Genomic DNA, 144,179 nt, shown 5'->3' on the forward strand with positions numbered 1-144,179 from the left:
ATGCTAAATTCTCTGATATGCTGAAGTGTGCTGATTGAGCTCCCATGATCGAGTCCATGCTCCCCCTGAGCATAAGCAAAGTCTGCAAAAAGATGTTCTAAAAGAAGAACATGACTCTATACATACATCACAAATGACCTTCTTATCACCAATGACTCATACATACATCCATCTCCCAACCAAGTGGGGATATATCAATTGTTTATACATGTCAAAAACAAGAAACATTACATCATCCATCCCATGCATAATGGGGTTACAAATTAGGTCTTTTCATGACCATTACATTAAAAGATATACATGACATATATAACAGAGACCAATTATCTTAAACAAGGCCATGATAGTCATCAGCAACTATCATATGATCTCGACCATCAACAGCATCTGTCAAAAACATCCAGACCAGCAACCTGTATATGTCCATCATTAGTTCCCAAAATATCATCAACCATGTTCTCCCTCTAAACCTGTTCCATCTGTTCACTGCCAGATCTGATCATTGCATATGTCAGTAAGAGATATCAAAGCATCAGCATCAATCAGATATACATCAAGCTATCAACAACTTTATGATGACCAATATATTTCCACATGTTATCAGTAGATTGAAACCATCATCAAACAAAGCAAATAATTGACAGAACCATAGCAGACCCCTTTCTGAGTCAGGCCCACTGCTTTTATTTAAACCAACATATACCCGACTGTGCCCACAAAAACCTGCATATGTATGTGACTACGCTTTATGAAACTCGCGTATAACCACCTTTCTCTAAAGAAAATAGGTTTTAACAGTAGGATGATGCAACAACTACTCCCAGATTTTTCCTGAGATATTCAAATGTCTCTTTGGGCAATGGTTTAGTGAATATATTAGCAACCTGTTCTTTGGAGGGAACATACTCCAATTTGACCTTTTTTTCAAGTACTTGTTCACATAGAAAATGATATTTGATAGTTATGTGCTTGGTCTTGGAGTGCATGATTGGATTCTTTGAAATATTGATGGCACTTGTATTATCACATAGAATGGAGATGGGTGGAGTACATGTGATCTGAACATCTTGCAAGGTTTGCATCATCCAAAGTAGTTGTGTGCAGTAAGATGCAGCAACCACATATTCTGCTTCAGCTGTAGATAATGCAATTGAACTTTGTTTCTTGCTGAACCAAGACACTAACCTGGAACCCATATAGAATGCACCACCACTAGTGCTTTTTCTATCATCAACACTTCCTGCCCAATCAGCATCTGTATATGCATGAAGTGTAAGACCTATATCTCTAGGATATGATAAACCAAAGTTTTGTGTTCCTTGAAGATATTTGAAAATCCTTTTGACTGCCTGAAGGTGTGATTCCTTTTGATTTTCTTGGAATATTTGAACTATTCCCATTGCATGCATGATGTTGGGTCGAGTACCTATTAGATAAAGTAGACTGCCTATCATGGATCTATAAGTTGGTTGATGTACTGTTGCTGATTCATCATTTGAGCTAAGATTGCATCCTGTTACCATTTGGGGTACATACGGGTTTAGAATCTTCCATGCCATACTTTTTCAGGATCTGTTTGAGATATTTGGTTTGTGAGAGAAAAATACCATCTTTATTTTGTTGAACTTGTAGACCAAGAAAATAGGTAAGCTCACCAAGCAAGGAAATTTCAAATTCTTGCTGCATTACTGAAGAAAAATTCTGACTCATGGATTCTTCATTGCTACAAAAAATGATATCATCAACATACAAAACAATTATTAGCAATTTATCAGTGTCCATCTTTGTATATAGATTGTTATCTGTTGACCCCTTTGAAAAACCTTATTGGTGGAGATATTTGTCAAGACGGTAATACCATGCCCTTGGAGCCTATTTTAGACCATAGAGAGATTTTCTGAGTTTGCAAACAAGTTTTGCATCATTTCCAAGAATAAATCCTTCTGGTTGTTCAATATAGACTTATTCTTCTAAGTCTCCATTAAGAAAGGCATATTTTACATCCATTTGGTATACTTTGAATTGCTGAAAACTAGAAAGAGCAAGAAACATTCTTATGGCTTCAAGTCTAGCAACAGGTGCAAAAGTTTCTTTAAAATATATACCTTCTTGTTGAGCATATCCTTTACAGACAATTCTGGCCTTGTTTATAATAACTTCTCCATTTTCATTTAGTTTGTTTTTTAATATTAGGTCTAGGAACTAATTCCCAAGTATTATTCTTTTCACTTTCCTCAATTTCTTCATTCATGGCCTTGACCCAACATTCATCTCTGCATGCTTCATTTACATTTTGAGGTTCAGTGGAAGATAGTAATGCTAGATAGCTTGAAGCTTTGGCAATGTTCTTCTTGTCTGCACACCTGCCCCTTTTCCCCCTAAACTTTGAGTTTCTAGATGATTTTTCTGAACATACCTGGACGAAGTCTTTACTTCTATCGTTATCTCTTCTTCTGGTGCTTCATTGGTTTATTCTTCAGAATCAGTGTGATTTGATGAGGGAAAATGATCCTCATCTTCTTCATTGTCATAATCTTTGGTTTTTATTAGTTTTGGATTTTTGCATGCTTCATCAACCACAACATCAATACTTTCAATAATTTTCCCAAGTCTTTTATTATAACATTTATATCCTTTACTTCAGGAAGAGTAACCAAGAAGATTACTTTCATCTACTCTGTGTTCCAACTTACCAAGTTTTTCATCAATCCTTTTGATGTAACATTTTCTTCCAAAAACTTTGAAGTATTTGACAGTAGGAGTCTTACCATACCAAAGTTCATGTGGAGTTTGAGTGTTGTTTACCCGAACATTTGCTTGGTTTAGAATAGTGACAGTGGCAAATACAGCTTCACCCCATAAGGTTGCAGGAGTTCTAGATTCATCTAGAATAGCACGAGCCATTTGTTGAACAATTATGTTCATCCTTTCTACCACTCCATTTTGCTGAGGAGTCCTTGCAGTGGCGAATTGCCTTTTTATTCCATGTTGTTTACAAAAGTCAAAGAATTCATCTGAGGTAAATTCCCCTCCTTGATCAAATCTGAGGCATTTTATTTTACGATCTGATTCATTTTCAACCAAGGCTTTGAAGGATTTTAAATTTTCAAATGCTTCATCTTTATGATTTAGAAGACCTATCCAACACATTCTGGAAAAATCATCAATGAACAATATAAAGTATTCTTCTCCACGAGGTGACTTTTTCCTTGATGGTCCACATAAATCAGTATGAACAAGCTCAAGAGACTTACTAGCTGACCCTTCCTTTTTGATGAAGTGAGATCTAGTTTTCTTACCGAATTGACATGATTTGCATATAGTATTTTCAGGAATGTTGATATCTGGAAGATCATGAACAGCTTGGAATATGCATGATTTTCTTATTTTAGAAAAGCTTAGATGTCCCAATCTTCTGTGCCATAGCTAGTTTTCATCATTTTTTCTTAGATAGCACTGTCGTTGTCCTCCCTTGAGTATGTATAGGTTGTTTGGAGTTCTTGTACCTTTGATCATAGTTTCTCCTGTATCAAGCTCATGAACAACACATCCATTTGATTGAAACACTACTTCATTTCCTTGATCACACATTTGACTCACACTCAACAGGTTATGCTTTAAGCCATCAACATACATAACATTCCTAGATTTAACTTTTTCTTTTAAGAAAATAGAGCCTTTACCTTTTATGACAGCAGGAATGTCGTTTCCAAATGAGACACTCTTTTCCTTTTCTAAGGCATTATATGAGTGTAGTTTTTATTTGTCAACTGTCATGTGTTTTGAGTGTTGACACCTAATCCAAAACGGATGGGTGAACTGGACAGTCATCTAGAAGATGAACTGATCCGTTTTTATTTTTGTATATAAACATGAGTTACCTAATGAATAATATCAATCAGTTTTGTCTCTTGTTCAATGTGGAGTTACCCTGGCCTGACATGGTATCAGAGCCTAGGTCCCAGTCCCTAAAATAGCTGTAACTCCTCTGCCAGGTTTCTGCTGCCTCATGAAACCTCTGTCCTGAGAGACTGCGCATCCATTTTCTCTGAGAGACTGCGCATTTTTTGCCTGAATTCGCTGCCCCTCTCTGCGCTGCCTCTGACTGCCAGAGACTGCGCATTCTTTTTTATAACGTTTGTCTGCCCCTCTCTGCGTTTGCCTGAATACTCATCAACAATCGCTCATTTATTCTGCGCATTGTTTTTTTATGAACGTTCACCCATTCTAGATACAGTCGGAGAGCAGCGAGGGTGACAACTAACAATCCTCCACTCAAAGCTCCAATCCCACATTTCAGAAGCTCATGTTCCGGATCCAGGCTCACACTCGCCACTGGCCACCGTATTAATACTGTAAATGTTGTATCGATTCCCCTAAGACGCAGCCCGTATTTCCAAATATCTTCATTCGCCCACGAGAAAAAGTCGGAATTGGCGAGACTTTGATATTCATTCACAGGTTGCTGGTCAAATGGAACCGGGCAATCAGTACCCCCTGGACTTCCATTGGCGAAAGGGGGTGGTGTCGTGTCTCCCCAGTTACTAGATTTCCCATCCTTTTTGGCTTTAATTGTTATCAATCCTCCGATTTGCCTCTTATTCTTTTGTTTCTGATGATACAATTTTTTTGTAAGGCCTCCCATTTCTACCACCTGCAAGTACCGGGACTGTCAGTGTTGTACTCCTTTTCGAAAAACTTGACGAATTGTTTTGAAGAAGAGTATTAGATATCGAAACTGAGTTTTTATTGTAAGAATGGAGGTATCAGAATGACTGCGTTTTTTATTGTAAGAACAGGCCTCAGTTTTATTATTCGCCCGGTTTTATTGTAAGAACTACTCTTATTGTTGCACGCTCTAACCGCTGCGCCTCTATCCGAGGTGTAATCGAGGAGCTCTCCGATTCTTCATAACCTAATAGACTGTGGGTGTGGGTGTCGTGTCTTCCAACTGTATTCGAAGGATTTTGTTGGAAAGGTTAGGTATAACCTTCGGCTCTAGTAAGTTAGATTTCTTGGAAATCATAAACACAGTCTGCAGCTTGTCTACACTATTGTAAAGATTAGTGAGGCAATCAATTCTCTTTGCTTGTTTCAACACTGAAAGCAATTTGAGAATAGAACCCGTTGGTAACGTGAGAAAGCTGAAGAGAATATCGACAAAACGGTTGCGGCTCTTGCAATTTACTTGACCGCGTTATGTTTTTTCTATTGTCCTATGTCCAATGCACTAATTTTGACTGAATTTGAAGGGCCATTGCGGTTTGTTTTATCCATTTTGTGCCGAAGGATGCAATGATTCATCTCAACGTGGAGAGGTATTCTTTTTCAAAACTTGTATTCATTGGTCAGTGAAAGGAAGATCGATTCATATCTTCACGTCAGTTTCAAATTAGAATTCATTCAAACCAAGGAGATTCATTTCAATAGAGAGATGATTTTAATGGCGGTTCTGGTATAATGTTGTGCTTTCAATACATATTTATGATGGTAGTTTTGAGTATTGTATTGTAAGCAGTTTTCAAAGGGGTTATATAAGCAGTTTTCAAAAGCATTCAAAGTCATATCAGTCAGAACATTTGCACAGTTTTTTTATGCTGTATTGAAGCATAAAATGTTATAATATTTCAATGAAATTCTGATGCCTTCTGTCACATATTAGAGGGATTTAAAAGGCTGTAAAGTGAGGATTTTTTTGGCAGAAGTAATTTTTATCAGCAAAATTATTTTTCTATCAGCAAAAATAATTTTTGTTGCAGTATGCATTCAAGAGAAAGAGAAAGATATTTCAGAGGCAGGGGGGGCAGACATTCTCAAGCAGAAAAGGCAGACTTACATTGCATTCGCTGCAAACAAAATGGATCTCATGATGCTTCTACATGCAAGCTACCATGGGAAAAGATTGAGCAGAGAAGAAATCAGCAGAAAGGTAAAACTGATGACACAGACAAAGGTAAAGCACCTGAATCCGCTCACTATATTGAGGCACAATGTAACATTGGAGTAAGTGAAGATTTGTTTAATGCCTCACTTGCTTCTTCGAAAAATGACTGGTTGCTTGATTCAGGAGCAACCTGTCATATGACTCATAGGAAAGATTTTTTTGAAGATTTCACTGACATGGTATCGGAGCAGTATACTTTGCAGATCAGTCAAAAATCAAGCCATCAGGGCTTGGCACAGTCAGGCTTAAACTGCCTGGTCTTCCAGACTTTCTTCTGGATCATGTTCTATATCTCCCATAGCTCAAGAGAAACTTGCTGTCCCTGGTCCACATCCGCCAGCAAGGTCACTCCATTCATATGTTTGATGGAAAGCTTGAGGTAAGAAAGGCATCTGACCATTCACTTGTCATGAGGGGTATAGAAGAAGAAAGACTTCTTAAACTGCAAGGAACCTCTGCTCATGCATAGCATTTTTCATATATTTCTCATCATGATGAAGGTACACTTCCATCAAGTTTATTATGGCATGCTAGATTTGGACATTTAAACTATGATAGTCTTTGCCTGTTGAAGAAAAATGGTGTTGCTGGTTTGCCTACAATTCCTAGAAAACATAAACAATGTGATGCTTGCATTCTAGGAAAGCATAGCAAACAGTCTTTTCATGATTCACATTCAAGAGCACATAGGAAGCTTGAACTTATTCATTCAGATTTATGTGGTCCAATGCTTGTTCCTTCTGCAAATGGAAATAAGTATATCATGACATTTATTGATGATTACACCAGAATGTGTTGGGTTTACTTATTGAACAACAAATCTGATGCTTTTCAAACATTCAAGAATTTTCATAAATGGATTGAAAATGATGCACAATCTCATATTGGGTCTATTCGCACTGATAATGGAAAAGACTATACATCAAATGAATTTGAACACTATCTTCGCCAACATGGGATTAAACATCAAACAACTGTGCCTTATAATCCTCAACAGAATGGTGTAGCTGAAAGAATGAACAGAACAATTTTGAATATGGTACGATCCATGCTTTTCTTCAAAAATGTAAAGACAATGTTTTGGGCTGATGCTGTTCTATGTGCTGCATATATAAAGAATAGATGTCCATCTAGTGCTATAAGAAACAAGACTCCTTATGAATTGTGGTATGGACATGTTCCTTCGGTAAAACATCTCAGGATATTTGGTTCCACCTGTTATGCTTTAATACCAAAGGTACATAGAAACAAACTTGGTGCTAGAAGTCGTAAGTGTATCTTCCTGGGGTATTCAAACACATCTAAAGCATACCGCCTTTATGATGAAGTAAATAAAAAGTTTGTTTTATCTAGAGATGTCATTTTTCTTGAATCATCCAAATCTGACAGTGTTGTTGAGTGGCAACTTGATCGCTTGGATAGATTCACAAAACCGAAATCATTCCAAGAGTTTGATAATCAGATTCCACAACAGAAGCAGAATATGTGGCAGCAGCTGAAGCAACGAAAGAAATTGTGTGGCTCAGGAAAATTCTTGAAGATTTGTAGTTAAAACAAATACAATCAACTCCACTCATGATTGATAACACATCTGCAATAAAGTTGGCCAAGAATCCAAAGTTCCATGATCGTACTAAGCACATCAATACTAAATATCATCTGATCCGACATCATGTTGAGGCCAAAACAATCCATCTCCGTCATTGTTCCACAAACGAGCAAATTGCAGACATCTTCACCAAAGCGCTTGGAAGAGAAAAGCTTGAAAGATTCAGAACGATGCTTGGACTCACCAACATCCCTTCAGATTAAGGGGGGGAATGTTGACACCTAATCCGAAACGGATGGGTGAACTGGACAGTCATCTAGAAGATGAACTGATCCGTTTTTATTTTTGTATATAAACATGAGTTACCTAATGAATAATATCAATCAGTTTTGTCTCTTGTTCAATGTGGAGTTACCCTGGCCTGACATTGAGCATCCACTGTCGATGTACCACTGGATTTCTTGTCCTTTTGCATACAAGGCTATACAACATCTTTCTATTTGCAGTTCTTTCTTTCTCCATATTTTGGGATTTAATGGAGTTTTCTCCTTTTGAGATATTTTCTGAAATTTACTCCTGCATTCAGATTCTTCATGGCCAAAGTTGTTACAGATTGAGCATTCTATTTCATTTTCAAGAAGAGAAAAGTTATTATAGGAACTTTTCTTGATCCTTGTCACATTCCTTTGATTTCTTGCTTCTCTAGTCATGATGGTTTTGTAAGCAACACATTGAGCAACTTCGTGTCCAAAATTATGACATGAGAAACATTGACCCTTAAAGAAGTTCCTGCAATTATCGAATCTACTGACCTGGTGATTGTAGTTTCTATTGATATTTATCTTTGAAGCAAATTGAGTACGATTTACCTAAGGTTGATTGTGGCTTTTGTTCATCCTTGAAGTAAATTGAGCCTGATTTTCCTGGTGATCTGCTTTATGCCTTTGCTGATGATTGTCAAATTGTTCACTTCTCTTTGCTGCACCAAGAGAGCTTTTGGAGGTTGACGACTTTTGTGATTAAGATACTTCTTCAATATATCCAAGACCTATCTTTATCAGAAGAGAATGCTGCACTTTGATAATTTCATTTAAGGTTTCTGATCCTTTAGCAAATCTAATATTGAGAGCTTTTGTTTTCTCAAGATCCTTTCTTAGACCCATAATTTCACATTCTAGTTTTTCATTGTGTTTCTCTCTTTCAGCGAGTTGGTATGTCAAGGTATCTATAATCATATTCTTTTCTTCTAAACAGAGTTTGAGTTTAGATATTCCTTCATAAAGGTCATCTTCATCTAAAGCATCCAAAAAATCATCATCTTCATAAGCCATCAGAAGTCTCTAGTCATTACTATTTTCATATTCATCACTATTTGATAAACCATCGCTATCTTCATGAGTATAGTAGCTCTTTTTACTTACACTTTGTTTTCTATTCCATTTTGTAGATTCCCTCCCTTTATCATATTTATCTTTATGAGGACATTTGGCAGCATAATGACCGACTCTACCACAGGCAAAACATTTGAAAGGTAGTTTGCCTCTAAATAGTTTGTATATCCTGCTTTTCTTCTATGGCAGATACTTTTGATTCAAATTTAGCAGATAAGGATCTTAAATTTTTTTCAACTATGGTAACCTCCTTTATCTCTTCACCCAAATTCTTCATGCAATTAACAACCTCATTTATACATAAGAAGTAACTAGCTATACTTTCATCATTGTACACCTTGAGAGTTTCATATTGAATTCTGAGAATTTTCAATTTAGCACGTGTTACCTGAGAGTCTCCTTCGTAGCTTAGAACAATTTTTTCCCATATTTCTTTGGCTAATTTGAGCTGCATAACTTTGAAAAACTCTGATTGTGACAGACTTCCCAATAATGTATTGACAGCCTTGGCATTAGTTTCATATTGCTTTTTACCTACCGTATTTGTAGGAATTGCTGATGGAAATGTATATCCTCCTTCCACGATTTCCCAGACATCTGTTCCAAGAGATTGAAGATAGGATGTGGTTCTTACCTTCCAAAATAAAAAGTTGCTTCCATCAAATATTGGTGGTCTGATGGATCCCCCACTTTTGTGATTACTCATGATGATGGATCTTCCTTCAAGCGATCAAGATTCTTCTAAAGGACGTGCTCTGATACCAACTGTTGGAAATAATACTGAGAGGGGGGTGCATCAGTATTATTAGATCAATAATTTAATTTTCAAAACTAATTTGTATACGCTACTTCAGCTCAGTGAACTAGCGTGTATACACAACTGTACTTAATGAAACCAATGTATATGCAAAGATCTTTTGATTTACCCAAATTATCATGTATTGAACTTTAATTAGTATATCAAGAATTCATTAGACAGTGCAGTAAAAGCAGAATAAAGCATCACACATAAGCAACACTCATGAACACCAAGATATAAGGTGGAAACCCAATGTGGGTGAAAACCACTTGTTGTCTTCATCTCTGTCCTCTTTTAATAATAATAAAATTATGTTTACAATTTTTGTACTGGTGCAGTATTATACCAGTACACAGGCTTCTACCTGCAGAAGGCTACAACCTTCTCTCGTTCTCCAGCTTCTATTGGAAGGGAGCTACAACCCCCTAGCTCTTGTACTAGCCGATATGTTTGCTTAGTACGTAGGTGCTGACCTACAAAAGGCTATGACCTTCTCTTTTCATAGAGGGACCACGTTCCATAAATTTTCAGACTAGATCCATCAACAACATCATTCAATCATCAAATATATTTGTATCAACCAATCACCATTTGAACCAACCATAAATGAATCAATCATTCACTTAGATCACCCATCAATCTGATCATTTAGAATATTGTCCAAACCAGAACCCAGAACTCTTCAACAGTAAAGAGAAACAATTGAAATATATTTTATAAGGCTTATGCTACTTCCATGTGTCAAACCTGCATGTACACGCGTTTTGCTCAAAGCCAACCTGCGTATACATCTACAAATATAAATTCAGAGTTCTGCAACTATTCCATACTTTAGTTATACTCAGATCATATCATTTACAAAATAATATATGCTTCAGTATTCAAATCTAGAATATACATGATAAAAAGCACATAATGATAGTTCATTTTACGCCTTAAGTTCCCAATCCATCATTAGATATGATCTCTCATCATCAGCTAAGGTTCATCCTTGGTTTAGATCCAACAATGCACCATAACCCAATAACCTGCATACTAGATCTCACACCTCATCAGATATTTGATACTTGCACACCTTGGCCTAATGATCTTCTCCTCCTTTTATAGGTTTAGGCCTTTCTCAATACCATGAACCAAAACCACTTAGGACCAATACCCTGGACCAAATACCTAGGGTCAATACCTCGGACCAGATACCTTGGACCAATACCATGGATCAAAATACCATGGACCAAATACTTCAGACCAAAAATTATTTTTCCAAAGTATACGAGCTTTTCCTTTTGTGAAAGTGCGTGTGTACATATACGCGAGTTGTATACAGTGAACCTGTGTGTATATGCAGCTCGGTCAATGGTGAACCTGCGTATACCTCTCTTTCTTCATTATGTGAAGACTAATCTATAATTCTTTGTTGTTTACCTGCTATACTGTGATCTTTCATCTGAGTGAGTTTCCTTTTGAACTGATTCCTTGAAGCTGCCCTGCATTTTATCACACTTTTAAACACTACTGTCATGCATTCTATCACATCTGATATCTCTTCTGCAGATTCATCTAGTTACCATATACAAGTGAGTTGTTCTGCTACAAGTGGGTTTCCATCAAGTACAACACATACATCATAATGCCAACACTAATGTGATAAGGAAGCAATGCCTCATAGCGAATCTCAAATAAGCATGAGAACCATATGCTCAACTCTACTGTTATGACTTGTAGATTTCATATTTGTGATATGTTTAACGAAATTCGTGTCATGGCTAGTAGGGGTCTAGTCTAGTCCTTGTCAATTTTTTTCAAATGTATCATTGTTCTATTATGTAAATTCATTTCTGAAGGTGTCATTGAGTTCTGGGTAGTGACCTCGACTCTGGGCTTGAAAAAGTGGCACAAATCCTAGAGTCACAGGCACAAAAAATGGGAAACTTTTCCATCAAGCTCCCTTTTCCTTGTTGTGGGAGCTTTTGGAGCCTCCCAAATGCACCATTTCCCATATCAATGGAGCGTTTAGGGGTTTGATGCACTAAAACTTTAGTTGGTCTCAGTAGCTAGTTACCTGAGTGGTTAGGATGGCTCCTAGGAGTTTTGTTGCTGATGTGTTACTTTGGTTCCACTTCCTTAACTGACACCTAGGGAGTCGAATCATATCATAGTAACTTCTCATCACATGTTTACCCCGGTTGGCCAGTTACTTGGGTAGATGTGGGGGCAGGGTGTTACAATTGATAAGTGAATTTTTTTTATTAAAGATTGTATCAAGTCTCTCCATAAAGTAAATAAATAGGTATAATCACTTTGTAAAGGAACTGAGTGTCTTGTAAAGGAGTGATAGAAGAATCCCTATAAGGCTTGATTCAAAATCGTGTGGCACTCAAAGAAGAGTTCAAAAATTTCTGGACTTACTACATGTATTTGAGGAACAAAATCTTGATCATAATCACCTAGAGGAACATTGAGATTCCTTTATATCTTAGTATAGACCTAGAGAAAATTTTGAAGTCATTTTGGAAGGGTAGACATCCTCTACAGTCAAGGTAATTCTTACGAACTAGCATAGTTACCCTATACTCCTTACAAGTTCAATTTTGTAAAGTTGAGACATAGTGGCACAAGAGTGCAATCACCAAACATATATATATATATATATATATATATATATATATATATATATATATATATATATATATATATAGATATAGATATATACTTGTCCTCTAAAGCACTATCAATCAATCAAGAGAGCCAACCTTCAAGTGGTCTAGTAGAAGAATCAAATTTATGAGTATATAAGTAAGAAGTTATTGATGGGCTAGACATGCCAACATGTCAGGGGATCTCCCCAGTAAGAAGTCCCAATTAGACCTCAGACCATTTGGTGTAGGAGTCCCAGTAGTGGGTCATACGGTAATTCCTTTACCGCGATTACACATAGAAGCAAGTAAGATGTTCCTATTGGTAGCAAGGGTGTGACAACTACCATAAGTCAAGGAAGGTGCATGATAGGTTCTAACACACTAAGGGTGAGGTAAGTGCGCCCTTTGGAAACCTGTAATAGTACGCAGTTTGGAAGGGAACACACTATCAAAGATGCATCACAAGCTGGAAAGAAAGTTAGCGAGCAATCCAAAGTCGATTTTGTAAAGTTGAGACACAATGGCACAAGAGTGAAATCACCAAACATATATGTGTATATATATATATATATATATATATATATATATATATATATATACACACTTGTCCTCTAAAGAACTATCAATCAATCAAGAGAGCCAACCTTCAAGTGGTCTAGTAGAAGAATGAAATTTATGAGTATATAAGTAAGAAGTTGTTGATGGTGCTCAACCTGCCAACATGTAAGGGGATCTCCCCAGAAGTCCCAATTAGACCTCAGGCCATTTGGTGTAGGAATCCCAGTAGTGGGTCGTATGGTAATGCCTTGACCACGATTACGCATAAACGCAAGTAAGATGTCCCTGTTGGTAGCAAGGGTGTGACAACTATCGTAAGTCAAGGAAGGTGCATGAGAGGTTCTAATACACTAAGGGTGAAGTGATTGCACCCTTTGGAAACTTGTAATAGTATGCGGCTTGAAAGGGAACACACGAGCGAAGATGCATCACAAGCTGGAAAGCAAGTTAGCGAGCAATCCAAAGTTGATTTTGTAATGTTGAGACACAGTGGCACAAGAGTGAAATCACCAAACAAACACACACACACAGATATATATATATATATACCTATATATATATATATATATACTTGTCCTTTAAAGCATTATCAATCAATCAAGAGAGCCAACCTTCAAGTGGTCTAGTAGAAGAATCAAATTTATGAGTATATAAGTAAGAAATTGTTGATGGTGCTGGACCCGCCAACATGTAAGGGGATCTCCCTGGTAAGAAGTCCCAATTATACCTCAAACCATTTGGTGTAGGAGTCCCAGTAGTGGGTCATAAGGTAATGCCTTAACCGCGATTACACACAGATGTAAGTAAGATGTCCTTGTTGGTAGCAAGGGTGTGACAACTGTCGTAAGTCAATGAAGGTGCATGAGAGGTTCTAACACACTAAGAGTGAGGTGAGTGCACCCTTTGGAAACCTATAATAGTATGCGGCTTGGAAGAGAACACACGAGTGATGATGCATCACAAGCTGGAAAGAAAGTTAGCAAGCAATCCAAAGTGATGGTTAAACCAACAACACATTTCAGAAAGATTCATACATACTTATACAAAATAGTCCATACATGCATGTGTGAGAAAACAAATACATATATCATTTAGAGTAAACTAGATAGCATAGAATACAATACAACATATGCATGAAACGTGTTGGCTCTATTATATTAAGAAGTGTAAGTTCTAGTCATACAATGCATCCATGTCTAACCACTAGTTACGATAGTGGAATGTTACAGCCACAACCATCTGCTCCTCCAAAGAGATATACTAGCTTTGGGCAGTGGAGAAGCCAAGGATTGTTACAATACTGTCCAAGCTCTCTCCAAGATAGTCTTATTGGAAGCTTGGCTGACCAAAAGCCCTTACAATGAGTTATGAAGTACTATTTATAGCAAAGGGTGGGGTGACCCTTGACATTCCCCTTTGAGACCATTCATCTATCCTCATGACTCTTCAACTACTCTATGATTGTTACATCCAACTATCGACACTTGAACTTCCGCTTGACAAGTTGTTACATTACAATGCACATGTGCCCATGTGAGACAAAATGGCTTGAGAAAGCCATGCAAGACATCACTAACATTCGGACCGTTGTGGTGAGACCAAATATTTGACATGCTTGTGATGGTGAAGGTGGTGAGCTGATGCCAAGCTTGGTCGTCCGTGATGGTGTGCATGCACTCCATGGTAACATCTTTCTAAAGCGAACTCTTGCCTCTGTTGCATCTGGGTGCATTTCTATGGCTCGTCCATCCAAACTATCTGCTAGCATGTGCATGGTCTTCTTGGATGTGGCTGAACTAGCAACACATCGATGCATAGTGTCCGTCCTGATCTTCCTATGTGTGTTGGTGTTCATGCACGTCAACTATCAATTGCATGTTTAGCTCTAGTCGGACTTGCTTCTTGTATTTGCCTTCGTGAATTTGCTGAATGGGTGGGATCACATGGTTTCACACAATGACATGCATGCCGCTAAACTCCCTTGCATGTGATCAACAACACTGCTCACCATGTCTACTCTGTGCCAGCTATTAGAATGGATCTATAACTTGTACGGGCGCAGTTTCATCCATGAGTGCATGTTGCGCCCCCTGTTGTACATGTTCTTGCTACAACGAATTCTCTCATCTATGCAACTCCTGTTCTTCGTTGAGATGCTGTTTCAGAACATGCAACTCCTTCTCTGTTCCATTCTCTTCCTTCACATGATTTTCATGTCGCGCCGTCACCTCATAGCCTGAGTCTCCAAAGTTTCTTTCATCACAAGTGGATCTTCTTGAGCTTGCAACTTTTTTTCGCCTCTGTGTTTTCAACAACCTTCCTCTTGCGTTCATTGCATCTAGTATGCTACCTTCAGCTGTTGTTCATGGTGCTTCTTGTTGTGATCTTGTTGTTGTTGCTGGAAATAATACTGAGGGGGGGGGAGGTGAATCAGTATTATTAAATCAATATAACTTTTTCATTTCCATATTAACGTTCATATACGCTACTTCAGTTAAGGAAAACCGTGTGTATACGCAATTGTGTGTAATGCAACAAGTGTATATCCAGTAAACTTATCATTCAGTTAGTTGATCCTTAATGAGTGCATTAGAACATTATTAACCATATGAATAGTAAACAGGAGCAGCAAAATAGAATAGATCATCACACACAGAAAGCACACATGAACACCATGATGTAAGGTGGAAACCCAATGTGGGTGAAAACCACCTGCTGCAAGTCGTCTTAATCTTCTTTTTAATAAGAAACTTATTTTACAATGGCTCTGTACTGGTGCAGTCTTATACTAGTACGCAGGCTGCTACCTGTAGAAGGCTACTACCTTCTCTCGTTCTTCAGCTTCTCCTGGAAGGGAGCTACAACCCCCTTAGCTCTTGTACTGGCCGATCCTTTTACTAGTACGTAGGTGCTGGCCTACTAAATGCTCACCCTTCACTTGTTTTCCAGCTGCTACTGGAAGGGAGCTAAGACCCCCTTAGCTCTTGTACTAGCTGAGGTACTAGTACATAGGTGCTAGCCTACAGAAGGCTTCAACCTTCTCTTTTCTTCCAGGGACCACGTTTCATAAATTTTCAGACTGGATACTCCTGAAGCACAACACTATAATCTGAAAGGCCACGTTTCATCCAATTTTCATACTGGACCCATCAATATCATTGAAGCACAAAATCAATCAACACTAGCATCATCAATCTCCGAATCACCCAATACTGAATCACTTAAACCCAGTCAACAAACTGTAATCACCAGAACACAGAGCAGACAACAGAACTCTGCAACTTCAAATATCATACTTCATAATGTATATGCTACTACGATGAACCAAACCGGCGTACATATGCGCTTTTACCAAAGAGAAACCGCGTACACATCTGCGAATATTAACTCATAACTTTGCAGCTGTTCCAGACATCAGTCATACCCATATCATAACATTCATACAATAAAACATGCGTCAATAATTCAGATCTAGTCTATCCATGATCAAACCACATAATGATAATATATTCCAAGACTTATGATCCCGATCCATCATCCATCATCAACAGCATAGGTGCATCCTTGATTCAGATCAAGCAAAACATCACAAACCCATAACCAACATACTAGATCTCACACTTCATTAGATATTCAAGAATTTCACTATGCCTTTGCCTAATGATCTTCTTCTCCTTTTATAGTCTTAGGCCTTACTCAATACCATGGTCCAAAACCATTCAGAACCAATACTAGGGACCCAATACCTGGGTTCAACACTTCGAACGCAATACCAAGGACCAAAACCATAGGTCTAAATACCAGGGACAGAAAAATAAGCTTTCCCACATGTACGTGCCTTTCCGTGCATGAAAGTGCGTGCATACGCATATGCGACTTTTGATCAGCAATCCCGCGTGTATACGAGCCTTTGTATATAGTGAACCTGCGTGTATAACCTGCGTGTATACCCTATTTGGTATATAGCGAACCTGCGTATATACGCGACTTGGTACATAGTGAACCTCTGTATAACCTGCATATGTACGCGACTTGGTATATAGTGAACCTGCATATATACTCTTCTTTCTTCATTCTTTGTAGTCTGATCATCAACTCTTTGCTACTGACCTGCTGCACTATGATCTGTCATCTATGTGAGTTTCCATCAAGGACAACACTTGTATCTTAATGCCAACAATCTCCCCCTTTGGACTTGATGGCAAAGCTAACTTGTCGTACTGAGAATTGTCATTTGATTCCTTTGAGTTGTCCTGCATCCCATGTATTTTGTCACATCTGATATCTCTTCTGAAGATTCATCTAGATATATATAAGTGAGATGTTCTGGTACAAGTGGGTTTCCATCAAGTACAACACATGCATCATAATGCCAACAATCTCCCCCTTTGGACATGATGGCAACAACCATACCAAGTCACTCTCCCCGTTTGACATTAAGGGCAAAGGGCAAACCAAGATATTCTCTTCCTTGATATACATTCCACTATCCATAGTCCCCCTGAGTACCTGCTGGAATCTCTGATTGAGCTCCCCCTTTGTATCTGCCAAGATGTACCAATCTGTCCATGCTCCCTCTAAGTACATGCTAAAGTATCTTCTCTGCTGAAGTGTGTTGTTCATGCTCCCCCTGACTGTAAGCAAGGTCTGCAAAAAGATGTTCTACAAGAAGAACATGACCCTATCATAAATAACCTTCCTATCACCAAGGACTCATACATACATCCATCTCCCAACCCATTGGGGATATACCAATATTGACTCATCCAGCCAACCATGTGGGGATATGCCAGATACCAAATGTTTATACATGACTGAACTATTACATCATCCTTCCCATGCATAGTGGGGGTACAAATTACATCATATGACCTAAAGGGATTCATCAAATGACTACAATAGATAGAGACAAACTATTACATCATGACTCTTGATATGACCTTTACATGACAGTTATAACAGAGACCAAACATCTAAATAAGATCATGATAGTCATCAACAACTATCATACACAATGTATGATCTGCTCCATAAGCATCTGTCAACAACGTCTAGACTAGCAACCATATGTGAAAAAAACCACAGCCGTCTCATCAAGTTCTTCATGATCCAAGTATCATCACTTTGGGAACATCTGCATCAATCAACATATGTAAATATCAACCTATCATCATATAGGTGAGAACTCATCATCATCATGTCTCCAACAATGAAACTTTGAGTAATCATTCATGTATCCAGCACTATGTATCTTGAGCTCAAGATCATTTGTCAAGACTTCTTGATATCATCAACAGCAACAATCCTCATCCACATGAGCGCTAAGAACTATAGGAAACCTGCATCATAACTGTATTATATGATCTTTATGCATATGATGACAGCAACATATGAGTGACTCATCATCAAGTAATGAAGATATGTATTCAAGCTTTGTACTTCTCCTTATCCTTATGAAGATCACCATGTAAACACCATATATGCATCATCAGAGAATCAACCACAAATCTGATCTGAACATCAACTATGTAACTCCAAGAATCATATGAGATTTTGTCATGGAGACTCCTATCATAACAAGATATATCATTTAGCCATATAAGCATCATCACCAAGGACTACTAACCATAATGCCAACAATGCATTACTAAAAGCATATGCTCCCCCTGAACCTGTGCCATGTTGCTTACTGTCAGCTCTGATCATGCATATATCAGCAAGAAGTATCAAGGCATCATCATCATTAATTTAGGATCAAAAAACTTTTAAAAAATCTTACAAGTATCAAGACATTTTCACACATCATCAGCAGATTGTAACCATTATCAAACAGAGCAAATAATGGACTGAATCATATTACACCCTTTTTCCTGAGTCTGTCCCACTTCTTTTCCTCAAACTAACATATACACGACTGTGCAATGTCTAAATCGTGTATATACGCGACCTCCCTTTATGAAAGTTGAGTATGAGATTTAGGACACTGAAGTTTTGCACTTTCAGGTCCCTCTGAGTCTATTATGTCTGTATATTGTGTTGTGCCACATCTTTCTGACTGTACTTCCTTCTTCTTTCATATCTTCAAGTGTGATAATGTTTTCTCCTTTTGGTATGGTGCCCGTACTTTGTTCCTGCATTCCTTTGCTGTATGTCCAAGCTTGTTACATGCATAACATCTCACATGTTTCATATTCCTTCTATAGCAATCAACAACTCTGTGACCAAACATATTGCAAGCAAAGCAATATCCCTTAAAGTACCTGGAACATGATGATCTTTCTGAGTGATAGTCTTGAACCATTCTTCTTCTACATCTGGCTGCAACATGTCCAAGACTATGACATACATAACATTCAACATTATTCATTCGAGGAATTGACCGACTATTATTTCCATAGTTAGGAATAAAAGATTTTCTTTGAAGAATTTCTCTTCTTGTTTGTTGATGGGATTGACCTCTCATCTCCTTGTTGAGCATTTCAGATTTTACATTACAGTCCCTTGTCTTACTTTGTGAACTAGATTCTCCTTCAATAGATTCATGAAAACCAAGACCCGTTTTGATAGCAGGAGACCTTTGACTACTAAGAATATCATCCAAGATCTTAGTACTATCTTGAAATCGTAAGAGCTTATCCTTTTCTTCTAAGTTATCTTTAAGAATATTTACCTCAACCTGATGTTGCTCCACCTTTTCATGATACTGCTTCTTCATGTTTTATTCAACTTTTCTTCCTTCTTCCAACTGATGTCTTAGTTCAAGAACTTCGTTTTTTTGTTTGTATACGACCAAAGTCCCACATTGACTAGAAGTGGGGAGGATCAGGGGTATATAAGGATGGACAAATATCTCCATTGGTATGAGGCCTTTTGGGGTAAAGCCCAAAAACAAATCCATGAGGGCTTAGGCCCAAAGTGGACAATATCATACCATTGTGGAGATATGTGGTGTCAAGAGTCCTTACAAGTGGTATCAGAGCCATGCCCCGAAGTTAGCCAAGTGAATGAATCCTCGGAATGTTGAACGAAGGTGGTGGGCCCCAGTAATATCACAATGGGATCTGTGGATGAGCTCGATTAGACAGGCAGTGTGCTCCAGATTCTTCATGGACGTGTCCTGGTCCCAATACGGTGAAGAGGAGTTGACCTGGGATAGAGCAAGCTCTCGAGGCAGGTGGTGCTTCCATGTAAGCCATGTGCTTCCAACGCATTGGAGCAGAGAATCCTGATTGGTAGAGAGTGGACAGATGGATAATCGTTTGAGGGGAGGCTCGATGGTCCTTTGTTCGAGGGGAGGATTGTTGGTATATGACCAAAGTCCCACATTGACTAGAAGTGGGGAGGATCAGGGGTATATAAGGATGGAAAAATATCTCTATTGGTATGAGGCCTTTTGGGGTAAAGCCCAAAAACAAATCCATGAGGGCTTAGGCCCAAAGTGGACAATATCATACCATTGTGGAGATATGTGGTGTCCAAAGTCCTAACACTCCTTTCATTGACTTCATTTCTTAATGATGTCACTTCATCCTGCAACTTTTGACATTGATCTTCCTTGTCCTTGAATAACTTCCTTACTTTGTTTGCTTCCTATAGTTGAGCTTTTAGTTTGGTAGCTTCTTCTTTGAAGGCACATTCCCTTTTGTTCAATAGATCTTGTTGATCTCTAATTTTTTCTGTAAAACTATTAAATTCTGCCTCTAGTTGATATCTTTCTTGCTCACCCATAAGAGCAAATTCAATTGTTTCGCTATCACTTTCATCATCTTCAAAAGGATGGATAAATGTATCACCAAAGTATAACAAATTCATACCTGTTAGTTCTTTTGCTTGTTCATCTTCATTCTTAAGTGATTTGGAATCTGAAGTGCTTCTTCCACATATTCCCCAATCGAGTCTCCCACTTTCATAGCTCTTCTGAGATGTCTTCTTCTTCTTAGGCACTTTCTTCTTAAGATTCTTTCCCATTGATCTACAGATTTCCTTCAACCGATCAAGTTTCTACCAAAGGACCTTCTCTAATACCAATTGTTGGAAATAATACTAAGGGGGGCGGGGGGGTGAATCAGTATTATTAAATCAATATAACTTTTTCATTTCCATATTAAGATTCATATATGCTACTTCAATTAAGGAAAACTGCGTGTATACGCAACTGTGTGTAATGCAACAAGCGTATATCCAGTAAACTTATGATTCAGTTAGTTGATCCTTAATGAGTGCATCAGAACATTATTAACCATATGAATAGTAAACAAGAGTAGTCAAATAGAATAGATCATCACACACAAGAAGCACACATGAACACCATGATGTAAGGTGGAAACCCAATGTTGGTGAAAACCACCTACTGCAAGTCGTCTCAATCTTATTTTTAATAAGAAACTTATTTTACAATGGTTCTGTATTGGTGCAGTCTTATACCAGTACGCAAGATGCTACCTGCAGAAGGCTACTACCTTCTCTCATTCTCTAGCTTCTCCCAGAAGGGAGCTACAACCCCCTTAGCTCTTGTACTAGCCGATCCTTTTACTAGTACGTAGGTGCCGACCTACTAAATGCTCCAACCTTCACTTGTTTTCCAGCTGCTACTGGAAGGGAGCTACAACCCCCTTAGCTCTTGTACTAGCTGAGGTACTAGTACGTAGGTGTTGACCTACAGAAGGCTTCAACCTTCTCTTTTCTTTCAGGGACCACGTTTCATAAATTTTCAGACTGGATACTCCTGAAGCACAACACTATAATCTGAAAGGCCATGTTTCATCCAATTTTCATACTGGACCCATCAATATCATTGAAGCACTAGCATCATCAATCTCTGAATCACCCAATACTGAATCACTGAAACCCAGTCAACAAACAGCAATCACCAGAACACAGAGCAGACAACAGAACTCTGCAACTTCAAATATCATACTTCATAATGTATACGCTACTATGATGAACCAAATCGGCGTACATACGCGTTTTTACCAAAGCGAACCCGCGTACACATCTGCAAATATTAACTCAAAACTTTGCAGCTATTCCAGACGTCAGTCATACCCAGATCATAACATTCATACAATAAAACATGTGTCAATAATTCAGATCTAGTCTATCCATGATCAAACCACATAATGATAATACATTCCAAGCCTTATGATCCCGATCCATCATCCATCATCAATAGCATAGGTGCATCCTTGATTCATATCAAGGACAACATCACAAACCCATAACCAGCATACTAGATCTCACACTTCATCAGATATTCAAGACTTTCTCTATGCCTTTGCCTAATGATCTTCTTCTCCTTTTATAGTCTTAGGCCATACTCAATACCATGGTCCAAAACCATTGAGAACCAATATTAGGGACCCAATACCTGGGTTCAACACTTTGAACGCAATACCAAGGACCAAAACCATAGGTCTAAATACCAGGGACCCAAAAATAAGCTTTCCCGCATGTACGCGCCTTTTCGTGCATGAAAGTGCATGCATACGCATACGCGACTTTTGATCAGTAATCCCACATGTATACGTGCCTTTGTATATAGTGAACCTGCGTGTATAACCTGTGTGTATACCTTACTTGGTATATAGCGAACCTGCGTATATACGCGACTTAGTACGTAGTGAACCTGCGTATAACCTGCATATGTATGCGACTTGGTATATAGTGAACCCACGTATATACTCTTCTTTCTTCATTCTTTGTAGTCTGATCATCAACTCTTTGCTTTTGACCTGTTGCACTATGATCTGTCATCTATGTGACTTGCCATCAAGGACCACACTTGTATCATAATTCCAACAATCTCCCCCTTTGGACTTGATGGCAAAGCTAACTTGTCGTACTGAGAACTGTCATTTGATTCCTTTGAGTTGTCCTGCATCCCATGTATTCTGTCACATCCGATATCTCTTCTGAAGATTCATCTAGATATATATATAAGTGAGATGTTCTGCTAGAAGTGGGTTTCCATCAAGTACAACACATGCATCATAATGCCAACAATCTCCCCCTTTGGACTTGATGGCAACAACCATACCAAGTCACTCTCCCCCTTTGACATCAAGGGCAAAGGGCGGACCAAGATATTCTATTCCTTGATATACATTCCACTATCCATACTCCCCCTGAGTACCTGCTAAAATCTAATTTTGAGCTCCCCCTTTGTATATGCCAAGATGTACCAATCTGTACATGCTCCCTCTGAGTACATGCTAAAGTCTCTGCTCTGCTGAAGTGTGTTGTTCATGCTCCCCCTGACTGTAGGCAAGGTCTGCAAAAAGATGTTCTACAAGAAGAACATGACTCAATCATAAATGACTTTCCTATCACCAAGGACTCATACGTACATCCATCTCCCAACCCAGTGGGGATATACCAATATTGACTCATCCACCCAACCAAGTGGGGATATGCCAGATACCAAATGTTTATACATGACTGAACTATTACATCATTCTTCCCATGCATAGTGGGGGTACAAATTACATCATATGACCTAAAGGGATTCATCAAATGACTACAATAGATAGAGACAAACTTATACATCATGAGTCTTGATATGACCTTTACATGACATTTATAACAGAGACCAAACATCGAAATAAGATCATGATAGTCAAAAGCAACTATCATAAACAATGTATGATCTCATCAAGATTTGCATGATCCAAGTATCATCACTTTGGGAACATCTAAATCAATCAACATATGTAAATATCAACCTATCATCATATAGGTGAGAACTCATCATCATCATGTCTCCAACAATGCACTTTGAGTAATCATTCATGTATCCAGCACAATGTATCTTGAGCTCAAGATCATTTGTCAAGACTTCTTGATATCATCAACAGCAACAATCCTCATCCACATGAGCGCCAAGAACTATAGGAAACTTGCATCATAACTGTATTATATGATCTTTATGCATATGATGACAACAGCATATGAGTGACTCATCATCAAGTAATGAAGATGTGTATTCAAGCTTTGTACTTCTCCTTATCCTTAAGAAGATCACCATGTAAACACCATATATCCATCATTAGAGAATCAACCACAAATTTGATTTGAACATCAACTATGTAACCCCAAGAATCATATGAGATTTTTTCATGGACACTCATATAATAGCAAGATATATCATTTAGCATATAAGCATCATCACCAAGGACTACTAACCATAATGCCAACAATGCATTATTAAAAGCATATGCTCCCCTTGAACCTGTGCCATCTTGCTTACTGTCAGATCTGATCATGCATATATCAGCAAGAAGTATGAAGGCATCATCATCATTAATTTAAGATCAAAACACTTTTAAAACATCTTACAAGTATCAAGACATTTTCACACATCATCAACAAATTTTAACCATTATCAAATAGAGCAAATAATGGACTGAATCATATTACACCCTTTTTCCTGAGTTTGTCCCACTACTTTTCCTCAAACTAACATATAAGTGACTATGCAATGTCTAAATCGCGTATATATGCTACCTCCCTTTATGAAAATTGAGTATGAGATTTAGGACACTGAAGTTTTGCACTTTCAGGTCCCTCTGAGTCTGTTATGTCTGTATGTTGTGCTGTGCCACATCTTTCTAACTGTACTTCCTTCTTCTTCCATATCTTCAACTGTGATGATGCTTTCTCCTTTTGGTATGGTCCCCGTACTTTGTTCCTGCATTCCTTTGCTGTATGTCCAAGCTTGTTACATGCATAACATCTTACACGTTTCATATTCCTTCTATAGCAATCAACAGCTCTGTGACCAAACATATTGCAAGCAAAGCAATATCCCTTAAAGTGCCTGGAACGCGATAATCTTTCTGAGTGATAGTCTTGAACCATTCTTTTTTTGCATCTAGCTGCAACATGTCCAAGATTATGACATACATAACATTCAACATTATTCATTTGAGGAATTTACTGACTATTATTTCCATAGTTAGGAATAAAAGATTTTCTTTGAAGAATTTCTTTCCTTGGTTGTTGATGGGATTTACCTCTCATCTCGTTGTTGGGCATTTCAGATTTTACATTAGAGTCCCTTGTCTCACTTTGTGAACTAGATTCTCCTTCAATAGATTCATGAAAACCAAGACCCGTTTTGATAGCACGAGACATTTGACTACTAAGAATATCATCCAAGATCTTAGTACTATCTTGAAATCGTAAGAGCTTATCCTTTTCTTCTAAGTTATCTTTAAGAATATTTACCTCAACCTGATGTTGCTCCTCCTTTTCATGATACTGCTTCTTCATGTTTTCTTCAGCTTTTCTTCCTTCTTCCAACTGATGTCTTACTTCAAGAACTTCGTTTTCTTGTTTTTCAAGAGCTTGGAATAGTTCTTTATTCTGCCTTTTTGATTCTTCAAGATCTTCTTTTAGCGAGAAGATTATAGCTTCAAGACTTTCATAGTAACTGGATCTGTCTCTGAATTTCTTGATTGCTGTGCTCCTTTCATTGACTTCATTTCTTAATGATGCCACTTCATCCTGCAATTTTTGACATTGATCTTCCTTGTCCTTGAATAACTTCCTTACCTTGTTTCCTTCCTCTAGTTGAGCTTTTAGTTTGGTAGCTTCTTCTTTGAAGGAACATTCCCTTTTGTTCAATAGATCTTGTTGATCTCTAATTTTGTTTGTAAGCCTTTTAAATTCTGCCTCTAGTTGATATCTTTCTTGCTCACCGATAAGAGAAAATTCAGATGTTTCGCTATCACTTTCATCATCTTCAAAAGGATGGATAAATGTATCACCAGAGTATAACAAATTCATACCTGCTAGTTCTTTTGCTTGTTCATCTTCATTTTGAAGTGACTCTGAATCTGAAGTGCTTCTTCCACATATTCCCCAATCGATTCTCCCACTGTAATAGCTCTTCTGAGATGTCTTCTTATTCTTAGGCGCTTTCTTCTTAAGCTTCTTTCCCATTGATCTACAGATCTCCTTCAAGCAGTCAAGCTTCTTTCAAAGGACCTGGTCTGATACCAATTGTTGGAAATAATACTGAGGGGGGGCGGGTGAATCAGTATCATTTAATCAATATAAATTTTTCATTTCCATATTAAGATTCTGTTGAAGCCCCGAAAATCGGGTCGACAACAAGGGGGATACCCACCCGGTCCGGACCTTGGTTGGCAGCTCCTTATCCGTTTGGTATAGTGAGTCCGACTGGGGATAATGGGACCAGTTTCCCAATCTAAGGGTGTGTGTGTGTGCAGAGTTGGATGTTGCTGATCTAAGAATACTTAAAGCTAATCTAATTCAAACTTTTAAACTAAATCTATGCTATTGTAATCTAATGAAAAACAGCACATCTAATCTATGCTAACCCGGGGTGTATTTCTTCTATTATGCGATCTAAAAAGATTTCAAACAATAACTGGTAATAAAGATCATTCAGCTATCATAAGAATAGAAATCAATTAAGATGAACTACTTTGCATAAAAAGTTAGGCAAAACAGTTGTGAACAGCATATCGCATAATAAGTTATTCATATATCAGACATAAATAAATGGCTCCACCGTACAAAAGTGCCAAATGGTAACTCACACATTCATGCAATAACATATAAACAACTAAAACTGTATATCACTTTCAGAATATAAGCAGAAATGGCCAAGAGATAAAAGTACCATTTATGACTGATCCTACTTATAAGCTTCAAGCAAAAATGATTTATCTCTACTTGTTCTAACATCTACTAAGAGTACAAAAGTGCAACATCAGTAGCAGACATCAAATGCAAACATTAATAAACCTCGATCCATCCATTCATCAAAACCTCCTCTGAGGGTGCAGAAGTGCATGTTCTGAGGACAAGTTTTTGACAAATTTCTGGACCCTTCTCCAAATGCATGAGAAGGGTTAAAATACTACTTCCTAATTCTAATAATAGTTTGTTTACAAAATTTAGGATGCGGTTTTCAAATGACCGTCCTTTTTCTAATCTAATTTTAAAGAAAAAAACAACATTCTAAATAAGACTATTTCTGAATCTGATCTTTAAAGCTGCAAGTGTTCATCATGGGCTTGAGGAGAGTCGGCTGGCTGACTTCTGCTCTAAGCTGAGATGTGAAAACGGAATCTATGAGAGCTGGCACTACTTTTTCGGCCGTGTTTATGATGCATTTCACAGTCATCCATTGACTATGCAGCTTGACCAAGTGTGCCCAGTAACGCTCCCAATTTAATCTGTTTAATGCTTGGATCGCTTTTCCCTTCTTCTGCGCCTTCTGCTTCCAGTCGTAGTTTATTTGGTAGATACCCCAGGGTGGTCTCTTCGATTAAATTTTCTCTGTGCAAATTTTCATTTACACAGTCGATAAGAATGCTTGCCTGCGTGGCTGCTGTCTCTGCTGCTTCTGCTTGCCTGATTTGATCGTCCCATTTATCAAAGAGCAATTCTTTATGATTCTCGTTTATTCTGGGTGCACTTGCTCTTTTCCCTTCATCTTCATTTTGCCAAGCCAAGTACTCCGTCACTCGTTTGTCACTCTAATCATAGTCACTCCGCAAGTCTACCACTTGATTGGTGATTTTATCGCTCAGTTCGCAATAATGACTCCACTATGATATCTTACATCCCAACTCTTCCTGTTGCTGCAGTAGTTGTTCATTTAAGCCAATAGACTCTGAAATAAATTCTGTAAGCTTAGGCTCATCTTTATGCATTTCTTGGAAAATTTGTAATTGTTTTCCTTTCTCGTCTAGACTTCTTTGATAACCTATCTGCATCTGCTAAAAGTCTTTCTGCAACTTCTCGAGCTGTTTGTTAGCTTCAATATTAGCATTGGCTTGTTGCAATTGTTGTTGTAGTAGCTATATTTGATCTTCTTGTTCTTTCAATAGTTGCTGAACTTCCGATGCCTTGTCAATAGTTGCAGAAGCATATGCTCTTGCGATCTGAGACAACTTAGTGAGATTTTCAGATGGGTTATTGTTGGGGTCTTTCCATAAGACGTCCAATTGTTCAGCATCTTGTGACAGTGTATTTTCTAGTTTTCTTTTCTTTCTCTGTCTTCTTACTACTACTTTATGTTGGGGACTATAGAATACGTTCAGTGGAGGAATTTATTCTACATTAAGTAGAAGCTCAGAAGGTGGAGCGATAGGAATGTGCTCTGTTTCTGTGACACTGCTGACTATGGTTGAAACCACTTCTTGTGCTACCTGTGTATTGCTCACACGCGTTCTTGGGGCTTGCCCTTCAAGATTGATCAGCTCATTGAAGGTTTCCCATTCTTTGTCTAAATCTGTCGTGACGGGTGGCATTTTAATGAAGAGAGGAGGGACATCTCTTGGCGGAGAGGCGATAACATGTTGTTGCGACATTGCACTTGACTGAGCCGTGTCCTTAGCTGTTTCTTCGTTCTTTCCTTGGTTGCTTCTAGACCCTTTAGAATGTTCAGGTACTCCTTGCGCAGTGTTAGATTTAGATCTGGAAGTGCTTGAGTTCCCACTGAGGCTAACGCTTGGAGTTGGTTCTCTGGCAGGAAGTCGCAGCTTTTCTAAAGGAACAGTGGCTAGTCTTCTTTCCCTATATACCATGAATTTTTGGAGGTCATCTGGAGACAATTTTGACTGAGCTTCCCGCAAAATTTCCTGGAGTGAGCGTTTATTCTGAAATAAATCATCAAATAAATCCTTCTTTCCAACGAATACCTTTATTTTGACATTCGTTGTGAAATCTTGAGCAACTTCATTAGGATCAAATGGCCTTGCTGGGAATTTAAATAATTGTAGACACGCCACATTCTCCACTTCGGTGAACGCGTGACCTACATCGAACAATGAAAAGGCCCCACAAGCTACAGGAAACTGAGGCCATATGGCCTTCTTTTTGTCTTTTAGGTCCTTAGTTAGGCCGCCTTCTGAATAGGTTTGATAAGCAATTTCTCGAGCCAACAGTTTGTCAGGAATATACAAGGGCAGGACATGAGGAGGGACTGTGCTTCCAAATACTCTAATATAGGTGAACCATTCTTCCCTGAACCATCTTGCGAAGGGGATGATATCTATCTGTGCCTCGGGTGAGCACCTCGGGGGGTCTTCATCATACATCATTCTATACAAGGGTAAGATAAGCCCGTGACAAATCTGGTAGAAATGTGGGATGAACTGAGAATCCCACAGTATCTTATGATAAACATGGATAGGTAATGGGTCCTGGGTAGTCCATTTCCAACCCATAATGGGAAATTTAGACATATAACAAATAGAATCCATAATATATGCGGATAGATAAAAAGGAGGATAGATCCTTTGAGACAAGGATCTCTTAGACCGGTAATTGATAATAGCTGTGTATAGATTATCAGAAAAGATCTTGGCCCAATCCATAATATTGGCATTTGTGGCAGCATCTATTAATGGTAACCATTCAGACGAAAACTTATTGATATCTGGCATCCCAAATAATCTACAAAGCATGGCCGCAGCAAAACAATACGGAGAGGTGAGGGAACCAGTGTTGTACATACCGTTTTTGTCTTTCTTGAGCGGTTCCTCTTTTCTGGACCAATCTTTGGTGGTCTCTGATAGGTCTGGGTTCTCCGCCACAAATTTCTTAACGAATTGTGCATTGTAAGTCGCCTGTGGTTCAGGAAGATGATACATAAGCTTTAAATCTTGTGCAGCGAATGATCCGATGAGCCCTTGTCCTTGAATCTTGAATTGTCTGTCGTTCATGTCTGCATTGTCAAGTATCCACTTGATCATATCCGTATATGGTAGAATTTTGGGTCTTGCTGCTATCCGATGAAGAAATGAGCATGCTATCTCTTCTAAAGACGCTTCGGAAAAGCGTTGTGAGCCCGCGACAGCAGTAACCTTCATTATTCTGGGATTCTCCTCTTCAAGCAGTCTGTACATGCTTTCCCATGTTGATATCCCTGAGTCTTTGTTACAGGCTGTGTCTGTATACAAAGGCACCATTTCCTTTGTCTTTTCCTTCGCCTCAGAGCCTTGAGCCCTATTTTTCTTTCCCATTTCTTCCTGCGTATGGCTGTTTATCGTCTTTCGCTCTCCGTTCCTGCAGCTCACAAGTGAAATGGAAATGACTAATCAAGAAAGGTGATGGGAGAGTTTTAAATGCAGCAGATATATCAAATATGCCACCTTACGTGAAGTAATTCTTTACAAAAGCACGCGTCTACATTTCATTTAATAGCTGACAACTAATCCCTTTACTATCATTAAAAGTGCATGATCTTGAGTCAGATTATGGTAAGTGGCTTTCCTTGAATAGCGTGCCCGAAGGATTCGTAATGAAGTGATTTTACGATTTGCCTACGTAACATCGCAGATCGCGCAAACACACGAATATAACATCGCAGCGATCGCAACATCGCAGATCGCAGAAGTTTTATGCTTGCCAAATCTTGTCAGCTCATTTTCTGCGATATGCGATCTTGCGATCGGTGTTATCGCAGATCGGTAAATCTTGAAGTTTTTCCATTGTGAGTGTTACTTTATTGCGATGCGATATATTGCTTAGCATGAGGGTCTTGTACATACCAATATTATAGCGAAATGGAGGCACTTCCTATCCTTTTTTTGCAACGCGGCTTTAAAGATTTTTCCCTTATCATAGACTTAGGTTTTAAAATATTCAAAAGATCTTCCTAAGTTTACGATGGTAACCTTATTTTGAAGAAAGGAAACTCTTGCTTTTCCTAAATTTTAGCTAAGGGTCCCCATTCATTTAGTATTTTGGACAACACTTAAATGAAAAAGGGGGGGTTGTTGCTAGCCACAACAGATTCATATATGCTACTTCAGTTAAGGAAAACCGCGTGTATACGCAACTGTGTGTAATGCAACAAGCGTATATACAGTAAACTTATGATTCAGTTAGTTGATCCTTAATGAGTGCATCAGAACATTATTAACCATATGAATAGTAAATAGGAGCAGTAAAATAGAATAGATCATCACACAAAAGAAGCACACATGAACACCATGATATAAGGTGGAAACCCAATGTGGGTGAAAACCACCTGCTGCAAGTCGTCTCAATCTTCTTTTTAATAAGAAACTTATTTTACAATGGTTTTGTACTGGTGCAGTCTTATACTAGTACGCAGGATACTACCTGCACAAAGCTACTACCTTCTCTCGTTCTCCAGATTCTCTTGGAAGGGAGCTACAACCCCCTTAGCTCTTGTACTAGCCGATCCTTTTACTAGTACGTAGGTGCCGGCCTACTGAATGCTCCAACCTTCATTCGTTTTCCAGCTGCTACTAGAAGGGAGCTACAACCCCCTTAGCTCTTGTACTAGCTAAGGTACTAGTACGTAGGTGCTGACCTACAGAAGGCTTCAACCTTCTCTTTTCTTCCAGGGACCACGTTTCATAAATTTTCAGACTAGATACTCCTGAAGCACAACACTATAATATGAAAGGCCACGTTTCATCCAATTTTCATAGTGGACCCATCAATATCATTGAAGCACAAAGTCAATCAACACTAGCATCATCAATCTCTTAATCACCCAATACTAAATCACTAAAACCCAGTCAACAAACTGCAATCACCAGAACACAGAGCAGACAATAGAACTCTGCAACTTCAAATATCATACCTCATAATGTATACACTACTACGATGAACCAAACCGGCATACATACACACTTTTACCAAAGCGAATGCGCATACACATCTGCAAATATTAACTCAGAACTTTGCAGCTGTTCTAGACATCAGTCATACCCAGATCATAACATTCATACAATAAAACATGTGTCAATAATTTAGATCTAGTCTATCCATGATCAAACCACATAATGATAATACATTCCAAGCCTTATGATCCCAATCCATCATCCATCATCAACAACATAGGTGCATCCTTGATTCGGATGAAGCACAACATCACAAACCCATAACTAGCATACTAGATCTCACACTTCATCAGATATTCAAGACTTTCTCTATGCCTTTGCCTAATGATCTTCTTGTCCTTTTATAGTCTTAGGCCCTACTCAATACCATGGTCCAAAACCATTGAGAACCTATACGAGGGACCCAATACCTGGGTTCAACACTTTGAACGCAATACCAAGGACCAAAACCATAGGTCTAAATACCAGGGACCCAAAAATAATCTTTCCCACATGTACGTGCTTTTCCGTGCATGAAAGTGCATGCATATGCATACGCGACTTTTGATCAGCAATGCCGCATGTATACGCACCATTGTATATAGTGAACCTGCGTGTATACCCTACTTGGTATATAGCGAACCTGCGTATATACGTGACTTGGTACATAGTGAACCTGCGCATAACCTGCATATGTACGCAACTTGGTATATAGTGAACCTACATATATACTCTTCTTTCTTCATTCTTTGTAGTCTGATCATCAACTCTTTGCTACTGACCTACTACACTATGATCTTTCATCTGTGTGAGTTTCCATCAAGGAAAACACTTGTATCATAATGCTAACAATCTCCCCCTTTGGACTTGATGGAAAAGCTAACTTGTCATACTGAGAACTGTCATCTGATTTTTTTAAGCTGTCCTACATCCCATGTATTCTGTCACATCTGATATCTCTTCTGAAGATTCATCTAGATATATATAAGTGAGATGTTCTGTTACAAGTGGGTTGCCATCAAGTACAAAACATGCATCATAATGCCAAAAATCTCCCCCTTTGGACTTGATGGCAACAACTATACCCAGTCACTCTCCCCCTTTGACATCAAGGGCAAAGGGCGGACCAAGATATTCTCTTCCTTGATATACATTCCACTATCCATACTCCCCCTGAGTACCTGCTGAAATCTCTGATTGAGCTCCCCCTTTGTATATGCCAAGATGTACCAATCTGTCCATGCTCCCTTTGAGTACATGCTGAAGTCTCTGCTCTGCTGAAGTGTGATGTTCATGCTCCCCCTGACTGTAAGCAAGGTCTACAAAAAGATGTTCTATAAGAAGAACATGACTCTATCATAAATAACCTTCCTATCACCAAGGATTCATACATACATCCATCTCCCAACCCAGTGGGGATATACCAATATTGACTCATCCACCCAGTAAGTGGGGATATGCCAGATATCAAATGTTTATACATGACTGAACTATTACATCATCATTCCCATGCATAGTGGGGGTACAAATTACATCATGCGACCAAAAGGGATTCATCAAATGACTACAATAGATAGAGACAAACTATTACATCATGAGTCTTGATATGACCTTTACATGACATTTATAACAAAGACCAAACATCTAAATAATATCATGATAGTCATCAGCAACTATCATACACAATGTATGATCTGCTCCATAAGCATCTGTCAATAGCATCTAGACCAGCAACCATATGTGAAAAACACCATAGCCATCTCATCAAGATCTGCATGATCCAAGTATCATCACTTTGGGAACATCTAAATCAATCAACATATGTAAATATCAACCTATCATCATATAGGTGAGAACTCATCATAACCATGTCTCCAACAATGCAACTTTGAGTAATCATTCATGTATCCAGCACTATGTATCTTGAGCTCAAGATCATTTGTCAAGACTTCTTGATATCATCAACAACGACAATCCTTATCCACATGAGTGCCAAGAACTATAGGAAACCTGCATCATAACTATATTATATGATCTTTATGCATATGATGGCAGCAGCATATGAGTGACTCATCATCAAGTAATGAATATGTGTATTCAAGCTTTGTACTTCTCCTTATCCTTATGAATATCACCATGTAAACACCATATATTCATCATCAGAGAATCAACCACGAATCTGATCTGAACATCAACTATGTAACCCAAGAATCATATGAGATTTTTTCATGGACACTCATATAATAGCAAGATATATCATTTAGCCATATAAACATCATCACCAAGGACTACTAACCATAATGCCAACAATGCATTATTAAAAGCATATGCTCCCCCTGAACCTGTGCCATGTTGCTTACTGTCAGATCTGATCATGCATATATCAGCAAGAAGTATCAAGGCATCATCATCATTAATTTAGGATCAAAAAAATTTTAAAACATCTTACAAGTATCAAGTCATTCTCACACATCATCAGCAGATTGTAACCATTATCAAACAGAGCAAATAATGGACTGAATCATATTAGACCCTTTTCTTGAGTCTGTCCCACTGCTTTTCCTCAAACTAACATATACGCGACTGTACAGTGTCCAACTCGTGTATATACGCAACTTCCCTTTATAAAAATTGCGTATGAGATTTAGGACACTGAAGTTTTTCACTTTCAGGTCCCTCTGAGTCTGTTATGTTTGTATATTGTGCTGTGCCACATCTTTCTGACTGTACTTCCTTCTTCTTCCATATCTTCAAGTGTGATGATGTTTTCTCCTTTTGGTATGGTGCCCGTACTTTGTTCCTGGATTCCTTTGCTGTATATCCAAGCTTGTTACATGCATAACATCTTACATGTTTCATATTCCTTCTATAGCAGTCAACAGCTGTGTGACCAAACATATTGCAAGCAAAGAAATATCCCTTAAAGTACCTGGAACATGATGATCTTTCTGAGTGATAGTCTTGAACCATTCTTCTTCTGAATCTGGCTGCAACATGTCCAAGATTATGACATACATAGGATTCAACATAATTCATTTGAGGAATTGACCGACTATTATTTCCATAGTTAGGAATAAAATATTTTCATTGAAGAATTTCTTTCCTTGGTTGTTGATGGGATTGACCTCTCATCTCCTTGTTGAGCATTTCAGATTTGACATTAGAGTCCCTTGTCTTACTTTGTGAACTAGATTCTCCTTCAATAGATTCATGAAAACCAAGACCCGTTTTGATAGCAGGTGATCCGAATCGGATCCATAAATGACTGTCATAGAACCGTGACTAAAACAGGTCAAACAAATCCTTGAAGAATCCAAAAGAGCAATCGAAAACACCCTGAACCAGTGGCCATGGTAGCCGACGTGGAACAACGAGGACCTTGGTCAAAGCGCGTTGACCAAGGCCCATGGAGACTGCGCAGGAGGTCAAAATAGCCCCTGGGAGCCCCAAAATGGGAAAAGGAGCTGGTTTTCGATGCGCGCGCTACGTTGGGAAAACAGGGCCGAAATGGTAGGGCTTAAGCACTCGGTCACATCGGGGAGCCAGAGGACCGTGGGCGGAAAAAGGAAAAATCACCAATATACGATGGTGGGATCCACGACCTGGAAATCGGCAATTTGATTGGGATGCCCTTGAACGGTAAGACGTTTTGGAGAAATCGGAGCGATCACAATCAGTGATCGACACGTGGCAGCAGAGGAGAGAGAAAAATCGCCGCAATCGCACGTTATCGGTCGAGCAAGTCAACTGTGCTTGATGTGCGAATGAAGTTGAATCTGGAGGAGCCTAGATCGGATGGCTAAGATTGCGCTCGATAGAAAGAGTGGAATTGAAAAGGGATAAAGCCACGATTTAAGAGGATTCGGAATTTGTTGACCGCCATGGTGGAGAAAGCAACGAATCGGCAAGCGGGCTGGCACAGTTCTGATGGAGACACGTGGCTACTTCCTGAGCGTTATGATGACGCGAAGCAGGGAATTGCAAGCACACAGGCGACAGGCGAATCAATGCAGGAAGAAGAGGAAACGAACAGGCCGAGGATCGAATGACTAAAGCCATGAACGAAGGCAGTCAAATCAGAGATCGGAGATCAAAAGAGAGATTCAGATCGAAGAGTCCAAGTGACCAAGAGAGACAGTGAAAAATGAACCCTGAGAGGAGGACTGAGCACAGAGAGCAGTAAATCCAAGCAGAGGAGACAGAGGGCCGAGCTGACCACAGGCAGCATCGAGCACCAGAGAGCTTGAAGAATCAAGCCTTCCCATAGAGGAATCTGTCTAGATTGAGCATCACAGTTGGCTCTTTCCACTGTAGACCGAGGGTCACAGAGCGGGTAGGAAGAAAAAGAGTCTGTGTACTCCAAGTGGCTTGGGGAATCCAAGAACCACCCTACCAAGAAAACTCTGCTTCAAGAGAACTCATATTGAGTCCCTATATTGTAATTTCTCTACTCAAAGACATAATAAAACAAGACCACCACTGAAGCTGGACTAAAGACGTAGCCCTGGAGAATAGGGTGAACTCCTTATTAAAAATTACTTATGTCTTTGTGTCTGCTTACTGCATTTCTCTGTTGTCTTTCCATTCAAAATGTCTGTGTATTGGCAAGCTGATCGATTTGTTGTTTCAATAACACAGAACACACACACCAGCACATGAGTTTGTAATACCTTCTATTAAATAAATCTTTACTGAGGTCACTCATAGGGTGATTATCAGATCAAGTGGTATCATAGCTCTAGGCTGTAAGGTTAGACAAGCTTGTGTTGGTTTAGCTGTGAATGATCACTAGATCAAAGCTCAAATTAGGAGAAGGAGAATTGGTGGAAACTAATCTTGAAATTGGGAGAGTCTATTCTCGAAAGACAATGTCAGAAGAAGGTTCTGCAGGGCCAGACCCTCAATTCCTAGAAAGTTTCCTAGCTATAAAGTCCATGGTGGAAGAAATGTATAGGGACTTTAGAAAGCATAGGGGTGAGGATTCATCGGCCTCTAAGCAAGATAAAGAAGAAGATGAACCTCATTCCCATGACCACTCCAAAGGGAAGGGCAAAGAAGAAAGCTTCCCTACACCTCCTAGTAGTCCTGTTCATAATAAGAAAGCATCTTTGATTAAGTTAGATGTTAAATTTGATTTTCCTATATATGATGGAGAGTTGAATGTTGAAAAGTTGGACAACTAGATAAGACAAATTGATGTGTATTGCAAGGTGTAGAACATAGACTCAGACAAGAGTAAAATTCAGCTAGCAAGCCTACGCCTAGGAGGCACTGCCTTGGTTTGGTGGGAAGGCAGAATCCAAGATGATGTGAAGAAGCATGGTAAGACCATCTATGTCTGGAGTGAATTTGTTTTTGCCATCAGAAAGCAGTTCTATCCATTGGCCTACATGCAACAGGCCATGATGAGTTGGCAAACTCTTCGGAAGCTGAAAGGGCAAAGTGTACAAGGGTATACTCAAGAGTTCCGTAAGAGAGCATTGATGTTAGGTATTTTATTAGACTCACCATAAACTCTTTTGAAGTACATTGGGGGTCTACACAGCTACATGAGGCACACTATCCTCATGTTTAATCCCACTAGTATAGATGAGGTATCTGTACAAACTACTCATCTAGAAGCAAGAGGAAAGAATGGAAATCCAGAAGTTGGGGGACCATCCCAACCCACTGTAAGAAAAAGCAAGGAAGGCCAACACTGCACAAAAAGGAAAAGCTTCATGCACTCACTGTAAAAAGGAGGGGCATGATGATGAGCATCGTTGGATTTTGCATCCAGAGCTGAGACCTAAGAAGTCCAAGGGAAAGAAGAAGACGACTACTGCAGTTATTCAGAAAGATTTGGGGTCAGACTCGGGAGATGAAAAAATCATAGTAGCCACAGGTATAAAAGGTAAGAATTCTGAAGCATCTACTACTAATTCTGCTCAATCTATTATTGATGAAGAACATGAGAGAAAAAGGCGTGAGCTTTTCCATATTCGAGTTGTTTACAAATATCAAAAGGTTGATACTTTGTTTGATAGCGGCTCACAAGTAAATATAATTTCTAAAGCAATTGTAAAGAAATTGGGATTAGCAACTACACCTCATAGGAAGCCATACCCATTAGGATGGTTCAATGATAAAGCACAATTACAAGTGACTAGACAGTGCAAACTCAAGTTTTCTTTTGGGTCAGCATTTGTAGATGAGGTTGAGTTAGATGTAATTCCTTTGGATATATGTGGAATTGTTTTAGGAAGTCCTTACTTGTATGATAGAAAGGCTATTTTCTATAGAGCTGAGAACAAGTATCTACTTGTTAAAGATGGAATTGAATACTTTGTAAGAGCTCATAAGCTCAAGAATAATTATACTCTCATAAACTCAGGACAGATGAAAAGAATGATAAATTCATGCAAACAGTTCTTACTAATGGTTGTAAAAGAAAAGAAAACTGATAAAACTGATGTATTTGAGGGCTGTAATTCTGATTAGCAAGCTGATATAAAAAAGATTGTTTCAAAGTATGATGTCTTGTTTCAAGAACCTTAAGGTCTGCCACCCAAAAAGGAAATATTACATTATATTATTTTTCAGCAAGATGTTCCTTTACCTAACATTGGGATGTACACGTTATCTGCTTTAGAGAATGCTGAAATCAAGAAGAAGGTGCAGGAGTTGCTCGAGAAAGGGTTCATCAGGCCTAGCACATCACCATGTGGGTCACCAATCGTTTTGGTGAGAAAGAAAGATGGCTCGTGGAGAATGTGCATTGATTACCGAGCACTGAATAAAATAACGATAAAAAATCGTTATCCCCTTCATCGCATCGATGATCTTTTAGATCAATTGAAGGAAGCTGTTTATTTCACCAAGCTGGATTTGCACAGTGGATACCATCAGGTCAGAGTTGCAGAGTGAAATGCATGGAAGACTGCTTTCAAAACAAAGCAGGGATTGTATGAATGGATGGTTATGCCTTTTGGCTTAACCAATGCCCCTGCTACTTTCATGAGATTAATGAATGATGTACTTAGACCTTTTCTTGATGATTTTGTTATTGTGTATCTGGATGACATTCTGATTTTTAGTAAAACGTGGGAAGAACATTTAAAGCATGTTAAGCAGACATTAGATGTTTTGAAAAGAGAAAAAATTTATGTTAAACTCTCAAAATGTGAATTTGGCAAAACCTCTCTAAATTATTTGGGTCATATAGTAGGGGGAGGTGAATTGAAAATAGATCCCTCTAAAGTGGCCGTCATTGTAAACCGGCCTAAACCCAAGTTTGCTACAGCAGTGAGAAGCTTCTTAGGAGCAGCACAGTATTGGAGGAAGTTCATTTCAAAATTTTCCTCAATTGTAGCTCCCTTACATGCTTTGACAGGATTGACCAAGGTGTTTCAGTGGGGAGGCAAACAGCAGAAAGCCTTCGACACCTTGAAAGACAAAATTAGTACAACACCTATACTAGCACTGCCAGATCTACAAAGACCATTTGAGATACAAACTGATGCCAGTGACTATGCCATGGGAGTAGTGTTGACAAAGCACGGTAAACCCATATGTTATCATTCTGAGACTTTTAATCCTACAGTAGTTAATTATCCTACCTATCATAAAGAATTGTATGCATTAGTTCAGAGTGTGAAAAAGTGGAAACATTATTTAATGGGCAAAGAAACAGTAATACATACTGATCATCAGCCACTTCAATATCTACACTCCCAAACTAAATTGCAACAATCAAGACATTACAGATGGATGGGTTTTCTACAATAGTTTCATTTAGTCATCAGATATAAAAAGGGCATACATAACAAGGTTGCAGACATGTTATCTAGGCCCATTATAAATGCATCTACCATCCTTAAGCATAATTCTGTACTACATGAAAGCTACATAGAACAGTATGCTCAGGACGTGGACTTTAAAGATGTATATGCAACTTTGAGTCAAGGCAAGAGAGTAGAAGAATTTGACTATCATGTGAAGGATCGACTCTTATATCATTATGGGAAGCTCTGCATTCCACAAATTGAGAGAGCAAAGATAATTAGGGAAGCACACACTTCTCTGATATCAGGTCACTTTGGGATAAGTAAAATAGTTGCACAGCTGCAAAGGTTCTGTTATTGGCCAAAAATGAATGAGACAATTTCTAGATATGTAAAGGGGTGTGCTATGTGTGCTAAAATTAAGCTTGTACACTCCATTGCCAGTTCCCTCTCACCCTTGGGAGAGCATTTCCATGGATTTTGTTGGAGGACTGCCCAAATATAGGAAAGTTCATGATTATCTATATGTTATTGTGGATAGGTTCAGCAAAATGTGTATTTTGATACCCTGTAGCAAACAGATTACAGCTGAACAAACTGCAAAATTATTCTTTGAACATGTATGGGTTCATTTTGGATTACCCACTTCTATTATATCTGATCGAGACACCTGATTTATGGGGAAGTTTTGGTCCAGTCTGTGGGAACTAATGGACAACAAATTAAAGAAAATCACGGCTTTTCGCCCACAAACAGATGGGCAGACAGAAGTAGTAAATAAGAAAATGATCCAGTTACTGAGAGGATATTTCAGCAAACATCCTAAGCTTTGGGATGAGCACTTGTGTTATGTGCAGCATGCTTACAATAGAGTCAAACACTCTTCTACACAGAGATCTCCTTTTGTGATCTGCTTTGGTTTCATACCAAGGTCTCCCTTGGATTTTTTCTTTGGTAAAGATACCATGGTTGATGGACACAGTGATGTGGACAAAGCAACTAGGTTCATTGAATAGATCCAGGAGATCCACTAGGCAGTATAGGAACGGCTAGAAAAGAGCCAGGCCAAGTACAAGGCTAGGCATGATAAGCATCGAATGGAGCATATTTTTCAGGTTGGAGACCAAGTCTGGCTGTATATCAGCAAAGACAGGATGCGAGGTGAAGGTAAGAAACTAAAACTTATCAAGTATGGACCCTTCAGGATACTTAAGAAGATTGGTGAAAATGCTTTTCGCCTTGATCTACCAGCTTACATGCACATCTACTTAGTCGTGAATGCAAATTGCTTGAGATTGTTTGAACCTTCAATGATTGAGGACCCTGAAGAGCAAAGTCAATTTCCTTTTGTTGATGATCTACTACCGTAATATCTTAATGAGCTGCAGGAAGATACAGTGCTGGATAGAAAGGTAAGGACGACGCGTAGTGGACAGGTGGAATGCCTCATAATTGGGCTTAAAGGTTCGAAGCCGAGCAATGCAAAGTGGATTGAGATTGGACAAGTGCGACAGCAATTTCCTCACTTAGTCGATGCTTAAAAGAAAACCAACTTTTGGTGGTCCAAAAGCTTTTCAGTTGGGAGGCCGTGATCCAAATCGGATCCATAAACAACTATCATAGAACCGTGACTAAAACAGGTTGAACAAATCCTTGAAGAATCCAAAACAGCAATCGAAAACACCCTGAACGAGTGGCCATGGCAGCTGACGTGGAATGACGAGGACCTCGGTCAAAGTGCGTTGACCAAGGCCCATGGAGACTGCACAGGAGGTCAAAATAGCCCCTGGGAGACCCAGAATGGGAAAAGGATCTAGTTTTCGATGCGCGTTAGCGCTTAGGGTAACGCGCATCACTAGGAAAAGAGGGCCAAAATGGTAGGGCTTAAGCACTCGGTCACATCAGGCAACCAGAGGACCGCGGGTAGAAAAAGGAAAAGCACCAACGTACGATGGTGGGACCCAAGACCTGGAAACCGACGGTTTGATCGGGATTCCTTTGAATGGTAAGAGGTTTTGGAGAAAGCGGAGCCATCACAATCAGCGATCGACGCGTGGCAGCAGAGGAGAGAGAAAAACCGCCGCGATCACGCGTTATCGGTCGAGCAAGTCAACCGTGCTCAATGTGCGAATGACGTTGGATCTAGAGGAGCCCGGATCGGACAGCTAAGATTGCGCTTGATAGACAGAGCAGAATTGACAGGGGATAAAGATGCGATTTAAGAGGATTTGGAATCCGTTGACCACCACGGTAGCAATGAATCGGCAAGTGGGCTGGCGCATTTCTGATGGAGACATGTGGCTACTTCCTGAGCATTATGCTGATGCCAAGCAGGGAATTCCAAGCACACAGGTGATAGGCGAATCAATGCAGGAAGAAGAGGAAATGAATAGGTCAAGGATCAAGTGACTAAAGCCATGAACGAAGGCAATTGAATTGGAGATCAGAGATCAGAAGAGAGATTCAGATCGAAGAGTCCAAGTGACCAAGAGAGACAGTGAACAGTGAACCCTGAGAGGAGGACTGAGCACAGAGAGCAGTAAAGCCAAGCAGAGGAGACAGAGGGCCGAGCTGACCACAGGCAGCATCGAGCACCAGAGAGCTTGAAGAATCGAGCCTTCCCATAGAGGAATCTGTTCAGATTGAGCATCACAGTTGGCTCTTTCCAATGTAGACCGAGGGTCACAGAGCGGGTAGGAAGAAAAAGAGTCTGTGTACTCCAAGTGGCTTGGGGAATCCAAGAACCACCTTGCCAAGCAAACTCTACTTCAGGAGAACTCATATTGAGTCCTTGTATTGTAATTTCTCTACTCAAAGACATAATAAAACAAGGCCACCACTGAAGCTGGAATGGAGACGTAGCCCTAGATAATAGGGTGAACTCCTTTGCTTGTGTCTTTGTGTCTGCTTGTTGCATTTCTCTGCTGTCTTTCCATTCAAATTGTCTATGTATTGGCAATCTGATCGATCCATTGTTTCAATAACACAGAACACACACACCAACACATGAGTCTGTAATGCCTTCTGTTAAATAAATCTTTACTAAGGTCACTCATAGGGTGATTATCAGATCAGCAGGAGACCTTTGACTACTAAGAATATCATCCAAGATCTTAGTACTATATTGAAATCGTAAGATCTTATCCTTTTCTTCTAAGTTATCTTTAAGAATATTTACCTCAACCTGATGTTGCTCCTCCTTTTCATGATACTGCTTCTTCATGTTTTCTTCAGCTTTTGTTCCTTCTTCCAACTGATGTCTTAGTTCAAGAACTTCGTTTTCTCGTTTTTCAAGAGCTTGGAGTAGTTATTTATTCTGCTTTTTTGATTCTTCAAGATCTTCTTTTAGCGAGAGGATTGTAGCTTCAAGACTTTCATAGTAACTGGATCTATCTCTGAGTTTCTTGATTGTTGTGCTCCTTTCATTGACTTCATTTCTTAATGATGTCACTTCATCCTACAGCTTTTGACATTGATCTTCCTTGTCCTTGAATAACTTCCTTACCTTGTTTCCTTCCTCTAGTTGAGCTTTTAGTTTGGTAGCTTCTTCTTTGAAGGCACATTCCATTTTGTTTAATAGATCTTGTTGATCTCTAATTTTTTCTGTAAGCCTTTTAAATTCTGCCTCTAGTTGATATCTTTCTTGCTCACCCATAAGAGAAAATTTAGTTGTTTTGCTATCACTTTCATCATCTTCAAAAGGATGGATAAATGTATCACCAAAGTATAACAAATTCATACCTGCTAGTTCTTTTGCTTGTTCATCTTCATTTTGAAGTGATTCTGAATCCGAAGTGCTTCTTCCACATATTCCCCAATCGATTCTCCCACTGTCATAGCTCTTCTGAGATGTCTTCTTCTTCTTAGGCGCTTTCTTCTTAAGCTTCTTTCCCATTGATCTACAAATCTCCTTCAAGCAATCAAGCTTCTACCAAAGGACCTGCTCTGATACCAATTGTTGGAAATAATACTGAGGGGGGGGGGGGTAAATCAGTATTATTAAATCAATATAACTTTTTCATTTCCATATTAAGATTCATATGCGCTACTTCAGTTAACAAAAACCGCGTGTATACGCAATTGTGTGTAATGCAACAAGCGTATATCCAGTAAACTTATGATTCAGTTAGTTGATCCTTAATGAGTGCATCAGAACATTATTAACCATATGAACAATAAATAGGAGCAATAAAATAGAATAGATAATCACACACAAGAAGCACACATGAACACCATGATGTAAGGTGGAAACCTAATGTGGGTGAAAACCACCTGTTGCAAGTCGTCTCAATCTTCTTTTTAATAAGAAACTTCTTTTACAATGGTTCTGTACTCGTGTAGTCTTATACCAGTACGCAGGTTGCTACCTGCAGAAGGCTACTACCTTCTCTCGTTCTCCAGCTTCTCCTGGAAGGGAGCTACAACGCCCTTAGCTCTTGTACTAGCCAATCCTTTTACTAGTACGTAGGTGTCGGCCTACTGAATGCTCCAGCCTTCACTCATTTTCTAGCTGCTACTGGAAGGGAGCTACAACCCCCTTAGCTCTTGTACTAGCTGAGGTACTAGTACATAGGTGCTGACCTACAGAAGGCTTCAACCTTCTCTTTTCTTCCAGGGACAACGTTTCATAAATTTTCAGACTGGATAGTCCTAAAGCACAAAACTATAATCTGAAAGGCCACGTTTCATCCAATTTTCATATTGGACCCATCAATATTATTGAAGCACAAAGTCAATCAACACTAGCATCATCAATCTCTGAATCACCCAATAATGAATCACTAAAACCCAGTCAACAAACTGCAATCACCAGAACACAGAGCAGACAACAGAACTCTACAACTTCAAATATCATACTTCATAATGTATACACTACTATGATGAACCAAACCGGTGTACATACGTGCTTTTACCAAAGCAAACCCGCGTACACATCTGCAAATATTAACTCAGAACTTTGCAGTTGTTCCAGACATCAGTCATACCCAGATCATAACATTCATACAATAAAACATGCGTCAATAATTCAGATCTATTCTATCCATGATCAAACCACATAATGATAATACATTCCAAGCCTTATGATCCCTATCCATCATCCATCATCAACAACATAGGTGCATCCTTGATTCAGATCAAGCACACCATCACAAACCCATATCCAGCATACTAGATCTCACACTTCATCAGCTATTCAAGACTTTCTCTATGCCTTTGCCTAATGATCTTCTTCTCCTTTTATAGTCTTAGGCCTTACTCAATACCATGGTCCAAAACCATTGAGAACCAATACCAGGGACCCAATACCTGGGTTCAACACTTAAGGACCAAAACCATAGGTCTAAATACCATGGACCAAAAAATAAGCTTTCCCACATGTACGCGCTTTTCTGTGCATGAAAGTGCGTTCATACACATACGTGACTTTTGATCAGCAATCCCGTGTGTATACACACCTTTCTATATAGTGAACCTGCGTGTATACCCTACTTGGTATATAGCGAACCTGCGTATATACGCAACTTGGTACATAGTGAACCCGCGTATAGCCTGCATATGCACGCAACTTGGTATATAGTGAACCTGCGTATATACTCTTCTTTCTTCATTCTTTGTAGTCTGATCATCAACTCTTTGCTACTGACCTGCTGCACTATGATATGTCATCTGTGTGAGTTGCCATCAAGGACAACACTTGTATCATAATGCCAACAATCTCCCCCTTTGGACTTGATGGCAAAGCTAACTTGTTGTACTAAGAACTGTCATCTGATTCCTTTGAGTTTTCCTGCATCCCATGTATTCTGTCACATCTGATATCTCTTTTGAAGATTCATCTAGATATATATAAGTGAGATGTTCTTCTACAAGTGGGTTGCCATCAAGTACAACACATGCATCATAATGGCAACAATCTCCCCCTTTGGACTTGATGGCAACAACCATACCAAGTCACTCTCCCCCTTTGACATCAGGGGCAAAGGGCGGACCAATATATTCTCTTCCTTGATATACATTCCAATGTCCATACTCCCCCTGAGTACCTACTAAAATCTCTGATTGAGCTCCCCCTTTGTATATGCCAAGATGTACCAATCTGTCCATGCTCCCTCTGAGTACATGCTAAAGTCTCTGCTCTGCTGAAGTGTGTTGTTCATGCTCCCCCTGATTGTAAGCAAGGTCTGCAAAAAGATGTCCTACAAGAAGAACATGACTCTATCAAAATTACCTTCCTATCACCAAGGACTCATACATACATCCATCTCCCAACCCAGTGGGGATATACCAATATTGACTCATCCACCCAACCAAGTGGGGATATGCCAGATACCAAATGTTTATACATGACTAAACTATTACATCATCCTTCCCATGCATAGTGGGGGTACAAATTACATCATATGACGAAAAGGGATTCATCAAATGACTACAATAGATAGAGACAAACTATTACATCATGAGTCTTGATATGACCTTTACATGACATTTATAACAGAGACCAAACATCTAAATAATATCATGATAGTCATTAGAAACTATCATACACAATGTATGATTTGCTCCATAAGCATTTGTCAACAGCATCTAGACCAGCAACCATATGTGAAAAACACTATAGCCATCTCATCAAGATCTGCATGATCCAAGTATCATCACTTTGGGAACATCTTCATCAATCAACATATGTAAATATCAACCTGTCATCATATAGGTGATAACTCATCATCATCATGTCTCCAACAATGCCACTTTGAGTAATCATTCATGCATCCAGCACTATGTATCTTGAGCTCAAGATCATTTGTCAAGACTTCTTGATATCATCAACAACAACAATCCTCATCCACATGAGCGCCAAGAACTATAGGAAACCTGCATCATAACTGTATTATATGATCTTTATGCATATGATGACAACAGCATATGAGTGACTCATCATCAAGTAATGAAGATGTGTATTCAAGCTTTTTACTTCTCCTTATCCTTATGAAGATCACCATGTAAACACCATATATGCATCATCAGAGAATCAACCACAAATCTGATCTGAACATCAACTATGTAACCCCAAGAATCATATGAGATTTTGTCATGGACACTCATATCATAGCAAGATATATCATTTAGCCATATAAGCATCATCACCAAGGACTACTAACCATAATGCCAACAATGCATTATTAAAAGCATATGCTCCCCTTGAACCTGTGCCATCTTGCTTACTGTCAGATCTGATCATGCATATATCAGCAAGAAGTATCAAGGCATCATCATCATTAATTTAGGATCAAAACACTTTTAAAACATCTTACAAGTATCAAGACATTTTCACACATCATCAGCAGATTGTAACCATTATCAAACAGAGCAAATAATGGACTGAATCATATTAGACCCTTTTTCCTGAGTCTGTCCCACTGCTTTTCCTCAAACTAACATATACGTGACTGTGCAGTGTCTAACTCGTGTATATACGCAACTTACATTTATGAAAATTTCGTATGAGATTTAGAACACTGAAGTTTTGCACTTTCAGGTCCCTCTGAGTCTGTTATGTTTGTATATTGTGTTGTACCACATCTTTCTGACTGTACTTCCTTCTTCTTCCATATCTTCAAGTGTGATGATGTTTTCTCCTTTTGGTATGGTGCCCGTACTTTGTTCCTGCATTCCTTTGTTGTATGTCCAAGCTTGTTACATGCATAACATCTTACATGTTTCATATTCCTTCTATAGCAATCAATAGCTCTGTGACCAAACATATTGCAAGCAAAGCAATATCCCTTAAAGTACCTGGAACGTGATGATATTTCTGAGTGATAGTCTTGAACCATTCTTCTTCTGCATCTGGATGCAACATGTCCAAGATTATGACATACATAAGATTCAAAATTATTCATTTGAGGAATTGACTGACTATTATTTCCATAGTTAGGAATAAAAGAAATTCTTTGAAGAAATTCTTTCCTTGGTTGTTGATGGGATTGACCTCTCATCTCCTTGTTGAGCATTTCAGATTTTACATTAGAGTCCCTTGTCTTACTTTGTGAAATAGATTCTCCTTCAATAGATTCATGAAAACAAAATCCCGTTTTGATAGCAGGAGACCTTTGACTATGAAGAATATCATCCAAGATCTTAGTACTATCTTGAAATCGTAAGAGCTTATCCTTTTCTTCTAAGTTATGTTTAAGAATATTTACCTCAACTCGATGTTTCTCCTCCTTTTCATGATACTGCTTCTTCATGTTTTCTTCAGCTTTTCTTCCTTCTTCCAACTGATGTCTTAGTTCAAGAACTTCATTTTCTTGTTTTTTAAGAGCTTGGAGTAGTTCTTTTATTCTGCCTTTTTTATTCTTCGAGATCTTCTTTTAGCAAGAGGATCGTAGCTTCAATACTTTCATAGTAACTGGATCTGTCTCTGAATTTCTTGATTGTTGTGCTCCTTTCATTGACTTCATTTCTTAATGATGTCACTTCATCCTGCATCTTTTGACATTGATCTTCCTTGTCCTTAAATAACTTCCTTACCTTGTTTCCTTCCTCTAGTTGAGCTTTTAGTTTGGTAGCTTCTTCTTTGAAGGCACATTCCCTTTTTTTCAATAGATCTTGTTGATCTCTAATTTTGTCTGTAAGCCTTTTAAATTCTGCCTCTAGTTGATATCTTTCTTTCTCACCCATAAGAGAAAATTCAGTTGTTTCGCTATCACTTTCATCATCTTCAAAAGGATGGATAAATGTATCACCAGAGTATAACAAATTCATACCTGCTAGTTCTTTTGCTTGTTCATATTCATTCTGAAGTGACTCTGAATCTAAAGTGCTTCTTCCACATATTCCCCAATCGATTCTCCCACTATCATAGCTCTTCTGAGATGTCATCTTCTTCTTAGACGCTTTCTTCTTAAGCTTCTTTCCCATTGATCTACGGATCTCCTTCAAGCGATCAAGGTTCTACCAAAGGACCTACTCTGATACCAATTTTGGAAATAATACTTAGAGGGGGGGTGAATCAGTATTATTAAATCAATATAACTTTTTCATTTCCATATTAAGATTCATATACGCTACTTCAGTTAAGGAAAACTGCGTGTATACACAACTGTGTGTAATGCAACAAGCGTATATCTAGTAAACTTATGATTCAGTTAGTTGATCGTTAATGAGTGCATCAGAACATTATTAACCATATGAACAGTAAACAGGAGCAGTAAAATAGAATAGATCATCACACACAATAAGCACACATGAACACCATGATGTAAGGTGGAAACCCAGTGTGGGTGAAAACCACCTGCTGCAAGTCTTCTCAATCTTCTTTTTAATAAGAAACTTCTTTTACAATGGTTCTGTACTGGTGTAGTCTTATACCAGTACGCAGGTTGCTACCTACAGAAGGCTATTACCTTCTCTCATTCTCCAGCTTCTCCTGGAATGGAGCTACAACCCCCTTAGCTCTTGTACTAGCCGATCGTTTTACTAGTACGTAGGTGCCGGCCTACTGAATGCTCCAACCTTCACTCGTTTTCCAGCTGCTACTGGAAGGGAGCTACAACTCCTTAGCTCTTGTAATAGTACGTAGGTGCTGACCTACAGAAGGCTTCAACCTTCTCTTTTCTTCCAGGGACCACATTTCATAAATTTTCAGACTGGATACTCCTGAAGCACAACACTATAATCTGAAAGGCCACGTTTCATCCAATTTTCATAATGGACCCATCAATATCATTGAAGCACAAAATCAATCAACACTAGCATCATTAATCTCTGAATCACCCAATACTGAATCTCTGAAACCCAGTCAACAAACTGCAATCACCAGAACACAGAGCAGACAATAGAACTCTGCAACTTCAAATATCTTACTTCATAATGTATACGCTACTACGATGAACCAAACCGGTGTACATATGTGCTTTTACCAAAGAGAACCCGCGTACACATCTGCAAATATTAACTCAGAACTTTGCATCTGTTCTAGACATCAGTCATACCCAGATCATAACTTTCATACAATAAAGCATGCGTCAATAATTCAGATCTAGTCTATCCATGATCAAACCACATAATGATAATACATTCCAAGTCTTATGATCCTGATCCATCATCCATCATCAACAACATAGGTGCATCCTTGATTCAGATCAAGCACAACAGCACAAACCCATAACCAGCATACTAGATCTCACACTTCATCAGATATTCATGAGTTTCTTTATGCCTTTGCCTAATGATCTTCTTCTCCTTTTATAGTCTTAGGCCTTACTCAATACCATGGTCCAAAACCATTGAGAACCAATACTAGGGACCCAATACCTGGGTTCAACACTTCGAACGCAATACCAAGGACCAAAACCATAGGTCTAAATACCAGGGACCCAAAAATAAGCTTTCCCACATGTACGCACTTTTCCGTGCATGAAAGTGCATGCATACGCATATGAAACTTTTGATCAACAATCTCGCGTGTATACACGCCTTTGTATATAGTTGAACCTACTTGTATACCTTACTTGGTATATAGCGAACCTGCATATATACACGACTAGGTACATAGTGAACCTGCGTATAACCTGCATATGTACGCAACTTGGTATATAGTGAACCTGCGTATATACTCTTCTTTCTTCATTATTTGTAGTCTAATCATCAACCCTTTGCTACTGACCTGCTGCACTATGATCTGTCATCTGTGTGAGTTGCCATCAAGGACAACACTTGTATCATAATTCCAACAATCTCCCCCTTTGGACTTGATGGAAAAGCTAACTTGTCGTACTGAGAACTTTCATCTGATTCCTTTGAGCTGTCCTACATCCCATGTATTCTGTCACATCTGATATCTCTTCTGAAGATTCATCTAGATATATATAAGTGAGATGTTCGGCTACAAGTGCGTTGCCATCAAGTACAACACATGCATCATAATACGAACAACTGTCATATCTTGATGTCTTCATGGGTAGGCAAGTTCATAGACACTTGATCGACTACATCCCCAAGTGTGTTCTGAATTGTTTCTTCGACTCTACTCTCCTGGAAACCATTGTACCTGTACTGCTGAGGGGCAGTTGAACACCTGCGATACCTAGAGACATGGAAAAACTCATGGCAAGAAATATTTCTGTCGAAAACCAAAACAAACTTGAAAACTGACTTGCAACATACATGTGTGATTGATCATGAAGGTTGCACAATTTCCGTCAGGAGGTCAGGAGACTAACTACCAAAACGACACAAGGCACAGTCCGGGATGTCAGTAAGCTGACTGACTGCTGGAACTATGCAATGCACAGTCCAACTTGTCCTGCTGAGGACTGAAACTGCGCAATGCTTAATTTTAGACAGTAGTGACATGTAACCAACAAACTGCATTGCGCAGTTTCTGGGGCCAACAGAACACAGCCTCCAAGAATTGCACAATGCATGCCTAGAGGTCAGTTCCTGGCTAGACTTGCGCAATTTCTGGAGGGAAGGCAGAGCCTTTGCTTCTAGAAATACGTAATGCTAGGCAGGCAAGGCACAGTCGGGGCCAGGGCAGCTCAGTCTGGCTGACGGGCGATTGAAAACATGAGAAGTGTGAATGCATGATGAGATGAGTAAAAACAAGAGTGAAAGATCATTCATGCAAACAAAAAGCATAGGATTCAGAAAAAGGGAAAGCATGCATGTGTGTGAAGCGAGTTGGCGCAATGGTGACTGTCCATGCAAAACAGTGTCATGCATGCGATGACAGTGAGATGCGAACGAAAACTGAAATGGTGATTCTACAAGCTAGCATATATCAAAACAATAGAAAACGCTCACTGAATCAAGTAGACAACAATCACACAAAGCAAAACACAAAAAGTGACAAAAATGCAACACGAGACATGAAAGGTGGGCTTATCCCAAGACAACTAAATTAATGTGCCAACGGCTCCTAGATGCAACGTAGGATGTCATAGTTGTAAGTTCGATGTGAGGAATGAGTTTTGCAGTGTCCGGTTCATGAGTTTTGATAAAATCAAAGATGTGCCACAAATCTAGGAAGGGCGACACTTGGTGGGAGGTTTCTGAAATGATCCTTGCATGCAACCTCCAGCTGCTAAAGGTAGATCCCTGAATCAAGGGTTGCCTTTGCATGCTACCTTGGGAGAAGCAGCCCATGCGTGAAAATGCATTTTGCTCGGTCCCGGAGGGAACCGGTCAACTTAACTGCACATGCAAAGGCCTGCTCAGTTGGGAGGAAAAAAATGTGCATGTCTGGGAGTGAGTTGGGTTGGCTGACCAGAGGGCTTGCATAATTTCTAGGCAAAGCAACTGACTACTGCCAGAATTGTGCAATTTCTGGGTTGAGCAGTCCTGCTGGGAGGAATTGCACAATTTTTCTAGTGAACAGTGATAGGAAGATTTGCACAATTCTGGAGCCCAGTAGGCTTCCAGACAAAATTGCGCAATTTTTGAAGGGAAGGCTACTTCCCCTCTAGAATTGTGCAATTTCTTGAGGGAGCTACTCAGCCTGCATGTAGACCAAGCCCAGTGAAACAGCCTGTGAGAGGGATGCAACAAGTTTTTATGGACAGGATGTCATTCTGCAAGAAAATCGCTGAAGCTTGTGTAATTGATAAGGCAAGACATGTTGCTATGAAAGGTTGGTAGGGAGGCTCCAAAATGAATCCAAGGCAAAATTTTGGAGGGTGATTGTCGCCGCTACAACACTTGGTGACACACTGGTAGAGCCCCAGCTCTCTAAATGGACCTTGCTCATGAAAAGCAATTCTAACACCTCCTGAAGTATTGTTCAGTTCGTAGTTCACCTTGGTTTCCACACTTGCTTGATTGTAAGATGTAGCATCTGCCAAGATCTTGTTCAATTGAGACACATTCCAAGCCAAGTCAACACAGTTGTTTCAATTGGGGTTGACGGGTATATTGGTGAACAAGAAGTATAGTCATAAGAGTCTTAGTTTCATATCTATTGTTGCTTCTCTGCCAATAGGCCTGGATAGTATCCCAGCAGAGTCACACAGGAACACAAGCATCGCTCTGCTGCTAGCGAGCCTAGTCAATACTCTGGAAGAGTTACTTGCATCACCTCTCTACATAGGAAGCCTTTCTCTTCTTTAACCTTATTCATTTTTTATTTTATCAATTTTCACTTTTCATTTTTTTTTCATAACTGTGCATAGCACTTATTCATTTCAGAGATGAAAGATGGATCCCAACTTATTGAGAGCAGAAGAGATTTTTCCTTCAAAGAAGTAGTTTATGTATACCTATGACATACTTGTTAAGGTTTTCCCCCTCACCTTAATCTACTTGATTAGGCTGCCAAAGGTTAACACAAAAACAATTGACTAGAGTAGGTGACACTAGTTAGTGCGCAAGCATTGTGTTTTCACCAAGGTTCATTTCAAACAATACATATTTTCCATTGACGTATCATGGACTAAAAGTAACAAGCTGTTCATACAAAGGCAGGATGACAGATAACAAAGTAGTGATAGTTGCACAAAGCCTCTTGTAATTTACCCAAATTTTTTCAAGAGTCATACATGGCTTCATGTGAAACTAGCCTATGAACAAAACAAGAAAACAAACAACAAAGAAAAGCAGAAGTAGAAATGAAATCAAAGTGAGTAAGAAAACAAGCAAGCAAAAAAACAAACATGAAAAGAAAGAAAACAAACAAGCATGCAACCAAACAAACTAACTAAAAGAAAAAACTACTCCTACTTCTAAGCTAATAGTGCATGGGCCATCTCACGTGAAGTGATACTTCCAATGCAACCACCGATGCATTGGTTGACCCATGTTGGTGAAGGCATGGTTCACGAACAACACAGGTGTGCAAACCAGCAGATGTGAAAGATATAACAATGAAAATAGACACACTCCTAGCTTACAAGCATCCACCGAACAAAAATGAGTGAAAGCACATGACATGCACTTTATGGACTTGCCATGGTGCTGTGCTCCACTATGTGCAGATGTTCAGTGTATGCATTCCCTTGACCATGACATGCAAGCAAACGTGAGAAAGGTAGACCACTTACATTGCACAAGTGTGCTTTCTATGTAAGACTCCTCCAATGCATGAGCGGTGGGATCATGTATTTCGAGTGGAGGAAGTGAAATATGAGTGTTAGATTGATCTCCAATGCATACAGATGAGTGATGAGGAGCCGTGCATGTTTGAACAATTTCCTCATTAGAAGTGAAACCAACCTTAGGACAGCGTGGGCCGGACATAACCATCAGCTTGGGCTGAAGTGCCTTGACGGTTTGTGGGGTTTCGACTTCATTGATAGATGGATCATCATAGACCAGTGGCTTAGATGGATTAACAACGAGTGAATCAACATCATGATCAGAAGATGAGGTAAAGAGATCACGAAAACCAAGATTAGAAAACTCAGGATGTTGGTCGACATCCTCATGATTTGATGAATCGCACAGATGGGTAGATGAGAAGCAAGGATCTTCATCCTCTACATTTTCAGAAATGATAGATTGACATCCGACGTGTCCAGTGAATGATCGGAATTAGAAACATCTGGAAATGAGTTTTCATAGGGGGAAATCAGCAATGGTAGAATCACAAGGGATGTCAGGATAAAGTGGATGAGGTGTGACTGGAAGGGAGTCATCCTTCACCGCGAGTTCTTCTTTAGATTCTTGCAGACATTCATCATGAATGATGGCGCAGGTTGGCTGCATAACACCAACTCCATCGACAACTTGATCCTTGTTCATAGCAAGTGAGGAGTCTGAAATGGAAGAACACAAGATAGTACCATCCGGAGGATCAACAAAACGTGGGGACAAAGGTTGAGGGAATTAATCCACGTGAAAACCAACAGGCTTGCAAGCCAAATCTGCACATATCTCAAGAGCCGATGGGGTGGGAGGATGTGACAGTTCAACAGATGTGTGTGCATGGTCTCCCACATCACTCCATGGTGGTGGAGTTGTTTGATGAGGTGAAGGGGATAGTCATTTGTGACAAAAACTATGCCTGCTTGTGATTGTGCAGCTCCATTACCAAAGTGTGCTGAGTGGAGTTCGAATATATGAAGAAGATACTAAAATATCCCATAAAGAAATTCCCAATCAATTTCATCTTCGGGAAATTAGTATGCAATATTAAAAAAGCGTGTGTAAAACTAATCAACGGATTCATTGGGTGACTTTTGTAATTTTAGAATTTCTTGATCGAGTGCTTTATGGTTAAAGTGATTGAAAGCATGGTCTATCTCTGCAACTAGATGAGTAAGAGAATGAATAGATTTTTCGAGCAACGTGGCACACTAGTGCATTGGGTGCCCTTGAAGCGTGTAGATGAATAATGCACAGGTCATGTATTCTTCAAAGGTTCTATGTCTTTTGCATGAGCCTACAACACCAGTTGCGAGCCTAACCAAGGCTACGTGGCCTCCAACATCATATGTTTTATGTGACAAGTTATCTGAGAGCTCTTCTGAGATTATGAATTCGTTTCCATAAGACATACACTCTGGAAGAGAAACTTTGTAGTTAGTCATGATAGATATGTAGAGATTCAGAATAAATGTGAGGACTCAGCTTGTCATTTGGCCCTCCTTCTAGTGCCAAAATGTTGACAGTGCTGGACCTGTCAACATGTAAGGTGATCACCTCGGTAAGAAGTCCCAATTAGACCTCAAACCATTTGGTGTAGGAGTCCCAGCAGTGGGTCGTACGCTAATGCCTTGACAACGATTTCGCACAGAGGAAAGTAAGATGTCCATGTTGGTAACAAGGGTGTGACAACTGCAGTAAGTCAAGGAAGGTGCATGAGAGGTTCTAACACATTGAGGGTGAGGTGAGTGTGCCCCTTGGAAACCTGTAATAGTACGTGGCTTGGAAGGGAACACACAAGCGAAGATGCATCACAAGCTGAAAAGCAAGTTAGTGAGCAATCCAAAGTGATGGTTAAACCAAGAACAAATTTTTGAAAGATTCATACATACTTATACAAAATAGTCCATACATGCATGCGTGAGAAAACAAATATATATATCGTTTAGAGTAAACCAGATAGCATAGAATACAATACAACATATGCATGAAACGTGTTGGCTCTGTTATATTAAGAAGTGTAAGTCTAGGCATACAATACATCCATGTCTAACCACTAGTTCCAACAACAAAACATTACAGCCACAACCAACTGCTCCTCTAAAGATATATATTAGCTCTGCATAGTGGAGAAGCCAAGGCTCGTTACAATACTATCCAAGCTCTCTCCAAGATAGTCTTATCGGAAGCTTGGTTGACGAAAAGCCCTTACAATGAGTTATGAGGTACTGTTTATAGCAAAGGGTGGGGTGACCCTTGACATTCCCCTTTGAGACCATTCATCTATGCTCATGACTCTTAAACTACTCTATGACTGTTACATCCAACTATCGACACTTGAACTTCCACTTGACAAGATGTTACATTACAATGCACATGTGCCCATGTGAGACAAAATGGCTTGAGATAGCCATGATAGAAATCACTGGCACTCGGTCCATTGTGGTGAGACCAACTCTTTGACATGCTTGTGATGGTGAAGGTGGTGAGTTGATGTCAAGATTGGTCGTCCGTGATGGTGTGCATGTGCTCCATGGTGACATCTTGTTGAAGCAAACCCTTGCCTCCGTTGCATCTGGGTGCATTGGTATGGACCCTCCATCCAACCCGTTTGCTAGCATGTGCATGGTCTTCCTGGGTGCGCCCAAACCGAAAGTACACTGATGCATAGTGTTTTTTTTTATCTTCCAGTGTGTGCTAGTGGTCATGCACATCAACTGTCAACTGCATGTTTAGCTCTAGTCGAACTTTCTTCTTGTCATTGCCTTGGTGAGTGTGTTGAATGGGTGGGATTGCATGAGTGCACAAAATGACATGCATGCTGTTGAATTCCCTTACATGTGATCGACAACATTGCTCACCATGTCTACTCCGTGCTAGCTGTTGAGATGGATCTATAACATGTATGGGTGCAATTTCATCTGTGAGTGCATGTTGTGCCCCCTATTGTACCTATTCCTGCTGCAACTCATTCTCTCATCTATGTAGCTCATGTTCTTCCTTGAGTTGCTGCTTCAGCACATGCAACTCATTCTCTGTTCCATTCTCTTCCTTCGTGCAATTTTCATGTCTTGCTATCACCTCATAGCATGAGTCTCCAAAGTTTCTTTCATCACAAGTGGATGTTCTTGAGCTTGCAACTTTGTTCCGCCTCTGTGTTGTTATACAACCTTCCTATTGCGTTCGTTGCATCTGGTATGTTGCCTTCAACTGTTGTTCATGGTGCTGCTTGTTTTGATGCTACTGCCATCACGTCTTGATGTCCTTGTCTACGAACAACTTGATGGCTTCGTGGGTAAGCAATTTCATAGACACTTGATTGACTGTATCCCCAAGTGTGCTTTGAATGGTGTCTTCTACTTTTCTCTCCTAGAAACCATTGCACCTATACTACTGAGGGGCAAATGAACACCTATGATACTTGGAGACATGGAAACACTCATTGCAAGAAATCTTTGAGTCAAAAACAAAAACAAACTTGAGAATTGACTTGCAACATACCTGTGTGATTGATCATAAAGGTTGTGCAATTTTCGTCGAGAGGTCGGGAGACTAACTGCCAAAACTGTGCAAGGCATAGTTCAAGTTGTTAGTAGGCTGATTGACTGTTGGAACTATGCAATGCACATTCCAGCTTGACCTAATGAGGACTGAAACTACACAAAACATAATTTTAGTCAGCAGTGACATGCAACCAACAAACTTTATTGCGCATTTTCTGGGGCCAATAGGACATTGCCTCTAAGAATTACACAATGCATGCCTAGAGGTCAGTGCCTAGCTAGACTTGTGAAATTTATGGAGGAAAGGCAGAGGCTTCACCTCTAAAAATGCTCAGTGCTAGCTAGGTAAGGCATGGTCTGTGACAAGGCAGCCTAGTCCGATCGACAGTCGACTGAAAACATGAGAATTGTGAATGCAAGATGAGATGAGTGAAAACAAGAGTGAAAGATCATTCATGCAAACAACAAGCACAGGATTCAGAAAAAGGGAAAGCATGCATGTGTGTGAAGAAATTCGCAACAACGGCGACCGTTTTTGCAAAATATTAGCATGCATGCAACAACAGTGAGATATGAATGAAATTGAAATGTTGCTTCTACAAGCTAACATATATCAAAATGATGGAAAACGCTCATTGAAATCAAATAGACAATAATCACACAAAGCGAAAATGCAACACAAGACATGAAAGGTGGGATTACCCCAATACAACTAAGTTGAATGTGTCGACAACTCTTAGATGCAACATGGGATGTCAAAGCTACAAGGTCAATGTGAGGAATGAGATTTGCAGCATTCGATTCATGAGTTTTGATAAAATCGAAGATGTGATGCGCATGCCACAAATCTAGGAAGGGTGACACTTGGTGGGAGGTTTCTGAAATGATCCTTGCATGCAACCTCTAGCTACTAAAAGTAGATCCCTAAATCAAGGGATGCCTTTGCATGATGCCTTGTGAGAAGCATCCCATTCATGCAAATCAGTTTTGCTCGACCCCAGAGGGAAATGGTCAACTCAACTACACATGCAACAGTCTGCTCAGCTGGGAGGAAAAAAGTGTGCATTTCTAGGAGGGAGCTGGGCTGGCTTCCGAGAGGGATTCTGCAATTTTTTGGTAGAGCAGCTGACTTCTGCCCAGGATTGTGCAATTTTTGGGCTAAGAAGTCCTACTAGGATGAATTGGGAAATTTTTCCAGTGAACAGTGATAGGCAAATTTGCGCAATTATAGATCCTAGCAGGCTGCCAGACATAATTGCACAATTTTTTGAGAGAAGGCTGGTTCCCCTCCAGAATTGTGCAATTTCTTGAGGGAGCTGCTCAGCCTGCATGTAGACCAAGCCCAGTGAAACAACCGATGATAGGGATGCAACAAGTTTTGATAGATAGGTTGTCATTCTGTAAGAAAATCGTTGAAGCTTGTGTACTTGACAAGGAAAGACATCCTGTTGTGAAAGGTTGGTAGGGAGGCTCCAAACTGAAGCTAAGGAAAAAAAATTGAGGGTCGTTGTAGCTGCTACAACTCTTGGCGATACACTGGTAGAACCCCAGCTCTCTGAATGGACCTTGTTCGTGAAAAGCAAGTCTAACACCTCCAAAAGTATTGTTCAGTTCTCAGTTTTACTTGGTTTCCACACTTGCTTGATTGTAATAGTAGCATTTTCCAAGTTCTTGGTTGATTGACACACATTCCAAGCCAATTCAACATAGTTGTTTCAATTGGGGTTGAGGGGTATATTGGTGCACAAGAAGTATAGTCATCAGAGTCTTAGTCTCATCTCTGGTGTTTCTCCGCTACCAGCAGGCTTGGACAATACCCCGACGAAGTCACATAGGAATAAAAGCATCGCTTCGCTGCTAGCGAGACTGGTCAATACTCCGGTGGAGTTACTTGCATCATCTCTCTATGCAGGAAGCGTTTCTCTTCTTTCAACTTATACATTTTTTACTTTTTTCATTTTTCACTTTTCATTTTTTTTTCATAACTATGCATAACACTTATTCATTTCATAGACAGGAGAGGGATCCCAACTTATTGAGAGTAGAATAGGTTTTTCCTTCAGAGAAGTAGTTTATGTATATGTCTGACGTGCTTGTTAAGGTTTTCCCCCTCACTTTACTGTACTTGACTGAGCTGCCAATGGTTAACCAAAAAACAACCGACTAGAATAGGTGACACTAGTTAGCATGCAAGAATTATGTTTTCACCAAGATTCACTTCGAGTAATACATATTTTCCATCGACGTATCATGGACTAAAAGTAACAAGTTGTTCATACAGAGGTAGGATGATAGATAACCAAGTAGTGATAGTTGCGCAAGGCCTCTTATACTTTACCCAACTTGTTTAAACAGTCATGCATGGTCTCATGCGAAACTAGCCTATGAACAAAACAAGAAAACAAACAACAAAGAAAAGTAGAAGAAGAAATGAAAGCAAAGTGAGTAAGAAAAGAAACAAACATGCAAAGAAAGAAAGCAAACAAGCATGCAAAGAAACAAACTAAAAGAAAACACTACTCCTACTTCTAAGCTAATAGTGCATGGGTCATCTCACATGAAGTGATACTTCCAATGCAGCCACCAGCACATTGGTTGACCCATGTTGGTGAAGGCATGGTTCGCGAACAACACAGTTGTGCGAACTAGCAGATATGAAAGCTACAACAATGAAAATAGACACAATCCTATCTTACAAGCATCCACAAAACAAAAATGAGTGAAAGTGCATGACATGCACTCTGTGCACTTGCAATGATGTTGTGATACACTGCGTGAATATATTGAGTGTATGCATTCCCTTGAATGTGACATGCAAGAAAATGTGAGAAAGGTAGACCGCTTATGTTGCACAAGTGTGATTTATATGTAATATTCCTCTAATGCATGAGTGATGGGATTGTGTAGTTCGAGTGCAGGAAGTGAAATATGAGTGTTACATTAATCTTCAATGCATACCGATGAGTGATGAGGAGTCGCGCATGTTTGAGCAATTTCCTGATCATAAGTGAAACCAACTTTAGGACAGCGAGGGCCTGACATAACCATCAGCTTGGGGTGAAGTGCCTCAACAATCTACGGGGTTTTGACTTTGTTGACAGATGGATTGTCGTAGACCAGTGGCTTAGATGTATTAACAATGAGTGAATCAACATCGTGATTGAATGATGAGGTAAAGATATCACGACAACCAAGATCAGAAAACTCGGGATGTTGGTCGGCATCCTCATGATTTGATGAATCACACAGAGGAGTAGATGAGAAGAAAGAAAATTCATCCTCTGTGTTTTCATAAATGACAGGTGACAGATTGGACAGATTTCCGGAGGAAGATGTGTCCTCTCTGCACTGTGATGACAGATTGACATCCGACGTGTCCTATGAATGATCGGAAGTAGAAACATCCAGAAATGAGTTTTCACAAGGGAAATCAACAGTGGTAGAATCACAAGGGATGTCAGGATAACTCAGATGAGGCATGGTTGGAAGGGAGTCACACTTCACTGAGGGTTATTCTTTAGATCCCCACACACACTCATCATGAATGATGGCGCAGGTTGGCTACATAACACCAACTCCATCGACAATGTGATCCTCTTTCATAGCAGGTGAGGAGTCCGAAATGGAAGAACAAAAGACAATACCATCAAAAGGATCAACAGAATGCGGGTACGGAGATTGAGGAAATTAATCCACGTGATAACCAGTAGGCTTGCAAGCCAAATCTACGTAGATCTCAAGAGCCAGTAGGGTGGGAAAATGTGATAGTTCAACAGATGTGTGTGCATGATCTCCCACATCAATCCGCGGTGGTGTTGTTTGATGAGGTGAAGGTAGACAGTCGCTTGTGACAGAAACTATGCCTGCCCGTGATTGTGCAACTCCATCACCGAAGTGTTCTGAGTGGGGTTCGGATATGCGAAGAAGATACTAAAATCTCCCATAAAGAAATTCCCAATGAATTTCATCTTCGGGAAATCGGTATGCAAGATTAAAAAATCATGTATAAAACTGATCAATGGATTCATTGGGTGATTTTTGTAATTTCAGAATTCCTTGATCGAGTGCTTTATGGTTAAAGTGATTGAAAGCATGGTCTATCTCTATGACCAGATGAGTAAGAGAATGAATATATTTTTCGGGCACTGTGGCACACTAGTGCATTGGGTGCCCTCGAAGCGTGTAGATGAACAATGCACAGGTCATGTATTCTTCAAAGATTCCATGTCTTTCGCATGAGCCTACAACACCGACCGTGTGCCTAACCAAGGCTACATGGCCTCCACCATCGTATGTTTTATGTGACAAGTTATCCGAGAGATCTTCCGAGATTATGAAATCGTTTCCATAAGACATACACTTTGGAAGATCAACTTTCTAGTTCGTCATGATAGATATGTACAGATTCAAAATAGATGTGAGGACTCAGCTTGTCATTTGACCCTCCTTCTAGAACCAAAATGTTGATGGTGTTGGACCTACCAACATGTAAGGGGATATCCCCAATAAGAATTCCCAATTAGACCTCAGATTGTTTGGTGTAGGAGTCCCAAAAGTGGGTCATACGGTAATGCCTTGACCACGATTTCGCATAGAGGCAAGTAAGATGTCCCTGTTGGTAGCAAGGGTGTGACAGCTGCAGTAAGTCAAGGAAGGTGCATGAGAGGTTCTAACACACTGAGGGTGAGGTGAGTGTGCCTCTTGGAAGCCTGTAATAGTACGCAGCTTGGAAGGTAACACACGAGTGAAGATGCATCACATGCTGGAAAGAAAGTTAGAGAGCAATCCAAAGTGATGGTTAAACAAACAACAGATTTCAGAGAGATTCATACATACTTATACAAAATATTCCATACATGCATGTGTGAGCAAACAAATACAAATATCATTTAGAGTAAACCAGATAGCACATAATACAATACAACATATGCATGAAACATGTTGGCTTTGTTATATTAAGAAGTGTAAGTTCTAGTCATACAATACATCCATGTCTAACCACTAGTTCCAACAGCGAAACATTACAGCCACAACTACCTGCTCCTCCAAAGGGATCTACTAGCTCTGTGCAGTGGAGAAGCCAAGACTCGTCACAATATTGTTGGGTGATCATGGAGGTCCCTAATCTGGTTGGTCGTTGCAAAATTAATATGAGGTTATTTATCCTTGTTATTTCATGAGTATTATATTGATTCATATGTGGATTATATGGTTGTTATTTCCTTGGTATTTCTATTGTTATTATGCTGGTTATGAATATATATTATGACAGTGGTGATGTATGGTTCTCACCATGTTTTTACTTGTAAATGAATGAAAAATGTATTTATGGCCTAATATATGATAATGCATCTAATGTTATAAGGAAACAACGTGTCATAGTGAATTTCAAATAAGTATGGGACCCCTATGCTCAACTCTGGTGTTAAGACCTATAGATTTCATATTTGCAATATGTTTAACGAAATGTCTGTCATGGCTAGTATGGGTCTAGTCTAGTCCTTTTCAATTCTTTTTCAAATATATCATTGTTCTGTTGTATAAATTCATTTCTAAAGGTGTCATTGAGTTCTGGGTAGTGACCTCGGCTTAGAGCTTGAAAAAGTGGCACAAATCCCGGAGTTACAGGCACAAAACTGGGGAAAAAAGTCCCTGAAAGCTCCCTTTCCCTTGTTGTGGGAGATTTTGGAGCCTCCCAGATGCCCCATTTCCCATATCAAGGGAGTGTCTAGGGGTTTGATGCACTAAAACATTAGTTGGTCTAAGTAGATGGTTACCTGAGTGGTTAGGATGGCTCCTAGGAGTTTTGTTGCTGATGTGTTCCGCTGGTTCCACTTCCTTAACTAACACATAGGGAATCGAATCATATCATAGTAACTTCTCATCACATGTTTACCCCGATTGGCCAGTTACTTGGGTAGATGTGGCAGGAGGGTGTTACAATTGATAAGTTATTTTTTTTATTAAAGATTGTATCATGTCTCTCCATCAAGCAAAGAAATAGGTATAATCACTTTGTAAAGGAACCGAGTGTCTTATAAAGGAGTGATATAAGAAGCCCTATAAGGATTGATTCACAATCGTGTAGCACTCAGAGGAGAGTTAAAAAATTTCTAGACTTATAACATGTATTTGAGGACCAAAATCTTGATCATAATCACCTAGAGGAAGACTGAGATTCCTTTATATATTAGTATAGACCTAGATCAATTTTTGAAGGCATTTTGGAAGGGTAGACATCATCTACAGTCAAGGTAATTCTTGCGAACTTGCATAGCTACCCTTTACCCCTTACACGTTCGATTTTGTTAAGTTGAGACGTGGTGGCACAAGAGTGCAGTCACCAAACATATATGTATACTTGTTCTCTAAAGCACAAACAATCAATCAAGAGAGCCAACCTTCAAGTGGTCTAGTAGAAGAATAAAATTTATGAGTATATAAGTAAGAATTTGTTGACAGTGTTGGAACCGCCAACATGTAAGGGGATCTCCCCAGTAAGAAGTCCCAATTAGACCTTAGACCGTTTGGTGTAGGGGTCCTAGTAGTCGGTCATACGGTAATGCCTTAACTACGATTTTGCATAGAGGCAAGTAAGATGTCCCTGTTGGTAGCAAGGGTGTGAGAAATGCAGTTAGTTAAGGAAGGTTCATGAGAGGTTCTAACACACTAAGGGTGAGGTGAGTATGCCCCTTGGAAACCTGTAATAGTACACAGCTTGGAAGGGAACACGTGCGAAGATGCATCACAAGCTAGAAAGCAACTTAGTGAGCAATTCAAAGTGATGGTTAAATCAACAACACATTTCAGAAAGATTCATACATACTTATATAGAATATTCCATACATGCCTACGTGAAGAAACAAATACACACATCATTTAGAGTAAACCAGATAGCATAGAATACAATACAACATATGCATGAAACGTGTTGCGTCTGTTATATTAAGAAGTGTAAGTTCTAGTCATACAATACATCCATGTCTAACCACTAGTTTTGACAACTAAACATCACAACCACAACCGCCTGCTCCTCGAAAGAGATAGACTACCTCTTCATAGTGGAGAAGCCAAGGCTCATTACAATGCTATCCAAGCTCTCTCCAAGATAGTCTTATTAGAAGATTGGCTTAAAAAAATCCCTTACAATGAGTTATGAGGTACTATTTATAGCAAAGGGTGGGGTGACCCTTTACATTCCCCTTTGAGACTATTCATCTATCCTCATGACTCTTAAACTGCTCTATGACTGTTACCTCCAACTATCGACACTTGAAATTACACTTGAAAAGACGTCACATTACAGTGCCCATGTGAGACAAAATGGCTTGAGGAACCCATGCAAGACATCACTGACACTCAGTCCATTATGGTGAGACCAACTCTTTGACATGCTTACGATGGTGAAGGTTGTGAGCTGATGCCAAGCTTGGTCGTCCATGATGTTGTGCATGTGCTCCATGGTGACATCTGTCTGAAGCGAACTCTTTCCTCCATTGCATCTGGGTGCATTGGTATGGCTCGTACATCCAACTAGCATGTGCATGGTCTTCTTGGGTGTGAACGAACCGAAAACACACTGATGCATAGTGTCTGTGCTGATCTTCCAGTGTGTGCTAGTGGTCATGCACATCAACTATCAACTGAATGTTCAGCTCCATTCGGACTTGCTTCTTGTCTTTGCCTTGGTGAGTGTGCTGAATGGGTGGGATCGAATGAGTGCACACAATGACATGCACGTTGTTGAATTTCCTTACATGCGATCAACAACACTGCTCACCATGTATGCTCCATTCCAGCTGCTAGGATGGATCTATAACTTGTACAAGCACAGTTTCATCCATGAGTGCATGTTGTGCCTCCTGCTATACCTGTTCCTGCTGCAAATCCTTCTCTCGTATCTGTAGTTCCTGTTCTTCCTTGAGTTGCTACTTAAGCACATGTAACTCCTTCTCTATTTCGTTCTCTGCCATCATGCAATTTTCATGTCGCTCCATCACCTCATAGCCTGATTCTCCAAAGTTTCTTTCATCACAAGTGGATCTGCTTGAGCTTGCAACTTTCTTCCACCTCTGTGTTGTAAAAAACCTTCCTCTTACATTCGTTGCATGTAGTATGCTACCTTCAACTGTTGTTCATGATGTTGCTTGTTTTGATGCTGCTGCCGTCATATCTTGATGTCCTTGTCTACGAATAACTTGATGTCTTCATGAGTAGGCAAGTTCATAGACACTTGATCGACTGTGCAAATGTGCTCTGAACAGTGTCTTCGACTCTACTCTCCTAGAAATCATTGTACCTATACTGTTGAGGAGCAGATGAACACCTGCGATACCTGGAGACATGGAAACACTCATGGCAAGCAATCTACCAATCGAAAACCAAAACGAACTTGAGAACTGAGTTGCAACATACCTGTGTGAGTAATCATGAAGGTTGCACAATTTCTGTCGGGAGATCTAGAGAATGACTTCCAAAACTGTGCAAGGCATAGTTCAGGCTATCAGTAGGCTGATTGACTACTAGAACTATGCAATGCATAGTCTAGCTTGGCCTGCTAAGGACTGAAACTATGCAATGCGCAATTTCAGTCAACAGTGACATGCAACCAACAAAATGCATTCAGCAGTTTATGCGGCCAACAGGACAGTGCCTCTAAGAATTGTGCAATGCATGCCCAGAGGTTAGTGCCTGGTTATACTTGCACAATTTTTGGAGGGAAGCCAGAACCTTTGCTTCCAGAAATGTGCAGTGTTAGTCAGGAAAGGCATGGTTCGTGCCAAGGCAGCCCAGTCCAGCCGACGGGCAACTAAAAACATGAGAAGTGTGAATGCATGATGATATGAGTGCAAAAAAGAGTGAAACATCATTCATGCAAACAACAAGCACAAGATTCAGAAAAATGGAAAGCCTGCATGTGTGTGAAGCGAGTCACCACAACGGCAACTGTCTGTGCAAAACAATTTCATGCATGCAAGAATAGTGAGATGTGAACGAAAACTAAAACGGTGCTTCAACAAGCTAAAAAATATCAAAATGACAACAATCACTCATAAAAATCAAGCAGACAACAATCACACAAAGCAAAACACAAAAAGAGATAGAAATTCAACAAAAGACATGAAAGGCGAGCTTACCCAAAGACAGTTGAGCTGAATGTGCCAATGACCCCTAGATGCAAAATGGGATGTCATAGTTGCAAGTTCGATGTGAGGAATGAGCTCTAAAGTGTCCGTTTCATGAGTTTTTATAAAATCGAAGATGTGACGCGCATGCCACAAATCTAGGAAGGGCGACACTTGGTGGGAGGTTTCTGAAATGATCCTTGCATGCAGCCTCCAACTACTAAAAGTAGATCCTTGAACCAAGGGATGCCTTTGCATGTTGCCCTGGGAGAAGCAACTCATGCATGCAAATCAATTTTGCTCGATCCTGGAGGGAACCGGTCAACTCAACTGCACATGCAATGTTCTACTCAACTGGGAGTAAAAAAATGTGCATTTTTGAGAGGGAGTTGGGCTAGCTTCCCAGAGGGATTGCGCAATTTCTAGGCAGAGCAGCTGACTATAACCCAGAATTGCGCAATTTCTGGGCTGAGTAGTCCTACTGGGATGAATTGTGCAATTTTTCCATTGAATAATGACAGTCAGATTTGCGCAATTCTAGAGCCCAATAGGTTGCCAGACAAAATTTTGCAATTTCTGGAGAGAAGGTTGGTTCCCCTCCAGAATTTCACAATTTCTTGAGGGAGCTGCTCAGCCTACAACTAGACCAATCCCGGTGAAACATCCTGTGAGAGGGATTCAACACGTTTTGATGGATAGGTTATCATTCTGCAAGAAAATCACCAAAGCTTGTGTACTTGACAAGGCAAGACATGCTGCTATGAAAGGTTGATAGGGAGGCTCCAAAACGAAGCTAAAGAAAAATTTTGGAGGGTGGTTGTAGACGCTACAATAGAAGTCTATTCACTGTGTGAAGTCTAGTCTTTGGGAAAAGGTTGTTTTGACAAATTCTGAGTATATATTCGTCATCCTTATCACTTAAAGATTCAAAAGATAAATTTTGAGAATACTTGTATTTGAAAAGTCCTACTTGAAAGGGGAAGTTTGGAAGTTATAAAAAAATGAGAAGAAATAATCTCCCACAAAGATTGTCTTTGAATCTACAATAACCCTGGAGGAATCTCAAGAAGTGAATTTGGAACAATTTTTGGAACAAATTGAAGAAGGAAATTTGGCTTATCTTAGCCATCAGTAAAGTGTCTAAACTTTTCCATCTAAGATGCCTTAATTTTGCAAAGAAGGCAACAAACTCGAAGGATTTATAACTACCAAGGGTGGAGGAAGAGGATATACCTCATCCTCATTGAGAATGATGTTATTGATTATGTTCTAGACAATGTTATAGAACCAGACAAGAAGGATAGAAATGCATGGAACAAATATTTCAAAGGTGATATTAGGGCTCAAAGGCTATTGGTGGAGTCAATTAAAGATATTGTTATCCTTTTTGTGGCATAATTAAATAAGGCAAAGGACATCTATGAGAGATTGAATAAGATGTACTTAGTGAGCACCTCGAGTCAAAAGATTGCACTAAGGATCAGGTTTTACAAAGCAAGAATTCCTTTTGAGGAAGAAATTGCATCCCATCCTATGAAGATGTCTCATATAAGAGATCAGTTGCATGTTCTTGGTGAAACAATTATTGATGAAGAAATAACAACCTATGTTCTTAATGCACTTCCTCTAGAATGAAATTCCCCTATGACCAACATATTCTCAAGAAACAAAACAACCAGTTTCGATGAAAATTGTTTTCAATGTGTGATGGAAGAATCCGAGATGAAGGAAAAAGAGGAAAATGATCGTCTTAGAAAGTCTCAAGCTTATGAAACAAGGATGAAAACATTGGGCAAAGGAAACTTTTGAAATATCTCATGGTCCAAGGAAAAAGGTTGATGTCGCAAATGTAAAATGCTTAGAGTACAATGAGTTGGGTCACTTTTGAATGGATTTCCTGAAACTTGTGAAGGAATCTAATCAATGAAAGGATGGAGAAGATGTAGCCGAAGAAGTCAATGAACTTGAGAATAAGAAGGAAAAAGAATAACATCCTAGGTATCTCCTCTTGTAAAATGACTCTGTCATGATGACTTTATAAAGTTAGAGTAGGACATGTAGTTGCATTTGTAGAATGCACAAAATCATGGTTTTCATATTGTATTTAAATATTTTATGGTATATATGTTGTTCACATGTCACAAAAGTTATCTAGAAAGAATGAAATTCATGGTGCAAATGATTAAAGATGTAGTAGGATCATTTAAGGATACCTTATGTGATGACATGGATGATTTATTTTAGGAAGACTGGCCATGATGGTATCATCACTATTTCTTGTTTTCTAATTTACAACGAGCTTCTTGGAAGATTGATTAATTCAATTGCAACATGAAATATCTCATCTAAGAGATCAGAAGAAGTTGGTAAAAGGTTAGATGACTAGTTGAGACATGGTGATGGCATTCTTCTAAAGAATACTATGATGATGAGTGGAGAATGACCATAAAGATGATGAAAAAGACATGATATGACCCTGCATACTAGAATAAGGCTTGTTTCAGGATGATGATGACTTGGATAAGTGATTTTCGCACTTAGTCCAAAGAAGTTGGAATATTACACAATGACAACAGGTTGCAAATGGTTCAATAGTCATGCCTTGATAGATCACTTTCCGATGTTCATAGGGAGCCATTTTTAAGATCCATGATGATTGATTGCATATGATGTAGATTGATGATATGGAAAGTGATGGTAGACCCTATCCCAACAATAAAGCTGCTTATCCAAAGAGCTCCTCAATGTTCAAATATGGAAGTCCTCAAATATATTAATGATGAGCTATGAGTAGCTACTACAATGATCTTGGATGTCTAGTAGATGTTGATGGATGTATCTCTCATTTGAGAGGGAGATCTGGTTGCATTCCCTATGTGAAGGAAATAGGTATATCCTCTCCATTTGAGAGAGTGATGATGTTGGGCACCCCTCCCTAGTTAAGAAGGAGTAAAGGACATGGTTCTCTGTTTCATGTGTCATGCACTAGACCAAGACTAACAACCATAAGTCTTAGTGAAGGCCATGAAGGGAGAATGGCGTTAGAGGATTGCTTAAGCATCTGAGATTGATACTCCTTGATGATTGAGAATCCAAGAGAGGTAGTAGTATCATGACCGACACTCTTTGAGGATCTGTCAAGGTATCCAAGACAAGAGTGGGAAAAGAGGACTGATATTCTTTGAGGATTGGGAATCCAAGATAAGAATAGTCCTAGAGGGACATACCTTATGAGCACCTGAGTGGGGTATGTGCCCTGAGAGGTAGTGTGGTGTCCCACGTAAATCCTCCCTGCATTGTGCTCTGATTTATAGAGAGATAGAGCCTGGAAGTTAAGGCCTTTCATATGTGACATTTGAAAATACTAGTTATGATGATGTTGATGCTTAAGATAGCTGACTAATCTGACTATTCTTAAGAGAAATTCTCAAGGTTGTACTTTTCATGTAACTATTGTTGTCAATTATGAATACCTCCGTAGTTATGAGGGAGTGTTGAAAATGGTAACTAGCTTTAGTCTTCATAATCGTATATGTACCATGATTTGATGTAATCAATGTACTTGTCAAAAAGAAAAATAAAAAATATATATTTTTGCAAAAGAAAAATATTTATTCAAGAATGGGTTTCTTTCCCATTGATTATTTTGTCTTAACTTTAGCACCCATGGTACCTTGGAGGGCTCATGAATCAACGTAAAAGAAATAATTTTAAGTGTAAATTGTGATCCAAAAGCTACTGAGTGATGGGTCGGCCAACCCATCAAGTCGGCCCCGCAAGAGGAACTTGAACCCCACCAAAAGACTATATAAAGGATAATTATTCAACCTCATTTGAGTCACACAAGTAATTAGTTATCTTCAAGAATTATGAGGCAAATCCTGAGCGAGAAATAGGATAAGGATAGCGAGGAAAGGAAGAAGGTCTATTTGTTTGGCTTTTTCATCAATTATTTGTTTAGCAAGCTCGCACGTATGGGAAGAAATCTATCTCTATTCAGATTTAAAGCTAGAGAAGAGTAACATACCGAGTTATAGAGAGAAGCATTGTTGTTTGGGTGGCTGGCCTATCACATGCTGAGTTGTCTTGATCAAATGTCTTGGAAGTATTCCTTGAATTTCTATATGGAGAGAATTTTTTAGGTTTTTCCCCTGTGGAGGGGATTTTCCCAGGGGTGGAGCATATTTCTGGTGTTCTTGTTTTCATTTTGATCTTGTTTATTGGCATTGTCTTGATGATGAACACACAATAATAATGATGATTATTAACTAACATTATATCAAAATAATTTTCAATATAACAAGACAAAACATTATAAAAGAAACCCTAATGTTGTTTGGCTGAGTTTTTCTCAACATCTATGGTCTTGGAAAATTTGCAATATAGAAATAAAAAATTCTTGAAATAAAATGCAACGCAAAACTAAAGCACGCACCCAATAGCCAATATCTTGGTGGGATAAAGTTGAGGAGTACTTTGATGATTTTTTCTCGCGTATATGACTCCAACCCTAGTTAATTTTCAAATCCATAAATGTGAATGAAAGTACGTTCAAAATAAAAGGAGGAGAAGTTAGATGAGATAAATAACTAATAAAATAGAATAAAAATCATACTAATGCCTAATGCCCAATTAATAGAGTAAGAGTTTCTCCTACTGCCTTGCATGAAAAATGACAATTTATGGTCTTTCACTCAAATACAAACACAATGGTCAAATAAAGACAAACACTGCATGAATTTTTTTCATGGAAAGTTTCTTATTTCTTATAAACCTTTATGTAACTCCCACTCGACCAAGACATATAACACAAATATATGTATATGTATATAGATATATATAGATATATATATATATATATATATATATATATATAGATAGATAGATAGATATAGATATATATATATATATATATATGTCCTCTCACTCAAATCCTTACCATTTTGAGCTATTTAATTCAGATAGTTCTTCCACTTCAACATCTGAATTGATACCAGTTGTCCTACACATATTCATGAAACCAATGTGGCAAAATTATATTAAATTTGACCAAATATTAAATTTAATTGCATGAATACAAAATAATTAAAAGGACTTGAGTGCATGAATACCTGAATGAGATCCTCTTGGTTTCAAGAATAAATTTTTCGATTAGTTTAATATTGGGGAAAACCTCCCTCCACTCGACAAAGCAACAACAAATTAAACATTGAATTTGTTGTTACTTTGTTGGATTGAGGGTGTTTTTCTCCAAGGTTATCGAAATCCTAATTTATTCTCTACTAAATAGGGCCAACTACATGAAGGTGGAATATCTCATGTCCCCTCCCCCCCTCACATCACTCTCAATTCCCCAGTACCCAATCTATCTACTATATAGGAAATAGTTGAAAGCAAGACATTAAGATACATAAAAAAACAAATAGAAAACATTCATTCATTCGTAAATCCACAAAATAGAAAACATTCATTCATTCAAATAGAAAACAATAATTCATTCATTTGTAAATTCACATAAAGAAACATATAACAATTATTCATTAACATATAACATTCATTCATTCATTAATCATAGACACAAAATACTTCATCTAAAAAAATTTTATCATCAAGGACAATATGAAACAAAATCATTCTAATTTTTTGCAACAAAAAAATCACAACTTTTTATTAAGATAGTTAAAAGTTACATGTGCACATGCCATGAGGCATTCAACCTCTCAGTCAAAAATATTGTACCAAAAAAACGAGCTCTAAATAAACAAGTCCAGTCATTTTTTATCAGGTTTCTTTCTCTTTTTTCTCATGTATTTATAAAGGATATCTTGGTCTTGGCCCCCTTCAATTGTTGTTGTCACTAGTGTAATATGTCTTGTTGTTGACCTAGTCCTACGGCTATGTTGCTGCAAGTGGGGTTGAGCATCAACTGCAATAAGAAAGAAATGTTAAATTCATATTTATAGTTATTATTATTACAAATGTTTTATTAATAAAAAGAGTAGTAAAGTTTTCTTTACTTGCTTCGGTAGTGAAGGGAAGCATAATAATTTTAGATGTGGCCATATGTTCGTCCTCTTCTCTAGCCTCATCCTATACATGCTCTGGTGTAGAAACAAGAAAGGTTATTACTAATACACTCTTTGCATTTAAATATTGTTAATTTTATTCCATACTACACTTTTTTTATAACACATGAAATACCTCTAGTACTGAGCTGAACATCAATCTCAAGAGGCACTCCACCGTCAGTAGGCTCATGTGTTGTGTCTACATTACTTGCCTTATTTTTACAATCAAGCAAATTACTTTATGGAAAAAAAATAACCAATAGATTGTATAAGTGATCATATATAAATTCCATTCATTGCTTTTATTTTCCTGAGTTTTAGGTTGGGTGGTGGAAGACTATGAAGATGCCAAGCTTGTCTTACGTTCAACCATAGCTTGATATTTGTGCTTGAAATAAAGATTTCGGTATTCCTCTATGGGAGACTCTTCGAATTATGACCCCTGCAATTTTGCATGAGAACATGATTTTTCCTTCTTCTGTGATATTAAATTAAAATTGTTAATAATTTATAATTTGGATGCAAATTACTTTTTTATATACTTACAAATTTTGCAGCCAATTCTGAGTAACCACCTAGGGCAAGATAATTTTTCCCATGATTGACTATTCTAGTCATTATGGATTTGGAAGTATCTCGAAGCCTACATTTAAAACATTAAAAAACTTAATTAGATGTCGCAATGATGATAAAGCATCATAATTACATTAATAAAAGTGACTCTTACCTTCCTTATCTAGGTGGTGTCTTTCCTGCTTTTTGAACTGCCTTCTCATTTGCATCTGCCATGAGCACTCTCCACTCCATCTCTGGAAGCGGTGGAGGGAGCTCATGTGACATAGACCTTTCCAATTGAGACCTATATTAGTCTCGCAAATATTTTAAATGTAGGTCTTCCTTTGAAGTAATTGTAGTTTTGTTGAAGGTGCCCTCATAGAACAGGTGAACCATCCTAGTAATAAGTTCATCTTTTAACTTGGAACTTTGGGATTTCCAGTTTGTATGAATGGTGGGCCCAAATATTTCCAAGTTCATGTAATACAAACTTCTATAGAATACAATATTTCTTGCAAAACGATATTATCATTAGTTTAAAATAATCACATACTATACATTAATTTCAATTAGATTGTAGTTAATATTTAAAACACTTCTTAAATACCTAGAAGTTTCTCTATTTTTATGGGGACACTGTCATCATCTACTAAAAATGTAATCAATAGTGTTCACGTGCTAGTAACATGGGAAGATCCAGGAAAGTTCATTTAAAATTCTTTAATGATATCATGCTTTGCATCCACAACATCATTTATAGATTCTGACATATGTTGTTCAGGAGGTGCATATCCTACCGTGTGTGGTTGAGCAGGTGTATTAGTCTTAATGACCGTTGTGTCACTCACAGGTGGAGCATCGATGCTGCTACCAACACCGACCCCAATAATCATAGCATGAGGATCATACTCTGCAAAAAACTCCTATAAAATAAAGAGTTTTTTTAATAAAGGATGAGATAATTAAAATCATAAAAAGAATGTGATAATTAAATGAGTTGATCACCCCATAATGATGAATTTGGCACATCAAGGTTTTGATTTCACCTCTTATCTCTTCTTTCTGAGGCTCAATCAGAACTAAAGAACTAAATTTCTTGTTTTCTTTCATTCAAAGCTTCTTGATTTTTTAGATTGGATTGACAAACATAAAAATTTATTCTTCAATGAGCTCTTCCTCATGTGCATATGTGGACTGCTCTAAGGTTGGTGCCTTCCCCTTATCACCTTATTTATCAAATAAGTGTAATGTGCAATTCATCCAAAATTAACCATCATTATATTAATAAGAACACATCTATTGACATATGTCTCAATTTATATAGAAACTTCACATTTATCATGGCCAATATAAAAGGTTCTACATATATAAAAACTTCATCATCTTGGAAGGCTATGGAAAGAGGAATTATGATAGGATCAATATATATTCCATATTGTATAGAAGCAATATTTTTAGAAGGATGAAGGAATGCATTTTATCAATTTGGTAATATGCATATTGATCTTTCATTTAGTTATATGATGCCTAAAAATATGAATCTATCTTACTCTATAATGGACAAAATTCTACTCTAGAATAAATATCATGGTTATATTATTTTACATACAACTACATTGATGTTTACCTCCTGTGAGGTTGGTTCCCTTTGACCTTGATCAACCTGCCACAATATTTTAAGCATGTTGTATTAAAATGTTTCCTCAACTTACAAGATGTATATCAATATAATTTAGTAAATGAAAATCATAGCATACAATAGATATTTCTTACGAGTTGGGTAAAACTGAATACATACCGCCCCCATAATATCAATATTTGTATCTATTCTATTCAAATTGTAATCAATGAGAAACTCTTCCCATGCAACTATTGATTTAATGGCACATACGAATACATGGTTTCCTTCACATCCCTCGAATATGGAATTGAATTGCTTATTTGTGGTCACGAACCATGTACTATTTAGAAACCCTGCAATATTCCCTTTCGTTTTTGGGCTTCCATCAATATACATAGTTGTGCCTTTATTTTCATGATTGTCTTTTAGTTGTATATAATTTTTGGCCACTCCATATCTTCTCATACTTTTGGTATATTGGACTAGCCGTACCCAATCATTGTAGTTGTAACAAGTTTTGAAATAATCCATCAATTTAGTTAATCCTTTGTAACATACCTTTATTCCATCCATGGAAAATAGCCTCAAACCATGCAATAATGATGGGGAAATGCAGTATATCCTTTCATTTACAGAAAAAATAGTTTTTATTTCAAGAAGATCCTTGGGTGATCATTGTTTCACTAGATGTTTGTGCCTCAAGGGAACCTCAATTTCATCTATGCTCACATTATCATAAGAACATGACCCCCTTTTAGCGAGAAGAAAATCAATGTGTCTATGCAATTTTATTCTAATATTTTCACCTCTAGTTGTTCTTCACCTACTAGACGACGTAACAGATGTTTGGTCAATTTCTTCTATCCTACCTAAACTTTCGTCACTCGACGAAGATAGATTTGAAAAATACCTATTTCATTGAATATACTATAACACTCCATAAAATGAGAGAAACTGTTAGAGAGTGTCATAATGGATGTTGAGAAACATTTTGAAAAACCCATAAGACCATTATAATACTACAAGTGAGTCACAAGAAAGTTCTATGCATTTAAAATATTCAAGTAATATTTTAAAACTTGAGAACTTGAGAACCTATTCATCCTAACCAATGTTGAATGAACTCACTCGATAACTTGAGAACTCAACATAATATGATAGCATTTAAACTTCCATTACAAAAAAATACCCACATACTTCGATAGTCAACAAGGCTTCTCCCCTATGATGTTGGCAAGGGGAAGGGTAAGCCCCACCTGAATCATGATCACCGTTGGTTAACTAATAGATAGGATCTCAGACATTCCTCACCCCTATGACTTGACTTGGCTTACCTAGTGAATGAAGGGGTAATGCACATGATATTTGTCCTAAACACATGTGAAGACCCAACAAATGTTATTACCATGTAAGGTGTGTGAGTGGAATATGTCCAGTGTAGTTATGGAACATGGAGACATGCCATATACAGTATTATTTTTACCATTATAGACCTTGTGTTGAGGTTTACAACATAGATACCGTAATTCAAAATAATTAGGAAATGCATACAGGATGAATGCCCTTTAGGGATAAATATAATTTTGAAGACATGTAAAAAATTGCCACATGTGTTGATTATGATAGGATTCAAAAGTTTGAACATTGCTCAAAGAGTTAATCTCTAACTTTTTTCATCTCACAAGACCCTATGACCCTAGACATATGAAATTATCTTTTTCTCCAAGCATATCCTAAGGATTTATGGTCCCATTCATAACATGATCCTACAATAGATGGAAAAAGAAACTAGTGAATTCTTCATATCCTATTGATGATCCATATTATGACATTTCTACTAATATTAATTGCTTCTATCAACTCCCATGAAATCCAACACTAGAAAATCTCTATGGGCTTATAGAGTGACTATCATATCAAGCATTTTCTCAATGGACAAAAATAATACATCAATTCATAACATGTATCTAGTCATACATCCCATGCATTAATTAAACAATCATATGTATCAAATCATGTCAACACTTGACTATCATATGGATAACATAATCACATATATCTAATGTAAGTAGCGTCAACAACGTTTATCAAATCATAGAGCATATCATCCAAAATATGAGCATTCACATAGTCACAATTTCATATCCTACTCATAATCAACTACAATTCACTAATTATATCAGAGATGAAATATACATTAAGATTTACTCATTATGAATATAGTCGTAATGTGCATCATATGCAAATTAAAATTTTATAAATCACAATATTATGCCATCATAATATACATACATTCTAGTAATAATTGATAGTCTTACCTTTTCATGTATATGCACAAAACCATAAACAACATAGAAATTATCATCTCAAATGTACTTATCTATTAATATCAACAATTGATAAAGGTGCATCTATGTCCATATATATAAGCACACTAGTGTGGACATATCATGTAATGTATCAATTGATTATCTAATTTATCGTTATGTCAAATATAACATATAAGTTAGCTCACACTGTAAAAGTATGAGTAATCAAAGTAAAACAAAGGATTGAAAAACTAATTGCATAATGTGATTTTTCTCAATAACAATCATAACAAAATATCAAGGTGGCATAAACATATGCCAATGTTGTCCATATGTCACATAATTGCAAGTCATAGATATCTAGGTACTCACACATGTCATCCCATTTTCATAAGTCATAAAATGTGGGGTTTTACATACACCCACCCTTGAAGAATATTTTTCCTAAAATTATAACCAACAAAACTAAAACTTCATATAATCAACAAAACTAAAACTTCATACATAGTGCTTATTCCCCCCCTTGATTAAGAATCTCATATTTACAACGATTTAAAGAGCATGAAACATATCGAAATCAATGAAAGAAACCCATAAGGTGCTTAAGAGGGTAATTCTTCACAACACTTAAGATATTTCATTACCTCAAAGTATTCTAAGAATTTTAGTTACCACTCTAATATCCAATCAACAATATCTTTTTAATATCCAAGAACAATTATTTGATCGTTAGTTAAATAGAAAATTATTAATGTCACACCCATTTAATATAATTCAATAATAAGGAACTCGCTCTCCCTCATTTGAGGACACACATCAAAAGATATCTATTTGATCCATGCAAAAAGCATAGGAGATCCGATCCAGTGAGGTAGCAAGAAAGGAAACAAGTTTCTATAGAGACTAGCAAAGGAGGAAAGTGTTGAAATGTAATTAATCCTAGTCTTCATAATTGTACTTAAGTAATGACTTGATGTTGTACTTGTCAAATGAAAATGTAACTAATGTACTTGTAGCAAGAAAAATAATAAATGTAAATTGTATTTTCTAGAATACTATTAGCCCTTAATCACTATATCAAGATGCAAACCTACTGTAGAAAGAGAGAGGACACTAGTAGCTTATTTTTTAAGGACAAAAGGATCTGCTAGTAGCCAAAATAAGGCCACAATTATTGACAGTGGAGCGGAGGTCAAAAGGGAAAACCATGAAGTTTGCAATATCCATCTATTCCTCTGAATTTTTGAAGAAACTCTCACCCTCTGGTATGTAATTTTTAGTCATTGTTTTTATGTTGTTAAGAAAATGTATCTACATTATATTAATAGGAAAAAATATGTATATACTTTACATCCAAGAGTGCATTCTCTGCCTCTGAGTCAGGAAACCAGAGATGGAAATTGAAGGGATTTTCCCCAAGAAGGAGAAACCAAATAATTTGACATTTAACCAAAAACATGCTTCTAAGGTCTGTCATTACATAATTGTTGCATGAGAAACCAAAATTGGTGCACAACAAGCCATAAGTGTAATGACATAGGTCCGCCATCCACACAAAAAAACAATGCTAAAGAGGCCTACTAGGAGGCCAGATTGGATTGAGAGAACCAACCTAAACTTCATCGTGAGGCAGAGGAACTAGATTCTACCACACTAAAATTGCATGGTTTCCACACTGGTGCCATATTGCACCTGGGCGATGCCCTGAGATTGCATGCTGTCAATGTCTGCCGGAAGCTCCTCAATAATGTAGCAACCATAGGGATTTGGACGAGGAAGGGAGTAGGGAGTGTCAACCACCAAGGGGATAGGAGAATGGGGGGGAGGGGGATGGGCCACTAGTGCGGATGGGATGGATGGAGACGAGGAACCAATAGGAAGGGAATGAGAGGGGGAGGGAGAAGGAGAGGAGGAGGAGGGGATTTTTGGTGGAAATGTGACACAGAGGACATAAGTAAGCTATATGAACAAGGAGGAGGAGTGGCTATGGTGGGTGGATAAAATGAAAATCTAGTTGGAGGCCTGAAGCCTTTCTTGAGATCTTTCCTTGAGTTTTCGGGTGAGGAGGTTCCTGAGAATCCACAACATCATATGACCTTTGCGATTCTCTGCCTCCTCCATTGTAAGGAAATCTCTATGAATGGACTTTGAAATAATGTATTCGAACATCTTTGAAATGGTGGCATAATCAAAGGTGGTGGGGAGATGCCCTTGGCCTCTGCCTCTGCCAGGGCATTAGCCTCTCCCCCTGTCACAGTTCATTATCTGATGGTAGTAGAGAATATTTGCAGTGCTAGAGATAGATGGAGTGTTGGAGGGAATAAAAGAGGGAGAATGAAGTTGGGAGAAGGGAATGTTAATGGTTTTAATCGATTTGTTGCAGGAGTGCGAGAGGAGAGGGGAATGGTACGAAGAAAATTGCAGATCAAGAGGAGGAGTAGAGGTTGAATCTACCACTTATTGAGGGATGCGACCCAACTGGAGGTCGCTAACGTGAGATATTGGGAAGTGTGCCGAAGGACTCGTGGGCACCCGGATATCTGCTCATAGAAAAGCTCATGGTCATGTCCAAAACATAACCAGATTTGAAATGAATGGGATAGGAATTCACTCAAGACCCTCGTAAAGCTGGAAAGAAGCGTGAAATGTTAGCCATGAGAGATATGTGCAAGTATCCTAATCAATCAAATCGGTCTAGGGTTATTGTTTCCATTTCCAAAACAAACACAGGGTAAGAAAGCAATCCAATCTCACTCTATCTTCTCAACTTATTGCAGAATGTAGTTCTCATCCATCAAAACGCAACTCTCATCCATCCAAGGAAAAATGCCAAAAAGAAAATGTAGAGAGGTATGGTTATTGGATAAGTTAAGGATTGACCAAGCATGACTGTGAATGTTGTGTCAATTTCATAAATGCTACATCTGAAATGGTTCCAAAGTGATCAGATAAACCTTGGTGCCCTGATTAGTCGCATGGATGTAAAAAATGTGGGGTTTCTTTTCCCTCATGATTCAGAATGCAAGCAATATTGTTGACACCTAATAATAGGGATTGGGTGAAAAATTGTAAATAGTGTAAATAATTAATAATAGAAAATGAAGAGTCATCGGGAGATGAAACTCAAGAGTCACTCCCTCATGTATATAACTATGAACAACCCAAATGAATAAACAAATTCTCATTTGAGGAGTTACCTCCTGGCCTAACATGGTATCAGAGCCAACTCCCTTTTTGGCTTCTCTGCCTTTGTAACTCCATTCTACCTATCTTGCCTATGTTCTACGTATTTTGCAAAACTAACACCTCTGCCATAAATCTACCATACTCCGGCATCGTTGGTCATGCTGTCTATGCATTAAATTTTTTGAAGACTGTGTTTTATAACTAGAAGGTGCATCTTTGGATACTGCTGGTACGAATTATTGAATGATTGTGTTACTGAAGGAGTGGAAGTGAGGTGCTGTGTGAATGCAGTGTTGTGCGTGACAAGAGGAAATACTCCCAATAGGCCTCCATACCACAAGCACGGTGAAATGGTGCGGAATGGTATACGTTTATAACTGTCATAGATTTTTTTTTTTATATAAACTGTGGAATAATTATGTTGTTGTTGTCTCCATTTCATAAACTGTCTCCATACTTCTTCTATCTCCATTACACCACTCGCAGTCCATATGACCCTCACTGTTTTGCTTCTTCTGTTGGTTCAAATGGGCAGAAAGTGCCCTCATCTGAAAGCTGAAAATGGGTGCACGACAAGAGGTAGTCTTCCAGAGGGTTCTAGATAGAAGGCTACTAGTTATTATTATTGTTTTATTCATCTATAAGTTCATTTAATTCATGCAAAAAATATTCAACAAATGGAGTTCCCGTGATGTCATCCATACAATGTCTGCAGTGTTCCCTCCCTCACGTTGTGTGATAATACCTCCACATACTTCTGCTAACATACACAGTCGACTCCTGCTGCCATATGCCCTCCCAACATCCCACTCGGCCCTTGGCCTTCAGTCAGCCCTCCACATATAGTTCTGATACCACTCCCAAGTTTTGCGCAGCGGAATCGTGGTTCTGATATATGTTGGTATTACTTCCAGACCAAGGTATCCGCAGACTTCCCTTCTGCTCTCCCATTACGCTGGCCCATTAATACCACATTAATACCATTACTCCCCATTGCTATCTAGTAATTCAATTCCCCGGTTAATAATAACTTGTCCAACACATAAACGTTGGTATATATAACGTCGATACACATATACATTGTTTCATATATATTGTCCCGATCAATCGTTGTGAAATATGTGATATATAACTGTGATATCACAAACAAACAAAAAATAATATCTCATTGTGCCTCCATTGGGCCCTCCACCTATATAAACCTCCCTCATATATCCCCTCCACCACATAACCCCTCCATCATATATGCCTCTATTATATACATTAGAATTGTAGTTTTTTTACAACCAGAAGTGAAATTTCTTACAGCGTATTGGCAGCAGAAGTACATTTTTTTTTACAGTACACAGATTTTTAAAATGCATTCATTGATATCTATTGTGGGATTGGTTCTCATTGGCAAGGAGAACTACCCAAAATGGTCACATAAAATCAAACACACTCTCATTTTTAATGATTTGTGGAAAGGAGTGTGTGTTGGAGATGGAGATAAAGAACCAGAACAACCTACCTCAGACAAGGAATTCACCATTTGGGAAAATAAGAACAACAAGGCTTATGCCTTGATTACAGCATCAATAAATGAAGAGGTGAGTCACCATATTTCTCCATTTTCAAATGCTTTCGAAGCCTTACAAAAACTGAAGGAACTCTATGACTCACACTCTGCACTTGAAGTTTTTCAACTCATGATTAAATTGTTCAACCTCGAATTACAAAATGACGATCCTCTTGTTGTTGCATTAGAAGTAAAATCTATTATGCATGACATCAAAGTCATTAATGTTGAACTAGACATTCCTCTGATAGCTTTTTTCAAGGCACTTTATCCCACTTACTCAAATGATCTTGATTTATTGCAAGCAAATGGAAGCCTCAAAGAAATTACCTTTGACTCCCTTATGAAAAAATTTGTTGAAAGAAAGAAAGATTTTGGGAAGAAGACATCTCCTCGGTGTTCTGAATAGGTTGTGTGTCTTGCACATAAAGAGAAGAATCTTGCTCAATATTCTTCCAAAGGAAGAGGTGGTTGAAGAGGAAGAGGAAGAAGAAATTTCAAAGGTAGGGGGGGCAAACACTCTCAAGGTGAAAAGTCATATTTGCATTACATGCGTTGCAATAGAGATGGATCACATGATGCATCCACATGCAAGTTGCCTTGGGACAGACTTGAGCAGGAAAGAAACCAACGCAAAGGTAAAACTAATGACAAAGAGAAAGGTAAAGCACCTAAATCTGCTCACTATGTTGTGGCACATTGTAATATTGGAGTAAATGAAGACTTATTTAATGCTTCACCTGCTTCTTGGAAAAATGATTGGTTGCTTGATTCAGGAGCAACTTTCCACATGACCTTTAGAAGATATTTTTTTGAAGAATTTACTGATAATGTTCATGGAGCAATATACTTTGTAGACAAATCAAAACTCAAGCCATCTGGGCTTGGCACAATCAAGCTTAAATTCCCTCATCTTCCAGACTTTCTTCTACATGATGTTTTATATCTCCCATAGCTGAGGAGAAACTTGTTGTCCTTGGTCCACATTCGCTAGCAAGGAAAATCTATTAATATGTTTGATGATAAGGTTGAGGTGAGAAAAGCATTAGATCACTCACTTGTCATGATGGGGATAGAAGAAGAAAGGCTTCTCAAGCTGCAAGGTACCTCTACTCATGCACAAAATTTCCCATACAATTCTCATTATGATGAAGGTACATTTCCATCAAGTTTATTATGGCATGCTATATTTGGACACTTGAACTATGACATCCTCCACTTGTTGAAGAACAATGGTGCTACTAGTTTGCCTACAATTCCTAGGAAAATTAAGCAATGTGATGCTTTCATTCTAGGAAAGCATAGCAAATAGTCTTTTCATGATTCACATTCTAGAGCACATAGAAAACTTGAACTCATTCATTCAGATTTATCTGGTCCAATGCCTATTCCTTTTGCAAATGGAAATAAATATATGATGACATTTATTGATGACTACACTAGAATGTGTTGGGTTTATTTATTGAAGAACAAATCTGATGCTTTTCAAACATTCAAGAAATTTCATACATGGATTGAAAATGATGCACAATCTCATATTGGCTCTATTCGCATTGATAATGGAAAAGAATACACTTCAAATGAATTTGAAAACTATCTTCGCCAACATGGGATCAAACATCAAACAACTGTACCTTATAATCCCCAACAGAATGGAGTAGCTGAAAGAATGAATAGGAAAATCTTAAATATGGTGTGCTCCATGATGTTTTTCAAGAATGTAAAATTGATGTTTTGGGTTGATGTAGTTCTATGTGTTGTATATGTAAAGAATAGATGTCCATGTAATGTTATTAGAAACAAGACTCCTTATGAAATGTGGTATGGGCACATTCCTTCGTTAAAAAATCTCAGGGTCTTTGGTTCCACCTATTATGCCTCGATACCAAAGGTACATGGAAACAAACTTGGTGCAAGGAGTTGTAAGTGTATATTCTTGGGGTATTCGAACAACTCCAAAGCATACCGTCTCTATGAGGAAGTTAATAAAAATTTTGTTGTATATAGAGATGTAATCTTTCTTGAATCATCCAAAGCTGACACTATTGTTGAGTGGCAACTTGATCGCTAGGATAGATTCACAAATGCAAAATCATTTCAAGAATTTGGTAAATCAAATTCCACATCTTAAAGGAGGGATTCCTATGATGGATCAACCTATGGAATCTTCTTCTGAAGCACTCTCTCCCACGCATGAAACTCCAACCATTGATGATACTTTGAGTGATGTGATTGACAGAACTGGGAGACTCAATCTTGATTCAGTCCCAACTCAATCACCGAGCATCCTGGACCATCTCAGAAAGGCCCCCCAAAGTGGCTAACAAAGACACTTGAAAGTGTTCATGCTGATGAGGTTGGAAAGACAGGAACTAGAAATTAAACCCGACAAAATGGAGGTGATGTAGATGACTTTGATTCGCCTGTTGATATGGATGTTTCTTATGATTGTGAATTGAATTTGTCTACAGATTTTGAACCAAATTCCTTCAAAGAAGCCACTTATCATGATAGATGGAAAGAAGCAATGAAAAATGAGTATGATGCCTTGATAAAGAATGACATTTGGAAGCCGGTTGATCCTCCATTGGGAACCAAACCAATTGGCTGCAAGTGGGTCTACAAGAACAAGTATAAAGATGATGGCTCACTTAACAAGCACAAAGATAGGCTTGTGGAAAAAGGTTTTGCATAGAAGGAAGGGGTCGATTATGAGGATACTTTTTCCCCCATAGCAAAATGGGCTACCATCCGGACACTCTTTGCCTTAGCAGCTCAGAATGGTTGGAAAGTCCATCAAATGGATGTAAAAACTGCTTTCTTGAATGGATATCTAAAAGAGAATGTTTTTATGTCCCAGCCTAAAGGATTTGCCGTGAAAGGACATGAACATAAAGTATGCAAACTTGTGAAATCCTTGTATGGCCTCAAACAAGCACTGCGAGCCTAGTATGAAAAATTAACTGAGCATCTTCTAAAACTCAATTTCAAACATTATGCTCTTGATGATGCAACTTTGTTTGTCAAGAAAGTTGGAAAAATAGTTGTATATCTTGTGGTATATGTAGATGAGCTTTTGATGACAAGGAAAAATGAGAGCTACGTTGCATCCATAAAGAGGGAACTGAGGAAAGGTTTTGAGATCACTGATTTGGACTATGTTCATTACTATCTTGGTATTGAAGTAACTCAACACCCGAAGTCCATATTACTTTCTCAAAATAAGTACATTGGAGATATGTTGAACAGGTTTGTCATGGCTATCCAATGGAACAAAACTTAAAGGTCACATCCATTGAAGGAAAAGAATTTGAGAATGCAACAAAGTATAGACAACTTGTAGGAAGTCTCTACTACCTGACTACTACCAGACTAGGCATTTCGTTTGTTGTTAGAATCCTCTCCAGGTTTATGAAAAAGCATTGTGAGGGACATTGGTCTACTACAAAAAGAGTTCTAAAGTACTTGAAGGGAACTCAAGATTTTGGACTCAATTATACACAAGTGGGTGACTTCAGCTTGATTGGATACTCTGATTCAGACTCCGATGGAGATAAAGAAACTAGGGTATCTACTTCTGGCTATGCTATGAGTCTTGGATCAGGAGTTGTCTCTTGGAGATCACACAAATAATCAGTTCTAGTATATTCCACAAGAGAGGCAGAATATGTGGCATCAACTGAGTCAACAAAACAAATTGTGTGGCTCAGGAAAATGCTAGAAGATTTGTAGGTAAAACAAGTACATTCGACTCCAGTCATGATTGATAATACCTTTGTAATAAAGTTGGCCAAGAACCCAAAGTTCCATGATCCAACGAAGCACATCAATACAAAATATCATCTGATTCAACATCATGTTGAGGCCAAAACATCCATCTTCGCCATTGTTCCACTAATGAGCAGATTGCAGACATCTTCACCAAAGCGCTTGGAAGAGAAAAGCTTGAAAGGTTAAGAACAATGCTTGGACTCACCAACATCCCTTCAAATTGGGGGGGGGGGAATGTTGACACCTAATCATAGGGATTGGGTGAAAATTTGTAAATAGTGTAAATAATTAATAAGATAAAATGAAGAGTCATCGAGAGATGAAACTCAAGAGTCACTCCCTCATATATATAAATATGAATAACGCAAATGAATAAATAGATTCTCATTTGAGGAGTTCCCTCCTGGCCTAACAAATACAAACAATGCAAGGTTTCTTTTCCCTTGTGAGTCAGAATGAAAATGATAGAATCAATGTGAGGTTTCTTTTCCCTCTAAGTCATAATGCAAATGATACAAATACTGTAGGGTTTCTTTTCCCTCTGAGTTGGAATATACAAATAAGGTGTTGCAAAAGATGAGCGGAGATATGAGATGTTGTAAAGACTAAAAATCAAACATGAATATACCTCGAATTTCTCAATTAAAGGAAAATTTAAGAAATCATTTTCAAATTTGATATGCAATCCAATGGTTAACCTGAATGTACCTTATGGATAACTCAACATTTGAGTGTTAAAACATGGACAACAAGTAGATTTTCTAGATCATGCCTTTGCTTTGCAATGCCATGCTCGAAAATCTAAACAAAATCAATAAAAAAGACATAACCAAATTGAATTCCATGCTATAATGCCACTTATTTAAGACGTAAAATAAAAGCATATTATCATAATGCCTTGGAGCATTATGCTTTAGTGGTTGATGTATAGACAAGACATACCTTCTGTAGAACATAATTTCCGAAAACATTTGTCATGAGAATCAATGCTTGAGGAAATATTTCCATAAAAACCATATTCTTCTCTTCAAAGCTTGCACTTTCAAGTTTTTTTTGAATAAAACGACTTCCAATTTGATCAACGCTATATCCAAACACTTCAAAATTAGTTTCACTTGCTAAAATGGATTATATTTCAATCATGGAATGAAGTGATAATCAAGATACCTGAACTCAAAAACATGCCCAACAATATATGACAATTCAAAACATCATTTTTTGTTATTCTTGAACTCTTCCAGCAAAGAGGAACCATAGCACTCCTCTATGTCACCCCCATTTTCAGACTGCCAAGCTCCCACAGATGAACTCTTTGAACCAGAGGAATAACGAGGGCTTTGTTCATTATGTCAAATAGGTGAAGTTGTAGATGGCATAGGAGAACCAGGAAGCACAAGACTTCCAATTGGGCTACCTGGATATGGCATGGAAAAGTCGAAGGAAGGATTGACATAACATCTTGGACTAGCATTTCCACCTTTTCCCTAATACGAAACACCATATTGCAGCTCCTATTGAGCAAGAAAATCAATCAAGTAGGATTTCTGGAACTCAAGAAAATCAAGATAGGAGACAACCATGTAATTCCTTGATATATAATGATCATTCAATTATGTGTCCATTCGTGCAACATATTCTGCAGTTCTCTGCAATCGTTGCATGCTTATTGGATCCATGATTGGCATCTAAATTCCAACTCCCATTTTCCCACTTAATATATATAAGTTCTGTAGGTCTATGTTTCCTCCTGATATTCCTGTAGGTTGTCTACTAGGAGTAGATCTTGAATCCAAGCCAACATCTGCAACAATATTGTCAAATGTGGGAGCCAAAGTACTAGGTGTGGTAAAGTTGGCCATCATGGGTTGTTAAAGCATTAGATTAATTGGATATTAACTTAAGCCAAAAATAGGAGTACATACATTTGAAAGATGTGAAATATGATATTGCCCATTGGAGCAATCCCTGTTAGGCATCCCATGAGATGATGTGGAAACATAAAAATTAGGTGTGATAGATGCAGATTGTTGATGTAAGTGAGCACCTCTAACTTGATATTTGGAAGTAATTAACGCCATGTTAATTTCTGATAGTCGTTTACTATTTTGATTGAAGCCAGGGAAAGACCAATGTTATGTCTTTGTCAAAATAGGTGACTTGACCTTGCAAGATAGAACACATGTGTTGACGTTTTGCTTCAGGCTCTGTAGCCTTGGTGGTGGTGGCACAGTGACATCAACACCTTGGGAACATAAAAGCTCAAATGTTAACATTAAAAACACAATAAATATTTATGTACCAACATCTAATTAATACTTAAACCTGAAAAATAAATGTCACCTAGTAGTGACATAATAATTAAATTAAAATTTTGAAAACCATATTCCAAAAATAAACACATTTATTAAAATAGTTATAATAATGTTAACATTTGATTCTAGCCACATAAAATTTCACCAACATTTATTATTTATATGGACAAACGGTCACACTTCTAACTACTCAGTAATGAGATGATGATGTACACGTTGGAAAGATTGCCAAATCAAACCCGGAGTCCTCGACATGAATAATAATTTAATTTATGATATCGCAGAAGTACATTGGAATTTGATGTTGAAGCATAGTCCACTCAGATTCCTTTTAAGTTTATTTTAAATTAGGATTTGATGGTGAAACAAACTCCACTGACATGACTTTTTAAATTTCAAAGAAATAATTTAATTTTAAATAATAATATATTTATAAAATTTTATGTGTACGTTGTTAAAACAAAATCATTATTTTTATTATAAATTTTGATTTGATAATTATAAAATTTATATATTTTTTATTTATAAAGAGATAATTAAAATATATGTGGACAATTTTAGTATTGGTTTTATCTTGAATTTATAAAACAAATTTTTTAAAGGGTTATATTTAATAAAAAAAATGTAATTTTCAAATAAAAAATTATTATTATTATTTTAGTTTTTATAATTTTGAAGGTTTTATTGTGCATAGATGCACTTTGTATTTCATTATCGGAGAGATGTAATGTTTAACATTTTAACTCCGTAAAAAAAATTAAAATTAAAATTAAAAAACAATATAAAATAAAACACAAAAAATTCTTCAACTCATGGTCTTTTTCTATAGTATTTTTAACCCATGGTTTTTTCCCATTGTAATCCTCTCTAATATGTCATATTTAAAGGCTCACAATTAAACTAACCTAGTTCCATCTTAACTCTAGATATACCAAGCGTAAAGAGGGATCAAATATCTTTTCACTATAAAAGAGGTTTTCACCTCGAGAGAGAATTTTGATCCCTTTAGGCGCTTAGTAGATTTGGAGTTAAGATGGATCTAGGTTGGTTTTAAGAATCATAATTGATGGAGTTGTGTGGTTGTTGATGATTGTTTTCACTGTTATTCCCTCCTTGCCATAAGAATTTACGAATCATGATACTCATCTGATTATGAACAGATTTAGGAACCAATAAACCAGAACAAAGATATAAAGGGAGAGAAGAAAGGGCATATTTTACTAGAGTAACACAACTAGTTGCGGTTAGCCATTGAGCTCCCAAATTCAAGATTTTCTTTTTGAACTTGGATATAGTATCAATCTAGCTATCTGGATTGGAAGCTCCCAAGGATATTGGAATTCCAAGATATTTAAAAAACTACCATTTAGATTCCAAAGGAAAATACAGAGTCTTAGAGGTTTCAACAGGAGTGGCGATAGGACTATTCCAACCAAAAATCAGACTCTTCTTTTTGTTGACGAGGCCTCCAAACAGATCCAAGTATCGATCCAACACTTGCTTAAATTCCATGAAAATTAGCTTTGACGCACTTCCCAAAAGAAGTGTATCATTAAAAAATTGTGAATGGTTGACCTCCTTCGTGTTCCTTGCTATGCTCAAACCCAATAATTTCCCTTTAACCCTGGAAAGTTCCAAATTCCCGCAAAGACTTTCGGGCACTAATATGTATAAAAGAGGGGTAAGGGGGAATAACCCTGGTTGTTGGTGATTGTTGATGGAGTTTAGTAGTTATATTTAATTTGTAAAACTAAATAGTGTTAATTTATTTTCAAAAAGGATGTAATTTATAATAAAAAATAGAATTATTTTATTTTATTTTTTAGATTTTTTTTGTAATATTTTTTTTTTGTTTTGTTAAAGTTTGCAAAAGGTTTGAAAATTTCCATATTCCTTGCATAACTTAAGTTTTCTCTAATATTTCCCCTCAATGTCATTATCTTTAACATTCCTCTAACTCCACTCTCATAAAATTTCTCTAATATTTTCTCCCACCCCCATCCTCACCCTCATAACTTCATATGAGGGTGGGGGAATATCAAAGAAAACTTATTCAAAGCTTGATATGAGGGTGAGGCTAGGGCGGGGGAGGAGGCGGGAGTGGGTAGAGAATATTAGAGAAAACCCGAGATAGGGGTGTGTGGAAATATTAAATAAAACTTAAAGTGGACATTTATTAGAAAGTCCCCCACCCTCCCGCCACCATGACCACCTTCATATAAAAAGGGTGTAGGGGTGGCGAAAAATATTAAGAAAACTTATTTAAGTTTTCGAGCATACTTGAATGAGGATGGGGGAGGGAGTGGGTAGAAATATTAGAAAAAACGTATGAGAAAACTTAAATGAGAGTGGTGGTGGAGGGATATATTAGAGAAAACTTTAAACTTTCTATAATATTTCCATTCACCCCAATCTCAATTTAAGTTTTCTTTAATATTCCCCACTATCCCCACCCTTAAAACACTTAAAGTGAGGGTGACATGGGATGGGAGTAGCGGGAAGTATTAGGGAAAAATTAGGGTGGGAGTGGCGGAAAGTATGAGAGAAAATCTTAATTTTTCTCTAATACTCTCCCCCACCTCCACTCTCAATTTATGTTTTTCTAATATTTGATTTTTTTTATCATTTTTTTTACGGAAACTTTTTTTTTGTTTTTCTTTTAATTTTAATTTTTTTCAATGTTTTAATTTTTGTTTTCTTTTATGTTTTTCATTTTTATTTATTTATTATTCTATTTTATTTTATTTTTTGGTCCATGTCAATCATCAATTAGCAACGAGATCTCAATATGTGTTAATTTGATAGTTGATTTTAAATTCTTATTTATAATGGACCAAGTCTGTCCACACAATGTGTCAATTTCATGGTGGGTTTTTAAGTTTTCATTGCAATGGGTTGAGTGTGTCTACACCTTGTGTCAATTTGATGGTTTATTTTTAATTTTTTGTTGCAATGTGTCAAGTTATTTTACACCAAGATTTTAAACTAGCTGCAATTTTAGCATTTAAAAATAAATTACTCTTGGTATATTGACTCTTTCATTCAGGTGTTCATTTTTAATGTTTTTTTAGTCATAATTTTTTTTTCTTAATGCCATAGTTGAAATATGTTGAAAACTTAAGGTTTTATGTAGTCATGATCTTTAGTTTTAATTCCATAGTTGAAAAATTGTCAAAATTTTAAGTTTTTTCTAAGTCATGATATTTTATCTTTAATGTTATGGTTGAAAAGAATTACAAGTATTTTTTTATTTCACACCATCGCTGAAAATTGTTGGAATTTTTAGACTTTTCAGAGACGTGATATTTTACCTTTGATGTCATTCCTGAAAATTGTTTGGCTTTTAAGGATTTTCAGAGATGTGATATTTTATCTTAAATGCCATACATGAAAATCGTTGGAATTTTAAGGTTTTTCGGAGTCATGATATTTTATCTTCAAAGTTATTATTAAAAAATGTTGAAAATTTACCCCGAAAAATAAAATTGTTATTCCAGCATCATCACTTTTAATTTTCAGGGTGTTTTTTGCAAAAAAAAAAAATGGTTTTCACTTCCATTTTTTTTAAAATGGAAAATTTACCCCGAAAAAAAAAAAAGTGTTGATGCATCATCAACAATTTTCATTTTCGGGTTGTTTTTTCATGTTATTTTTTTTTTCTAGCTAGAGTTCTCATTTTGATTTTATAGTTCTCGTTTGATAGTTTACTTTATTTGTAGTCATTCATCTTCCATGTTCAAACATCACCTTCTCTACTTCCCAGTCCCTTGGGTGATCCATTTGTTAGCAAGGTTTCCTCACATCAGAAGGTTATCAAACCAAGGCATATCCATGCCTCAAACTATCATACCAGTCATAACATGCTTCATGGAAACAATGGAGACTATTGGGTACTAGTGTCCCACAAGGGTCCTATTCTTTAAATATTTTACCAGCATGTTGCCACATGCTCTAATTCTTTTGTCATTATTGCTATCACTCTTGCAGCCAACTTCAACCATCCCAACTGAGAAATTTTCCATGCTTTCTTACATCAAACCACATAAATTTCCATTAGATTCACCATAAGGAATTGTAATAATTCAGATCATACCTCATTGGTAACTTATCAATGAGGTGACGCTAGCCATTCTATTTTGGTTCTAGTCATGTCAAGTCAAATTAGCCTGTAGATCAAATCATCATGTATAGTATTATCACATCTGGTTATCTCAAAACCCAACCATCATAAATCAAAATCTTAGATTATGTTCATAATTTTAAAATTCAAAACTACATAAAATACTGACAGTTATCTTCAATTTTTTCTTTGATTTTTCCTTTATACACATCAGAATGGTTGTCTAACGAGTAAGCATCCAGTGGCCTTTTCCATACACATTCTGGATCGGTTACCAAACCCAAAAAACACCTAGTGCATTCTCTTCTCTTTAATATTGTACACACTTTAGATCGGTTTCCAAACCAGCAAGCACCTAGTGCCTTCTCTTCTATACACTGAATCGGTTTCTCAAAGAAATAAGGAAATCTATAGGCTTACCTCCATCCTCAATCATCAAGGGAATCTAGAGGCTCCCTCCACCCCGTGAGTATGGGCATTACCAAACCAGGTTGTCTTTTGTTGCAAAAATATTATCATTAGGAATCCAGAGGCTCACCTGCCTCCACCCAACACATAACACATCACAGGAGCCCAGACAGACCCATACTTTCCTGCCCCAAACATGTTACACAACAAAACGTAATATAAAAAATAACATGTACACATAACACATGCACCTATACACATGGTTCATCACATTGTGACATAGAATCTAGAGACCACACCATCTCTATTCATGTGAACCAGGCCATACTACCTCTAGTGTCTTTTCCATGCTTCACCACATGCGTCCACAATCCTAATCCAGGATCTGTGGCTTTTTTAATTATCCATGTTTGTCCAAACATGCCATGGATCACAATGTTTTCCTTTCATTTGTATATCCTTCAACATTCCCTATTCATAATATAAACACATCATAATATAAGAATCATATTTACATGATATTAAATCATAGCTTAGCCAAGGCTACCTTTTCCCAATTGATTCCTCACATAGTTGGGAATCACAAACATGTCATCCATTCATATGATAAATTCATAATCATAATCAATCATACTTTCACAAGAACGATCCATACAATAACTTGTCAATCACAATGGAATCATATACATTTATTCAATCATCAACATGATCATGAACTCAACACAATTACATGTGTTCATAAGCTCAAGGTTAAGAGAACTTCATTTTTATCCATGCAAAGAATGCACATCATTGAGAACAATAGTTCCCATCTTGGCTAAGGCATTTGTTACGTCAATCCCATTTACTTTACCTGACCAGTACTCAAATTACCTTTCTTGTTACCTTTTTCAATGGCTATCCTGCTACTATTCATTCATCCTTATGGATCCAACCAACCCCTGAACTGGCTATCATATTTTTCTTTCCTGCCTTTAGTTACCCTTTATTCATGCACTAGGATTCATCTACGTCTTACATTTCCTATTGGGTTCCATTCAACTCTTCTCGAGATCCGTTAGTTTTCCTCTTTTTCCAACAAATTCCCAAGGTCCCGAAACATAGAAGGAAAGAACAAGAAGAAAACAAAGGAAGCATAGAAGTCCAAATAGTAATACAAAACCATAAACAAAGTGGTATGGACATGCATCAATCACATTCAAAATCGTAAATCAAGCATAAAACCGATCTGAAAGACCAATTGCACAAAACTTTCAACAAACCAATGACTTGATCCCCATGAATCCCAGTGTTTCCAATGGTTCATAAATAAAATCTTAGCTTGAGCCTTCTTCAAAATTTTATGACAACCTCCCTTACCCATCCAATTCCTTCCAACACGCTACCATATACACACGATTTTTAATGCATTACTAAGTATAAGATTATCCTAGTTACCTTGCCTTGTTGTATCAAGCACACTGACCTGTAATTGAACACATATCTCAGTTTACATATTAGTCACATGTCTCAACATCCAGGACACAAATAAGAATATATATATTTTTCTCAACATAAATTTTCAAAAACGAGAATTACTACATGCACATGCATATATCAACTCTCAAAATATTTCAATTTCCTTGACAAGTTAAGTTGTAATTGGAAACCAATTATTATGCCAAAACAAAAACCACTACTTCCATTCAACCTCTATACCGAGACCAAACAACAATTTAAATTCAGCCTTTATGCCAATGTTATTAATCAAGGCATTTGCAACCTTAAGGTAATAGTTAGAACTATTTATCATACCTATTGGGTGTGGAGCCTGATTATCTTCTATATTCAAAGGTATAACTGCATTGGACCCCAGTTTGTAATGGGGCAGCAACGCTGCCTGTAAAATATTCGTTGCAAGGGGTCCAAGGGGCGGTGGCTACGACCTTTGGGAACCCCCTCCCCCTGGCGGGGGATCGAGGGCAATGCCCCCGAAGCTAAGAACAGATGTAAAATTGCCTTGTAAAATGATGTAATTTCGTAGTCAATCTGGGCCATTCATTAGGCGGAGATCTGATGAGAGAATTTATGTTTATTTTAGGGTGTTTTGCCCTAGAAGGAAACCCCTCGCTATATATGAGGAAATTGTATTGCGTCTATGTAGATCTGTATTCTTACTGAGGAAGAGAGAGGATATTGAGAGAGAAGAAGGAATTACAACGGATCTACTGTAGGTTATATCTCTTCATTTTGCTGCATAATATAAAAGAAGGACTGGCTATTTCTTCGTGGACGTAGCCCAAACTAGGTGAACCACGTATATCTGTGTCTCTCTTGTTTTATGTGTTTTCTGTGTTTATATTTCTGCAATATTTTATGTGTACCATTGCTCTGTAATATATAATTCTCTAACAACTGGTATCAGAGATGAAGGTCTTTTTTGGCTGACAAACTCGCAGGAGAGAAGGGTTCCTGGTTCAAGTGGGATCAATGGCGTAAGATGGTAGGTTTAGGGTCAAAAAAATTAACGGCCAAAACTACCAGCGGTGGAAGATGCAGATGGAAGATTATTTGTACCAGAGAGATCTGTACCAACCATTGAGCGGAAATACAAAGAAGCCGATGAGTATGACAGACACAGAATGGGATATTCTTGACAGAAAAGCACTTGGAACAATAAGACTATGCCTAGCAGTGTCGGTAGCATTTAATATTTCAAAGGAAACGACAACTGAGGGTTTAATGTCGACATTGGCCAAACTATATGAAAAACCCTCGGCCTCAAATAAGGTATTTCTTATGAAGCATTTATTTAATATGAAGATGTCATAAGGTGGATCTATTACTGATCATTTAAATGAGTTTAATACAGTTACTAGTCAGTTAAGTTCTGTAGGCATAACTTTTGATGATGAAGTTAGGGCTCTGTTATTTCTGTGCTCATTTCCAGAAAGTTGGAATGGTTTAGTTATGGCCATTAGTAACTCTGTCTCTCGACCTAGTACTTTAAAGTTTGATGATGTTTCGGTACAATCCTTAGTGAGGAAATGTGACTAAAAAGCTCTGGTGAGACATCAAGTAATTCTTTGACTGCAGAGACTAGGGGAAGAAAAATGGAAAGAGGAAAGAGCCCTGGATATCGCAGTAAGTCAAGAAAAGGCAGATCCAAGTCCAGATCTGGGATAGTGTGCTGAAAATGCAGGAAGAAAGGACACCTGAAGAAACACTGCAAGTCTCGAAAGAGAAAAGAAGAAGACGCGCAACAAGAAAATAATCATGAAGCGAATGTAACAGGTGATGTGTTGCAAGATGATTTGATTCTTTCACTATAAAATATTATTGATGCCTCGATGGTAGATTCAAGGGCCTCATTCCATGCTACACCTGATAGGAAACATTTTTATGATTATGTTCAAGGAGATTTTGGACAGGTTCGATTGGGTGATGATAAACCCTCTAAAATCATAGGAATGGGTACAGTTTCATAAAACAGCAAAATGGAAATCAATGGCTATTGAAGGAGGTAAGCCATGTTCCAGATCTGAAGAAAAATCTAATTTAAACAGGGCAGTTGGGAGGTGAAAGTTGCGTGACTACTTTCACAGATAAAACCTGGAAGGTCACTAAAGGATCCCTGGTAATAGCGAAAGGAGGAAAGGTTGGTACATTATACTTATGCAATGGTATTTCTAATTCTGTTAATGCTTTAACCTCTATAGGAGAAGATACGACATTTTGACATCATAGGCTCGAGCACATGAGTGAGAAGGGGATGCAGATTCTTCACTCAAAAAATTTGTTGCCAGGTTTGAAGCATGTTGACTTGAAATTTTGTGATAATTGTGTTTAAGGAAAGAAGAAGAGAGTCAGATTCCTTAGAGTTGGGAAAGAAAATAAAAGCGAAAAATTAGAGCTTGTGCATACAGATGTATGGGGACCTTATCAAGTATCATCTCTTGGTGGCTCTCATTATTATGTTACTTTTATTGATGATGCAACCAGAAAAACCTAGATATATTGTATTCGAAATAAATCTGGTGTATTTGATACTTCCAAGAAATGGAAAGCTTTGGTTGAAAATGAGACATGAAAAAGGTTGAAGTGTCTCAGATCAGACAATGGAGGTGAATATTGCAACAAAGAATTTGATAGGTACTGTTCAGGGAATGGAATTTGTAGAGAGAAGATAGTTCCAAGAACACCACAAGAAAATGGTGTGTCAAAAAGGATGAACAAGACAATCATGGAGCGTGCAAGGTGCATGAGATTGCTTGCAGGATTGCCTTTAAAATTTTTGGCAGATGTTGTAGATACTAGTGTTTATCTCATGAACAGAGGGCCTTCAAGTTCCTTGGATGGTGGTATTCCAGAGGAGGCATCGACAGGTAAAAAGGCAAACTACTCCTTTTTAAAGACTTTTGGTTGTGAAGCCTTTTTCCACATTAATAAAGATAATAGAACAAAGCTTGAGGCAAAATCAAAGAAATGTACCTTTATTGGATATGGTGTTAATGATTTTGGTTATCGCTTTTATGATTATGAAAAACGCAAAATCATTAGGAGCAGAGATGTTATATTCAATGAAAAGGTTTTGTATAAGGATCAGCTGCAGGAAAAGAAACAGGAAAAAGAAAATAGAGAATACACAGTGCTTGACGAGATCACAAGAAAAGTGATGATGCCTGAAAATCGTAATGATCAACAACCACAACAACAACAAGCACCTCAAACACATGAAAGTGGTGTTAGAAGATCTACTAGGATAAGTAGACCCCATGAACGATACTCTCCTTCATTATATTATGTATTGTTGACTGATTATGGTGAACCAAAATGTTATGAAGAAGCAGTGTAGGTAGAAACTAGGAAGAAGTGGGAGCAAGCCATGAAAGAAGAGATGGACTCCTTAGCACATAACCAGACTTGGGACTTAGTCAGGTTTCCTGCGGGTAAAACAACATTGCAGAATAAATGGGTTTACAAGTTGAAGGAAGAAGATGGAGGTAGAAAAAGGTATAAAGCTAGACTTTTGGTGAAAGGGTTTGCATAGAAAAAGGGTATAGACTTTGATGAGATATTTTCTCCTGTTGTTAAAATGACTTCAATCAGAACTACTTTAAATCTAGTATCAGCTGAAGATTTGCATCTTGAGGGATTTGGAGGAAGAGATATATATGCAACAGCCACAAGGATATGAGGTAAAAGGGAAGGAGAAACTAGTGTGCAGGTTGAAGAAGAGCTTGTATGGCTTAAAACAGGGTCCAAGGCAATGGTATCTAAAATTTGACAGGTTTATGTCTGAACAAGGTTATACTAGATGTCACTCTGATCATTGTGTTTATATCAAAAGGCAAAATGATGTCAACTATATTATATTGTTATTGTATGTAGATGACATGGTTGTTGTAGGTTCTAACATGCAGGAAATAAATGTGCTCAAAAGAAAATTGGCAAACTCATTTGCAATGAATGATTTGGGTGCTACAAAACAAATCCTTGGTATGAGAATAACTAGAGACAAGAAGAATCACAAATTAACATTGTCTCAAAGTGAGTACATAGAAAAGGTGTTGAAAAGGTTTAATATGCAGAATGAAAAACTAGTTAGCATACCTTTGGCTATCCATTTCAAATTAAGTAAGGAGGAGTGTTCCAAGACTCAGGAATAAATGGCTCATATGTCTAAATTTCCATATGCATCAGCATTGGGAAGCTTAATGTATGCAATGGTCTGCACAAGGCCTGATATTACACATGCAGTGGGAGTTGTAAGCAGGTACATGAACAATCCAGGAAAAGAACATTGGATGGCGGTGAAGTGGATTCTTAGGTATTTGAGAGGTACTACAAATCAAGCATTATGCTTTGGTGGTTCAAACATTGCTCTACAAGGATATGTTGATGCAGATATGGCGGGTGATAGAGATAACAGGAGGAGCACAACAAGGTATGTGTTTACTGTAGGTGGAACAACTGTCATTTGGGTCTCAAAACTACAAAGTGTTGTTGCACTCTCAACAACAGAAGTAGAGTATCTTGCTACTACATAGGCTAGTAAAGAAATGATTTGGTTACAAAGGTTTTTGGATGAATTGGGTAAGAAGCATGATTTGGGCAAGTTATACAGTGATAGCCTGAGTGCCATACATCTTGCAAAGAACTCTGCATTTCATTCCAAGACTAAACATATACAACTCAAGTACCAATTCATATGGTCAACATTGGAAGATGGAAAGTTGAAGCTAGAAAAGATACACACTAGCCAAAATCCTGCAGATATGTTAACAAAAGTTGTAACCAGGGAGAAACTGAGAATTTGCTTAGTTTCAATTGGTCTTCAAGTATGATGAAGAAGATGAGAAACATCCAAGTCCAAAGTGGAGTCATTGTCCAACAAATGAAGCAGCAGTGGAGTTGCTATAATTAGTCTCCAAGTGGGAGATTGTTGGGTGTGGAGCCTGATTATCTTCTGTATTAAAAGGTATCACTGCATTGGACCCCATTTTGTAATGGGGCAGCAACGCTACCCGTAAAATATTCACTACAGAGGGTCCAGGGGGGTGGCTGCGACCTTTGGGAGCCCCCCCCAGTGGGGGGATCGGGGGTAGCGCCCCCGAATCTAAGAACATATGTACAATTTCCTTGTAAAATGTTGTAATTTCGTAGTCAATCTGGGTCGTTCATTAGGTGGAGATCTGACAGTAGAAGTTATGTTTAATTTATGGTTTTTTTCTCTAGAAGGCAACCCCTCACTATATATGAGGAAATCGTATTGCGTCTATGTAGATCTGTATTCTGAGTGAGGAAGAGAGAGGAGATCGATAGCGAAGAGGTAATTACAGTGGATCTGCTGTAGGTTGTATCTCTTCATTTTGCTGGATAATATAAAAGAAGGACTTGTTATTTTTTCATGGATGTAGCCCAAACTGGGTGAACCACGTATATCTGTGTCTCTCTTGTTTTATGCGTTTTCTGTGTTTATATTTCTGCAATATTTTATGTGTTCCATTGCTCTATAATATATAATTCTCTAACAATACCAACATTAACGCATTCATAATCACGCCTTTACAAGATTAAAATTCAGCCCTTTCCCCAAAATTATCAGCCTTAATTATTATCAGTCTCTTTATGAAGACCCCTACTATCATTTGTTAAAATTATTTTGAGAATTTTAGTCTTCTTTCAACGTTCAATAGTCATGGTAGCTATAGGAAATATTAGGTCAGAACAAATAATATCATTATGCTTAAGTGATATTCATCTCTGCCTTTAATTATTTTGCACACAGTTCTTGTCCCTAGCGTTGTAACCAATTCCTGTCATATACTTTGAACCTTTCCACATGGGTGAAACCTCACAGAAATAAAAGAAAGAAAATAAATATTTTCCAAATGATGCAAAGTTGAACCTACTTATACATTTAATGGCTCACCCAACAACCATCCTACAGTCTTGGCAGATTCAACTGTCCCAAAAACTATGACATCGCCATATGCAGATGTTACAAGATTACACCGAAATAATCCTAATTTCAGTGCTAGTAAACAACATTAATAAATTTTCAATTTTTAGGCAACATGTTCCCATATGCCTCCTTTCTTCTTCTTTTTTGAAGTATTGACAAGTTGACATTGTAGCAGGAAAAAAAGACTATAACCTTTGAGGATAATGCTAGTACATTCCAAGACATGAATGAAGCCAAGGATAGATCACAACACTACTAGAGAATATAGCCTTAGTTATGAAAAGAATTAATAGCATCAATGATCCAATGGTATTATCAAAATCAATGTAATCAACATTCCAATGGCATCCTCTCAACATCATAAAATAGAAAAATAACCTTCCTAAATGGGAAATTGTGTCCTAAATATTGGCATCATATACGGTACAGGAAAACATAGAGAAGGTTTCCTATTATTAAGAGCATCAACTCCATAATTTAACTCAACAACATGATTAAAATCAACCTCTTATTCAAATCCAACAACAACAAGGCAGTTCATAAAATTGACTGTCATATGCAGCAGTATCTTCAACATCTTTAACCATGTCCTCATTATCTATGCCACATTATTCAATTACTTTGTCCACTCTACTAGAAGAATACCCCATATGGACAAAATAAGTAATGATTGAAGAGGGTGATAAAGCACAAGGGACTTCCAGATAATTCAAGATAAACTCTAGTATTGCAGTCTCATCTTTTAGTAGAGCTACAATCCTTCACAAGGTCTACATAGGACCCTTTCCCTCGAACTCATCTAGCCTAAGTATCAAACATGGATGCTCCTTCCCAAAATGAGATAACATCCCTTACAAGCTTCAACCAACCATTTTTACATGTTGCACCCCATTCCTTAAACAAGGAAGACATTACCACAAAGAACAAGCCTTACAAAGGAAAACATAACATTATCGTATGAAAAAATTCAACCTCCACTAATATTTTGGGCCTCTTACCACATGCAAACCATGGGATCTCCTCATCCCAACCAACATATAATACATATGTCTATCATTCATAGAACTATGCGATGCTATGAAAAATACACCTCACACATGGATTTTCTCCAAATCCCTCATATCACATGAACATTCTCGTGCACAATCATTCCAAGCATGCAAGATCACATCACTCAACCAATGGTAATGGTATGCTACTAGTAAGCATGCTTACTTCCTTGCAGGCAGTTCTAAAAAATTGCTGAAAATGAAAAAATCTCTAAGGTCACAACCACCATTTTTCCAAACCTTCAGGATGCCACACAGCGAGTACATGCATTGCCAAGGAATTTATCAAAATAACATGAAAAACATCATTTCAGTTAATATGCAATCCAACTTGACGATATGAGTAGGACACCATTAAACTCACATTCAAATATCATGCTAAGAGTTGAGCTTCTTCCCTAAACCAGAGATCCATGCATTAGTATCATGCTACATACTTAAGTCACAAGGTGAGCATATCAATCATGCATGCATCCAATCAATCACAAATTGGCTTGTAACACCTAAAAATTTTCTTTGTTAATTTTCTAAAATCAACATGAAACCCCCTTCACGGGAATTTTGTTGTCACTTGCCCATGATAGAGCCCATCCAATCCAAAAGTTGAACATGGATTCTTTGATACCACCTGTAGCAAATACCCCCTCCTAAACCCTAGACCCAACCAGAGTTATAAGGAGGTGGTCCCTATGATGACGCAACTCCCAAGGTACAATTATGGGAATGGGATATAAAAATTCCGATTTTTCCAACTTCCTCAAAACTTAAAATGGACAATATCATTGTGTTAGTATCATCAAGATGATTCCAATGATATAAATTTCATCCCAATCTGACTTACCAATAAAAAGTGATGGCCCTTTAAAGATAGGTCATTTCAAATAATGCCATATCATTTGACCTCCACCTAGAAGCTGTTAGAACCTAAATCTGCCTTAGGCTAAAGGAAGGTAAAATTCAGGGTAACCACAAACCACGCTTAGCCTCGTAGCTAGCCCTACGAGGACAGGAGAGGGCTCTCTCCAGGTCACACTCAGTAAAAATAAACAATGGGGTCTGAGATGACTCAAAAGGAATACCGATTTTAGGCTAGTAAATAGATATGAAAAAAATAATTTGTTTGAATGACTGAAATTTTCTGGGCTGCATGGGACCAAAAGACAGCAGGAGCTGAGCAATTAAATCAAAGACACAGATTGTTTCATGAGGCAAGATAGGCATGAATTTTTAGCAATTAAACTGAAATAATATGGATTGGAAAGACTGTTTGAGAAGCTGAAAAGGGCATATGTGATGAATCCTTTTCAGACAAAAGAAGAGACACAAAGCGTGAATGCCATTCCCAAGGCAGAGCAGTAAACTGGATTCTACCTCTGTCACTTAAACAACATTCAACTAGAAATGATTATGAAGGAAATGTAAACATAACAGGATACTTATGAAAACAGAGAAAAACGCCTTGCTAAACTCACACCGCAGGGATCTCATGATTCAAAGCTGCATCATTTATTTAATTTTCATGCAAAACTATACAGTGAAACGCTAAGTGTTTCCTCCACACTACTCCCAGAAATTCCAAGTTTTACAAATGTTTTACAATACAATAAATAACCTCAGAGGTGGGGAAAACCCATCAATGAAGATATGGAGTCGTTTTAAATCATCTTTAGCAAACTGAAGATGAAGAGCCGGCCATCTGTTATGAAGACAGAACAACGTTCACTTGAATTTATCGGATGACCAATTAAAAGGCGAAAACTGTAGCCGTAGACCCGTTGAATTGCAACTGAAGACAAAAAAATAGACCATCCAATCCGATTGCTCTGCTGTGATAGACATATTCACTCTATTTTGGCTTTCGGTCTTCTCTTTTGGCTTTTGACTTTTCATATTCCTTTTTGCTGTTTGAAAGAACCAGCTTCTTAATAAAAATAGCGTTGAATGTAGATTCTGCCTTTAATGAAGGAAGAATGATCTCAGCTGTAAATTTGCTAAGCTTGACAATACCTCCTTCACAACCAGCGAACACATATCTATTTGACGAAAATACCTATATTTTTGTGATAAGGACAAGCTCCACGTGCTTTCTTTTGAAGAAACAGTTTTACCTTTATAACAAAGGCGCTATTTCCCACACCATATTTTTGCACCCTGGAAAACTCCTTTCTTGTTTAATGATTTATAGATTTCACTGACTGTATCGACTATATTTACCAGCGCATTTATCATCTGAAGTAATTAGTCATTGATACGAGAAATTCAATGCCTCTTATTCAAATCAAAACACGAGCTAACATCATTGGCAAGGACACATAGACTTTACTCGGAGCACAAGAGTGAATCGACTTAGAAATTCGATGAAACATTGATGAAATTTGCTTTTTGAATCTGTGCGCTGCGCTCCAGCCCAACGTGGCATGCCCCGTGGATGCGTCGCGCCTGAGTAATTTTGCACTGCGAAAATGAGCCCAGTGCGCCACGCAGTCTATGTGCGCTACGCCTTCCTCCAATGCACCGCGCACCAGTCCAACATAAGATTTGGCTTCAAAACTTCATTTATTTTGCTTCCTTGTTTTATCTTGGATGTCCAATTGCCTTGCACTCCCTCTATTGTCAAGCTATAACAATTCCTTTTTCTTTGTAGAAAATTCAATATAACCTTTTCATTGAAAAATAACAGGTCTATAGTTACAAACCCTCCAAACCAAAAAGCCATTGCTGCATATATATTGTGCTCTCATGTCAGCTGTGTTCATCCATGAGTTGCAAACAGTATGAACATTAGGACCACCATATACACTGACCAAAGTCGTGTAAGGAGGTGGGCCATATATTTCAATGGCTGGTCTATATATAGCTCCATATAAAGAAGTACCATCACTTGCTGATATCTGAACTATCTCTGGAGTTAAAAGTCATAACCTTTGTATGCGAGGTGTAGGAAATGGTAGCTCATATAAAGTCATCAACAACCTACCTTCTTCTAATGAACAAAGCAAGACCCTTGGTAAAGAGTTTCGGGGAATCATGAATATCTACAAATCTTTGCATTTGATGATCCAAGACCACTGAATGCCTTCCTTCTCCTTGAGTCAACCTTTTAGGCTTTTGAAATGGAATCTTGATTGCTTTGCTCCTCCACGTTTTCCACTTTGGCTTTTTCATATATTTAGTGTGCAAATGAACTCTTGGAATGAAAAAATGATATGTATGCCAAGGGTTTAACCCTTGATTTCAAAAACCAATTTGTCCTGTTGCAAACTTTGACACTTCACTTTGAAACTCTGTTTTTTTTTTGGGAGATTTCTTCACTTCATTTGAACTGATGATGAATTTCTTTGTTGGTTCTGCAGGGATGTTTGGCATGTCCTGACAGAGGATTACCAGAGGTTGCATTTGAAGTACCTCATGACGAAGAACTTTTAAAAACACTTATCAAAATCAAATTTGACGATTTCTTCTTCAAAACAGAGTTTTGAAGAAGAAATATCCTCAAGCATTATTGATGATGAAACTTCTAAAATGAAAACTTATTGGAGGCATCCTCATGGCCTGCTGGCATTACTTTGACACTCTAACGACTAAACCCTAGACCTAGTGATTGAAATGACCCTTTGCTGACCAAGAGGCCAGATGTTGACTGTTATTGATTGGAAAATGATCTTGATGGGCCTTGATGAAAAGACCTAAGCCAGTAGGTACCAGACATGAGGGGAATGAGTGAAAAAATCCCTTCCGTCAGATTATGGCATGCCCCCTAATGAAATGCAACTGAGTGAATTGAGTGAGACACCTAAAAATGAAATGCAAAAAGAGTTTTGATCTCTGACAGAGGACTGACAAGACCGACTCTAACATTGGTTCCAATGGGGGATGGTAGCTCCAGCTCCTTGGAGGTGCAAAGAACTACAGATCTTTGGGTGAGCAGACAGTGACTTCGTCCATTAGACTATGGAGTCAAAACACGGAGGCTGATATTATGCAAACGGATTTTGGCTGAAGACTAAAACTGAAAACCATAATAACACCAAACATGACTAAATCATTACTAACAAACTGGAAAGATGCTCATTATTCATCAAACCTACTCTAATTACTCTTTCCACCACCTGATCAAGTGAAATGGAACAACCAATGCAACCATGTAAGCATCATGGCTGATATTTGATTTCTTCCCAAATGCTTTCTGATGCTCAGGAAAAGGGAAGAATCGAAAGGCAACTCCCATGGAAACTTGGAATCAAGTTCCCTGTCGATAAACTTGCAAAGCATGAATTGGCTGGATGACTTCAAGAATACTGCAAAAGGATCTTCATAAGAATCGCCTTTTATTTCCATCAACACATTACTGCTCTGGTTCAAGTAATCTTCATAGCTTGATATTAAACTTTTCCTCACATCTGTGTTGTCTTTCTTTGGTGATAGCAGCAGGCTGTCAAAAGGATCCTGAATTTCGTGAAGAACCAAACTCTGTTGCTGTTTCCAACCAGAACAAAAGTCTCCTTTATCAATCTCCTCATATGACTGCAAACTTTGATCTGAGCTTTGTAATGAAAAATCTGTCAAACAAGATAATAAAGGTGGCCTTGGAATCAGATTGTTATCAACATTTTCTTTTGTCACATGGTTAGCTAATGGAGAAGAATTTTTACAGCAAACATCATCCAACACATGAGCAATAAGATCATAAAATACTTGATAATACTGTTGCGATGTATCTATTGAAACTGTATGACATCCTATTGGCTGTTCATCCTTTTCTTTAGAGATATTACGAAGATTCTGCCTTATAAACTGAAATACTTCGAAACAAAAGGGTATAGAATGCTCTTGCATCATTAGATCATGTGTTTCGGCTGCCACACCTTCATCTGTAATCTAACCTTCAATCATGTTTGGTGGCTACAAATCTGGTGCTAGAGAGGGTTTTATATCCAAAATGATTTCATCAATCATTTCAGGGGAAGATTTCTTATTAACAACTTGCTCAAGAATTTCGCCATTTGTCTCATTCTCAACATTAAAACTGAGAGATTGTTGATTTCCTACAGGCTGCTCATTTGAAGATTTACTATGCAATTTACCCCTCAACAACTGAAATGATTCAAAACAGAAAGGCAGAGAATCTCCTTGTATCATTTGATCACATATGCCAGCTTCTATGTCTTTATCTGCAACTTGAAAATTAATGCCATTTGGGGGCTGGATCTCTGAATATAAGAAGTCTGGAACAAAGTTTTCATCGTTCTTAAGAGGATCCAAATCAAGACTAGTCGACAACTGATTTCTGATTACATGGAAATTGTCCCTGATGAACTGACATGAATCAAAGCAAAAAGGTAAAGATCCTTCACTTACTTCCCAGTTTGCTGCACTTTCCTCGTCATTGTCATAACTGATATGCATCGTTTTGTCACTGTACTCGAGCTGCTGTGAGTGAACTTCCTCATCCCACAAACTAGCTGCTGATTTGTCTGCAAGATTAGCTTCTGTCTGGAGAACATAATCATCATCATCATACTGATCAAACTGAGGCAAATCGTCAGTATAAAACACATCATCAAGCATACATGTCATATCAACAGGTCTTTCTTCTCCAAGATGATCTACAAAACAATCATTATGGTAGCTGGGATAAGAAACAAAATGTTTTGGATCAGCCACTTGTTCATGAACGTCATTTTCATTTTTTGCAGTCCTTTTTCGCACCATCTCTTCTACTGCACTCACCAAAATGTCAAGCTTTTCCTCTGAAGGTGTTGATTTCTCAGGATCCACGTTTTTCATCTCTTCTTGTTTCAACCTTGCCCTTCTGATCAAAAAATGAACCTCTACATTCACTGCACTGTTCTGCATCTCTTCCAGCGTTGCGACATTCCTTTCTCTCAGCTGAAACTCCATTTCCGGGTCAAAGGCAGCCAGGTAGTGCAAGAGGGCGGATCTAGGAAGGGGTCTTATGTCAACCGACATTGAATAATAAACTTGATTAAATCTGGCTGAAAATTGTTGTACTGTCTCCCCCGGTAGTCTTTTGAGCTGGTTATACTCTTCTACAATAAGGAAAAGGTTCTGTCTGATCATCCACCTGTCGAGAAAAATTTTGACGAACTGCTGGAAATCTGAGATAGTTGCATCAGGCAGGGCTTTGAACCAACTCTTGACTTTGCCTTGCAAAGAAAGAGCAAAAAGCCTAATACTAACATCTTCGTTATCAACTTCAAAAAGGTCTAGAAAAGTCTCAACATTCAGCACATGTTGCTCCGCATTGACATTCTTACATTCACCGTCAAATCTTGGCAAGTATAGATCATAGTTTTTGGGGAAAGCATGAAGAACAGAAGGTAAAACAAGAGGTTTATACCTTTCTGGGATTATAACAGCTGTAGGAGTATATACAAGAGCTATGGGATCAATTTTTTTTCTTTAGGCTCATCACTCTGAAGAGAGTCATCATAAGATGTGGGAAAAGTAAGGAGGCCAAGATCAAAGGGGAACTCAATATTTACACTTTTTGAATAGGGCGAGTGAAGATTTTGATCACCTTTATCATGCAACAAATTTTGAAAAACTTTCAGGACAGCTTCAAGAACAACAAAGAAGTAATTTACAAGAAAGCAGACCAGATCCTGAATACCATTCCACTTTGGATACCTGAACTTTGTGTAAGGTCCTTCCAATTTCGTAGAGAAAGAGTTAGTCCTCCAGTGGAGTCAGCATGAAGCACTGATTGCTAGATTCGTCAGTGAATGGAGTCGCTAGGTGAATGATTTCAGCCTTCTTATGTCGTATCGTTGTCCACCATCAACCATCAGATCTGAACTTGATAGATGTATTGGGGCAAGACAATCTTCAAGCAAACCATATTCATTCCCCAGCAGAGTCACCACTATGTTAGAGCCTAAATCTGCCTTAGGTTGAAGGAAGGAAAAATTCAGGGTAACCACAAACCACACTCAGCCTCGTAGCTAGCCCTACGAGGACAGGAGAGGGCTCTCTCCGGGTCACACTCAGTAAAAATAAACAATGGGGTCTGAGATGACTCAAAAGGAATACTGATTTTAGGCTAGTAAATAGATATGAAAAAAAATAATTTGTTTGAATGACTGAAATTTTCTGGGTTGCATGGGACCAAAAGACAGCAGGAGCTGAGAAATTAAATCAAAGTCACAGATTGTTTCATGAGGCAAGATAGGCATGAATTTTTAGCAATTAAACTGAAGTAATATGGAGTGGAAAGACTGGTTGAGAAGCTAAAAAGGGCATATGTGATGAATCCTTTTCAGACGGAAGAAGAGACACAAAGCGTGAATGCCATTCCCAAGGCAGAGCAGTAAACTGGATTCTACCTCTGTCACTTAAACAACATTCAACTAGAAATGATTATGAAGGAAATGTAAACATAACAGGATACTTATGAAAATAGAGAAAAAGCCTTGCTAAACTCACACCGCAGGGATCTCATGATTTAGAGCTGCATCATTTATTTAATTTTCATGCAAAACTGTACAGTGAAACGCTGAGTGTTTCCTCCACACTACTCCCAGAAATTCCAACTTTTACAAATGTTTTACAATACAATAAATAACCTCAGAGGTGGGGAAAACCCATCGATGAAGATAGGGAGTTGTTTAAATCATCATTAGCAAACTGAAGATGAAGAGCCAGCCATCTGTTATGAAGACAGAACAACGTTCCCTTGAATTTCTCGAATGACCAATTAAAAGGCGAAAACTATAGTCGTAGACCCGTTGAATTGCAACTGAAGACAAAAAATAGACCATCCAATCTGATTGCTCTGCTGTGATAGACATCTTCGTTCTATTTTGGCTTTCGGTCTTCTCTTTTGGCTTTTGACTTTTCATATTCCCTTTTTCCGTTTGAAAGAACCAGCTTCTTAATAAAAATAGCGTTGAATGTAGATTCCGCCTTTAATGAAGGAAGAATGATCTCAGCTGTAAATTTGCTAAGCTTGACAATACCTCCTTCACTACTAGCGAACACATATCTATTTGCCGAAAATACCTATCTTTTGTGATAATGACAAGCTCCACGTGCTTTCTTTTGAAGAAACGGTTTTACCTTTATAACAAAGGCACTATTTCCCACACCATATTTTTGCACCCTGGCAAACTCCTTTCTTGTTTAATGATTTATAGATTTCACTGACTCTATCGACTATCTTTACCAGCGCATTTATCATCTAAAGTAATTAGTCACTGATACGAGAAATTCAATGCCTCTTCTTCAAATCAGAACACGAGCTAACATCATTGGCAAGGACACATAGACTTTACTCGGAGCACAAGAGTGAATCGACTTAGAAATTCGATCAAAGATTGATGAAATTTGGTTTTTGGTTCTGTGGTGCCGCGCTCCAGCCCAACGCGCCGCGCCCCATGGATGCGCCATGCCTGAGTAATTTTACACTACGAAAATGAGCCCAGTGCGCCGCGCGGTCTATGTGCGCTGCGCCTACCTCCAATGCGTCGCGCGCCAGTCCAACATAATATTTGGCTTCAAAACTTCATTTATTTTGCTTCCTTGTTTTATCTTGGATGTCCAATCGCCTTGCACTCCCTCTATTTTCAAGCTATAAAAATTCCTTTTTCTTTGTAGCAAATTCAATATAACCTTTTCATTGAAAAATAGCAAGTCTATAGTTACGAACCCTCCAAACCAAAAAGCCTTTGCTGCATAGATATTGTGCTCTCATGTCAAATGTGTTCATCCATCAGTTGCAAATAGTCTGAACATTAGGACCACCATATACACTGACCAAAGTCGTGTAAGGAGGTGGGCCATATATTTCAATGGCTGGTCTATATATATAGCTCCATATAAAGAAGTACCATCACTTGCTGATATCTAAACTATCTCTGGAGCTGAAAGTCGTAACCTTTGTATGCGAGGTGTTGGAAATGGCAGCTCATATAAAGTCATCAACAACCTACCTTCTTCTAATGAACAAAGCAAGACCCTTGGTAAAGAGTTTCAGGGAATCATGAATATCTACAAATCTTTGCATCTGATGATCCAAGACCACTGAATGCCTTCCTTCTCCTTGAGTCAACCTTTTAGGCTTTTGAAGTGGAATCTTGATTGCTTTGCTCCTCCACGTTTTCCACTTTGGCTTTTTCATATATTTAGTGTGCAAATGAACTCTTGGAATGCAAAAATGATATGTATGCCAAGGGTTTAACCCTTGATTTCAAAATCCAATTTGTCCTGTTGCAAACTTTGACAATTCACTTTGAAACTCTGTTTTTTTTTGGGGATTTCTTCACTTCATTTGAACTGATGATGAATTTCTTTGTTGGTTCTGCAAGGATGTTTGGCATGTCCTGACAAAGGATTACCAAAGGTTGCATTTGAAGTGCCTCATGACAGAGAACTTTTAAAAATACTTATCAAAATCAAATTTGACGATTTCTTCTTCAAAACAGAGTTTTGAAGAAGAAATATTTAGAAGTTTCATCATCAATAATTCTCGAGGATATTTCTTCTTCAAAACAGAGTTTTGAAGAAGAAATATCCTCGAGAATTATTAATGATGAAACTTCTAAAATGAAAACTTATTGGAGGCATCCTCATGGCCTACTGGCATTACTTTGACACTCTAAAGACTAAACCCTAGACCTAGTGACTAAAATGACCCTTTGCTAACCAAGAGGCCAGATGTTGACTGTTATTGATTGGAAAATGATCTTGATGGACCTTGATGAAAAGACCTGAGCCAGCAGGTACCAAACATGAGGAGAATGAGTGACAAAAGCCCTTCCGTCAGATTATGGCATGCCCCCTAACAAAATGCAACTAAGTGAATTGAGCGAGACACCTAAAAATGAAATGAAAAAAGAGTTTTGATCTCTGACGGAGGACTGACAAGACTGACTCTAACAGAAGCCACCCAGTGTCCCACATGGTGGGTGACATGCTTGCATTGCCACCATGAACAAGTCCACGTGGAAGGCGCTCCAAGCCTAAGATAATTGGAGGTCGACACTTCTACTGAAACTCACTGTTTAGAAATAGGGTTAGACCCCCAACCCCAACCTAGGGGTTGGCCTGACCCCATGTGGGAACTATATTTTCTTCAGGTTAGGACTGGCCTGACCCTTGACTTGGTTGACCATCCTAAATTTCGACTTGGGCCCACTCATTATGTTTTTTGAAAACCAATTATGGATCATCGATAGTTCTGTTTGCTCGCCATAAGTCAGGGTGAAGACCCCCCTAAGGTACGATCCTTTAGGATGACCTACCGACCTCTACCCTACCTTTAGGATTCTTTTTATAGATTCTTTTGACAACTTCCAACATTTGTGATCCTTTATGATTTTTCACTAAACTACTTAGGCAATGTGACATGCACCTAATTGCCCACATATACAAGGATTTAAAAGACAATCTTCGAAAATAACCAATATTGATAATGACACTAAATTTATGGCACTTTCAAGTGCATTTCTTCCCAAATTCATAGAGAGTTGAACCTCTCATTGACAGAGCTAGAATCATACTCTCCTTGGCTCAAAAACCCTCTCAACTGAGCAAATAAGTGAACAAAGCTCAACAACTCATGCATATTTTATCAAATTAAAGGATACATATACAAGGGATGCAACAAATCCTCCTTCCCTTCAATCATGAACAAGCCAAATGGCATATAAGCAAGCTATTTTAAGACTTTCCTAGTAATTCAAAACATGCACTCAATACAAGGTTACAAATCATTCCCAGTGTTCTCTAACACCAACTGTGCAATTGCAATGACTAATGTAATTCAACACTTTCACAGTTAAATGAATCCCTCCAACCAGGATGTCATTGTTGAACCAATCACATCATGAGATTATTCAATTACTTCCTCATGTGGAGCACAATCAACCATTTTCACATATAATTATAAGTATCCCAAGAGATTTCCATGCAACCAATCAGTATATCATTCATTCACAATTTAACATAGACTTTATACAAGGTTATACATGAGAACACTTATCTTGGATTTTTGTCGAAGATGGGGAATTGAGTTAGGGGCTACAACTCTTTACCCAACCATAGACAAGCCGCAACCAAGCTTACTTGCAGTTTTCACCCCTGAGCCACATTCCAGAGATTGAGGTGGTATTTCTCAAGGGAGTATAAATTGATTTCTAGTTGAAACAAGGTCAAGAGGTCCTCCTACCTCCACCTACCAGTACTCAACAGTCAACCAATGCACAGGGAATCCAAAGGCTTGCCACCACCACCCTTCAGCTATTTTATAGCCACAAACACACTCTAAGAAATCTAGAGGCTTCACATCCACCCTAAAAACATGTAACATAGTGGTTCCACCCAATGAAGGGAATCCATAGCGTACTTCCAAGAACCAAATGAGAAACAAGTAAAGGAGACTCTAGGGATTCCTTACCATGAATCCAAGGCCTAAGTCTCTAGCCCATGATGTCAATGGAATCTAGAGAATGCCATCTCCACCCTCTATCCCCCTAGGGTATCCTAAGATTAAACATCACTAAAGGAAGTTTGGTCATGCTCCTATTCCTCAACTTAAAGTGTCTCCCTCTTCTAAGAGTTGTGATAGAGCCCAATCTCATCCACACTGTTGTAGGTATCACTGGTTGTTTATTAAACCTAGGCATGCCTCGCACCTCTGATGTTCAAAATAGAAAACCTTATGTATTCTTTGGTGCGCATGGTAATCAAAACCCATGAGCCTCCTTTCTCTCTCCTTTTTCTCGTGTACGTTGATTGTTTGAATACTCTTCAAATATTTATATGTGTGGCTTCTCTACATTGCCAATTGTTCTTACAAAACTCTTGCGCATTCCTCCTATTTCTTTGTGTTGTGCTGTCCTAATAGCTCGAATCCTCTCTACTACACTATTTCAACAACTTGAATCCTCTCTATTGCATTGTTCCAACAACTTGAATCCTCTCTGTTGCATCATTCCAGCAGCGTGAATCCTCTATGTTGCACTATTTTGACAACTCCCTTCCCTTTCATTGTCTCTCTCTCTCTCCCCATCAGTCCCCAACAAGTCGAAATCCTCTCTTTCCTTCCTTCTAACAGTGATCTCTTCCTACCACAATCTTGCTAGCCAATAAGAAAGGTGCCACCTGTCTAGCTATCCCCTGATTTTTTTTATGTTGGTTAGCTTGATGTAATGAGTGGCTAAGACATCTCCCAAGTTGGCAGCCTGCCCATTTCCTCTTTAATTTTTCTTTTCCTCATTGCCTTGTCTAACTTTCCAAAATAAAGATCCCTCATATTTTCTCTTGCAACTCCATAAATTTTGAAAAACACAAGGCAATTAAAACTCAACAACAAACCTTCAATGATTGTCAAACAATTCATAATTTCTTCTAGCAAGAAAACCTTCAACATCCCAAACAAGTAGCCTCCCTAATCCTTGGAATCTGTGTCCCTTGACTCAACCCCAATTTTTTTTCAATTATTTACATAAAATATTACAGTGCATTTCACAAATGGAAAAATGACCAGGGCTATCACACGATGTGTGCTCACCCCACTGCCTAACCTCAAAGCTTAAAATGTAATATATGTTCTTTCATTTCAAGTGGATTACGTTGTATTTTTCTATTGTTTCTTTGTTAAATTTGATTTGTATTGTGTTAACGAGAAGGCACGATCCTTTGTGCATAATCAAATATCCACTTATTCTCTACTTAAACAACAAATGAAGATAAACAAGGTGTTAAGCACCATCAGGATTAATGTACTACCTTACAAGGGATTGGGAGGGATAAGGCAATCATGGAAGTGTCTTCATCATCTCTCACATTCTTCAATCATAAGGATGTATTAATAATGCAATTTGAAGTTAACAATGGATTTTTCTTTATTATTTTTTAATGTGTATTTATTTGGTAGATTGAGATGAAAAAAGGTTAATGTTGTGACTTTTTAGTGTATTTAAATACTTTGGGACAAAAATTATGATGTAGCTACTACAACAACACCCAAAATTTTCATAATAACACCCAAATTTTGGGTCCCCTTTTGCTTCTCAAGGCTTCAATGGTCATGCCTATGTACTCTCAAATTGATCAAATCTTTCAATCACCCAACTATCTCAAATTCTATGTCGTTGATCATTCTCTCACAATGAAATTAAATATATCCACCTCTTGATTCATCTTGGTTCTAGGTCTTTTGAATGCATTAGGGTTTTGGGAAGTTGTTGCTTTAGTGATGCTCTTAAGTTGCTTACTTCTATGACTTGCATAGCAATTCACAAATCAAGAATTTATATTTTGAGTGAAGATGACATCATTTCTTTATATTGGTTCTCATTCTATTGAATGCATTAGGGTTTGTGGAGTTGTTGCTTTTGTGATGCATTCTCAAACTTCATGTCACCATGATATGCATTGTGAATTATAGGCATGTATCATGTGTTGTTGACCATATTGCACCTTCGATTATCATGCCCTAGTTTGTACCTTCAAGCCTCAATCTTCATGAGAATTTCACGGCATTTTTAACTCATGCTAGTTGTGTCATCATTGTCAAAGATTTCATTCTACATTAATGCCATTTTAGTTGTTAAGTTAGTTCATGTGCTTGAATATTGAACTGGTTTTCAAACTCAAGTATTTTTTTTCCAAATCAATGCAACTTCTAGCAATTTATTCTTGGTTATTTCATATCATTTGTTTTAAAGGGATTTGATGATGATGCAAGATTAAATTCTCATAGATCTTCTTGATTATGGATAGAGAAGAGGGTGTGTATATATATTTTCATATTTAAGAGTAAATCTTCAATTTTCACATTATGCATTTAATTGGTTTTCAAGTAAAGACATAAGAGGCAAAATGATTTCCTTCTCTTTATTTGTGCATTGGGTTGTTCATTATTTTCTCTTTAGCTCTCATGTTTTTTGTATTTTTTGTGCAAATTGAACAAGGAAAAGAGTTGGAAACCCTCAATGAGCCATTATAGTTTTTTTACAATTTTCACTAACAATGCTAAACACATGTACATGAGAAGTGACATGAATATGCATTGATAATATCTAAGTCTGAGCCTAAAGAAAGGATGGAAATGGATATGGCAGTGATGAATTAAGAAAATAAAATCCCCCAAATAAAAGGAATAATTGTTGCTAGAAAACCAATTTGAAGCAATAAAATTCTATGCATTTTACATAAGAGAAAACATGGTTTTTGGTGAAATTTTGAGCCATCAATCCCTTCATTTTTATTGTCATTTCCAACCATAATTATTTCTTTACATATTTGCAATTGGTCCAAAGTTAGAGTGCTAAGGTTAACCATGTGCAATTTCCAACCTTCATATTCATTATTAATAAGTGAATTTTAACAATAAATTCACTTCTTCACTTCTTAGAATGTATTGGTTCGTCACTTCTTTACCTATATATGATTTGATTAAGTGAATGAGGATTGAATTTGCATATTTTCAAGATAGAAAGAGATTGCATAAACAATACAATGACATTATATTCGAACCAAACACTCCAAAGATTGCACAAACATTATGTTGAAGGGACGATACAATACATTAAAGGAAAAGGAAAAACAATGCACTGCAAAAGGTGGTCTTATCTATCAAATACATGCGAAGGCTATATTTAAAAGTATGTTGGAAGGATCTACGAACAATGTGATGGAATAATATATCAAAATGTGCGTTGAATATACATGTGTTGAAAGGGTAATAAAAACAATTCATTAAAGAGACATTGCATTGAGTCGAAAACCATACAAAGGAAACAAATAAAAGGTTTGATAAATGATGTAAAGTTTTATATTATTTACTGCCAAAAGAGATATAGTAAATACATTGAGGGAGAATATGTTACATAATGAGTTGAGGAAGAATATATTACTTTGCAATACGTTGGAGAATAATGCAATATATTACATTAAAATGTGTTGAAGAGATATTAAAATGTGTTGAAGACATATTGCAAATGCGTTGAAGAATATTGTTGTGCATTGAAAGGATGATGCAAGCAATGCATTATGTTGAGATCATATATTAATACTGGTGCAATATATTAAAGCAGTGAATATATAAAATAGCAGCGCGTTGAACAAAATATACAAAATGTGTTGAAAGGATGCAGTAAGTACATCAAAATAAAGTGTGTTGAAAGCAATGGAAAGGCAACATTAAAACCCATTTAAAGAGTAGCATTGCGAATCCATCAAAGGCTGTGTTGAAAACCATCCAAGCTGGGCATTGCAGAGAATATGTAACAAGCAGTGCGTTGAAAGATAAATACGTTGACAATATGTTGGAAGCAAATACAAAGGTGCATTGAATAGGATATGTATTTAAATAACATTTTAATGGCATGCGATAGAACTTGTTAAAAGTTGTTAGTATGCTGAAGAAATATTGCAGTGCGTTGGAGAAATATAGCAAATGCGTTGGGAGTTGAAATATTGAAATGCATTGGAAGACAATAAAGGCAGCACATTGGAAGATAATAAATTAAAGTAGCACATTGAAAGATAATAAATTAAATCAGTACATTGAAAGGAGTTAAACATAGTGCGTTACAAAGGATAAAACAGGATTGCAAAGGAAATGCATTGGGGATAATACCTTTGCTGCAAATAATAACGCAATGCGCGTTGAAGGGAGGATATTACCCAAAATGATGGGTAGTATATTAAACATTGCATTGGTTAATGTATTAAACGGCACAATGAAGCTTCATTAAACACTACAAAGAAGATTGTGCACCAATGTGAAGGAACATAATGCATTTCATCATTCCTCATCGACGTAACAACGTTATACTGCAAGCAGAAATGACTATTTTACAAGCACTAGATGATGATTTTGAGTGTCGAACTTGTGGGGAAGTCGTTGGTAGGGAAAATACCTAACCCTAAATCCATCTTCAGCTAACTATTGCACATTGTTGAGCACTTAACCAATTTTAGCTATGTAATTGAATCATGGAGGTGATAGGAGTGAGAAGATAAGGACCATTTTCTCAAAAGAACAAATGGAATTATCTCATGATGGATGCACACGTCTAATGGATACTAATGAAGCTTCATCCAACACAACTTTTGTGTGTTGATTACCCGAATGTCTTTTGCATAGTGATGTTGAAGAGCTTTGAAGGGTGCGTCTTTTGGGAGTTTGAGAACAATGTCAACAAAAATCAATTATTCATAATAAAGGGAAGTATGCTTACTCTTATATCATCTTAATTCATAATAAAGGGAAGTATGGTTACTCCTATATCATTTTTTCTATGTTATTAGGTTAAAATATTTCATCCAATACTCTAATAGTTGGTTATACATTTGTACATAAGAAAGTATTTCCAAGTAGTACTGGTTTGGGAAACTTATTCTTACATAGTAAATGTAGGCATACCTAGCCATGGAAAAGAAAAGGAATACAACCTTTTTCAATATTGAAGCCAAAGATATGACATTTCAAGATAGAATCACTTTTAGAGATGTAAACTTTTCCAAATCTCTCAAATTGCTCATATTAAGTCATATGGTTCATTATCGATTAAAATACTTGGTGCACATTTTTTTTTAATAATTTTCTTTATTTGATTAAATACCTCTCTATTTTGCCCAAATGGCTGGTCACTTGCTTGCATGAAAGGAACTAGTTGAAATCCTACAAAGTACATGAATTCACACCCCATAACATTAGATCTTTTATGATTTACTTGTCGTACTATTATTATTTTTGTTATAAAAAAATAAATGTTAGCAACCATGTAATGACTCATTTCAACATTCAAAATGTCATTAATTTGTAGGATTACAATCATAGGTATATGTAAAGAAATAATATATAGGTTCCACAAGCTTAACATTCCTTTGAAAATGGTAATTGGGAGAATAATGAGGCACTTGCAGGAAATTGTGCCTGAGCTTGCTGCAATTATAAGCGTGTGTATATGGCTTGGGTTCACATATTGGAATTGTTTGTCATATGTGTAACACCCTCCTCCCACATCTACCCAAGCAACTGTCCAGTCGGGGTAAACATGCAACCAAATGCCACTATGATATGATTTGACCTCCTAAGTCACGTTAAGGAAGTGGAATCGAAAAAAACACACCATATAGACATTCAACATCAGCTTGAGGACCCTCATGAACCAACCCAGCACTTCAAATAGCTTTCCCTTGGGTCCCACTAAACTTTTGGACAACTTAGGCCTCAGTCGTTCTCATGCTATAGGCATGACAGCATCCAAAAACCCAAATTCACTCTAACCCCTGGATTTGAGACTTTTTTAGGCCGAGAGCCCAGGTCACTGCCCATAATTTCATGATACCTTTAGAAAAGTAAATAACATGGAAATGACAGTACTAAAGAAAATACTTGTTTAAGACCTTGACTGGACCCCTACTAGCCATGACAAACATTTCATCAAACATATCATGAATATGTAATCTATAGGTGTAAATAACAGTTCTGAGCATAGGGGTCTCATACTTAGCTCAGAATCTCTAAGAACCATTTATGCATCAATACATCAACTGTCATTCCATCCATTAGGTAATAGATACATTCATCATTCAATTACAAGTAAAAACGTGATGAAATTCATACATGGATGTTGTCATAAAACATATACATAACCAGCATAATAGCATCATAAATACCCATGAAAGTATATTGATACATACAACATATAATCCATCAAAATTCTCATAGAAATACAAGGAGATTAATGATGCAAAATCCAAACCCAGGATGGGACTTCCATGTTCCACCTGACCGTAGAATGGATGAGCCAAATCTCTCTTTAGTCATTCACCCTCGTGCCATATTCCAAGCATGAATCTAGGATATCATAGAACACATTTATCAAAACTCATCCAGTGCTTCGAGAGGCCATCCACCTCAACCCATAAAATAGTGATTCTGTTGGCTACATGGGGCCTGACCCAGGTTCAACAGTGAGTTTAGCCAAGAAAATTCTGGTACTACTAGCCCTTTTGGCAATAGTACGCAGAGCGCGGATTGAGGTCTCACCCAAAGTAGTATGGGAGGGTGCCTAAACCAGGTTTCCGCACCCTAGGGATGTCTCGATGTGGGAGATCGGTACCTAATTCAACCTTCACGCTTACTAGATTACACGTACCTGCAAACTTCTGGTGTTCTATGCTCCTGCCGCAGTGCAACCAGTGTTGATTACACAAGTCTTCCTTAGTTATAGTTTGTTTGTTAATTACTAAAAATATTCTCATTCATAAGCATACATATAAGTGCGCACAGATAAATAAACAGATATTATCAACACATAACATTCAAATATAGATCTATGAACCAGATTCACAATATGTCACACCAACTGATCTTTATTAATGATGCCTTCAAAGTTTGATCCAGTACAGACTCGACTCCACCCTGCGCACTCAGTTGCAGGGGTCTGTGCACTCAACTACAGAGCCTCTACCTACTACTATGACGCAATATACTTCAGATTCACTTCTATCTTCTAACCATGCCTTCACATCTAGCTATTACTTCTCAACTCAAAACCTAAGACTCTACACTTAGAGCCTTGCTCTATTTATACAATCCCATGGTCCGCGAACCATGGGTTGGCCAACACACTTTACATTAAATTACATTATTTTACAGTGGACCACCCTAGATTCTCATGCTCCGCGCCCACATTTCATGGGGTCTTTACATTACATTTACCAAAAATCATGCTTTAAGCCCCAAAAACTTGCTATGGGGGATCCGCTGCCCAACAGGCCCCCAAGAAAATCATTGTGACTCGTCCCGAGTCACTCAGTTGGTGCAACAATCTTTGCACGAAGTCCGTCCAACTATGCTTGTGAGGCACGGAGGTCTGCAGCGAGTCATGATGTCGTCGGCTGGATCTGCTCCATTTCTGCTTCTGAATCCTCTGCGTCTGACTTGATCCTCTACTTTGATGTCGACTTCTAGTACCTGTGTTTATAGTCCCGCACCTTTGTTCGGCTTCTCGGGTCGCAAGGACTATGCTTTGGTCGATTAGTCAGACAGTCGGCCCACCCGTGCAGGGCTTCAGGTGACTGCCATTTACTCTTCCGGGGAAGGGTTCTCCATTAAGTTTGACTAGTTGGACCGCACCTCCGTCTGTGACCTATTTTACTATGTATGGTCCCAACCAATGCATTCTGAATTTTCCAGGAATTTTTTCAAACTTGCTGTCATACAACAACACTAAATCATTTACCTTGAATGTGTGCAACTTGATATGGGGATCATGCTAGGCTTTATCACGCTGTTTTTGTACTCGCTGATGGAATCCTGCCAAAAATCGTTCTTCCTTGAGTTCTTCTAGTTGTGCGAGTCTCTCTTGTAAGGCTTCGCGGTCCGACATGCCTGTAAGTGATGCTATTCGCAAACTGGGTACGATGTATTCCATTGGCATAACTTCTTCTGTGCCATAGAATAACCTGAAAGGTGTCTGACCCCTCAATTTTTTGCACGTGGCTCTGTATGCCCATAATACGACAAGTATGCGCAAGTCCTAGTAGTTTCGATGCGCGTTACATACCTTAGTCGGCGCAGTCTCCAGAATTTTGTTGAATGCTTCTACTATCCCATTGGCTTGTGGATGGTACGGTGTACTTTGCAAATGATACACCTGGAACTCCTCGGTGAGTGCGATGATGGTTTCGTTCAGGAAGTGCATTCCGCGATCACTCATTAAAATATTCGGGCAACCAAACCGTGTCAACACATTGTCAAACAAAAATTTTGCAGCCGTATCTGTCGTGCAGTCCTTAACCGACTGTGCTTCTACTCATCGAGTCAGGTATTCTGTCGCAATGATGATGTAGTGTGCACCCGTCTTTCCTTGAGGTTTGATCGGCCCCACAAAGTCAATTGCCCATTTTTCAAATGGTTGCAGTGTCATCTGCGGATTGAGTGGCATTTCGTCCCTTCGTGATGGTTTTCCAGTCCTTTGACATATGTCGCAGGCCCGACAGTGTGCTTTCAAATCTTAGTGTAGGGTTGGCCACCATAGCCCAGCGCGAAGAATCTTTTGTGCCATCGCGCGTCCGGCATAGTGTCCTCCTGCAGCACCCCCATGTGCTTCCACGAGGATCTGTCCGTGTTCAAATTTAGGAACATATCTGCGCAATATCTTGTTGTTGCCCATTTTGTGGAGGTGTCCCGCGATGACAAAAAGTTCGTCGTGTGCACCACCAATCCCTTCTTCTATTGGAATGAATATTCCTTCAGCGCGGTCCCTATGGTTAAAAAATGGATGGTATCTTCGAAATGGCCGTTTGCGACCCACACTGCAAAGTGTTGTGCATTAGGTAGTCCCTCATCCAAATTTGTGGGATCCTCGCCTGTCTCAATTCGTGATAAGTGATCTGGTCCTGCATTTAAACGTCCTGGCTTAAAGATGACCTCAAAGTCATATTCTTGAAATGGTAACATCCATCTGCATATGTGCCCCCCCAACACAGGCTTGTTCACGAGGTATTTCAATGTGGAATGATCGGTATACATCTTGAAGTTCCCACCAAGTAAATAATGTCGGTATTTCTGGAGTGCGTATACCATTGCCAACCCTACATGCTCAGTAGTAGAGTAGTTCTTTTCAACTTTGGACAACCGCCGACTCACGAATGCGATCAAGTGATCCACACCTTCTGTGCCTTCCTGCATGAGTACAACTCCCAGCGCAATACACGACGCATCAACATGTACACGAAATTCCACGTCCCATTTTGGGAAGACCAGGAAGGGAGCGGATGCCAATTTCCCCTTGAGAACATCCAAACTTTTCATACAATCATCATTCCAACAATATGTAGCATCCTTTTTCAATAGTTTTTCCATTTGCGCTTTTATTTGGGCATAGCTCTTAATAAACTTTCTATAGTAACCCGTGTGCCCCAAAGTAGCACATACTTGTTTGACACTTCGCGGTGCCTCCAGATTCAAAATAATAGCAATCTTCGCAGGGTCCACCATCAGGCCTTGTTTACAGACCACATGGCCTAGCAAGTTTCCAAAGGGAACGAGGAAGGTGCACTTTTTAAGGTTCAACGCAATCTGGTGTCGGCAGCAAGTATCCAGCATCAATCGTAAGCTCGCTATATGGTGTTTAACTAACCCAAAAATAGTCCAATCATCCAGATAGACCTCCAAGAACTTGTGGATGTATTCCTTGAATGCAGCCACCACTATGCGTGAAAATATCGTTAGCATGTTCTTTAGTCCAAAGGGAATAACAGTGTATTGAAATCAGCCCCATTTTGTTGTTAAGGTTTCCTTGCTCCTATCTTCTGGCGCGATCTTGATCTGATCTTGATCTTGATCTGATCTGATGATCGCGCACCTCTAGCCACGGTGCCCTATCTTGCTTCAAACTTTGCATCTCCAGACAAAGATTCTATAATTGCGCGTGGATTTGTTGAACTCCCAACCCAAGGTCTTATATTGGGGTCTCATGCAACCTCATCGCCATTTCCAATGCTTCAGCCTGAGTTGAAAGCTTCTGCTATGACAATGTCGTCCTCAGGTGCGGTGTCAAGGATGCCACAAACCATGCGTGGTGTTGTGCATCTGTGAGCATCATATTAGCCTTGCAGATCGTACTTTTCAGCTGCTGATCCAAATCCCATGGGGTCTTGCCCGGGAGCATCGCGATCTCTTTAAACCCGATGATTGACTGTGTCTCGGACTTTGGCCAGCTAAATTCTCTATTCAACGCATTCTGGATCTCTGTTATCCCTGCATTTGGGTGGTCGTTAGAGTGCTTAATATACCACGTCAATGCATGATCCTGCAACATGCTCACCAGTGTAGCCTTCTTAATGTTGTCATTTGTGACCCCTTGCGCTTCCCACACTGCTCTTATCATGAACCAGAATTGGTCGGATCCTCATTCCCTGCTCCTCTGAATACAGGTAGCTTGATCCTGCTTTCCATGCTGAACTGAGGGGTTAGTGGAGTTGGAGTGGGTGGAGATGGAGGGGAGGGAGTTGAAGTGGGTGGTGGCATGGGTGGAGGTGGTAACTATGGAATACGCTGCTTTATCAAACTAACCGCACTTCTCAGAGAGAATCGAGCGAGCTCTTCCTCGCTCTCTCGGGACGGTGAAATTAATGGATTGTTTTCTAATTCCCCGCTACCTTTTTAAATATTTCCGCTCTGCGTCATCCTAAACATTAATGTATTTGCATAACCCGCTTTTCACACAACAACATCTTAATCCAGGTATTCGAAGACTTAATGTTCTTACCTCACGGTCCCTTGAGAAAATGTCAATCTGCTTTGTTGTAGCTCACAGTCGTGTCCACTGCGAACTCAGGTGATGAATCCCCCTATTATCCGGTCGAGCCAGTGGTCCACAGCTTCTCGTAATCTTGTCTTCTAATGCCTCTAGTCTGCGCACTAAGTTTAGAGTCCACACTATGGGTTGATCGATCTTACACCTTCCCTGGCTGTCAACTAATCTCGCAACCCACTCATACAGCGCAGAAGGAAAGGATGCAAAGAAAATCTTGTGGATTTCCGTATACACATAGCGATATAGTCACCTTTTCTCAGATACTTGCGGAGTTTTGTTTTCCTGTGTCGTGAACTCGTGAATCTTTTTGTCCACCCACTCTTAAATTTCCTTCTTTGTTGGGTTCCAGTGGCACGACATCAGACATCCCTTAGGCAGATCTCGGTCCCGACAACGGAACCATTTGTTGGCTACGTGGGGCCTGACCCAGGTTCAGAAGTGAGTTTAGCCAAGCAAATCCCAGTACTACTGGCCCTTTTGGTAGTCCGTGGAGCGTGGATTGAGGTCTCACCCGAAGTAGTATGGGAGGGTGTTGGAACCAGGTTTCCGCACCCTAGGGATGTATCGATGTGGGAGATCGGTACTTGATTCAACCTTCGCACTTACTAGATTACGTGTACCTACAAACTTTTGGTTTTCTATGCTCCTACCACAGCGCGACTAGTGTTGATTACCCAAGTCTTCCTTAGTTAGAGTTTGTTCATTAATTACTAAAAAGATTCTCATTCATAATCATACATATAAGTGCGTGCAGATAAATAGATAGATATTATCAACATATAACATTCAAATACATATCTATGAACCAGATGCACAATATGTCACACCAACTGATCTTTATTAATGATGCCTTCAAAGTTTGATCCAATATAAACTCGACTCCACCCTGTGCACTCAGCTACAGGGGTCCGTGCACTCAACTATAGACTCCACTAGGCCTCTGCGCACTCAGCTACAGAGCCTCTACCTACTACTACAACCCAATATACTTCAGATTCACTTCTATCTTCTAACCATGCCTTCGCATCTAGCTATTACTTGTCAACTCAAAACCTAAGACTCTACACTTAGAGCCTTGCTCTATTTATAAAATCCCATGGTCCGCGGACCATGGGTAGGCGGACACACCTTACATTAAATTACATTATTTTAGGGCGGACAACCCTAGACTCTCGCGCTCCGCGTCCACATTTCACGGGGTCTTTACATTACATTTACCAAAACTTGGGCTTTAAGCCCCAAAAACTTGCTATGGGGGGATCCGCTACCTAACAGATTCCACCTCACAGTCGAACATCACAAAACCATCACTAGATTGGTCTCTGTCCAAGCCTTCCAGGTCTTCCAGAGCATTTCTTCCAACCAAGGCTTCGAGGACTAGTAACTCAACCTACAGTTGTCGTTGGGATTCCAGAGTGTTTGTCTAACCAATGCTTCGAGGACTAGTAACTCAACCCACCAAGGGATTCCAGATCATTTTTCCAACCAAGGCTTCCAAGACTAGTACCTCAACCCAAGCTATTACAGGGCTTCCAGAGCATTTTTCCAGCCAGGGCTTCCAAGAAATAATAACTCAACCCAAGCTAAGGAAACATGAAAACCAACCAAAAACAAATAATGAAAGTAACCCACAATCACCATGGTTATCCAAGAAATGGCAAGGCTAGGCAATCTACTGTCAATCTAGGAAATCCTCCATGCCAATGACAGATCATGACCAAGAATCCACATCCATATGCCATGCATTCCAAAACTAGTAAAGAAATCATACATGCAACTCAGTACTTGCAAGAAAATCTGATGTAGCTGCTCATCCTGATTTCCTCTTATGTTTTCCTGCTCTTCCTTTGCCCTCTTTCTCCAAGAATCTAAGTATGCCACACCCACCAAGAGTGTTCCAAGACGAATCTAAGTCTCCAAGAGTATGAGAGAGAGAGAAAGAGAGAGAGAGAATAATGAGAGAGCTCCAAAATTAAACTCACAAAAGGTTATCAACTGACCCTCAGAAGCCTTTTTATGAATGAGGCCTCTATTTTCTTCATTTTCCATCATTTTCTTTTATTTTCTTCCTCACATGCAATCTGTGACATTTCACCTTTCTTTTCTCCTAATTTCCATTATTTTCATCAATAAATGTGCCAAAAATTCCATTTTTTCTTTCTAAAGCCTTAGCCATTGCCTTTGCCAATTTCCTTAGCCATAACCAATCACAATTTATCCCCATCACTAGGATTTTTGCCAACAATCAGCTTGGAATAAGTGTCTCATCAACTGTGGTTATCATTTTTCTTTTATTTACTTTTATTACATGGAATTTTCACCAGGGTTGTTACAGAACCCTCCCCCCGAGGGAACACTGTCCTTGGTGTTCAACAACACCTATAACCACAAAATTGTTGTAAGCAAAATATACTTTCGATAGAAATTTTTTATAAATTAGCTCGATGCAATATTTACAATGATCAACCTGCTGAGAAGAAAATCAACATGAAACATAAGAACATAACATCATTAGGCTATGAAACCCATACCACATATTGGAGCTTTATAACATAGCTCATGGCTGTATCTGCATCCATATACATATGTACGTAAACCATCATCATCAAAACATATACCACAAGCCACACCAAAACACCAGCCAAAAATTATTTTCCTCAACCGGAAAACAAGGAAGGATACATAGACCGAATCTGATCCACCATCTCCCATGTACCTCCATTAGGCCAAAATTACTTCCACTGCACCTTAACTTGCTCGATTGCTCAGTTCCAGAGCATGAGCACCTTTTTCTGCAATATACAATGAGGCTCCGGCTAGAATTCTCCATCTAGTTCCACCTGCAATATAGATCAGTCAATCACATGATCAACATCTTTAACATACTTCTTAAGCAATAACATCATGGACTTTCACTATCAGAGGTAGTGCACGTCGATAGGCTATTGGCCCAATCCTCTCAACAATAGTAAAGGGTCCACAAAATTGGGGTGTCATCTTAGCACATGATATAATCCACAAGGAGATCTTTTTTGGTTTGATGCACAAGTAAACTTGTTCGCCAACCTAGAACTCCTTGAACAACCTATTCCGATATGCATAGCTTTTCTGCCTATCTCATGATGACTTTAGACTTTTCTTTTTAACCTATCTTTCCTGTTCCATGTCTGCCAACATATCTGGTCCAATCAATACCTTGTTAACCAGATCACTCCAACTGATGGGAGTGTTACAACTCCATCCATACAATGCCTCGAAAGGTTTCACTCTCAAATATTCTCGATACCCATTGTTGTATGCGAACTCTACGAATGGAAGGTACTCTTCCCACTTTCGTCGATGCATCACATACACCCTCAATTTGTCCTCCAATATCTTGTTGACCCTCTTTGTCTATCCATCTATCTGCGATAATAATTTGTACTGAAGGCCAACTCTATGCCCAAACCTACAAATAACTCCTTCCACAACATGGAAGTGAACTTTGCATCCCTTTATGACACAATCTTCTTTGGAACACCATGCAATTGACCACATCTTAGATGAATACCTGTGCTACATAGTTAGCTAAACATGTAGACTTCACCAAAATTAAATGTGCAACCTTCATCAACCTGTCCACAATAACCATGATGGAATCATGTTGTTTCACTATCTTCAGCAAACCTGTAATGAATCCCATGGAAATAAATTCCCATTTCCACTATGGGATCATGATTGGTTGTAGCAGTCCACTTGGACACTTACATTCTGCCTTCACATGCTAACAATAAAAACACCTAGCCATGAACTCTACTATATCCCTCTTCAAATTCAGCCAATAGTAAAATCTCTTCACTACTGTCAGTGTCTTCTGATAACCTAGGTGACTTGAATAAGGTTTCGCATGAAACTCCCTCAAGATCATCTTGTTGAGCTCAATGTTGTCTGGAACATATATCCTATCACTGAACCTAACCAATCCATCTGCTGTAAGGAAATAATCCACATCTTGTGCACCTGCACCTGTACCATCACCTATACATGTACCACTACATGTACCTGTACCAATACTCTGTTGTAACCTGTGCACAATATCCATATATCTGACATCCTCCTAACCTACCTGCAAGATCCTATCTTGTAAGTCTATCTGTTATAGATCTAACCCAGAAATATATGATAATATAAATAAACCCAAGAAATAAAAAAATCTGTATATAGATAGAAATGATTCACTTTATTAGTCAAACCCTTAAGGTAGGGCAACACCATACATTCACTCCTTAAAGAAGGAGAACACTCCACAAGCTATACGCCTGTTCATACAATATTCCTTCACATCTCTCAATGGGGAGTCTCTAGCCTCTATATAGGCCTCATACATACAATACCATGGATCATTACCATGGTTCCCTCACTACCATCTATCTAATACCATGGGCTTATTACATTATTGCTAACTACTTGTGGTCCTTTACATGATACCGGTTAACCACCTTATTTATTACTATGGCCCATAATGTAGAATACCTAGGGGGGATAATATGGGGTACAGAAGGAGGTACCCAAGGGAATAATATAATAATGGGATGAGCCATAGTAATAAATAAGGTGGTTATGTAGTATACCTGGGGGGGATAATATTGGGTACAGAGGGAGGTACCCAAGGGAATAATATAATAATGGATGGGCCATAATAATAAATAAGGTGGTTAACCCGTATCATGTAAGGGACCACAAGTAGTTAGCAATAATGTAATAAGCCCATGGTATTAGATAGAAGGTAGTGAGGGAACCATGGTAATGACCCATGGTATTGTATGTATGAGGCCTATATAGAGGCTAGAGACTCCCCATTGAGAGATGTGAAGGAATATTGTATGAACATGCATATGGCTTGTGAAGTGTTCTCCTTCCTTAAGGAGTGAATATATGGTGTTGCCCTACCTTAAGGGTTTGACTAATAAAGTGAAGCATTTCTATCTATATACGGATCTTGTTATTTCTTGGGTTTATTTATATTATCATATATTTATGGGTTAGATCTATAACAAGTGGTATCAGAGCACTTTCTTGGGTAAAACAGAGTATTTTTTATTTTTATTTTTTGTAGGAATTTTTAAATCTAATTGCAGATCTGAGTTTTTGGTGAAAAAATAACCAATTTAAAAAAAAAAAAATCAGCCGAATCAGAGTCTGGATAAGGGAGATAACACTAATTTAAAAATCAGTTGTGTTGCCGACATTTTTCGGGGCAGCGAGTTTGCAGATCAGATCTGCATGTTCTGGTGCAAAATATGTAGAATCTAATTGTAGATATGGGTTTTTGGTGAAAAAAAATACCCAATTTGAAAAAAATAATCAGTCGAATCAAAGTCTGGATAAAGGAGATATCGCTGATTTAAAAATCAGCTGTGTTGCAAACATTTTTCAGGGTGGCTAGTTTTCAGATCAGATCTGTATATTTTGGGGCAACATTTACAGAATCTAATTGTAGATCTGGGTTCTTTGCAAAAAAATACCCAATTTAAAAAAAAAACAGTTGAATCGGAGTCCGGATTAGGGAGATAGCGCTAATTTAAAATCAGCTCTTTTTTCAGAAAATTTTGTGAAGGCGGGGTAGCTGAAGCGCGAATTTGAAATTCCAGTGCCTAGATCAGAATTTGATGAAGATGTACAAATTTGATGGCTGTGAACCAGAAATATGGTTAGCACAAATGGAACAGTATTTCACTCTGGAACACATCGTAGATGATGAAACTAAACTAAGTGTGGCAACCATTTACTTGGACCAAGAAAGATGGCAATGGTGGCAATGTCATCAAAAATGTTATCCAAGGACAATTACTTGGTAGATGTTTGCAAAATCCATTTGTGACCACTTTGACCCTAAATCTAATTTTTTGGGTCCTCTTACTAAGCTCAGACAGACAGGCACACAACCTAGCAAAGATTTTATAGGAAAGAAGGAAACCAAGAAACCTAAAGGGTTATTTTCTACTGGTATATCCTTGTTACAGGTTGATGGATGTATTCAGAAGGAGAAGATCAATGTGTCTATAAATCCTAGTTGTAAGAAAAATCTTATAAATGTTAATATGGCAAAAAAATTGCGAGTTCCAACAAAACACATTGAAAACACACAAGTTGATAATGAGAATGTTCAAGTTTATAAAGATTTGAAGATTTCTATGGATAAGTATGTATTGCATTCTGATTTTTATGCTTTAGATATGGCTAATGTGGATATTGTTTTGGGATATCCTTGGATGGAATCTGTAGGTACTATCAATACTAATGTGTAGAAGAAATTCCTGAAGCTCTGGTATAAAAAGAAGAAAATTACAGGATATTTCCATCAATAAACAGGTAGAGTCCAAGGAGGCTGAAGTAGAAGATGTCCCAGGGACTGACACATTAGATGATGAGTCCTTAATGGTCAACAACCAAACACAAACATCAAACCAGGTACCAAAAATACAGGGAGAATCCAAGGAGGCTAAAACAGAAAATATTACAGGTATTGACACATCAGATGAAGAATCAATGGTTGAAGTAATATTAGAATACAAAAAACAACAATAGGCACCACAACATGCACCAGCTACTAATCAGGCTCCATTAGGTGGTGAATTAAAGAAAGATACACCGTTGGTTAACACTTCAGCATATCACCACCCACATCACCCCGCAAGAAAACAACCAACAAGATGGCAACGAATTAGCCACAGGGACAACAACCCCCGCATGACAGATAGAGAGGAGTGACGATCCACCTACTACACATCAACACAGAAGAGCCACCAGGGTCAACTTCCATCTTAAGCGAGCGAGGCACCAATTGGATCGAGGGTTCACCTTTCTCTTAGATGGCTAGATGCACGTGCATGGTACCAGTGGACTACTCTTTTGAGTAGATCTTATTATTTGTGTTCTTCGTATGTTTCGGGGATGAAACATGTTAAGGGGGGTGGAATTTAGTATACCTAGGGGGATAATATAGGGTACAGAGGGAGGTACCCAAGGGAATAATATAATAATGGGACGGGCCATGATAATAAATAAGGTGGTTAATCTGTATCATGTAAGGGACCACAAGTAGTTAGCAATAATGTAATAAGCCCATGGTATTAAATAAATGGTAGTGAGGGAACCATGGTAATGACCCAGTATTGTATGTATGAGGACTATATAGAGGCTAGAGACTCCCCATTGAGAGATGTGAAGGAATATTGTATGAACAGGCATATGGCTTGTGGAGTGTTCTCCTTCCTTAAGGAGTGAATGTATGGTGTTGCCCTACCTTAAGGGTCTGACTAATAAAGTGAAGCATTTCTTTCTATATTCAGATCTTGTTATTTCTTTGGTTTATTTATATTATCATATATTTCTGGGTTAGATCTATAACAAGTGGTATCAGAGCACTTTCTTGGGTAAAACAGAGTATTTTTTTTTTTGTGGGAATTTTTTGGGCGGCGAGTTTGCAAATTAGATCTGTACATTCTGGTGCAAACTCTGTAGAATCTAATTGCAGATCTGAGTTGTTGGCGAAAAAATACCCAATTTAAAAAATAAAATAAAAATCAGCCGAATTGGAATTCGAATAAGGGAGATAACACTGATTTAAAAATCGGCTGTGTTGCTGGCATTTTTTAGGGTGGCGAGTTTGCAAATCAGATCTATATGTTCTGGTGAAAAATCTATAGAATATAATTACATATCTGGGTTTTTTGTGAAAAAATACCCAATTTGAAAAAAAAAATCGGTCGAATCGGAGTCTGGATGAGGGAGATATCGCTGATTTAAAAATCAGCTGTGTTGCAGACATTTTTCAGGGCAGCGAGTTTGCAGATCAGATATGTACGTTTTGGTGCAAAATCTGCAAAATCTAATTGCATATCTTATTTTTTGGTGAAAAAATACCGAAGTTCAAAAAAAAATCAGTCGAATCAGAGTCCAGATGAGGGAGATACGCTGATTTAAAAATCAGCTGTGTTGTAGACATTTTTCGAGGCAATGAGTTTTGCAGATCAGATATTTACATTTTGGGCCAACATTTGTAGAATATAATTATAGATCTTGGTTCTTTGCAAAAAAATACCCAATTTCAAAAAAAAATCAATCGAATCAGAGTACGGATGAGGGAGATATCGTTGATTTAAAAACAACTCTTTTTCAGAAATTTTTGTGACAACGAGACAGTTGAAGTGTGAATATGAAATTCCAGTGCCTAGATCAGAAATTGATGAAGATGCACAAATTATATGCTAAGTGATTTACCTATATCTGTCTGCTAAGAGCATATGCCACTCTATTCTCTTTACCTTTGATATACTTGATCTCAAAATCAAACTCACTAATCGTAGGCAACCACCAAGCCTTCCTACCATTCAGATTCAGTTGGTGAAATAGATATCACAAACCATTGTGATCACTCATCAATGTGAACATCCTACCCATAAGATAGTGTATCTGCATCTTCAATGCATGTATAATTGTTGTCAATTCAAGATCATGCATGGGATATTTTTGCTCGTGCTCATTCAACTTTTGTGACTCATAGCATACCACATGTCCATCCTGCATAATGACTCCACCAAGTCCTCTCTTACAAGCATTTGTGCATACTACAAACTCTTTGTCTCGATCTACAATCTTTAGCATTGGTGCATGTGTCAACAACTATTTGAGCTGCTCAAAACTAGCCTCACACTCCTTTGTCCATTCGAACTTCTTACCTTTCCTCTTCAATGATGTGATAGGATAAGAAATTTGTGAGAAGTTCTTGATGAACCTCCTGTAGTACCCTGCCAAACCCATGAAGGATCTCACCTCATCCACATTCTCAAGAGATACCCACTCCATGATGGCTCTTATCGTTTCTGGATCTACTGCAATGCCCTCCTTGGAGACAACATGCCCTAAGTAGTGTACCTCATTGTGAAAGAAACTACACTTGATGAGCTTAGCATACAACGGATGCTCTCTCAAAAACCTCAACATTGTTGCTAAATGTTCGGCATGCTCTTCCTTATTTTTAGAATATACCAATATATCATCAATGAGCACAATAACAAACTTATCCAAATATGGACGCAACACACTATTCATCAAGCACAGAAATGTAGTTGGAGCATTAGTTAAGCCAAATGGAACTACAACAAACTCATAATGCCCATACCTGGTCCGGAAAGTTTTCCAGCAAATGTCCTCCTCTTTGATGTGTACCTGATGATATCCGGATCTCAAGTCGATCTTAAAGAACATTATTGCTCCTTTCAGTTGATCGAACAAGCCATCAATCATTGGAAACGAATACAAGTTCTTGATGGTCACTTTGTTCAATTACCTATAGTCAATGCATAATATGAGAATACCATCTTCTTTCTTTACAAACAATACTGGTGTGCCCCAAGGCGATACATTTGGCCTAATGTACCCCTTGTCCAACATTTCCTTCAACTACAACTTTAACTCAACCAACTTAGGTGTTCTCATCTTGTAAGTTGCTTTTGATGCTGAAGCTGCCCCTAGCACTAACTCAATAAAAAAGTCTACCTCCCTATGAGATGGAAACTCTGTAATGTCCTCAGGAAATACATCCTTAAACTGCTGCAAAACTGGGTACCTTCTCAACACATCAGCATCTTCAACTTCTTTACCCTTATCACTAGAAATGTGCACTGCAAATAGCTTACATCATTTCTTGTGACTACACTTTGCTTGCATAGTTGTCACCATCCTAATTGATGTAGCCTTCTTCTTACCCTATAAGACTCTTGGTTCTCCATTGTCATCAACACACTCAATGGATTTGTCATAACAGTCTACCTTGGTTCTACAAAGATACAACTAATCCATGCCCAACAACATATTGTATGATCTCAGTGGTAATACATTCAAATGTGTTGCGGTAGGCATACCATTCAAATCAAATGCACAATATCTTACCTAATGATGAACTCACTTCTTCATACCTGTAGCCAACTGCACTAACCAATACTATGCATGTAATTCCTTACTCAAACCACACTTATCCACCAATTCATGACTAACATAGCTATAATTAGATCTAGGGTTAATCAAAATAGAAATAACTTGATCACAAAGCTTACCGTCCATCTCAATGATAGATGCCTGATGATCTGCCTGTTTGTTATCCAATGGTTCATAGTTACATGGAATACTTTGACCAACATCCCCAACAGTCAGTGCCTCCTTCACACTATATATCTGAGGTCTACCACCTTGATTATGAAGACAATCTCTCCTATAATGATCCTTGCCACAAATCCAACACTCTATAGGCTTCCAACCTGTCTCCTTGTTCTATTCTCCTGATTGGAATCCATGTCCTCTATCTGATGCATTGAACTTCTTAGGTGGTGCAACATTCTCCTTGTTACTTGTATCCTGAGGCCTTGCTTGATTTTTGTCCCATTTTCCTTTGTTCTTTGCATTACCTCTCCAGTCTAGCTTAGTCTCAGTTATACACTTCGATTGTTCATAGAAATGCCTTAGCTTCTGAATGGCCTCCTTCAATGATCTAGGCTCATCGAACTCAATATTGTCTTTAAATGCAACCGATAACCCACTAATGAACCTCTGAAACTTGACCTTTTCCTCTGTGAGATAAGGCACATACCTCAGCAAATCCAAGAATCTGCTAGTGTACTCATCATCTGTCATCGAACCCATATTTAGCTTATCAAATTATTTCTCCCTATCATCAAAGTATATCTCTGACCAATACTTCTTCTTGAATATCCGCTCAAACTCACTCCAAGTCAAATCCTCCTCATGAATGCATCTAACATTCTTCATATATTCCCACCAAATGTATGCTTTACCTTTGAGATGGACTGTGGCCACTCTAGCTTTCATGTTCTCTGAATCGTCGTGCAATCTAAAGAATTTCCTCATGCCAAGAAACCATGCCTCTACATCCTGTGGTTTCTTCATCTCTCTGTCAAATGTTGGTGGATTTGCTTTCTTAAACTCATCCCAAAAATATCCCCTATCACTCCTCCTATAGGATGATAACGATGATGATCATGATACTTATCTGAATTAGAACTAGAATAATACATGTGTCTATCCCCTCTCTTATCCAGAGTGTCCAACAATTTGTCGTCTCTAATTATGTCATATCTGTCTAACCTATGACCACCATGCAACCGACTACCATATGCCCCATTAGTTCTATCCTCCTGGTCATAACTGATCTGACATGGTCCCTGTCACTACAAATATTACAAACTATGAAGTATCACTGCATTATCTCTGCTTGTTTCTCCTGTGTCTCCATGATTTTGTCATTATATGCCTTAAAACTCCTTATTTCTTCCTTTAAGCTTCTCAATGTAACTTCCAAATCGGAAGAGTTCCCAACACCATACTGCTCTTCGGATTCATAGGGAGAGTCTTGTATTCAACCATCTTGCTAGCCATTTGATATTTATTCTTGCAAGGTATATCATGTCAGCTAAACCAAATCATAATGAACCAACGTACCTTAGCATAGCTCGGGGAGGATACCTTCTCTGCAAGATCAAAAAATCAGCGTGATACATGTATAACATAATCATGACAATATATAGAAACTTAATACATAAGCATATGACCATGCAACCATCATTCTAGCTAGGGTCCAGTCATCAATGCATGACATTAACAACAACACACACCACGACCTCATGCATGACAACAACTACTACATCGTTGTACTCTTGACCACATGTAAACATGAGCATGCATAAGCAATACTTAACCAACTACACATATGCATAAGCACATATGTTCAAGCATGAGTGAACGATACTTGAAACAAAACCTGCAAGAATGATACATGCAACCAAGCATACAAGAATGTAACCAAACATGCAAGAATGTAACCAAGCATACTACAACAATACATGTAAGCGACATAAATCAACATGTAACCATTCATACACCCATAATGATGTGTTCCACAATAACAACGTCAAGAACATCAGCTACAACCATGAACAACATCATGAAAATGCAACAATCACATTGAATGCAAGGGTGAGAGACACACATGAAACTGACATGCATGCATGACCAACACATATCCCATCCAGGCCAAGGGGTGAACAATGCTCTAATGCCACTATGATACACCCTCCTCCCACATCTACCCAAGAAACCATCCAACTGGGGTAAACATGCGATGAGAGACCACTGTGATATGATTTGACCTCCTAAGTCACGTTAAGGAAGTGGAACCAACAGAAACACACCATACAGACATTCAACATCAGCTTGAGGACCCTCGGGAAGCAATCCAACACTTCACACAACTTGGCCTTGGTTCCCACTGAACGTTTGGACAACTTAGGCCTCAATCGCTCTCATTCTATAGGCATGACAGCATCCAAAAACCCAAAGTTGCTTACCTGGCAACGACCAGAGACTAAATTTTTCAGTGCTATGCCAGCGACCCCATGATTTGAGCCAATTTTTGGGCCCAGAGCCCAGGTCACTACCCAAAATTCCATGATACCTTCATAATAGTAAAATAACATGGAAATGACAATACTAGAGAAAATACTTGTTTATGACCTTGACTGGACCCCTACTAGCCATGACAGGAATTTCGTCAAACATATCACAAATATGTAATCTACATGTGTAAATAAAAATTATGATCATAGCGGTCTCATACTTAGTTGAGAATCGCTAAGAACCATTGAGGCCTCAATATATCAACTTCCATTCCATCCATTAGGTAATAGATACATTGATCATCCAACTACAAGTAAAAACATGATGAAAGCCATACATGGTTGTTGTCATAAAACACATACATAACTAGCATAATAGCAACATAAATACTTATGAAAGTACAACCATATAGACCACATATAGTCCATCAAAATGTTCATTGAAATACAAGGAGAAATAACCTTTAAATAATGATGCAAAATCCAAACCCAGGATGGGACTTCCACATTCCACCCGACCGTAGAATGGCTGAGCCAAATCTCTCTTCAGTCATTCACCCCTATGCCATATTCCAAGCATGAATGTGGGATCTCATAGAACACATCAGTCAAAACTCATCCAGGGATTCCATAGGCCATCCACCTCAACCCATCAAACAGTGATTCCACCTCACGGTCGGAAATCACAAAACCATCATCAAATTGGTCTTCATCCAATCCTTCTAGGGCTTCCAAAGTGTTTGTTCCCATCAAGGCTTCTAGTACTAGTAACTCAACCTACATCTCTCACTGGGCTTCCAGAGAATTTGTCCATCCAAGGCTTCCAAGGCTAGTAACTCAACCCACCAAGGGCTTCCATAGTATTTGTCCAACCAAGGTTTCCAGGACTAGCATCTCAACCCAAGTTGTTACAGGGCTTCCAGAGCATTTGTCTAACCAGGGCTTCCAGGAACTAATAACTCAACCCAAGCTAAGGAAACTTGAGAACCAACCAAAAACAAATAATGAATGTAACCCACAATCACCATGGTTGTTCAGAAAATGTTATGGCTAGGCAATCCACTATCAATCTATGCAACCCTCCATGCCAATGACATATCATGACCAGAATCCACATGAATATGTCATGCATGCCCAAACTAGTGAAGAAATCATACATGTAACTCGATATCTGCAAGAAAATATGATGTACCTCCTTATCCTGATGCCCTCTTGCGCTTCCCTTCTCTTCCTTTTCCTTCTTGCTCCAAGAATCCAAGTATGCCACACCCACCAAGAGTGTTACAAGAAAACTCCAAGAGTATGAGAGAGAGAGAGAGAATAATGAGAGAGCTCCAAAATTGAACTAAAAAAGGGTTACCAACTGATCCTCAGAAGCCTTTTTATGAATGAGGCCTCTATTTTCTTCATTTTCCATTATTTTCCTTCATTTTCCTCCTCACATGAAACTTGTGGACTTTCACCTTCCTTTTCTCCTAATTTCCATTATTTTCATAAGTAAATGCGCCAAAAATGTCATTTTTCCTTTCTAAAGCCATTGCCTTTGCCAATTTCCTTAGCCATAACCAATCACAAGTGATCCCCATCACTACGATATTTTGCAACATTCAACTTGGAATAAGTGTCCCATCAACCGTGGTTATTATTTTTCTTTTATTTACTTTTATTACATGGAATTTTCACCAAGGTTGTTACAATATTATCTTTAATGTTGTAAATCCACAACAAGAGGAAACTGGTACCATTTCAAAGTTGAAGTTATTGGGAGGGTTGTCGGTCATATTGATTTTCATGCTCATGCCTCAAAGCCTATTTCATTTCTTTTGTTATATTGTAATATTTCATGCCAATGACTAATAACAAGTGTCATCCAAGAGTCACTTGCAATAGAGTTATTTTTATGAGTCGAATATGCCATGAGGTAATTTGCAAAGTCATGGGAGAAGTGAACAGTCAACCATCCACTTGTACATATACCTGTCAGGCCCCTATATTACTAGTGTAACCCCTTATTGTTATTAGTACAACCCCCTTATTATATTGTTGTACCCATGTAGTCCCCATATTGTTACTATTATGCCCCATAGAAGCCCACTATTGTTATTATTGTGCCCTTACATTATTATTGTCATGTTGGCTCTAATTATATTATGACCCCTTAGACTCTTATATATAGAAAGGTGGTCTTTTCATTTGTATCATCCAAGAATTGTTCATTTGTGTAATGTAAAGGAGGTTGCCCCCTCGAAGAGGTTGAATTCTAAGGTGTTGATCTATCTTTTCTATTTTTTTGTGAGCTGGTTTCATAACATTTGGTATTAGAGCTTTGGATTCTAGGGTTTCACTGCTCCAAACAAGTCATCGTGGCATTTTTGCTATAACATTTTTTCTGCGATGTTTCAGACACTAAAAAAAAGCCCATTTGGGTTGAAATCTTTCTAAACCTAGGGTAGGAATTTCAGAGCTTTTCGTGCTATATTTGCGGAGATATGATCTGAGAAAGTTGGCCTTTTTGCAAATTCCCGAATTACATTCCTAATAGGTGACCTGGGGAAAATAGTCATAACTTTTGTTTTGAGCATCAGAATGAAATTTCATAAGAAGTTACAGAAAGAGAACAAACTGTAGTTTCCTGTGTATATTTTTCAGATCCTAAGGTCAAAACAGTGACACGTGGCTCTTCATAAAAATTCGCTCTTTTGAAAGGGTATATAATCAGGTCATCTTGGGAGATTGTGCATAACTCTTTCTTGGAGAATCTAAATTCAATCATACTGGTGGCATTGGAAAGAGGACACAAAGGGCTACTGCAGGTCACAATTCAGAACTTAAAGATCCGAAAGTACAGAGTTACAGTCGTTTCAATATCGAGCTCCTAAAATCAAGAAAAAGTGAGATGAGAAAGTTTAATGGCAAGGATCCTATAAATTGGATACTACAAATGGAAAAATATTTTGATCTACATGGTGTACCACTATTACAAAAGGTATGTATTGCATGTTCATATTTAGAACAAGATCAATTTTTTTGGTATAAAGGGGTTTGTTCTCGTAAACAACTTGTTACGTGGTCAATTTTCATGGACGAAATTATAGCACATTATGAAAATACAAAGAGAAACACCTTCTTTAGAGCAACACCACAACAATTGGAAGAAAAAAGAGAAAAATGGCTTTGTTACAAAGTGGAAAGAAAAATTATGGCAACAAAGAATTCTACCCCTCACAACTATAAAGATGGAAGCGATGTTTCTCCTAGCCTTCCACAACCTACAAGGGTTACACAACAACAATTGGAAGAAAAAATAAAAAAAGGGCTTTGTTACAATTGTGATAGCAAATGCACTAAAGGTCATAAGTGTGCTGAGAAGAAATTATTTTACATAGAGTATGAAGAGGAGAAAGAAAAGGATCAAGAAACATCAAGAGAAGAGGATATACGCCAGGATCCAACCCCAGAGAAAGAAGAAATGGATCTGACCATATATTGTAAAGCATTGGAAAGAATTACCACTCCTCAAACTCTCAAGATAGAAGGACATATCAAGAAGAAAAAGGTTCAAGAAGTGAAAGATCACATCAAGAAAGAAGAAATGAATCCAACCATATTTTTCAATGCATTGGCCAGAATTACCACTCCTCAAACTATTAAGATAGAAAGACATATCAAGAAGAAAAATGTTCAAGAAGTGAAAGATCACATCAAGCATCAAGAAATGAATCCGACCATATCTTGTAAAGCATTGGAAGAAATTACCACTCCTCAAACTCTAAAGATAGAAGGACATATCAAGAAGAAAATGGTTCAAGCAGTAAAAGATCACATTGAGCATCAACAACAAGTTCTCCAACTTTTAAAGGATAATGCCACTTGGGTGCAAAATCAAATGAAACAACAGGCAGATCAACATCGTAGTGAAAAATGTTTTGATGTAGGTGATTGGGTATTTTTACTGCTACATCTCAAGCAAGCTATTTATGAGAAGGAAATGTTGGCAATACTACATGCACTTAAGAAATGGCGACCTTACCGAATGGGAAGACACTTCAAGGTAAAAATGGATCATGATAGTCTTAAATACTTTTTAGAACAATTATTATTTCTAGAAGAATAGAAAAAATGGGTCACAAATATGTTGGGTTATGACTTTGACATCATCTATAGAAAAGGGAAGAAAACTTTTGTTGTAGATGCACTCTCAAGAAAGGATGAGGATTTGGAAGCATTGCTTTGTGCTATTTCTATTATCCAACCAGATTGGATAAACGAAGCAAGGGATGAATGGAAGAAGGATGAAGAAGTATGGCCATTCATTCAAAATTTGCAGAAGATCCCAATTCAAACAATATTGCTAGAACTTGAAGAGGAAGGAAAAATCATAGTGGAACCTAGAGCAGTCACAGAAACAATAACCCGACAGCTACGAAATCGATCAATTTCATAGTATCTCATCAAGTGGAAGAACTTACCCACTGAAGATTCCACATGGGAGGACAATAATTTTATATAGAAGCATCAAGAGCTACTCAAGCATTGAGGACAACACTTTTTGAAGGAGAGGAGCATGTTAGGCCCCTATACTATTAGTGTAACCCCTTATTGTTATTAGTACAACCCCCTTATTATATTGTTGTACCCATGTAGTCCCCATATTGTTACTATTGTGCCCCATAGAAGCCCACTATTGTTATTATTGTGCCCTAACATTATTATTGTCATGTTGGCTCTGATTATATTATGACCCCTTAGACTCCTATATATAGAAAGAGGTCTTTTCATTTGTATCATCCAAGAATTGTTCATTTGTGTAATGTAAAGGAGGTTGCCCCCTCGAAGAGGTTGAATTCTAAGGCGTTGATCTATCTTTTCTATCATTTTGTGAGCTGGTTTCATAACAATACCCCTCATGCCTCATTCAAAGGGGATTTTGGCATTTGAATCGAAGCATAGCTTTAGCATTCAAGGCTTTGAGCACATCTGCTCTTGGTAGTTAATATGTTTGGGGATTGTGAGGCTAGGGTTTGTGCTTTAGAGATGATATGAATTTCTCTCATCCCACAATTGGGTTTTGAGAGGCTTGTAGTATATGTGCTTGTACTTGTCAACGATATTAATGAAAATCTTCTTCCTTCATGCATTGATTCTCGTGCATTCATTTGTTGGTTATATTAGCTAACTGGTATTCCAATCATGTATGCAAGTGTGTTTACATATTGGTTACATGTTAATGAACTAATTTGTTGCATGCAACTTATATGTTTGCTTAGGATCTCTACTCTTTTATTCCATGCAAATTTTATTAACTAATTGTGAACTAATTTGCAATTAGTTTCTAACACTTTCCTACTTGTGTATGGCTTAGTTAGTCTCAACTATCTAGTTATTTCTTAAGGCATGCTCTTTCTCATTGTTCTATTGTTACCTTCTTGTATTATGTTATGAAAGTCATCAATTGAGGGCTAATTTCATCCTCAATCTTTAGGCATTTTACATTTGGCCTTACATTTATTTCTCTGCATTTGAAAGCCAAGAGTAACAAACACACACATGGTGGTAGTCATGCCCACAAACAAGATGGGGCTTCTATAACACACCCCCTCCTAACCCCAACCCCAAACATAGGATTGAAGGAGGTGGTTACTATGCTGAGCCAAAATCTAAGATAGCGTTATAGAAATGGGGTCTCAAAAAATTTTGATATTTTTCAACTTAAAAATTTAAATGGGTGACATCATTGTGTTCGTCTCACCGATACAATTTTGACGATATAAATATGTTCCCGACCTGACCTCTTGATTGAAATTTATGACCATTAAAATTCTAACTAATCAGTTAGTGCCATGTCATCAACATGCCACATGGCATACACGTGGTTGTCCCAGTCAGCCTCAACACTGTCACTTGGCATTAGTGTATTAGCTTCCAACTCGTTCATGAACTGGGGTCATACACACACACACACACACACACATATACACACATGCGCATACGTATAAACCACCCCCTCTCATGTAAGCACAACGACCCACAACTGCCACATCACCTCAAAGATGACCCCACCTCAAAAGAAACCACCCCGGCGGAAACTATGCCACACTAAGTCCTTAAACTACTGAGTTCCAATCTTCTGAGGCCTTTCCACATCATCTCAGAGGAAACTCACCTCAGGGAAAACCTTCTCAAAGAAAAATCATCCTCAGAAAAAATCCTTCTCGGAGGTAAACCTTTCTTGACGAAAAAATACATTGAAGGAAACTCCGATCTCAGAGAAAATGATCTCGAGAGAAACACTGAAAGACTATGTGTTAAACTGCCAAGACCAATAAGATTGCCAATGGTTGAAGAAAAATTGCCAATTAAGAGATGAAGAATATTCATCATCATGGGGTTTACAAATCAAGGTGCTAGGATGGAAAATTAGGTACAACAGATGATCAAAACCCCTCCTCTGTCTCAAAATAGAACCTTAGAGAGAGACATGGTGTTGTGCGGACTTCTGGGATCTAAGATTTTGAGGTCTTGGTCATAAAGGAAGGTCATATGACTGGAATCCAAAGCATCGAGAGTTAATAACAGAGGAATCGCTCCGATATGAGTTATTTGTCATGCTTACAGAGTCTTAGACTAATTCTCGGCCATGATGGTTCTGTGAGCATATGACCTACTCCAGGACTTGACTTGTTACCATACAGGTGTTTACATGGCTCGCTTTGGGGCTATCTCTCCTGAGCTTAGAGATAACGAAACAATGTTGGCATAATAAATAGCGCGGGGACTTGTCCATTCAATTTTACTGATACCAGTGAGAAATTATCATCCCATAGATGCTTAGAGGTCTACCAGTCTCTTAGGTTAATAGTAATTGCCAAAGATCAAGCCCACCCTATCTCATAGATATTCTAATCTCTTGGGCTAATAAATATCATGTAATAAAACAATGCAAGCAATTAGGAAGCTATATAGTACCCAACGTCTTGTAGGAAATCAAGATTTCACACGTAAACTATAAAACTCATTCTGGATTCAATTTACAAGCATAAACTGTAGTATACCTAGGGGTGGATAATACCACGGGGGCTCAACCCAATGAACCTCTAGCATATCACGTGCATTCGTGGCATACTAAACAATACCCTTAATTTGACTACATATTAGAAAATACCTCTAAAAAACACATTATTTAACCCCCCACCAATACGATCCCAATACACCTTCCCAATTTAAGAAACCCCTAATTTCACTAGATATTGTAGGTATCCATTTTTTCATTAACTTTGGACTCCATTTTTTATACCCGCCAATATAGAAACCCTTTACCCCTTATTATATGCTCAATATATTATGTCATTTTTTCCTCAATATATATCCCCCAATATGAATGCACGTGGTATGGTATTGGTCCCCCAGTGAAGCCCCTATGGATAATACGGGGTACCTAGGGGTGTATCCAAGGGCATAATGTGAAGTGAAAAGGGACTACAATTAGTTAGGTCAGTAAATAAATCTCGTAAGTGGTTACCTGCACTAATGATGATTGTAAGTGGTTTACCCTCATTATAAAAGGGGACCATAATTAGTTATTTTAGTTAAGTATGATGAATAAATGGACCATAGTTAATAAATAAAGTGGTTAATCATGCAAGGGACCACAAGTACTTAGGGAATAATGTGATAAGCCCATGGTATTGGATGTATGGTATTGAGGGTTCATGGTATTACAAATGGTATTACCCATGGTATCGTATGTTTGAAGCCTATATAGAGGCTAAAGACTCTCCATGATATCTCAAGTATTGTTTTGCATTGACACACATATGGCTTGTGGAGTGTTCTCCTTCCTTAAGGAGTGATTGTACAATGTTACCCTACCTCAAGGGTTTTTATTAATAAAGAGTGAAGCATTTACATTATTATTTTGGATTGGCTGTGGGATTTCTTTTGTAGAGATTTTATTTTCTAGGTTTATTACAAGTAGTATTAGAGCTCTTTCCTTAGCAAAGTGGGGATATTTTTTCACTTTTGAAAAAAAAAATCTTTTTGGGGGAAATAGTGTTGGAAATACTGAGAGGGGGGGAGGGGGTGAATCAGTATTTCTTTTCAATTGTTCTTTTTACCAATAAAATGATTTATATATGGAACACAAAAATAGATAGTTGGAATAGATGCTTTTATTAATATAATCTGTGCAATAAAATACATACAATATATATATGGTTCCAATTAGTTGCCAAGCACCAACTTGGACTTTTGTGAGGCTCCAACCTCCAAAGCACCAACTCTGTTTTGCCAAGGCACCAATCTTGGACTTAGGAGCACCAACTCCCAAGGACACCAACCCTTTCAGTGCTGACGCTCCAACCCCATGGGCTCCAACCCTTTATTGTAAACTGTCAGAAACTATTTTGTTGTAGTTCTCTGCTCCCAAACCTGCTGAGCGTATGATTCACTTCTGTTCTCCTGCTTCTTCTGCCTTTTCCTGAACTTTGGCTTCCTCTAACTCTGACTATTCACATGTACACACACCTTTCGTTGTTTTTTCTGTTTTATATATTCCTGATGCCTCTAACCGTTGGTTTCCTCTTTCCACTGGCTCTTCGGCTTCCTCAACGCTCGCTTGATCCTTTGGCTTCCCTCCTTCAGTCGCTTTAGATTCCTCTGTGCTTGCTTGCTTCTTCAGCTTACCAATCCTTCAATCGCTTTAGCTTCCTCTGCATTCGCTTGTCCTTCAGCTTCCCCACTTTCAGCTTCCTCTGTCTCTTCGAATTCACCAATACTCCAAGGACATGTTAATTCAGAAGAGAGGGCCGAAATACAAAGAAAAAATGTTGCATATTAAAACTATAATAGAGAGGCCCTTTTTCAATAATAATATTCATACACTGGACTTTATTTTTTACGAAGAATTTCATTTGAGAGGTTGTACTAACAGGGAGGTCCCACATGTCATGTCACAATCGCAATTGCAATCGGCAGATTGTAGTACCATCCCTTTAAGACTTGCGATTGATGCGGATGCGATATGATATGATATTAAGCAGTAGTTGATATACCC

At 38.2% G+C, this 144,179-nt stretch overlaps 1 pseudogene; it reads right to left on the reverse strand.

Annotated features, from left to right (window-relative positions):
* Nucleotides 1–4,129: 4,129 nt before the first annotated feature.
* LOC149139428 (protein CONSERVED IN THE GREEN LINEAGE AND DIATOMS 27, chloroplastic-like) lies at nt 4,130–106,272 on the reverse strand (annotated as a pseudogene).
* Nucleotides 106,273–144,179: the final 37,907 nt, after the last annotated feature.

This window comes from Pinus tabuliformis, chromosome X (assembly GCF_031772625.1).
Source record: "Pinus tabuliformis cultivar Carrire ecotype Pingquan chromosome X, CPIR1, whole genome shotgun sequence".
NCBI classification, from domain to species: domain Eukaryota; kingdom Viridiplantae; phylum Streptophyta; class Pinopsida; order Pinales; family Pinaceae; genus Pinus; species Pinus tabuliformis.